The 144,179-nt window shown below is 43.2% G+C and overlaps 2 protein-coding genes across 4 annotated transcripts in view; both read right to left on the bottom strand.

The window, feature by feature from the left end:
• Positions 1-13,180, bottom strand: part of SNRNP48 (small nuclear ribonucleoprotein U11/U12 subunit 48) — a 23,808-nt gene extending 10,628 nt beyond the window's left edge. Inside the window, exons 1-6 of the mRNA XM_040432108.1 lie at positions 13,033-13,180; positions 8,454-8,561; positions 7,127-7,187; positions 6,567-6,647; positions 2,343-2,522; positions 407-528 (exon numbers count right to left, since the gene is read on the bottom strand). Coding sequence (XP_040288042.1) covers positions 407-528; positions 2,343-2,522; positions 6,567-6,647; positions 7,127-7,187; positions 8,454-8,561; positions 13,033-13,155 — 675 coding nt within the window. The 5' untranslated portion in view covers positions 13,156-13,180. The remainder of the gene's footprint in view (positions 1-406; positions 529-2,342; positions 2,523-6,566; positions 6,648-7,126; positions 7,188-8,453; positions 8,562-13,032) is intronic.
• Positions 13,181-30,988: 17,808 nt separating this feature from the next.
• On the bottom strand, positions 30,989-92,620 carry LOC121001158 (desmoplakin). 3 transcript variants are annotated; one of them, XM_040432103.1, is made up of 24 exons: positions 92,120-92,620; positions 65,206-65,302; positions 60,720-60,868; positions 60,417-60,585; positions 57,994-58,122; positions 57,755-57,805; positions 57,366-57,527; positions 56,692-56,796; positions 54,901-54,996; positions 53,713-53,838; positions 53,370-53,522; positions 52,684-52,838; positions 49,052-49,178; positions 48,728-48,968; positions 47,154-47,386; positions 46,639-46,805; positions 45,467-45,605; positions 43,892-44,085; positions 43,460-43,622; positions 43,042-43,125; positions 42,037-42,144; positions 40,935-41,033; positions 35,793-38,087; positions 30,989-34,656 (listed from the first exon to the last, which is right to left on the bottom strand). In XM_040432103.1, the coding sequence occupies exons 1-24, from the start codon at positions 92,332-92,334 to the stop codon at positions 31,477-31,479; spliced, it is 8,637 nt and encodes a 2,878-aa protein (XP_040288037.1). In that variant the 5' UTR covers positions 92,335-92,620; the 3' UTR covers positions 30,989-31,476. The 3 variants fall into 3 exon arrangements, with proteins under 3 accessions (XP_040288037.1, XP_040288038.1, XP_040288039.1); XM_040432104.1 differs by having other exon boundaries at positions 37,122-38,087; positions 92,120-92,619; XM_040432105.1 differs by having other exon boundaries at positions 37,590-38,087; positions 92,120-92,618.
• Between the last annotated feature and the right edge of the window lie 51,559 nt (positions 92,621-144,179).

Here is a 144,179-nt window from a genome sequence, read left to right as displayed (position 1 = left end):
AGCCTCTAGGTGTAACGGCAATGGCCCCATTGCTCCTAGAGGCTCATTTGCATATATTTAAACTTCATTTTTCTCAGCCATGAGGGCACATATGAACATGGGACCAACACAGATGCCTTCAGCTGCCAAGCGCACATGAAACAGAACAACTAGCATCATAGGTAACAATCTGCAGATGTCCTTTAATTGGATGACATTTCCTCTAAACCTATTCCTGAGGTGTATTCATAGAAGAGGTAGAATCTTCTCCATTCTGGCACTGAAGTACACTCATGGTACATCAGAATACTGAACCTGTACTTTGTCAACATGCTACTCATGTAATATGCATACCAAAAGCAAAGTATTAGCATGCAAAATACTTGTGCAATTACTAAGAAACCATACTACACTCCCAACATATTACCTCTGTATAGGACTTCTTTGTGATGTGGACGTTCTTAGCCCTGTAAGATTGGCGTCTCCTTTTGTAGTCCCTCATTTCTGCCATGATTTCCAAGTGGGACTTGGGACACTTCTGCTCATCATCTTCAAAAGATATATACATTTTATTTAAAAAAAAAATATTCTAAACCATAAAAAAACATTTTGAAAACTGCACTATGTTTAAAGAGGTTTTCCGGGGGTACAATACAATGACCCATCATCGGTGGGGGACCAACTCCCTGCCCCTCAACCGATCATAGTTTTGAAAGGGATGCAGCGCTCAGAGGAGTGCTGGGGTCTCCTCACAACATACAGCGGCCTACATTGTATGGTGGTTGTGCTTGGTATTGCCTTCACTTCAATGGGACTGAGCTGCACATAGGCCACAAGACCTCACCAGCCTGGTAAGAGGCCCCAACGCTGAGCCAAGCATTGCACCCTCTTCAAACAGCAGATCTGCGGGGGTTCCATCAATATTTTACTCTTGGAAAACCCCTTTGAAGTGTACCTATCCTTTTTAATTCACAATTCAATAGTACAGTATAAGTGAAAACCGTGAACTCTGTAATAAATTTTTTATAAAGAAAAGTACCCGTTTCTACACGTATTGTCCAGGCACTGATCACAGGCTCTGAACTGAATGATCAAATCACTATACAGAAGTCTGTACACAGGCAGAGAGCGCAGACCTGGAGGAAGCTTCAAGTCAGCGATTTATCTTAACTCACGAAGTAATATTTCAACTGATGGGGTGAGATTCATCAGCCTGTAGTAGCTGCAGCAATGCATAGTCTCTCTCCACTTTGCCTCAACAGCTCGTCCTCCTCCTCCTCATCTCCTTTCTTCATAGACTTCAATGGGCTGTGTACCGACTTACATGTATGGATTTGATCAGTCATTTCCAAGACCATGAACAGTGCACACAACAACTACTAACAATAAGGGCTCTTTCAAACGAAAGTGCCCCTTGTGGGAATCACACTCCGTGTGAGAGAGGGATCCTGCGTTCTGGACTTACAAAAGGGCACTGCATTATCATGATTGATAATGCTATGTGCCTCTGTGTGACCTTTCGGTTACAGAATCATACTGACATGAAGAAGAAAGGTCAGGCAGAGTAACACAGAATTATCAATCATGATAATGCCCTGTGCTTCTGTAAGTCCAGAACACAGGGTGCCTCTCTCACACAGAGAGCGATTCCCGCAAGGGACACGTTCGTGTGAAAGAGCCCTAAAAGTAACCCACATGAAGACTAGATACCTGTCATATATATGCACATATGTTCATAAAAACCCTGAAGAGACCCACAAAACTTTGCAACTCAAATGTTCACTGGCATGTGGATAGCAAAGTTGACAAATGGTCCTGATTAGGTGCAGACCCGATCTTTATTATTTTCCCTTATAAGATGGTTATAAGGGAAAAGAATAGCATTCTTAATACAGAATGCAAAGTAAATTAGGACCTTTGGTGACATCACATGTGATGAGCGCAGTGACGTCACCAAAGGTCCTTTTCCTCCCAGGTCCTCAAAGAAGAAGAATAAAGACGAGCCAGGCTGCGCGAACAAGTGGATGAGGAGAGTTTAATTTGAATTTTATTTTTTAACCCCTCCATCCCTAATTTACATTGCATTCTGTATTAAGAATGCTATTCTTTTCCCTTATAACCATCTTATAAGGGAAAATAATAAAATCTACACAACACCTAACCGAAACCCGAACTTCTGTGAAGAAGTCCGGGTAACAAACATGCCGATTTTTGTCATGCACGTGCAAAACGCATTAAAACGCTTTGCACTCACGGGGAAAAAAAATAAATCGCTCATTTTCCCGCAACGCCCGTGTGAAAGAGGCCTAATGGAATAAGTCCCAGGGGTATCCCGCCTTAAAATAAAGAAAACACTGAGAAACCTTGACCGATTTTGGCAGTTAAATCCTCAAACAAATCAGATGCACTCGGCTGTGAAGGTTTCTGCTTCTTAGTCTCCAGAAGGACATGCTCATAAATAGCAAGACGTTCGGCAGCCGTCAGATCACAAATGGTGCGTTTATGGTTCAGAGGAACTTCAGCAGCTGAAGAGGAATAGTCACCTGGAACACAGAAAAACACAGCCATATTACACATTCTCCTACCATGTAACTACATATATGGATACACTGTATGCACCTATACACACACCACAATCTCCCAAGAGAAGTACCAATTACTGATATTCTGTTAAGTGAATACTTTAGCTTGTAATTCCTTTCATCTGGGTTAAAGGTTGAACCGCACCACTGAAGAAAGAAACAGCCATATGCATGAACATACATTTGCCCTGTAGTCTGGTGGTTCCCGCTGGGACATGTGTGAAGTGCAATATCTGCCTAATATTTGAATAAGCAGCCGGTCAATAAAATACAAACCAGCAGTTATAGCTCACTACAGATGATGGCTAGCTAAGGGCTCTTTCAGCGTTATTGTCTTCCGGCATAGAGTTCCGTCGTCGGGGCTCTATGCCGGAAGAATCCTGATCAGGATTATCCTAATGCATTCTGAATGGAGAGAAATCCGTTCAGGATGCATCAGGATGTCTTCAGTTCCGGAACGGAACGTTTTTTGGCCAGAGAAAATACCGCAGCATGCTGCGCTTTTTGCTCCGGCCAAAAATCCGGAACACTTGCCGCAAGGCCGGATCCGGAATTAATGCCCATTGGAAGGCATTGATCCGGATCCGGCCTTAAGCTAAACGTCGTTTCGGCGCATTGCCGGAGCCGACATTTAGCTTTTTCTGAATGGTTACCATGGCTGCCGAGACGCTAAAGTCCTGGCAGCCATGGTAAGTGTAGTGGGGAGCGGGGGAGCAGTGTACTTACCGTCCGTGCGGCTCCCCGGGCGCTCCAGAGTGACGTCAGGGCGCCCCAAGCGCATGGATCACGTGATCGCATGGATCACGTCATCCATGCGCATGGGGCGCTCTGACGTCATTCTGGAGCGCCCCGGGAGCCGCACGGACTGTAAGTATACCGCTCCCCCGCTCCTACTATGGCAACCAGGACTTTAATAGCGTCCTGGGTGCCATAGTAACACTGAAAGCATTTGGAAGACGGTTCCGTCTTCAAATGCTTTCAGTACACTTGCGTTTTTCCGGATCCGGCGGGCACCTCCGGCAACGGAAGTGCATGCCGGATCCCAACAACGCAAGTGTGAAAGAGGCCTAAGGGTACTTTCACACTAGCGTTTTTCTTTTCCGGCGCTGAGTTCCGTCCTAGGGGCTCAAATCCGGAAAAGAACTGATCAGTTTTATCCTAATGCATTCTGAATGGAGAGCAATCTGTTCAGGATGCATCAGGATGTCTTCAGTTCAGTCTTTTTGACTGATCAGGCTTTTCAGAAAACCGTAGCATGTTGTATTTTTACCTCCGGCTAAAAATCCTGAACACTTTGACTGAACGCCTGATCCGGCCTTTTTCCCATTGACTTGCATTAACGCCAGCGCCGTGTGTTCAGTCAAACCGGATCCGGCTTTTGCATGTTAAACCCGAAAAATGTGAAAAAAAAGTTAAAGTCCATAAATGGCGGATCCGTTTTTTCCAATGCATTTTTTCATTGTGATCAAAATCCTGATCAGGATTCAAATGTAATCAGTTTTCACACGTTTTTCCGGATCCGGCGGGCAGTTCCGGTGTCGGAATTGAACGCCGGATTTAAACAACGCTAGTGTGAAAGTAGCCTTAGGCTGCAAGATAGCGGATGTAGCAAAAAAAAAAACAAAAAAAAAAAACACACGTGTGAATAAAGCCTTAGTTCCAAGTTCAGTTTGCAGAGAAAAAAAAAAAAACCTGAATAAACAGGTAGACTAAGAAAGCCATCAGTCTCTCTTTCTTGCTAAAGTGGTGACATCACTAGCCTAGGAGCCTGCGTGAAGAGCAAGGCCTATGCAAAGAAGCCCTATCAGACAAGACATTTTTTTTCATGCACAATCTGATTAGCATTAAAAGGGTTGGCTGTCTTTAGTAACTAGCATTTATCATGTAGAGGAAGTTAATACAAGGCAGTTACTAATGTATTGTGATTCTCCATATTGCTTCCTTTGCTGGCTGGATTCATTTTTCCAACACATTATACACTGCTCGTATCCAGGGATTAAGACCATCCTGCAATCCAGTTGCAGAGGCAATGCTTGCACACTTTAGGAAAAAGCATGGCTGTGGGAGCGCGCATAGGCACACATGCGCAGCAGCTTTAGTCCCGACCACCTTGTATGTGTGCTGTAGCGGTCGTCGCAACCTCTGGATACGAGCCGTGTATAATGCGATATGGGGACAATCACAATACATTAGTAACTTTATCTACATGATACATGCCATGTGCTAAAGTGAGACAACCCCTTTAAATAAAAGGAACATTAGGAGACTGCTTGATATCTAGCTAAAGTGGTCACATGGCGACAATGGTCCACAGAAGTTCTATAGAGCGTCTCACACCATGTAACACAGTGTAATGAATGATGGCTTCATGAGACATGAAGAAATGCAGCTGACAATTCATATCTACCTAGATAAATCCATCCACCTATATATATATATTTTTTTAAAGGATATAACACATAAAAAGGATACTGCACTTAAGCACAGTGGATGTTATGTGAGATGTCAGGACGCTAGCTCCACTCTATACTCACCCATGCTGTGGAAAGAAAAAGAACCAAAGAGATTACACTTTGATTTACACAATGAACGTAAGAAAATACACATGACTGCAAAATAGTCATCTCCTTAAAGTGGCTGAAAACTTCAGAGACATAAGATTATACATTAGGCCCATTCCAACTAGTGCCTAGGTGTACATAGATGATAGACTGGCTCCATCTGGTGGTCAGAGTTGTGTACTGCACAATGACGATCATAAGGTCTGACCATGAAAACCAGATTGTATAATACACTGCTCAAAAAAATAAAGGGAACACTTAAACAACACAATGTAACTCCAAGTCAATCACACTTCTGTGAAATCAAACTGTCCACTTAGGAAGCAACACTGAGTGACAATCAATTTCACATGCTGTTGTGCAAATGGGATAGACAACAGGTGGAAATTATAGGCAATTAGCAAGACACCCCCAATAAAGGAGTGGTTCTGCAGGTGGTGACCTGACCACTTCTCAGTTCCTATGCTTCCTGGCTGATGTTTTGGTCACTTTTGAATGCTGGTGGTGCTTTCACTCTAGTGGTAGCATGAGACGGAGTCTACAACCCACACAAGTGGCTCAGGTAGTGCAGCTTATCCAGGATGGCACATCAATGCGAGCTGTGGCAAGAAGGTTTGCTGTGTCTGTCAGCGTAGTGTCCAGAGCATGGAGGCGCTACCAGGAGACAGGCCAGTACATCAGGAGACGTGGAGGAGGCCGTAGGATGGCAACAACCCAGCAGCAGGACCGCTACCTCCGCCTTTGTTCTTTGGCTCGCCAGAGGTAGCCTGACTGCCATTAGGTACCGAGATGAGATCCTCAGACCCCTTGTGAGACCATATGCTGGTGCGGTTGGCCCTGGGTTCCTCCTAATGCAAGACAATGCTAGACCTCATGTGGCTGGAGTGTGTCAGCAGTTCCTGCAAGACGAAGGCATTGATGCTATGGACTGGCCCACCCGTTCCCCAGACCTGAATCCAATTGAGCACATCTGGGACATCATGTCTCGCTCTATCCACCAACGTCACGTTGCACCACAGACTGTCCAGGAGTTGGCAGATGCTTTAGTCCAGGTCTGGGAGGAGATCCCTCAGGAGACCGTCCGCCACCTCATCAGGAGCATGCACAGGCGTTGTAGGGAGGTCATACAGGCACGTGGAGGCCACACACACTACCGAGCCTCATTTTGACTTGTTTTAAGGACATTACATTAAAGTTGGATCAGCCTGTAGTGTGTTTTTCCACTTTAATTTTGAGTGTGACTCCAAATCCAGACCTCCATGGGTTGAAAATTTGATTTCCATTTTTTTATTTTTGTGTGATTTTGTTGTCAGCACATTCAACTATGTAAAGAACAAAGTATTTCAGAAGAATATTTAATTAATTCAGATCTAGGATGTGTTATTTTTGTGTTCCTTTTATTTTTTTGAGCAGTGTAGACCCGTCACAATATTAATCCACTTACGTTTGTCCCACAGCTTATCTTCACTTATGGCAGGGGCACTATTCTTGGCATCCTTTATGATCTGAGACTGCTTCGATTTATCTGTTGGGATGAAAGTAGAATTATAATTACTATTTAATAAGCACTGGAATAATTTTGCCTCCAATACACATTTCCATTCTATGACGACACATAATTCACCCAATATCAATTTGGAAGGAGAACTGTAAGGGTGCTTCATAGCAGACCATACACTGGGTTCCCATTAACAAGCACAACCCCCGTTGGCACTTAGATTTCTACAGCACAACGGGCACAAACATTCAAAGACCTTTGAGAAGATATGCTATAGTCGGGAGGTGGGGGTCCTGCGCCCCCGATTTCAGAGATATCCCTTACACTCTGTGACAAATCTGGAGACAGCTAATAAGACGTCCACAGAGACCACCACTAGTCTACACACAGGGGGCAGAGGACAACCATAAATGCTTGTGAGGGGAACATGTATTTGCAGTCTGAAGTGATGAGGAAATGATAGCATCACTGATCGTTCCGCATATGGAAACCAAAATCCTACATACCTATGAAAACGGATGTCACCTTTGCTTTTTCATAGAAAAACTGGGTGTCTTGAACGTCGGCCTGTGTATGAAAGAGCTGGTATATAACATTCTGTGTGGTCAGGGGCAATGAAAGCAAATTCATCAGGGAAACAAATCCAGATCAACTCAAGCACGCTAGACCTAGCATCCAAAGGAGTAAGATCATGGGGGAGGGGGAGATCTGGAGAACAAAAGGCACGAGGTGCAAAGGGCAGAGATCAGCAACCTCCAGCTGTTCTGAAACTACAACTCCCAGAATCCTCTTTTCACTTCTATGGGAGTTACAAGTGTGCATGCTGGGAGTTGTAGTTTCACAGCAGCTAAGAGTGCTGATTCCTGGCACAGAGGGTGCGCTTTCCTGCTGAGCACAAACAGTAGGGTGGTGGCAAGAGTATGTGCTGGCTTCTTTTTATATGGAGTTTGGTCCATTTAGGGCAGGGATGCCCAACCTGCGGCCCTCCAGCTGTTGCAAAACTACAATAATTCCCAGCATGCCTGCACAGCTATTAGGGCATGCTGGGAGTTGTAGTTTTGCAACAGCTGGAGGGCCGCAGGTTGAGCAGCCCTGATTTGGGGTATAGCCAGAAAGAGTGGATTTTCCACATCAAAATCTGTGTATAATGTATGTAGATTTGTCAGATTTTGTTGCAGGTTTGCCATGGAATTCACACTATGCCTTGCATATGGCTATGGGTTTAAATCGGTTTTCTAGGAATTTGATACTGATGGCCTATCCTCAGGGGAGGTCATCAATATCTGATCGGTGGGGGTCCGACTCCCGGCATCCACACCAATCAGCTATTTGGAGAGGCTTCGGTGCTCACCTCACAACACCATACATTGTATAGTGGCTGTGCTTGGTATTGCAGCCCATTTATATGAATGGGACGGAGCTGTATACGGGCCATGTGACGCCTTGGCTTATCGGCAGGTGTGCCGGGTGTCAGACCGCCACCGATCTAATATGGATGACCTATCCTAAGGACAGGCCATCCACACGGATTGCCTGGATAACCCCTTTAAAAACCACCCTGTAGGTCAATTTACCCAGATGACTTTCCCCGCAGTGTGTGGATTGCTGGAAATGTAAGGAGGACGATATGCTGATCAAAGTGAATACAATGGCATCTCGGGCTCCAGGTAAAAGAGGATTTCCCACAGGTTAGGTTATAGGTGTACGACTGCTGGGGGCCACACTAGAAGGCCACAAACCACGTGCTCTGCTGTCACACCGGCTTCAAGACCCAAGGGCCGTATACAATCTAATATCTTTTACTTTCCACAGATGCATCCCAGACCCACTTACCTCCTCCTTGCTGTATCCCATCTTCCACCGTTTGCATAGGACTACATGCTTCTCCAGAGAGGACCTTGCCATTCTGTGATTGGAGTCATAGGGACACACAGCAGTCTCCTAGTGGGAGAAACACAGGACTGTCTGGCTGTGACACGGTCAAATAACAGAGACAAACAGCAAACCTTAAGGATTCACATGATGAGTAAATAAGAGGGAGACCAACAGAGTCTCTCCTAGGTACTCCCAAATCAGAACTGAACTACAGAAACCCCAAAAAGCAGGAGGCAAAGGGAATTAAAACTTAAAGGGGTTCTGCACTTTGTTTAAACTGATGATCTATCCTCTGATCGGCGGGGGTCCGACACCCGGGACCCCCGCCGATCAGCTGTTTGAGAAGGCGGCGGCGCAGCCTTCTCACTGTTTACCGCTGGACCAGTGACGTCACGACTAGTATCACTGGCCTGGGCGTGGCTAAGCTCTGTTCACTTGAATTGAGCTTAGCCCCGCCTAGGCCAGTTGATACTAGTCGTGACGTCACTGGGCCAGCGGTAAACAGTGAGAAGGCCGCGCCGCTCCAGCACCTTCTCATACAGCTGATCGGCGGGGGTCCCGGGTGTCGGATCCCCACAGATCAGATGCTGATGATCTATCCAGAGGATAGATCAGCAGTTTAAACAAAGTGCAGAACCCCTTTAAGTTTTACTCATGCTACAATAAAAATCACGCTACACCAAATCGACATGCAAATCACAGTTATGTAAATAATCACCTAAACTGTAACAGATCATAGCCCACTACACAGTATTAGCGGGCCCATAGAAAACAATGGAAGGGTGAAAAAAAAGGGAACAATCTTACCAGTCCAGACGTAGTAGGTCCACAGGGAGATGTGGATCATACACGAACCCCAACAACAAAGTGGCGCCCTGGGGTGCTCACTTGGGTACGTTGTCTGTATACAGCTGGGCGGTTCAGATATTCTTAGTTGCAAAACAGGCAAGCGGGCGGCTCTTAATTTCTTGCGTCAAGATGGCAACGGGAACAACTAGCCCTATATCACCCTGCAGTGTGGGGAGGAGACTAGAAGTGCCCTACCTAGCTATACAGAGCACTCGCCCCGAAAGGAGCGACCCCGTCCGGATACCTGTCCCTAAACCCGGGCAAAATCCCTAATGTACCCTAAATGAAAGTTCCCGACGTGCCACTTTTCGTTTGGATAACTCTTCAGGGGAAACGGACAATCTTAGGGTATGCTGAGTACATAATATGCTAAATACACCAAAATGCTGGATACACAGATATATGCCGAGTACAAAAATATGCTGTGTACGCTGAATGCACCAACCAAAAAATAGTGCCCAAAAATAGGGAAAAAGATACAAAAAAACTTATGGGGATAAATGGTCCCACAATAATCCTATGGTTCAGTGGAGCCACATGGAAGGTAACAAACATCCCCTAAGTAAAGATGACTGCAGTATAATAACGAACCTGCCAGTGGGTAGGGATTGCATGACTTTCACTGCAGGGACTGGTGAGATTGTTCCCTTTTTTCACCCTTCCATTGTTTTCTATGGGCCCGCTAATACTGTGTAGTGTGCTATAATCCGTTGCAGTGATTATTTACATAACTGATTTGTAGGTCTATTTGGTGTAGCGTGAGTAAAAATTATGTTTTTATTCCCTTTGCTCCCTTCTTTTTGGGGTTTCTGTAGTTCTACTTTCACATTAGCGTTTCTTTGCGGATCCGTCATGGATTTGCAAAAACGCTTCCGTTACAATAATACAACCGCATGCATCCGCCATGAACGGATCCGGTTGTATTATGTTTTTTATAGCCATGAAGGATCCGCCATGAACGGATCCGGTTATATTATGTCTTCTATAGCCATGAAGGATCCGCCATGAACGGATCCGGTTGTATTATGTCTTCTATAGCCATGAACGGATCCGGTTGTATTATGTCTTCTATAGCCATGAAGGATCCGCCATGAACGGATCCGGTTATATTATGTCTTCTATAGCCATGAAGGATCTACCATGAACGGATCCGGTTATATTATGTCTTCTATAGCCATGAAGGATCCGGTTGTATTATGTCTTCTATAGCCATGAACGGATCCGGTTGTATTAGGTCTTCTATAGCCATGAACGGATCCGGTTGTATTATGTCTTCTATAGCCATGAAGGATCTGCCATGAACGGATCCGGTTGTATTATGTCTTCTATAGCCATGAAGGATCTACCATGAACGGATCCGGTTATATTATGTCTTCTATAGCCATGAAGGATCCGGTTGTATTATGTCTTCTATAGCCATGAACGGATCCGGTTGTATTAGGTCTTCTATAGCCATGAACGGATCCGGTTGTATTATGTCTTCTATAGCCATGAAGGATCTGCCATGAACGGATCCGGTTGTATTATGTCTTCTATAGCCATGAACGGATCCGGTTGTATTAGGTCTTCTATAGCCATGAAGGATCTGCCATGAACGGATCCGGTTGTATTATGTCTTCTATAGCCATGAACGGATCCGGTTGTATTATGTCTTCTATAGCCATGAAGGATCTGCCATGAACGGATCCGGTTGTATTATGTCTTCTATAGCCATGAAGGATCTGCCATGAACGGATCCGGTTGTATTATGTCTTCTATAGCCATGAACGGATCCGGTTGTATTATGTCTTCTATAGCCATGAAGGATCTGCCATGAACGGATCCGGTTGTATTAGGTCTTCTATAGCCATGACGCTGCAAGCAGCGTTTTTGGTGTCCGCCTCTAGAGCGGAATGGAGCCAAACTGATGGATTCTGAGCGGATCCTTTTCCATTCAGAATGCATTAGAATGCAAACTGATCCGTTTTGGACCACTTGTGAGAGCCCATGACGGATCTCAGAAACGGAAACCAAAACGTGAGTGTGAACGTAGCCTAACACTGCCCAGTCAGTGCTGCCAGGGTCAGACTGTGCAGGGACACACCCCTTGCAAGGGGAATGGTATCACCCAGATATCAATTTATTCATAAATGTATTGTAGGAAGTTTAGAGGAAGAGAAGCTCACAGGAGCTCGCTAATTATTACATGCGGAGTACAATTATTTACTATAACAGACACGTCAGGAGAGGTCACAGGTCCTCTTTACAGAGGCAGTCTCATAAAAAAACAAACAAAAAAAAAACGGTACCTTTCAAAATGCAGCTGATGGCATTGAGTCAGACACCTGCCAAATAGCAGGTCATGCCAAGAGAAGTTGCGGGCAGCCAGGCGCTTCCACAAGGGCAGCTAAAGTCTGCCAGAACGGAAGGCGCCCCAATAGCGAATACCTTCTTTCTGGCTAATAAAGGGGAGCCCCAAGTGTTACTTTAACACTAGCGTTTTACTTTTCCGGCACTGAGTTCCGTCCTAGGGGCTCAATACCGGAAAAGAACTGATCAGTTTTAGGCCTCATGCACACGACCGTTGTTGTGTTCCGTTCCGCAAAATGGGGTTCCGTTGTTCCGTGATCAGTTTCCGTGTGTCTTCCTTTATTTTTGGAGGATCACCAGACATGAAGGAAAGTTAAAAAAAAGTCTAAGTCAAGTTTGCCATGCAAATGATAGGAAAAAAACGGACGCGGATGACAATCTTGTGTGCCTCCACGTTTTTTCACAGTCCCATTGACTTGAATGGGTCCGCGAACTGTTTTCCGGGAAAAAAATAGGACAGGTTATATTTTTTTGACGAACTGGAACCATGGACGACAAACGGTGTATTAGCCGAGTTTTTAACTGACCCATTGAAAGTCAATGGGTCTGCAGAAAATCACGAAAAACGGAACAACGGACACGGAATAAAACAACAGTCGTGTGCATGAGGCCTTATCCTAATGCATTCTGAATGGAGAGCAATCCGTTCAGGAGGCACCAGGATGTCTTCAGTTCAGTCTTTTTGCCTTTTCAGGACGGAGATAATACCGTAGCACGCTGCGGTTTTATCTCCGTCCAAAATTCCAGATCAGTTGCCAGAATGCCGGATCCAGCATTAATTTACATTGAAATGTATTAGTGCCGAATCAATCGCATACCGGTAAAAATGTGAAGAAAAAAAAAATTGAAACGGATCAGTTTGTCCGTATGACAAACGGACAGACGGATCCAATCTTGCAATGCATTTGTGAGACAGATCCGCATCCGGATCCGTCTACAAACGCAGTCCGTTTGCATGCAGATTTCCGGATCCGGCAGGCAGCTCCGGCGACGGAACTGCCCGCCGGATCACTCTGTCGCAAGTGTGAAAGTAGCCATACATTATTCTAGCGCAGGGATCAGCAACCTTCAGCACTCCAGCTGCTGTGAAACTACAACTCCCAGCATGCAAACATGCTCGACTGCTCTTCTAACTCCCACAGAAGTGAATTAAGCATTCTGGGAGTTGTAGTTTCCGAACAGCTGCAGTGCCGGAGGTTGCTGGTACCTCTGCCATGTAGCTGACAACTCATTACATGAGATTCCAGGAATTGGATCTGACAACCATGATGCGGCGTGCCTATGGTGACTGGCTGCTCACTCTTATAACACTACGGCCACCAGACGGCGCTGTACACACCTGTTCTCCACCCGCCACCTCCTGCTCCCAGCCCAGCTCCTGCAGCAGCTCCGTCAGACGGCTCTGGCATCGCTCAGTGAAGTCCTTTAAGTCCTGCAATAAGTGAGCAGCAGAACCCTCCATTGCTACACCTGCCCTTACACCGGAAACCGGCACGGCGGAGATACACAGGAAGAGGCGGGCGGCACTGCCGTGTCACGCCTCGTTTTCCTGGAGGGTCCCTCTAGTGGCCGGAATCCTGTATAACAGCGGGTAGATGTCAGCCCACAGCAGTACTGACTGAAGGAGTCTGTGGTGGTTTCACCTCCTTCATGCACATCTAAAGGAAGTGAGTGCACTACTCCAGTTAGGCCAAGTGGGGTTTCACTGCCCCATTTGTGGTTATTTTAAGACCATTTTAATTGCGTGCATTAGTATTACATATTACCTAACCTAATGTAAAACACTTTAGCCTCAAAAACTGAAGTACAAAATGCCCCAGACAGTAACGGTGCCCAGCACGGTGATAATGCCCACCTTTGTGCCCTCACACACAGTATTTCAGCCTTTATTTCCCCTACAAAGGAATAATGTCCTCCTTGTGCCTCCTAGAAAATAATGAAACAATAATGGATATTTTTATTCTGTTCGGGCAGCAAGTTGGTTGCCCCTTGGTGTCCCCTTAGCTGTAACAGTGCCCCTCACAGTTTATAATGGTACAGTAGCGGCCCCTCAGCTGTAACAGTGCCCCTCACAGTTTATAATGGTACAGTAGTGGCCCCTCAGCTGTAACAGTGCCCCTCACAGTTTATAATGGTACAGTAGCGGCCCCTCAGCTGTAACAGTGCCCCTCACAGTTTATAATGGTACAGTAGTGGCCCCTTAGCTGTAACAGTGCCCCTCACAGTTTATAATGGTACAGTAGTGGCCCCTCAGCTGTAACAGTGCCCCTCACAGTTTATAATGGTACAGTAGTGGCCCCTTAGCTGTAACAGTGCCCCTCACAGTTTATAATGGTACAGTAGTGGCCCCTTAGCTGTAACAGTGCCCCTCACAGTTTATAATGGTACAGTAGTGGCCCCTTAGCTGTAACAGTGCCCCTCACAGTTTATAATGGTACAGTAGTGGCCCCTTAGCTGTAACAGTGCCCCTCACAGTTTATAATGGTACAGTAGCGGCCCCTCAGCTGTAACAGTGCCCCTCACAGTTTATAATGGTACAGTAGTGGCCCCTCAGCTGTAACAGTGCCCCTCACAGTTTATAATGGTACAGTAGTGGCCCCTTAGCTGTAACAGTGCCCCTCACAGTTTATAATGGTACAGTAGTGGCCCCTTAGCTGTAACAGTGCCCCTCACAGTTTATAATGGTACAGTAGTGGCCCCTTAGCTGTAACAGTGCCCCTCACAGTTTATAATGGTACAGTAGTGGCCCCTTAGCTGTAACAGTGCCCCTCACAGTTTATAATGGTACAGTAGTGGCCCCTTAGCTGTAACAGTGCCCCTCACAGTTTATAATGGTACAGTAGTGGCCCCTAAGCTGTAACAGTGCCCCTCACAGTTTATAATGGTACAGTAGTGGCCCCTCAGCTGTAACAGTGCCCCTCACAGTTTATAATGGAACAGTAGTGGCCCCTCAGCTGTAACAGTGCCCCTCACAGTTTTTAATGGTACAGTAGTGGCCCCTCAGCTGTAACAGTGCCCCTCACAGTTTATAATGGTACAGTAATGGCCCCTTAGCTGTAACAGTGCCCCTCACAGTTTATAATGGTACAGTAGTGACCCCTAAGCTGTAACAGTGCCCCTCACAGTTTATAATGGTACAGTAGTGGCCCCTCAGCTGTAACAGTGCCCCTCACAGTTTATAATGGAACAGTAGTGGCCCCTCAGCTGTAACAGTGCCCCTCCCAGTTTATAATGGTACAGTAGTGGCCCCTTAGCTGTAACAGTGCCCCTCATAATTTATAATGGTACAGTAGCGGCCCCTCAGCTGTAACAGTGCCCCTCACAGTTTATAATGGAACAGTAGCGGCCCCTTAGCTGTAACAGTGCCCCTCACAGTTTATAATGGAACAGTAGTGACCCCTCAGCTGTAACAGTGCCCCTCACAGATTATAATGGAACAGTAGTGGCCCCTTAGCTGTAACAGTGCCCCTCACAGTTTATAATGAAACAGTAGTGGCCCCTTAGCTGTAACGGTGCCCCTCACAGTTTATAATGGAACAGTAGTGACCCCTAAGCTGTAACAGTGCCCCTCACAGTTTATAATGGAACAGTAGTGGCCCCTCAGCTGTAACAGTGCCCCTCACAGTTTATAATGGTACAGTAGTGGCCCCTAAGCTGTAACAGTGTCCCTCACAGTTTAGATTGGGACAGTAGTGGCCCCTCAGCTGTAACAGTGCCCCTCCCAGTTTATAATGGTACAGTAGTGGCCCCTTAGCTGTAACAGTGCCCCTCATCATTTATAATGGTACAGTAGCGGCCCCTCAGCTGTAACAGTGCCCCTCACAGTTTATAATGGAACAGTAGTGGCCCCTTAGCTGTAACAGTGCCCCTCACAGTTTATAATGGTACAGTAGTGGCCCCTTAGCTGTAACAGTGCCCCTCACAGTTTATAATGGTACAGTAGTGGCCCCTTAGCTGTAACAGTGCCCCTCACAGTTTATAATGGTACAGTAGTGGCCCCTCAGCTGATTGGATTTGATTCAACTTTATTGTCAGTGCACAGGTATAAATACCGGGTAACGAAATACAGCCTTCTGCTGTCAGATAGCAGAGAACTCCGCAGGGGGTCCTGGCTCAAGCAGGCCACTTGTATACATTTCACACCTTCACCCAGCCAGCCAGGAACCCAGCTAATTTACCAGGAAAAAACTCTCTGTAGGGGGTCTCAACCATTGCCCAGATCAATCAGATCCCTCAGACATCTTGGAACTGGCGATTCATAAGGAATTATGAATCACCAGTCCAGTTATATATCTGCAACCCTGGGGCCAAGACCGACATGCCCCTGGTCGTAGGTTGGTAGTAGGATGCCAGGAAGGGGAGATACACAGATCTCCCCACAGAAACCTAATAACGGTACCATGTTCGGGCTGATCCCAGGCGGATCCGTTGGTCCCAGAACCATCTTCCTGTGACCTTCTGGTCTGGAACTATGGGCCCTAATGGGTTTTGTGGGTTGTTTGGCGGCCAGGACCAGGAGGACCTCTCCCATAGGCAGGGAGGGCAGTGGCCGACTACAGGTGAAAAGACCCATGCAGGAGTCCATCGTCTTTCTCTGGAGGGGGGTCACGTCGTATAATGTGTTTGGAGGGACCTGGAAACTGCTGACATCACTGCCCCCCATGTGACTACAGCCAAGCCTTACAGCAATCCAGAACTCATCCCAACCCAAAGGACTCATCCATCTGGTAAGATGACTTTTGTTCTGCTTAACCCTTTTTGTACCACTACATCTGTACTTACCACTCAGACCACTGTATATGTTCTCTGTGTATATCTTGTAATGTCTAGTGTGCGCTTAAGGCTATTAAATATATTATTTAATCTTGTGCTGTCCTTGTATCTCGATCACGAATCCCCACGTCCGTGTTTCGGCAAAGTCATACGCTACTGCGGGTTGGTTTCTCACCCTATATAATCCCATTAGCGGACCGGGCTTAGATAAAACAAGAAACTGGTGGCAGACTACCCGGGCTGAGACAGCGTTGTTTCACTGGGTCAGTGAAAAGGCTCTCTCAGCTTGTGGCCTCTCTGTGCCCGCGTGGACAGGAGGCGTCTGTGTAAACTGTACCAAGCTGACCTTACGTACTCCCAGGAGGGCGTAACATCGTGTCTTGGTAACCAGTGACTATACCGTATCTCGTGAGCTCGACGTCAGGCGGAGCCGCGAGGTGCGGTATTCATCACAATAATGTACCTGTAGTGCCCCCTCAGCTGTAATAGTGCACTCTCATAGTTTATAATGTACCTGTAGTGCCCCCTCAGCTGTAATAGTGCACTCTCATAGTTTATAATGTACCTGTAGTGCCCCCTCAGCTGTAATAGTGCACTCTCATAGTTTATAATGTACCTGTAGTGCCCCCTCAGCTGTAATAGCGCACTCTCATAGTTTATAATGTACCTGTAGTGCCCCCTCAGCTGTAATAGTGCACTCTCATAGTTTATAATGTACCTGTAGTGCCCCCTCAGCTGTAATAGTGCACTCTCATAGTTTATAATGTACCTGTAGTGCCCCCTCAGCTGTAATAGTCCACTCTCATAGTTTATAATGTACCTGTAGTGCCCCCTCAGCTGTAATAGCCCACTCTCATAGTTTATAATGTACCTGTAGTGCCCCCTCAGCTGTAATAGCGCACTCTCATAGTTTATAATGTACCTGTAGTGCCCCCTCAGCTGTAATAGCGCACTCTCATAGTTTATAATGTACCTGTAGTGCCCCCTCAGCTGTAATAGCGCACTCTCATAGTTTATAATGTACCTGTAGTGCCCCCTCAGCTGTAATAGCGCACTCTCATAGTTTATAATGTACCTGTAGTGCCCCCTCAGCTGTAATAGTCCACTCTCATAGTTTATAATGTACCTGTAGTGCCCCCTCAGCTGTAATAGTGCACTCTCATAGTTTATAATGTACCTGTAGTGCCCCCTCAGCTGTAATAGTGCACTCTCATAGTTTATAATGTACCTGTAGTGCCCCCTCAGCTGTAATAGTGCACTCTCATAGTTTATAATGTACCTGTAGTGCCCCCTCAGCTGTAATAGTGCACTCTCATAGTTTATAATGTACCTGTAGTGCCCCCTCAGCTGTAATAGTCCACTCTCATAGTTTATAATGTACCTGTAGTGCCCCCTCAGCTGTAATAGTGCACTCTCATAGTTTATAATGTACCTGTAGTGCCCCCTCAGCTGTAATAGTGCACTCTCATAGTTTATAATGTACCTGTAGTGCCCCCTCAGCTGTAATAGTGCACTCTCATAGTTTATAATGTACCTGTAGTGCCCCCTCAGCTGTAATAGCGCACTCTCATAGTTTATAATGTACCTGTAGTGCCCCCTCAGCTGTAATAGCGCACTCTCATAGTTTATAATGTACCTGTAGTGCCCCCTCAGCTGTAATAGCGCACTCTCATAGTTTATAATGTACCTGTAGTGCCCCCTCAGCTGTAATAGTCCACTCTCATAGTTTATAATGTACCTGTAGTGCCCCCTCAGCTGTAATAGTCCACTCTCATAGTTTATAATGTACCTGTAGTGCCCCCTCAGCTGTAATAGTGCACTCTCATAGTTTATAATGTACCTGTAGTGCCCCCTCAGCTGTAATAGTCCACTCTCATAGTTTATAATGTACCTGTAGTGCCCCCTCAGCTGTAATAGTGCACTCTCATAGTTTATAATGTACCTGTAGTGCCCCCTCAGCTGTAATAGTGCACTCTCATAGTTTATAATGTACCTGTAGTGCCCCCTCAGCTGTAATAGTGCACTCTCATAGTTTATAATGTGCCTGTAGTGCCCCCTCAGCTGTAATAGTCCACTCTCATAGTTTATAATGTACCTGTAGTGCCCCCTCAGCTGTAATAGTGCACTCTCATAGTTTATAATGTACCTGTAGTGCCCCCTCAGCTGTAATAGTCCACTCTCATAGTTTATAATGTACCTGTAGTGCCCCCTCAGCTGTAATAGTGCACTCTCATAGTTTATAATGTACCTGTAGTGCCCCCTCAGCTGTAATAGTGCACTCTCATAGTTTATAATGTACCTGTAGTGCCCCCTCAGCTGTAATAGTGCACTCTCATAGTTTATAATGTACCTGTAGTGCCCCCTCAGCTGTAATAGTGCACTCTCATAGTTTATAATGTACCTGTAGTGCCCCCTCAGCTGTAATAGTGCACTCTCATAGTTTATAATGTACCTGTAGTGCCCCCTCAGCTGTAATAGTCCACTCTCATAGTTTATAATGTACCTGTAGTGCCCCCTCAGCTGTAATAGTGCACTCTCATAGTTTATAATGTACCTGTAGTGCCCCCTCAGCTGTAATAGTCCACTCTCATAGTTTATAATGTACCAGTAGTGCCCCCTCAGCTGTAATAGTCCACTCTCATAGTTTATAATGTACCTGTAGTGCCCCCTCAGCTGTAATAGTGCACTCTCATAGTTTATAATGTACCTGTAGTGCCCCCTCAGCTGTAATAGTCCACTCTCATAGTTTATAATGTACCTGTAGTGCCCCCTCAGCTGTAATAGCGCACTCTCATAGTTTATAATGTACCTGTAGTGCCCCCTCAGCTGTAATAGCGCACTCTCATAGTTTATAATGTACCTGTAGTGCCCCCTCAGCTGTAATAGTCCACTCTCATAGTTTATAATGTACCTGTAGTGCCCCCTCAGCTGTAATAGTGCACTCTCATAGTTTATAATGTACCTGTAGTGCCCCCTCAGCTGTAATAGTGCACTCTCATAGTTTATAATGTACCTGTAGTACCCCCTCAGCTGTAATAGTGCACTCTCATAGTTTATAATGTACCTGTAGTGCCCCCTCAGCTGTAATAGCCCACTCTCATAGTTTATAATGTACCTGTAGTGCCCCCTCAGCTGTAATAGTGCACTCTCATAGTTTATAATGTACCTGTGGTGCCCCCTCAGCTGTAATAGTGCACTCTCATAGTTTATAATGTACCTGTGGTGCCCCCTCAGCTGTAATAGTGCACTCTCATAGTTTATAATGTACCTGTAGTGCCCCCTCAGCTGTAATAGTCCACTCTCATAGTTTATAATGTACCTGTAGTGCCCCCTCAGCTGTAATAGCCCACTCTCATAGTTTATAATGTACCTGTAGTGCCCCCTCAGCTGTAATAGTGCACTCTCATAGTTTATTCTAAGTTATAACCAATAGTGAACCCCTCATAGTTTATAGTACCCCATATTGGCAAGTGGTGGGCCCAAGGTCTGAGCATGTAGCGTCAGTGATCTGGTGCAGTGCAAGGCAGTGATGTCATTGCCCACCTGTGCCAGGATGTTGACGTCCTGAGCGCTGTTCTGCAGTCCACTTGGCTTAAAGATTAGCAGCAAAGTGATTGTATGGCTTGCTGTCCTGTATCTGTTGTACGGTCCTCAAAACCGTCCCCATGATAGAAATGCCTATTCTTGTCTTCAATTGCGGACAAGAATAGGACATGTTCTATCTTTTTTTGTGGGGCCATGGAATGGAAGTACGGATGCACGGAGTGCTGTCCGCATCTTTTGCGGCCCCAAATATAAGGTTGTCTGAATGAACCCTTAAGTGGAGTTCACCGAAGGTGGGGATCCGTGTCAGCATCCCGCTTTTCAACAGTTCGTCGAACCATCTGCTCTTTTAACAAGAGGGGAGCTTCTGCGCTGATGTGTCCTGCACTTTATGTTTCCCATAGACCTTCAGATATCATCTGGAGCTGAAGAAAAGCCACAACCTTCCCAGGTGTGTTTTCAGCCTAAAGGATAAAGCATTCACTCCAAAATGTAAGTCCTAGGGTTGATACGGGTGACAGATCCGCTTTGCGTAAAAAATCCCCCCAAAGGGGTTCATAACCTTTGAGTACATAACTTGTAAAAATCTTTACCACTCATTAATGGGTTCCAAACCAACTCTTAAACCATTATCAGGTCCTTAAAGGAGTTATCCGTGAAAATATATTGATCACCTATCCTCAGATCTCATATCAGATCTGCTGGAGTCCAACACCAGTGAAACAGTGTTGTTTGGTGTGATGAATTACATCTTCTGACCCGACAGGAGAACCTGGGATTGAAGGCGGCGAGGTGGATGTCTCAGGAAAGGAGAATCGTACAATTTTGTTTCAAGGATTTGAAATCATAGATCCATACCTTGTAGATTGTAAGCCCTCGTGGGCAGGGCCCTCTCTCCTTCTGTACCAGTCTGTAACTCGTCTTCTTCATGCTTAGTGCAATTGTCTGAATTAAGTATGTGCACCCTTATCATATGTACAGCGCCATGGAATGAATAGCACTTTAATAATAAATAATAATAACTTGAGAACGTCAGAATTGTGGAAAAGTTTGTAGAAATAGTAGGATAGCATCTAAGAATAGGATGTAGGGGGCGGTTATAGATTTGTATTCATATTGGTACTCGCTGGTTCTGATTGTGAATGGTGAGGTGCCAGAAGAATTGAACTGGTTCTCAAAATTTTATTTAAAGGTGTATTTCCATCACATACAATGGGGGCATATCGCTAGGATATGCCCCCATTGTCTGATAGGTGTGGGTCCCACCTCTGAGACCCGCACCTACAACGAGAATGGAGCGGGGAAATGAATGGAGGGCGCACTGCTCATGCACAGCCGCCCTCCATTCATTTCAATGGGGCCACTGAAAATAGCCGAACGCTGGCTCGGCTATTTCCGTCTGCCCCATAGAAATGTATATGAGCAGGGGCCGCGCGTGCGCGGTGCGCTCCCATTTACTTGTATGGGAGCAGCGCTTGGTGGTGGACGGACCCCGGGAAACCTGGGGTCCTCCAGCCACAGCTCTGCCCGCTCCGTTCTCCTTGTAGGTGTGGGACCCGCACCTATCAGACAATGGGGGCATATCCTAGCGATATGCCCCCATTGTCTGAGATGGGAATACCCCTTTAAGTCTAAGTTAATTCTAAGTATTGAATTATATTAACAAAACTTATATTAACTTATACATACAGTGCCATCAATCACTGATAATCCCTCCCTCCTGTACCAATAGCTCTTCAGAGGAGGTGAAAAAAGCTGAGATATAAATGTATAAATTACAGGTTCTACTGAATCTTTTCCCACAAAAATATACATGAATCTGCTCAGCTCCTCCTGCTCTATAACATGGTGCTGTTAGATTGCATCGCATTTTTTGGTAACAGGTCCTCTTTAAAGCTGCCGAATTCCAATGCAAAATCCTTAACTGGGACTACACCAAATACTGGTGTCTTTGTATGTGGTAGTGGTCCCCCAGGCACTAATGCCCAGGTGCCACTGCTACTTTTGTGTGCACCATAATTGCATCCCTGAAGTGAAACCGAATGGCTCAGATTAAATCGATTCGCTGACACGAAACACGAGGAAATTCGGCTTCTAGGCGAATCGAATTTATCCTGAAATTCGGATCGAATTCCACTTTGTGGGATTCGATTCGCTCATCTCTAACCTTCACCATGGATATTAGAATCAACTATTTGACTTCCCTAGACCACTAAGGATCCTTATATCAACCCTTTCACTGTCCTTGACTACCAGGTATACTAACATTAGGGTTCCATTCACACGTCCGTATGTGTTTTACGGATCTGCAAAACACGGACACCAGCGATATGCGTTCCGCATTTTGCAGACTGCACATCGCCGGCACTCTAATAGAAAATACCTTTTCTTGTCCGCAATTGCGGACAAGAATGGGACAGGTTCTATTTTTTTCGGGAACGGCATTGTGGATCCGGAAGTGCGGATCCGCAAATGCTGATGCGGACAGCACATTCCGGCCCCATTAAAAATGAATGGGTCTGCACCCGTTCTACAAAATTGGGGAACGGATGCGGACCCATTTTGCGGACGTGTGACTGGACCCTAATACCTTCACTGGCCTAGACCTCCAAGCATACTGACATTGACACCTTTACTGCACAAGGCCACCAGCTATACTGACATTAACCCCTTCACTGTCCTATACCAGAATACTGGAATTAACCATCCTCACTGCCCTAAACCACCTGATATACTGACTTTACCTTTTCACTGTCCTAGTTTACAGTGAATCCCTACATGAACCCCGTTCACTGCCCTAGACCAAAAGTTGTACTGACATTAACCACTTCACTGCCTTAGACCATCAGGTATTGTTAACTCCACTCTGGCCATGGATTTTGACCACAACATATTCCTTTTCAAAGGAACTTATGTACTTTAGATATGCATACAGCCAAAATTTTAGTTGCAAATCAGTTGACATCAACAAGGCAGATTCTCTGTGTAAATGATGCAGTCGTTTTTTGATATGTGTAAGTTAAAGGGGTTCTCCGGGAATTAAGAAAGTGAAAATACTTAAATATCACTTAATAATAAATATATTACCAAATACTTTTCATTATTTATAATGGCTTATCGTCACGGACATACCGAGACATACGGACGTCCCCGCAACAGTGGGTGGCAGGAGGTCTTTGAGACTGGCAACCACGTGGTTTGATTTGACATGTTTACCTTGTGGATCAATAAGTGTCTGTGTTGTATCTGGTACTGGCCACACCCTTAACCTCCAGGTGTTGCTATTGTGGTCATTTAACTTTCCTTATTTATAGTTGTTTCTCCCACAATGCTGTGCGGTTTATAGCTTCAGTTGGACCTGTGGATAGCTTTCCCTTTGTCTTTTGGCTTTTCTGTGTGTTGCATTTCCTCGTTGTTTTGTATCAGGCCTTAGGGAGACTCCTGTTCATCCTTCCTTTTGGAGGAACAGGATGTCTCATTCCTGTCATTAGTACCAGGGTCCTTTAGGGTTAGATAGGACTTTAGGTATTCCTGTGTGTGAACTCACGTACCTCTGGGGTCTGTTCATACTGGTAGTCAGTCAGGGCTTTGATTAGGGTTTTCACTAGGCGGTGTCTATCTTCCTTCCCTTGTTTTCAGGCCTTATTGCCTTTTCTCTTTCCCTCCTATGTTCGGTATGGGGTTTCACTCCCACACTAGAGCGTAAAACTCATGTTGTCTAGGGAGCAATCATCAGGGGAAACAAAATGGCTGCTGTCCTGTTAGTACACACAAAATCTGTCCTAATCGTACAGCAGAACAAGTTACTTCACAACACTGAGCTAAAGAGCTGCCCCATCTCTGCTCTACCGGTCAGGGGTTATGATCCTAAATACAGATGATAAGATCTTCAGCTAAATCTCTGTAGGAATGGAGTTCATGAGGAGACGAAGTACAAACAGGACGGACAGGACACACTGGGCTGTGGTAATGGAGACTGCATATAATAGCTGCTGCTTCTGATGAACTCCATTCTTACAGAGATTGAAGCTGAAGATATTATCAGCTGTATACTAATAAACAGAGCAGAAAGGAGGATCAGGCAGCTCTTTACCTCAGTGCTCTGAAGTAACTTGTCCTGCTGTGTAATTAGAAATCACAGCTAAGACGATATCCCGTCAGAGGGAGGATAAACACGGATGGTATGTATATATTATGTAATCACAGGGTACCACCTGTCATAAAATGTAGCCTTTATTAATTAGTACTCCAATAGTAACCGGGACCACACGTATATGGCTTGCTCCTTCGCGAACTGTAATACGGAAGGCTTAGTGTATATGGCAAGATAAGTGCAAGATAATGCACCTGGGGCGTAAAAACCCAAGGGCAGAATATAGAATATTTGACACAGTCCTGACCTCAGTATCTGAGGAAAGGGATTTAGGAGTAATTATTTCAGAAGACTTAAAGGTGGGAAGACAATGTAATAGGGCAGCACGAAATGCCAGCAGAATGCTTGGATGTATAGGGAGAGGTATAAGCAGTAGAAAGAGTGAAGTGCTTATGCCGCTGTACAGAACACTGGTGAGACCTCACTTGGAGTATTGTGCTCAGTACTGGAGGCCATATCTCCAGAAGGATATAGATACTCTAGAGAGAGTTCAGAGAAGAGCTACTAAACTAGTACATGGATTGCAGGATAAAACTTACCAGGAAAGGTTAAAGGACCTTAACATGTATAGCTTGGAAGAAAGAAGAGACAGAGGGGATATGATAGAAACTTTTAAATACATAAAGGGAATCAACTCGGTAAAGGAGGAGAGCATATTTAAAAGAAGAAAAACTACCACAAGAGGACACAGTTTTAAATTAGAGGGGCAAAGGTTTAAAAGTAATATAAGGAAGTATTACTTTACTGAGAGAGTAGTGGATGCATGGAATAGCCTTCCTGCAGAAGTGGTAGCTGCAAATACAGTGAAGGGGTTTAAGCATGCATGGGATAGGCATATGGCTATCCTTCATATAAGATAGGGCCAAGGGCTATCCATAGTATTCAGATATATTGGGCAGACTAGATGGGCCAAATGGTTCTTATCTGCCGACACATTCTATGTTTCTATGGCACAATGTGGGTGCGCCTGAGCTATGTAGGGAAAACTTGTAGGGCCTTTAAAAAGAGAATACTGGAACATGTGGGTGATGTCCGCCATAAACGCGACAAACCACTGTCCAGACATATTGTACTCCAGCATGGAGCAGATCCCAGCATACTACGTTTTTCCATGATAGAGACAATCAAACATCTATCAGGGGTGGTGACATAGACACTATCTTAAGACAGAAGGAGTCCAAATGGATTCATATGTTAAACACAATGTCACCACTGGGACTCAATGAGAACATTAACTTCTCTTGCTTTTTATAGCCTGGCCATAGATTATCTATATAAGAGTGAGGGTACATTATAGCATAGTGTCGACCAGAAGAAGGGGATCTTATGTAGCCATCTCCAACACTATACTTTTCCACTTTCTCTTAGAATGAAGAAGTTGAACGTTAAAAATAAATAAATAGATTAAAAACAAATACATCTACCTGGTATAGAAATGAACTAAAAGTGTGTAGAATGTAATATATAACTTTACAGTTAGACATGGACATGGACTAATCACCTCTCCATGCCTCTATTAGTGCTATGAGGGATACACCCATAATCCCCCACTTACATCTGCAACTTTAACAATACGGGGGTCATTCAAATTGTTTGTGAAAGAGGGTCCCTTCATACATTTGCACTGGTAGCATGACATGGACAACTGGGGAGCCACCTAGTTTTAATGCCTGATTTGACTGGCCGAGACGTGCGTGAGAATGACGCGATATCATCACTTGACAATTGATACAGCCTTGTGACCGGTGACCTAGCAACAGGCTGTCATGTGATTGGAGGGATGCGATACTTCACCGCCAAGCGTTCCATCTCAGAGTGAAGTCTGGCTTCGTCACATGGGGTCTACGTGACTACTGTCACGGACGGATGATGCAGCTAAGCGTAATCACGTAATTAATGGACGTGGTTACTCAACGTGGGAGGCATCACCCAGAACCGCCCACACCATCCAATAAGAAACAAGGCTAAGTGAACTTAACTAAGAACACGCCGACACTGGCCCCGCCCATATCTATGCTTGGCGGACTATTTAAATCACAGCCAGACCTGTAGCCGGTGACCTCACATCGAATCTATTAGGGCACAGGCGCAGGTATGTTTCTAGAAGCATGGGTGACCTGAGTCACTGGAAAGGAGGTTAGTAATATAGTTACTGGGAAGGCTAAACGCTCCATCATTTCTCCCCTACAGACCACCACAGGTCAAGCTGGAACATCTCTAGGCTGTCGTACTCTTCAGGGGGCGCTTGGAACCATCCCTATGTAGCCTGTCATGGGCACGCAAGTACCGCAATCTATATTCTATGATGTGGTGCATATAAGAGATCAGATGTGATCACCTGTATATGGCTATTTGCTGGCACTTTTTTTTACTGTGTATCTGGATGTGGTGCAGCACCTTCAAGGCAATTTTGGCCTTGCTGGTTTTTCTGACCATACAGGGATAACGTCCACTGTAAATATTTTGCATAGGGACTATATCTGGTCCATTGGTCTAACTGTACTATAAATTACCATAAGAGTTATTTGTTATGTATAACTAATGTACGGCTGTGATGAATGATAGCCGGAGACGGATGACAACTGGATCTAGTGTCATTAGTGTTGAGGAAGACAGTGTTCTCTTCATGTCAAATATTGATGCCTATTAGGTCACTGTATCGAGTGTCCCCTGATTAGCTCAAGTTATTGGGTGGGCGAAACGCGTTGGCTCTGAGGCGCCCAGGTGGTGTTACTTTAGAGTGGCAACTCTTGGTTCCTATAAAATTGTATCTATACCAATAGTGTATTTGGCATCGTGATAGACAGCTGCACCGTGAACTATATCATTGTATGCACTGAGCAGCTGTCTAGATTGTGTACATACAACTTTATATATATCTAACATCTTATTTTTTCTGTCATTTCTGTCTTTTACATATCATATTTAGCACGTATCCATACAGTGCATATATAGCAGTATACTCTGCTATCTTGTGTACCTATATTTAATTTTTTATGTACCTAGACTAGGTCATTACAAATTGGGCATTTGACCACACTCTGCCCAACATATCCCCAAATAGGGGCAGTCTAGGACATTGCAGAAGGTTCCTGAACACGGGATCGCCCCTATCGGGGCGGCTATTCCGTTTTTTAGGCAGGGTTAAAATATCTTAGGGCCACATCTAGGGAGAGGCCCAAACTAGGAAGTCATCACCCTGCCTAGACAACAGTGTGTCTGCACTATCTTTCGAGAAACAGTAACACTGTCACGGGGTGCACTGGGTGCACACTCCACTCATGAAGTGTCGTTATTCTTTTCTTTTCTCAGATTTTTTTTGTGTTTGTCTATATCAGGGGTCAGCAACCTCCGGCACTCCAGCTGTTGCGAAACTACAATTCCCAGCATGCTCCATTCATTTCTGTGAGAGTTCCGAGAAGAGCAGAGGAAGTATGCATGCTGGGAGTTGTAGTTTTACAACATCTGGAGTGCCGGAGGTTGCCTACCCCTGGTCTATATGGTATATATGAGTTTGTTATTTTTTTATGTACTAATTAATAAAGGCTACGTTTTATGACAGGTTGTACTGCTGTGTAATTAGGACAGGTTTTGTGTGTACTAATCAGACGGCGGCCATTTTATTTCTCCTAATGATTGCTCCCTAGACAAAACGAGCCATTATAACTAATGAAAGGTATTTGGAAATATATTTATCATAAATAATTATTTAAGTATTTTAATTTTCTTAATTCCCGGAGAACCCCTTTAATGAGGGTGAATGTAGTTTACCATCAAAAATTCCTTTGGACTCTTCTAGCTTCAAAAGAACTTTCCAGTTGTATATTCTTCAGTAGGATGGTGTGTAGATGTCATTATGTGAAAACTTTTCATGTATCATATGATATACCGGTATAATAAGATTATTATGGACGTAAATGTGAGAATCAGGTTACATCATAAAGAAATTAAGATATAAATTAACTTTATTCTAGACACACATAAAAAGGCATATGGTGAGATTTCATCTTGCAGATCTGGATTTTAAGAAACTTTGATTTAAATACTTGGCTGATTAAAGACTACAGTAGATTATGAGGTTTGTAGTGCAGATTGACCAGGATTATAATATACTGTGTCTGACATTATATAGCCAACCAGATGTCCTTTTAAAATCTGAGGAAATGTTCTGAATCAGGTAACACAGGTATATAGATATAGCAAAACATGTAAACAGTATTGTAGTTAGTGTTCCTTTGCTTTTGTAGTTTTTATGGCACAAAGGTTCCTTTGTTTTGTTTTTTTAAGCCAAGCATACCAATAACTATACACTGTATAGATTAAAAAAAACACCTCATTCCATCGGGATAAAAATGATTATCTTCGTTTCCTGCTCTGTATTAGTATGAGAATGCCTTATTTGTACTGATTAGTCGCATGTCATACCTCAATGTTAGTACTCTTATACAGTATGTACTGTTTCAGGACTTCATGGGTAAACACATTTAAAAAAAACATGTTTTTAAAATTTGCCTCCCTCCACCAAAGAGTAAAATAGGACTATTTTATTAAGTCTTTTGTTTACCTTATGGTACCAATTCACTAAATTGTTACTTCTTGGGAAAATAGTAGGGGTTTTGCGACTTTTTGGGGTCACTTACACAAACATCACTGTTCCTTTCAGCACCACCTACAGACTTGGAGAAAAAATGTGGTCAGATTTTCAGCCTAGATTACCTTTGTGGGACATTTACAAAGTGCTATTTTTCAATTAGTCGTCTTTTGACTACTAATAGCCTTATTTTAACATGTGCCAGTTTTTTCTCTAAAACTTTACTTTTATTGGCTGGTAGTTAAATCCCTTCTCAGACCATTATATAACCTTTAAAATAATCAGTGTGTCGCCACGTTATTGGTAGGGTTATCTCAAAGCACTTCTTATTATGGTGCTATAGAATTGTGGTGAGAGTCTGGTTACCGCGCGCTGGTTCCAGGCTCTTATTCTCTGTTTTTACCATATTGTATATTTCTTTTCTCCCTAACATATTGGCGTCACTTCTGTGTTAAAATCACCCTCAAACACTCCGGGGGGCAGTGTTTGAGGGTAATTTTAAAACAGAAGTGAAGCCAATATGTTGGGGAGAAAAGAAATATACAATGTGGTAGAAACAGAGAATAAGAGCCTGGAACCAGCGCGCGGTAACCATACTCTCACCACAATTCTATAGCACCATAATAAGAAGTGCTTTGAGATAACCCTACCAATAACGTGGCGACACAGTGATCATTTTAAAGGTTATATAATGGTCTGAGAAGGGATTTAACTACCAGCCAATAAAAGTAAAGTTTTAGAGAAAAAACTGGCACATGTTAAAATAAGGCTATTAGTAGTCAAAAGACTAATTGAAAAATAGTGTAAAGAGCCTTTATATGTGTCTGGGTCCAAATGACGTAAAAAGGACATTTACAAAGTGCACCTTTTTAAAAAGTTGCAAAAAAAAGTCTGAAATAAGCTTAAAGGGAGTCTGTCACCAGATTGTGACCTTCTAGACCGCTTACATAGCGCTCTAGCATAGCAGTCTATGATTCTAATGGTGCCTTTGATGTTTTCTTGTGAAGTTCCCCCAAGGCAAAAACGGACTTTTATTCATATGTAAATTAGGGCTCGCAAGTGCCCAGGGCGGCGTTCACCTCGTTGGTGCCCAGGCTGTTCTGCCTCTTTTTGTCATATCCCTGCCCCAGCCTCTTCCTCTGCCCGCCCCGCTCTTCCTTTGCGTCCTCCTTCTCTGCAGCGAGATCCCGCGCCTGCGCTATCCATTGCTTGGCCGGGGCATGCGCACTGCGATGCCCATTGTGGGTGTCTCTGGTCCGCCTCCTCGCCGCTGTTTCTCGCCGTTGGCCGGCGCATGCGCAGTAGCTACTGCGATGCAGTGCCCACAATGGGCATCGCAGTGCGCATGCCCCGGCCAAGCAATGGATAGCGCAGGCGCGGGATCTCGCTGCAGAGAAGGAGGACGCAAAGGAAGAGCGGGGCGGGCAGAGGAAGAGGCTGGGGCGGGGATATGACAAAAAGGGGCAGAACAGCCTGGGCACCAACGAGGTGAACGCCTCCCTGGGCACTTGCGAGCCCTAATTTACATATGAATAAAAGTCAGTTTTTGTCTTGGGGGAACTTCACAAGAAAACATCAAAGGTACCATTAGAATCATAGACTGCTATGCTAGAGCGCTATGTAAGCGGTCTAGAAGGTCAAAATCTGGTGACAGACTCCCTTTAACCCTGTTGTACTTGCACCAAATTTATTATCACTGTGCGCCATGTTCATACATTTGGCGCAGGTGGACATAGCAACTCCAGTCTAAAAACTAACTTCAAATACATCGACTGGCCAAGTTATCTGCATTTTTTTATTGGTTGCTTCTGTGTATTGCCATTGTATTAGAAACATTTCTGAAACCATGCAGCAAATTTGAAAGTGACCCTCCAACTTTTATATAACGAAATTGCATTTACACCAGTACCATGATGAGTATCTATTACCCACCTTGCTCATTCCAAGTTGGAACAATTAAGTTAATGTAGAAGATAGATGGTATGGGGGGAAAAAAAAAAAATCTGATTTCCCACGCTCTCAGTATACAGGTTAATTTTTTTAAAATAAATTAGCAAATAGGTAATATCTGGTATCTTTAGATTGATATTAAATACATTGGAATTAGTGAAATTACTGAAATATTCTTTATTATTATGTAATCATTTGATTTTATTTGTGGAAATTATAGGTTGTTTTTATCAAACAAACATTCTCCCAAACATCATTAGAGTACAACATAAAAAACCAAAACAGTTGAAATGTTTCAAACTTTATTGCCAGCCAATATAACAAACAAGCAAGTTGAATATAAAATGCTGTCTCTGGTAAATCACACAGTTGTATGAAAGTATGGCATAAAATGAACTATATTAAAGCTGGGAAGTTAATCTTTATAAAAATCTAAGACTGGAACCTTAACCACTTTCGTGCTTTCAGAATTGCATTACAGAAATTCAAGCCAAACTGCAAGAACTAGAAAATGCAGAAGTAGCTAGGAAGCATTCACCAAGAATGTCTTAACTGGATAAGAATTGGTAGAAAAAGCACAGCAAATGTAAACTACATTACAAATAATGTGTTACCCATACACATTGCTAGATACATAAAACCTTTGTTTTTTCAGTGCACATTTTATAACATTTCAAATAAGAAAATATGAAGCATCTATTTTAAACAAATGTTATTTTTAAGGCAAAAACCTGCATAGTTTAACCCCATAAGATAGTCAAACCCACTACCAATTAGTTTACCAAAGAACTACTGCTAGCAGACTGGAAAGAAAAGCTGTATGAAGCGGATGAACCATCAAAACTTCCTCGTCGGGATCCACTACGTGAACCTGAACGAGATCCTGAACGGGATCCAGGTGCTGAAGACACATTGTATGGGCTGCTTATTCCTTTAGAAGACACTGAAGCTGCTTCCAGCATTCTCAGACCTGTTATATCTTCAACCATTGAACGATCAACTGCTTCTTTGTAGGAGATTTTCAGTTTAGTTTTTGGGCAGGTCAGAATTTTGGGGTAATTGTTGACGTCACGCAGTTTCTGAGCAGCACGGCCTTCAATGATACCTTTCCGTATAGCTTCTTCTGTTGTAATTCTGGATTGTGTTTCTGGATCGATAAGGCCCCCAGTTAGATACTGAAACTCAAGGAAACGTTGTCCAGCTTCATATGGCAGCCAGTTCACCTTCATTGCTTCAGCAGCAGATAATTTTTTCTGCCCTCTAACTCCATCAAAACCAGAATATGCTTTCTGAGCTTGTTTTAGCCTGGCTGACATATCATGGTCTATTATGGCTTGGTCTACAGCATCTTGAAGAGAAATTTTTTGACCACTGGTTGGGTTGATAATGCCACCTGTGCATGCTTGTGCTTCAAGTAAACGCTGTCCAGTAATTGTATCAACAATACCACGCTTGATGCCCTCTGAGATGGAGATTTTTTCTAAATTTTCAGTATCAAATATGGCTGCAATAGGACTAGTTTCTTCTAAGGAGTCTGAATACGACCCACTTTTAGACCAGGAACTTGTTCGAAATCTGGGAGATGAGAGGGATGAGAAGGAATCTTGTCGGGAAGTAACTAAAACATCATCACTTAGGTTCTTGTTGGAAATCATGTCTGCAAATTGAGTAAGGCTTAAGGTACCAGCACGGTATTGTTCAAAGTTGCTTTTGCTGATTATGTTCAAATCTATTGCTTCTTGGACATCATATTGATTGCCTGTCTTGCGGTCAACAAGTACAACTCTGGTTGAACCATCTGAACCTGTAGTAGTTATTTCTTCCCACTCACACTCTTGTTCTGAAAGCTCAATATAGGTGTCATAATCAATCAGCCCTTTGTTATAAGCTTCCAGTACAGTCATTTCTCTGTTGGTATCTGGGTCCACTATTACCACTCTACGTTTCCTAGAAGTTTTCTTTTGGGATGCCTGAACCAACTTTTTCTTTTCTTTTAAAGGCAATAGACAAAGATTGGTTTTCTCATCAACAATGCATCTTTCTTTTAGTTGCAAGTATGTCAGATTTTCTTCTGTGTTGGGGTCAAAAAAGCCTTTGGTGTCATCACTAGGATCTGAAAGGATTTCATTCAGTTCTTTATTAAAATATCCACGTTTATATGCAGCATCAACAGGTAAACGATGGCTTGCTTTTGGATCAATGATTCCACCAGTAGCAATCTGAGCTTCCAGCAAGCGGATGCCATGTCCCTTCTCTATAAGTTCCTTGTTCATAGCCTGAAATAAAGAAATAATATTTCCAGTTTCTGGGTCTTTGTAACCCGTTACAGCTCTTTCTGCAGACACTAGTTTTTCTTTGAATTCAATTCCAACAAGTCCTCTTCTGTAGGCTTCTTCCACTGTCAGTCTTAGATTATTTACTGGGTCCACTATGAACCCTGTTGCTGCCTGTGCCTCCAGTAGTTCCAGTGTTGTTCCTGGTCTAAGCAATCCTTTTTTCATTGCTTCATAGATTCCTAGTTTCTCCTTTGTAGCCTCATTGTAGATACCAGCAATACAACTGGATCCCTGCAGAAAATCTTTAATTCTTTCACTGACTTCTTCTACAGAAATCTGCCCAGATTCTAGTTGATCTACTGTAGAAGAACGAATAATGCCAGACTCTACTAACTCTGTCAGAGGTACTTGATGTCTAATACCTTGGAATGAAAGGCTTTTCTTCATTACTGGAAGCAAAAGTAGGCCAGTGTGAGGTTCAACTCTGCATTTCTGCCTAAGCTGTGCATAACTGACATTCTTCTTAGTGACTGGTTCCACATAATACTTTCCATCATCGCTGGGGTCATTCAGAGATCTGTATAAATCACGATCAATCAAGCCACGTGATAATGCAACCTCAATAGGCACAAAGACACTGTTTACTGGGTCTACTATTCCTCCAGCAGCCACTTGAGCTTCTAAAAGCCGTATACCAACTTCCCGACTAATCAAATTTTTCTTGATAGCCTCTGAAACTGATACGATTTTTCCTGAAAAAGGATCTTTAAAACCAGTGACCGCTTTTTCTGCAGTATAAATGGCTTCTCTGTCTTGGAAATCAATGAGATCCCTAGCTACAGCATTGTCCACCGATAACTTTTCATTCCTTTGTATGTCTATTATTCCGCCTGTTGCAGCTTGAGCCTCTAGAAGCATGACCGTGCTCTCAGGTGAAATCAATTTCTTACGCTTTGCTTCCACAAATGAATATTTTTCTTTAGGTGTTACAGATACTCCGGCAATTGCACCGGCACCTTTCAAAAAAGGTTCAATTTCAGCAGCAATTTCTTCTATTGTTCTCTGGCCCTTTATTAATTTTTCATAAGTAGACTTTGTGATTATTTGGCATTCCATAAGTTGATGTGCTGTAACTTTTTTCCTCAGACCATCAAAAACAAACTTAGAAGGATCAATTGACATATCTTCATCAGTTTGAATATGCTTACTTGAAGATACAGGTCGCCTCCTAAGATTCTCCAGCTCCCTTTCAAGAGTTAGTCGTTGAGTATCAAAATCTGCCTGAGTCAATCGTTGAGTTTCTTCTATCTTCCTCCTATATCTCTCTTCAATAGACCTAATCTCTGCCTGCAATCTTTCAATTTCAGTTTTGTACGACACTTTTTCTCTTTCGCTTCTCTCCCAATCACTCTCGATTCTCTTTACATCTTCATCCTTGCGGTTGTATTGTGTCTTCCACTGATTAAGGTCATTTCGAATTTGCTGTTTCTCTTCTTCCAGGCGTTGCTTATTTCGTGATTCTGCATCTAATGCTGCCTTTGCACGGGTTAATTCCTCCTCAAGACGCTGTAACCTTGTTCTGTCTTGTTCCAAAAGTTTTATTTTCATTAAAAGGCTCTCTTTTTCTTGAGCTACTTCAGTACATTTCGAACTAGTTTCCTGTATCTTACTAGTGGCCTACAACAAAGACAAAAATACAAAGAAAAGATTGTTTATTGCTAGAATCAGCCTACTTCACCCTCAGCATTTTAAACTACTACCAGTATAAGGTCTAAAATGTGACACACTACTGGTTTTATTCAGGTATGGTATGATAATGAACCATACCATTATTTAATGAAGGAGAAACTATGTACTTGGCTGCGTTCCTATACCACATAATATGTTTGAAATTATAAATGGACTTCATTTATGTAACTTTAGAATAAGAACAAGGCTATGTTTGGTCATTGCAGGCTACAGTAGATTTAGTTTTGAGCATGTATTTCTATAATGGGTCTAAAAAATTAAAAACACAAAACAGAAAAAAAAACAGTTTACAAACAAAAAGACACAATTTAATGAGAACAGTCTCTGATTCACTGACATCGGAGACAGATAATACATATGATTAGAACATGAAAACAGTTCGTTAAGACTCCATAGATCAAATGAAATCACAACATATACAAAGAGAAACGTTTAATAAGATTGACAAGATTGATTTTGTTATATTAGACGTCACAGAAACAGTTTAATTAGTTGCTAAAATACCATAGTTCAAATAAGTGCACATAACTGCTCTACTGAAGTATATTTCCCATACGTGTTCTTTTTAATATATATATTAAATACATGCATATATTATAGTTTATAGCTGCCATGCCTAAAGTTAACAAGTCAAATGCGATAAGTAGTTAATATATCTAAATGTAACTGGCTATGCATAATATACTCCTTTTTAATTAAAATACTTTGTGTACTTAGTTTTTTTTATTTGGCTGTGACTGCATATCTTGCACTTTGTTAATGTTAATTGTTATATATAGAGAATTTAAGTGCTATTTTATCATTAACAATAAACATAAAATTGATCCTAAAGGTAAATCTATTTAAATTGGACATTGTGTATGAGCTTTCCAGAACACGTTTATGCCTGAATTCTGCATAGTAGGTAACCTTAAGGGCACCCCTGTCCTGACGGGGCCTAAAGTTAGAAATACTTTGATTTTGGCAATTATAAATCCAGTTATAAAGTGGCATTATAAGTACATATGTTAGGTCATTAAATTATTACTTGACTGAAAACACATTAAAGGAAACTATTTGAATACCTCTAGTGCTTGCTTTTGGAATTTTTCAATTTCCTGTCTCAAATTTTGCCTCTCTTTCTGTAATTCATTTATTAGGCCCTGTAGTTCCAGTGATCGCTTGTTGCTGATTTGCAGCTGGTTCTTTAGTTCTGTAATAGTTGCATTTTTTTCACCATCCACTTCATCTTTGCATTTCTTGACTTCCTCATATTCTAGTCTAACATAGCGCAGCTCTTCTTCCAGCCTCAGGTGCTCTTTAGTCAGATTTTCTGTTATTGACTGCAGCCTTTCTATCTCTATTTTACTCTCATTTAGGCTTCGGTTTCTCTCTTCAATGGTTTTCTGCAGGTGCTCATTTCTTATATGAGCCTGCCGTAGGTTTTCCTGCTCTACGTGTAGCTGCCGACGTAGACTTTCCACCTCAACTACAAGTTTACTCAGCTCATCAATGTTTCTTTGCTGGTCTCTGACTTGACCATCTAAAGACTCTCTCTGTTGCCTTAAGTCTTCTTCAGTTTGTCGTTTAATGATTGTAATTTGCTCTACTTGTTGTGTTAGAGTTGTGATCTTTTTCAGTTGTTCACTATTAGTTCTTCTAAGAGCCTCCAACTCTTCTAAAAACTTTTTATTTTTTGCATACTCATCTGTAGTAATTCTTTTTTGCCTGTTTATCTCTTCATCGAGTTTATTCTTTTGTGTCTGCAGCTCTTTCAGATTGACTTGAAGTGTGCTAATTTCATTATCTTTCCCTTGTTTTTCTGTGAACAGTTTTTGATAATCTGATTTAAGTCTTATTAATTCTTGCTCCTGAATCTTTAGTTTACTTATGGTCTCTGTAGCATTGTTGTTGGATTTCTGTAGGTCAAACTGGGCCCTTTGTAACTTAACATGTTCATCCTCAAGTTTTTTCTTTTGGTCCAATTCAACCTCAATAACTTTTTTCAGCCTTTCAATTTCTTTATTGCGTTCCTGGATTGTTTTGGCAGCATCATCAAGGGATTTTTTGTTTCTTTGCTCCTCCTCAGTTCTACGCATGTTAAGTTGCCTTAATTCAATCTCTAGTTGTTGCTTCCTTTGAGTCAACTCTGTAGTGAACGACTTCTGCTGGAGAGCATCATCCTCCGTTTTTTTAAAATTATTTGTCATTTGTGTTAGAGAGGACTTTAGTCTGTTTACCTCTGACAACAAGTCTCGTTTCTCTCTTGTTAGATTATCTAACTGTTGATTTAAGCCAGTGATGTTGTCTTCTTTTTCAATACTTAGTTCATGGATAGTGGTTTTTGTAATATTAATTTCTGTCTCATACTTGTTTCTTAAATTTATAAGCTGATCGTCATAACTGTTTCTTACCTTTACAAGCTCGTTTTCATATTGTCTCTGACGTGCAGCTTCCTCCTGAAGTTGGTACTTCAACTTGTTAATGTCATCGTTTCTATCTTGAATAGTCCTGCTAGCTTCTTCCAGTGATATATTAAATCTTGTAATTTCCTCTGAATGACTGGTAATTAATTTTTGTAATTCCTTTTCTAAATGCTGCTTTCTCTGAGCAAGCTCAGACCCTGAGGCTTTCTGCTGGAGAGCATCATCTTCTGCCCTTCTGCGCTGTTCATTTGTTTGGACAATGTTTTCATTAAGTCGGGTGATTTCTTGGGTAAGATCTCTATTTTCTCTGGCTAATTTCTCAAGTTGGGCTCGTAATTCATATGTGTCTTCTTCCTTCTGAACGGTTATTTGCTGTATTGTGGTCTTCGTAATGTTTATTTCAGATTCATACTTGTTCCTCAAACTACTGACCTCGTCACTATACTGCTTCCTTACCTTTGACAGCTCATTCTCATATTCCCGCTTCCTCTGGGCCTCTTCCTGCAGAAGAACTCTTAGCCTCTCTATCTCATATTCCTTCTCCTTGACTGTCTTCTCAGTTTCAATTTTGTGGCGGTTGACACCTTCTAATTCACTATGCCTCTTTTGCTGAATTTGGTCAAATTCATTCTTCTGGAGTTCACATCTGTCCTCCAATGCTTTTCTCCTCCTTTTCTCATCATCTATCTCATATGTGAGCCTGGTTATCTTTTCATTAAGTTCATTTATCTGACTGTAACTTTTTTCAAGGTTCTGTTTTGCAGTAGACCCTTCCATTTCTGCCTTCCTCTTCATATCATCCAGAAGAAGGTATCTTGATTTGTACTCAGAGCATTCTATCTGAAACTTTTGAAGATTCTGATCAAGAAACTTGTTTTTCTGGGAATTATCTGAGTTTGCATCTCTAGCAAGGCGCAGTTCCTCCTCAAGTAGCTCAATCCTAGTGTTTTTCATCTGTTGAAAAATAGAAATATTTGTCACAATTTTATTTTATAATCCTATTATATTTGTACACTTAAATTATTCCATTATGTCAGTACTTCAGTGTGTTAATAAATAATACATGAAAACCTGTAAACGGGCTTTTAAGGGTCTCCCCACTCTGAAAATATCTACTAGGTTAAGCATCAGCTGCTTTCCTTATTATGCTGGTTCTCTACAACAAGAATTTTGGAAAAGTTCAAGATATGAAGATGGGGACTCACCAACATAAAGCCCAGTGTCTATTAGATTATATGTGGGTGACTGAAATTTACATATTTAAATATTGCTTTTGGAACAATTGAGTAATTGAGTGAGATGTTATGATAATCTGTTTTATGAATTATCATAGAATTAGAATAATCTATGTTAGACTTTATGGGTAAACTAAAATATTTTCTCAACTGATGAGATTCATGCAATACAGTTAAGCAAATCCCTATTATGTACAGTACTGTGCAAATGTGTTAGGCAGGTGTGGAAAAATGCTGCAAAGTAAGAATGCTTTTAAAAATAGAAAGGTTATTAGTTTATTTTATCAATTCACAAAATGCAAAGTGAATGAACAAAAGAGAAATCTAAAATCAATTCAATATGTGGTGTTACCCTGTGCATTCGAAACAGCATCAATTATTCTTGGCACACTTGCACATGGTTTTTAAGGACCTTGGCAAGGAGGTTGTTCCGAACATCTTGGAGAACTAATCGCAGATCTTCTGTGGATGTAGGCTTGCTCATGTCCTTCTTTCTCTTCATGTAATCCCAAACAGACTTGATGTTGAGAACAGGGCTCTGTGGGGCCATATCATCACCTCCAAGACTCCATGTTCTTCTTTACACTGAATATAGTTCTTAAAGGTGTATTCCCATCTCATACAATGGGGGCATATCGCTATAGACCACTGAGACCCGCACCTATATCGAGAACGGGGCCCGCAAGTGGAGGAGGGCGCACTGCGCATGCGCAGCTGCCCTCCATTCATTTCTTTGGGGCCGCCGAAAATAGCCGAGCACTGGCTCGTCTATTTCCGTCGGCCCCATAGAAATGAATGGGAGCCTGGGCCGCGCATGTGCGGTACGCTCCCATTCACTTCTATGGGAGCAGCGCTTGGTGGTGGACGGACCCCGGAAAATCTGGGGTCCTCCAGACACAGCTCTCTCCGCTCCGTTCTCATTATAGGTGCGGGTCCCAGCATTGTGACCCGCACCTATCAGACAATTGGGGCATATCCTAGCGATATGCCCCCATTGTCTGAGATGTAAATACCTCTTTAATGACTTTGGCTGTATGTTAAGGGTTGTTGTCTTTCTGCAGAATAAATCTGACCAAATCCCCAAATCTATTCACTGAAATGTATGGGGCCTCCACTATGCTTCACTGTTGCCTGCAAATTACTAATTACTGGCCTGCTCTCCAGCCCTTTAACACACAAACTGGCTTCTATTACAGCCAAATACTTCAAATATTGACTCATCAGTCCAGAGCATCTGCTCCAAACAGTAGATGGGTGTTCCTGGGTCCCACTGGTTTCTGACAGTTCTGAGCTGATGGCACTGCTGGACATCTTCCAATTTTGAAGGGAAGTAAGCATGATGTGTCTTTCTTCTGCTGCACTTTTTTTCAGCAAATAGACATGGAGATTTGGTCAGGATTAATGGTGTCCTCAACACTCAGAAATATAGACAGATACTTATCATACCATACATTACCATCAGGGAGGCATTTAATTAGCTCCAACTTTATTCTGCAGCAGGACAGCGACCCCCAAACATGCTGCCAATGTCATTAAGAACTATCTTTAATGTAAATAAAAACAAGGAGTCCTAGAAGTAATGATATGGCCCCACAGAGCTCTGATCTCAACATTATCAAGTCTGTCTGCAATTACATGAAGAGACAGAAGGACTTGAGCAAGCCTGCATCCACAGAAGATCTGTAGTTAGTTCTCCAAGATGTTTGGATCAGCCTCCCTGCCGAGTTCCTTCAAAAATTGTGTGCAAGTGTACCTAGAAGAAGTGATGCTGTTTTGAAGGTGTTTATACCAAATATTGATTTGATTTCTCTTTTGTTCATTCACTTTGCATGTTAATAGCTTATTTTTATAAATTAACAACACTTATTTTTGAAGGCATTCTTACTTTGCAGCATTTTTTCCACATCTGCCTAAGGGTCCATTCACACGTCCGTAGAATGGGTCCAGATCCGTTCCACAACGTTGCGGAACGAATCTGGACCCATTTATTCTCTATGGGGCCGGAAGAGATGCGGACAGCACACAGCACACAGTCCGCGGCTCCCGAAAAAAATAGAACATGTTCTATTGTTGTCCGCAATTGCGGACAAGAATAGGCAGTTCTATGGGGGTGTCGGCCGGGTGTATTGTGGATCCGCAATACACTACGGACGCGTGAATTTCTTTGCTGCGAAGGAGATCACTGCATGTAAATGCATCTTTCACCTTCACTGAGGATCAGCCAGCTGTTGGGAAAGAAAGCTCCTTTATGGACAATTGTCTGCTCAGTTGATCAGTATAAAGAAGCCTTTAGGTGATCATCTGAACCCACCAATTTCACATAGATTTAAATTGTATGGATAGCTGTAGACTGTTCCATGCACAATTACTGTACGATAACTTTGCTGACGTAGCACAAATACCATGCATTAGCAGGCACTTTATTTCACTACATGTTTTGTGGCAATTATAAGCCCAAGCCTAAAGTGCCACTTTATGTACATTGCAGGTGCTTTTTATGTTATGTACAAGCCTTGTCAGCTTGGATTAAGTATTAACATTTTAGAGGTATTTTATAATAAAGTACCTTTAAGTCTTCCATGCTCTTTGATATCTCATGCAAAAGTCTGTAGAAATCATTTCCTCTAGTGAGCAACTCAATGTAGCGTGCTTGGATGTCAGAAGCCTGAAGAAATAAATTACAGGACTATCATCTTAGTGCATGATGAAACATTGTTGATCTCTGATATATACATGTTGATATGCATTATAATGTGCAATTATATCATATCTAATTAGCTGCTTCTCGAATATAATAACATAATGACATAATTTGCTATTATAATAATGATATTACATTCAGATTGTGTTGTCACGCGTTCCCAAAAATATATTTCTTAATGTTCCATTGTTTATAAAGGACTTGGGTACTCTGGTTACATGTAAGCTAAGGAGCACTACATAATGTCAGGCAGCAGCTATTAAAGAAAATAAGATTTTAGGAAGTATAAACAGAGATAACCTAATGTAATATTACCCCGTTATAAATCCTTTCTAAGACCACATTTAAATATGGGATTCAGTTTTGGGCCACACATACTATAAAGGATATAGGAGAGCCAGAAAGGGTTCAGAGACAGGTGACAAGCCATTAGGATGGAAGGGGGCTCTTCTAATGAGAGACGTAAAAAAAATTGACTTTTTCAGCTTGGAAAACAAGACACTTTGGATGTGATCTCATTTACATGTATAAATATATGTATTGTCATACAAACAACTGGCACATGGTTTATTCAACCAAAAGACTTTACAAAGGACCAGGGGACATTTGTTACATGTGGAGGAAAGGCGATCTAGACACCAGTACAGGAAGAGTAAACTATGGAATGTCCTACCCCAAGAGGCGGTAAAGGCGGATACTATGTTAACTTTTATAAAGGGGCTAGATGCTTATCTAGTAGTAAAAGCTATTGGTGGTTCTAACTAATCTAACAATCAATGTCGAATAATTGATCTGAGAAAGGTTGAACTTGATGGACCGGTGTTTTTTTTAACCTATGTAACTATAGCACCAACTTCTCTGTTGTATAGTTTGATAACCAGTACTTGTAGCGCTACCAATTTACTGTTATGAGACCATGATATATATAACTTATCAACAGGCATGAATTAAAAAATGTCCAACCAACCTCTTGCAAGACGACAACTGCTGGGGATTGTACCACGGTCCTTTTTATTGGGATGTTAAGTAAGGTTTCCAGTCCAGAACTGTATGATGCTAACTGGAGCTCATAATCCTAAATAAGTACAGGAAAGAACATTGTTATTAATATAAATGCCCTCTTATGTAATATATATTGAAATATTTGTACACAGATTATTTGAACGGGAGCTAGGCTACAGTAACCCGGCTACTACACTTTAAACGAAAATGTGTTACAAGTGATTGGTCTGGCTTCTGGGAACATATGATTGGCGGGGATGCCCGTTTTTGGACCCCACCCATTTCCTAAGGGTAGTCCATCAATATGTGGATCCTGGAAAACCCCTTAAATTTTTAATGAAGAGATATAAAACATTCAAAAAAATTGCTTTAAAGGGGTTGTGCCAAATTTAGAAGTTATCCCCTAGCCTCAGGATAGGGAATAACTGATTGTTGGGGGTCTGTCTATTGGGGCTCCCACCGGCCCTGAAAATAGGGTTCCCATTCTCCTGATCTGATGGAGCAGCGGGTTGAGCATGCAACCTGCTGCTCCATTCTCTCTCTATGGGACCGCCAGAAATAGCCAAGCACTGTACTCCACCATCTCCAGCACTCCCATAGGGAATAGGGGATAAATAACTGATCACTGAAAGTCTGATCGCTGAGACCCCCACGATCTTGAGAATGGTTCCTATGTGCCCATCCTGATATAGCGGTAAGCCAAGCATGCGCCCTGCTGATCCATTCATTGTCTATAGGACTGCTGGAGATAGAGTATAGCGCTCGGCTATTTCTGGCAGTCCCATAGAGAGTGAATGGAGAGGCAGGGCACATGCTCAGCCTGCTGCTCATCAGAATGGTAACATAGGACCCATGATCTCAGGATCGGTAGGGGCCCCAGTGATCACTTAGTCATTTCCCATCCTGGGGTTGGAGATAACTTTAATACTTGGCACATCCTCTGTGTTATGTGGGTCTCATATACCCTTACCTTGATAGATGATGCGCATTGTTCTGCAGTCTTCATTACCTCTTCTATCTTTTCTCTTTTGCCTTGTATTTCAACATTCAGACTCTGTGAAGCAAAAGAAAAGTTTGAATTCTGGTACTATTAATATGTAAAGTGTCTACACTTTGGTCTAAGAGACAATTAGCGTGCTTCCAGACCAGTGTGAAGGTCTTAACATAACCTTGCAACTATTAACTTGTTAACAAAGATGTTTAGACAGGTAATAGTTCATCAGGCAGATTTTACAGGATAGTTTTGCAGAATGGTAGAACCAGAATTCAGAGGCTGACCAGGACCAGAATGCAGGGCTTGACATTGATGCTATGGGTAAGGGCGTTAAGCATATCTGGTTAGTTCCCATCTATAGCAGAGGCATTACTTGTCCAGTAAGTTTACCCACCTTTTGTTCATTTAGGTATCTCGCAACAGTATTGGCATCTGAAAGCTTTGCCGACTCTAAGACGTCTAGCTTCTGTTTGGTGTCACTGATCCACTTGCTCAGGGACTGATACATATCTCTATAATTCCTCAGCTGTTTTCCTTGCTTCTCAAGCTCCCAAGATCTAAAATAAAGAATACACAAGACATGAATACATTTACAGCCCTCTGCTCAGTATATGAGATGCATCGCCGCTGCAGTCTTATGTTAATTGTCCATATTATTCTTATGGTCACCACAGTCCTCTGGTGGAACTAGGTGGCCCATATCCAATGTCCTAGAGCTCTTTATTCTTATCCTAACGACAATGAAATGGCTACGTATAAACTTCTGTTCCCAGATTATTATGCTCTTCTCTCATATTGTACACAGGTTATGTATATAAACATTTACCTGTCATCAATCTCTTTATCTATCCTGTGCCAGCGCTCAGTCAGTTGATTGGCTTTGTCAGCGAATTTGGAGAGGTCTACTTCACAGTATGGATAGGCCTGGGCAACACGGTCATTTATCTGCAGTGTTTTCTTCAGCTCTGTATCCAGAGATATCAACTGTGGTTTCTTATGCTCTAGTTCAGCTTTCATGTTCTAAAAGATATATACATTATAAAAGTTATTATGTAGGAAAGGGTGTATAATATTAGAAAAGGACACACAGGTAATGTGGTATGGTTGGTCTTGCATATGGTTAAAAAAACAAAAGTTCACGCTGTCAATATCACCAGCCTGATCCAGAGGTAAAGTCTCCCAATCTAATGGCACCCAATAAGCAAAACACTTCGTTATCATTAGTGTAAGGAACCACCCTGTTTGGACACCATGAAGAATTTAAGTAGATGCATTAAAATATAAAGATTGGCATTAATGGTGGACGCACCATCATAGATGGGCAGATAGCCATATAAAATATATCACAGGGGATTTATCAAAACTAGTGTAATGTAAAAGTGGATGAGTTGCCCAGAGCAACCAATCTAATTTAAGCTGTTATTGGTGTCCCTTTTCAACTGAAATCTGTGACCTGATTGCTAGTGGCAACCCCTCCACGTTTCCTTTGCACCAGGTTTCATACATCTCCCTATAGATCCCATTGTGCCTATCTGGTACTTTGTCAATTTAATTCACTTAAAGGGAACCTGTCACACTGAACATGGTATCTGAGCTGCAAGCAGCATGTTATAGAGCAGGAGGAGCTGAGCAGGTTGATATATAGTTTTATGGAAAAATATTCAGTGAAATTTGTATTTTATACATTTAAATTCCTGGTCTTTCTGGACATTTAAGTAAAGGAGGTGGTCCTATTAGTGATTGACAGCTCTCTGTATACACAGTCAAATAGGGAAGGCTGTCAGTCACTGATAGGACCGCCTCCTTGATTTCAAAGTCCAGAAAGACCAGGAATTTAAATGTATAAAATACAAGTTTCACTAAATCTTTTTCCATAAAACTATATATCAATCTGCTCAGCTTTTCCTGCTCTGTAACAGGACGCCTGCAGATTATAATGGGTTTTCATGGTGACAGGTTCCAGGAAGCACAGCTCATTTAAAGTGTAGTGGTTGTGCTGGGTTACTGCAGTTCCCATTGAAGTGAATGGAAGCTGAGGTGCAGTAACCTGACAACCACTACACTTTGAACGAAGCTGTGCTACCAGCTGAGCCAACATCTGATCAGTGGTGGTGAAGGGTGTTGGACCTCCACTGATTTGATATTGATGGCCTATCCTCAGCTCGAAAAAACCCTTTAACCCCATGCTTTCAGCTGCAATGAATGTCCACCTTTTAATACAGTGTTGTTTACATGTTCAGCATTCTGTGTTAATTAATTTCTTGTCATTAATATCAGATTGGTAGAGGTCAAGAAGGCTGGACATTCACTTTAAGTCAATCAAATCTGAGCCCACATACAAAAGAGAAAGGGAGACTTGCATTTAAAGACAATTAAGTGTGCCCTCTGGCATTTTCCTTACCTTCAGCACATTTCTACATGCTTCAACTTTTGCTGGATCAAGGGAAATGGTTTCTTCTTCTGTTAATCGAGCTTCAGAAACCTTTATCAGATCTTCAGTCTGAAGAATACTCTGGAGTAGAATTTTCAGTGACTGGAGTCTTAAGGGCACATAATGAAAATAATTAGCAGGCATATAATAGAAGATACCTGTCTAAAGAATGAAGACTGCACACTAATTTTCTGGTTGAAAGTAAAGCTGTTTAATATGAAGTTCTGTTCCATAGGTTTATTTCCCATATGCTGTATAATGCTAGTGCATAATATTATTATTAGTGGGGAGATCTAATAACTATGTATACATATATCAGGGGTCAGTACAGAGATCTCTCCCATCATCTATCCCTAGGACTGTGACAGTGATGAGTGGACACAAACATAGAAGAGGATTCTTTACGGTAAAAGCAGTGAGACTATGAGCAGTGAGTCACTGCCTGAAGAGGTGGTGATGGTGAATTCAATAAAAGACTTCAAGAAGGGCCTGGATGAATTTCTGGAGTGTAATAATATTACAGGCTATAGTTATTAGATTTTTGGAGAAGTCCTTAAACCAGGGAGTTATTCTGATTGGCTGTCTGGATTCGAGAAGGATTTTTTTCCCTCTAAAATGAAGAAAATTGGCTTTTACCTCACAGGGTTTTTTAGCCTTCCTCTGGATCAACTTGCAGGATAACAGGCGGAACTGAATGGACAGATGTCTGTTTTCAGCCTTACAAACTATGTTACTATGTAAAATATAAATAGCGTCAAAAGATTCTGTGGACCGTCCAACATGGACCTTTAATGGGACTTAAATGTTGGACTAGAATAAAAAAAAATCACAATCATCTGGCAGGGGAATGTTCCCTTTGCCAGACCATCAAGTACCAAATTAATGGAATTTTGCAGTATTATTATCATACTTGTTATTACTTGTGGCCTTTTGAGGAAGCTAGTCCATTAAATCGCTATGTAGTATAATTCTGGGTTTGTTTTATGGTGATCTTTCAAACATAAGGTTGCTTGGATGCTTTATATGGCAGTGCAGATTGCTGAAATCTCTTATAAAACATAAATATAGTAATAAGACTAAGATTTATTAAACCACCATAGTTATGCGTATGGCGTTCGAATTGTAATAATGCTCTATTCTACCTTTCTGAATGGTCTGCAGAGAAGCCTTGAATATTCTCCATTTTCTTTAATAGTGCATTCAGCTCAGACTGGAAATACGATGACTTGTCGGAGTCTTTTAAGCTCAGGATCATCTCTTTAATCTTGATAATTTGGGCTGATATGTTCTGTCCATCTCCTCTCAAAGACTGTCAAATATAGGCAGAGGAAAGACACCAGAATTATATATAACATATAACACCAAAATAAAAAACTATAAGGATGCCCTACTCATCATGAAAATACATAAGAATCCAGAGAATACCTCCATAACTTGCAAACCATTTTCATTTTTTTCATATACAAATATCATAACTCCAGATATTGAAGGTGTTTTTCCAAGACTTTAATATCGATGATCTATCCTTAGGATGGGATATTAATATGAAGTTGGTAGGTGTCCAACTTCTGACCTTTAGTATTATTACCTTGGAAAATCTCCTTTAAGCGCAATATAAAAGCATAAAATTAATTACTCATCTTTAATATTGACATACCCCTATATCGTTTATTCTGTAAGACAAATCTCTGAGGGTTTCTTGGTCAACATTGTAGACATTCCTTTGCAGAAGCCTTGTCTCGTGGATCTCCAGTTGCTGGCGGATCTTTTGTAGCTCTAGCAACAACCAGTTCTCTTGCTTCAGCCTGTCATGGTCTACTACAGTAGTAGAAATATTACCTCCTTTTACATTTGAGGCAGAAGTTTGGGTAACAACTTCAACTCTTTCAGCTGAAAGGAAATAATAAAGATACAAAGATGTTAAGGAACCATAAAATGCTGATATAGTCATGAAATCCAAATATTAAGAGGTACATACACATACCAACTTTACTAAGACATATTTGGGACCTGACAAAAAGACTTATTTAGCCTAGTTTTAGGACAACTATGGTCCATGAACATTTAGATATACAGTTGGATGAAACTAGGCTCAGATAATAGCAAAAAACCACTATTGTGCTTTTCAGCCTTTAATATAGCGCAAAATAGTAAACTGTATCCCTTAGAAGATATATCATCTGATGATGCATATACCACCACATGAAAATATAGAGGTTTGCATGCATGTTTGGAAGAGCATGATGAAGACTTCAAAGTACTACCCTGGCCCCCTAATTCCCCAGAATTGAACCCAATTGAGCATATGTGGTACCACCTCAATTGTCGTGTTCGCTCAATGGATCTTCCTCACACACCCTCAAGCAGCTGTGGGATGTACTGCAGTCAGCATGGCTCCAGATACCTGTGACAACCTGCCAGGACCTTATTCAGTCACTCCCATCCCATCTAGCTGCTGTCCATGCTGCACATGGTGGTTGTTCTGGATACTAGCTGGTGGTCATAATAATATGACTCGACTATGCATGTAATACGGATCCTGAAAATGGTTTCATGCATGAGGCCTTAAATTACTATATTTATATTACCTGGAGTCCAGTAATAAACACTGTATATTATTTTTAGAATCTATGACAGCTTGAATTTAATGCACAGAGGTCATCACTTTGAGTCTATCTCCATGATTGAATCATTTTGTCTAAGTACTTTGGTTTAGCCCTGTTCTCCAAAATCATACTGATAATTCAACATTATGACAATGGCCCTAAGCTTTGGGTGTACAGGAAAGGCTGTATTAGACAGATTGTCTACCAGATGATCGTTAACAAGCGTTCGTAGTAACACTCATTAGCGATCATCAGGCAGTCTAATACTGCCGATGATTACCCAATGAACGAGCAAACTTTCGTTCATCGAGCAATCCAAATCTTTTAACAGGTTTAAAAATCATTGTTAGCCGGCGGCAGATCGTGGTGTCTAATCACGATCTGCAGCCGACAAACAATGATTCAATGTAGGGAAGAGCAATGGCATAATGATCACCCCTCCATATACTGAGGAGGAGATCGCTGCATGTAATAGAAGCAGTCTCCTCCTCTAACGAGCAGGCAGTTGCTGGGAAGGAACACTTCCCTTCCGACAATCATCCGCCTGATCTGGCTGTCTAATACAGCCTTAAGGATTAGGTTGTGTTAGCAAATTAGCAGTGTAGCACATACTGTATCTACTTACAGGTGTTTATTTGTGGTGGTGGTCTTGTCTTGATGTACGTGGTCTCCTTAGTTTGGTAGCTAGGGAGCTGTACCACCAGGGTCTGATAATGTTTCTGCGCTTCAGAAAACTGACTGTGCATTTTCCTTTTGTCTTCTTCACCGAACATGTTTGAACCCTGGCTGTTTCTCATGAACTCCTGATAATGTATTTCCAAATCGGTAACAACCTTTTGGTAGTCTTCTTGGCGCATGGTCTTCAGCTGTAATAGGAAGTTATAGATTTAGGAACATACTTAAATAAATGATATTGTATTAATTGAATATGAGTGGTTTAAACTTCTACCTTAGCAATTGTCATGGTCCTAATTTTCTCTATGTCAATCATGCAGTAGTGCCATGACACCAAGCTCTTCATATTGATGTAAAGTTGGTTCCAGAGAGCCAGAATTGCTTCATAAAACTGCTCTATTCTGAAGTATTTAAAACACAAGTTATGTTATATTTATGCTCAAGAGAATGAAACAAGTAGAAGAATTTCAATTTTAGTAGCAAGCGTTCAATATCTAGTCTAGAGGAAGCTATAAACAGCTGGATTTATGGTCAGTTACTAGATCATTCCATCCAATCAGACCATACATGGCCAGGCTTAGAAAGCCAAAACTAACTCCGGCACTTAGGGTCCATTCACACGTCCGTAATTTGGGTCCGCATTCGTTCCGCAATTTGCGGACCCATTCACTTTCAATAGGGCTGGAACAGATGCAAATCCGCATTTCCGGGATCCGCATCCGCATTTTTGGGATCCGCATCAGTTTTTTCGGGATCCGCAATTCCGTTCCTGAAAAAGATAGAACATGACCTATTCTTGTCCGCAATTGCGGACCAGAAAAGGCATTTTCTATTATATAGTGTCTGTGATGTGCAGTCCGCAAATTGCAGATCGCACATTGCAGGTGTCCGTGTTTTGCGGATCCGCAAAACACTTACGGACGTGTGAATGGACCCTTAAAAGGATTTTCCGAGATTTTAACTCTCGATAGGTCATCAGTATCTGATTGGTGGGGGTTCGACATCTGGGACCTCTGCCGATCAGCAGTTTGAGAAGGCACCGGAGCTCCTGTGAGCGCAGCGGGCTTCTGCGTGCTTACCGAACACAGCGCCATACATTGTACAGTGGCTGTGCTTGGTATTACGCTCAGCTTTATTTACTTCAATGGGGCTGAGCTGTGCCTAGGCCATTTGACCAATGAACATGTCATCACTGGCCTAGGAAATGGTGGAGAAGGCAGTGGTGCAACTACTACTACTACTACAACAGCTGATAGATGGGGGTCCCGGGTTTCAGACCCCCACTGGTCAGATACTGCCCTATCTAGAGGTCATCATGATTAAAATCTTAGAAAACCCCTTTAACCCTTTCTACCCCAGAGATTTTTTAGTTTTTTTCGTTTTGCGCTCCCTGCCTTCCTAGAGCCATAACTTTTTTATTCGTCTGTTCACATAGCCATACGAGGGCTTGTTTTTTGCAGGACAAGTTGTACGTTCCAATTCCACCATTTAATAATTGCATATGATGTAGTGGGAAGCAGGAAAAAAAATCCAAATGGGGTGAAATTGCAAAAAAAAAGCAATTCAACCACACTTTTACGGGTTTTTTATTTATGATATTCGATGTGCGATATAACTGACCAGTTACTTTCATTCTACAGGTCAATACGAAACCGGCGATACCTTTTATGTATAGTTTTTGTTGCCGGCGGCAGGGCAGAGCAGGAGATGAGCGCCTCCATTGCGGAAGCGCTCATCTCCATAGTCATCTGTATTGCCGTCCTCAGGACGGCAATACAGATGCCTGTCTGTGCTGCGGCAGAGGAGGGAGAGGTGTGTCCCCTCCTGTTCCTCTGATAGGCTGCCGGCTTAGTGCTGGCAGCCTATCAGAGGCCGGTGATGGCGCGATGACGTCATCGCGTCGCCTGAGCCGTATAGCGAGGGACACACAGACGGAAGAGGTGGCCTGCATCGCATCGCATTGCTGGAGGTAAGTATAAGTGTATTATTTTTTTTTATTTTTTTATATAGGTACAATACTGGGCTGGCACATGATAAGGGGGGCTACTGGGCTGGCACATAAGGGGGGCTACTGGGCTGGCACATAAGGGGGGACTACTGGGCTGGGCTGGCACATGATAAGGGGGGCTACTGGGCTGGCACATGATAAGGGGGGACTACTGGGCTGGCACATGATAAGGGGGGACTACTGGGCTGGCACATGATAAGGGGGGACTACTGGGCTGGCACATGATAAGGGGGGCTACTGGCACATGATATGGGGGGCTACTGGCACATGATATGGGGGCACTCTGGCTACTGGCACATGATATGGGGGCACTCTGGCTACTGACACATGATATGGGGGGGCTCTGGCTACTGACACATGATATGGGGGGGCTCTGGCTACTGGCACATGGTGGGGGGGGGGGCTCTGGCTACTGGCACATGATATGGGGGGGGCTCTGGCTACTGGCACATGATATGGGGGGGCTCTGGCTACTGGCATATGATATGGGGGGCTCTGGCTACTGGCACATGATGGTGGGGGGGCTCTTATTTCTGGCACATGATTGGGGGCACTCTGGCTACTGGCACATGATATGGGGGGCTCTGGCTACTGACACATGATATGGGGGGGCTCTGGCTACTGACATGATATGGGGGGGCTCTGGCTACTGGCACATGATGGTGGGGGGGCTCTTATTACTGGCACATGATTGGGGGCATCTATGGGGGCACATCTTACTGCAGATTATTGGGGGGCACTATAGGGGCATCTACTGAGGCTAAAAAAGAAGATATTTTATATGGGGGCTCTGTATAGGGGCATTTTATACTGGGACACATTATGGTGGGTACTATGGGGAAGGGGGGGGCACTATGGGGGTCATCTACGGGGGCACTGAGAAGGGGTATTTTATATTGGCACATTATGGGAACATTAGCTCAACTGGGGGCATTACAAATGTTTTGCATATTATAAGGAGAATTATTACTACTGGGGGGGCATTATGGTGGGCTTTATTACTCCCCCATGGTATGACCCCCTAGTAGCAGCACCAGCCTCTCCCTGCTCTGCTATCCCTCTGCCCTTTCTCCAAATCCTTATTATGAAATCTTTCTCATTAGGTTAAAGCACAACATCAGCTCCGCCGAGCCCCCGGCCAAAGTGTTGAAGTGGCGTCCGAGATCCCCAAGGGCCAAGTCAAGTAACTGTAAGTTTTTATGGGGGTTCTACAAAAGAGCTATCGTGTTTTTTTTTTTGTTAAGGTTATCTGAAAGATGGGTTTAAAATATTTTGACAGGGGCGCAGTTTCAGTGCTTGCCATAGGCGCCATTTTCACTAGATACGCCTCTGCGGGGCGATATGACATTTTTATTGATACCATTCTGGTGTGTATGAATGACTTTTTCGAATGGGCCATTTTGACGCTTTTTTCCGTTTTGCTGTTTGCCGTATAGGGAATATATTTTTATACTATGGATATTCGCACATGGCGACACCCATGATGTGTATTTTTAAAAAAAAAATTGTTTTATTTTTATTTTGGGAAAAGAGGGGGATTAAAATTTTTATGTTTTTTATATATATATTTTTTACACTTTCTTATAGTTCTCATAGGGAACTATAACAAGCAGTCATTAGATTGCTCTTCTCATAGACCTCAATGCACTAGCATTGGAGTCTATGGGAAAATTGCTAGTTTTCTATGGAGCCCTATTACAGGCAAGGGCTCCATCGGAAATACTGTGCAGCAGCCTCCTGTCATTCACAAAGAAACAAACAGCAGGCCACCTGTGCCTATGGCATCCGCTCAGGGCACCATCTTTAAAGACCCGGCCAGCGCTGTACTATTACGGCGCTGGTCGGGAAAGGGTTAATGGCATGTTACTTATCAGTGAGAACATTTAAAATGAACTTACTTGGAAGACAGGTCTACAGCTCCTGGATTTGGTGGTGGGATAATCAAACTGACAGAAGGAACCACCATGTCTAGCCCACCAGGACCAGTCACGTTCCATTTGCTGCGCTGAGAATTATTCTTCAAGATGCATTCATCTCCTTTGTGTATAACTTTCTGTGTGAAAAAAAAGTCATCCAATTCATTGTAGTAAACCATTTCATACATTTTTTAATAAATAAGTGCACACTGATGAATATCAAATGTTGGTTCAACATGGAAATTGTTCATGCTTACATAAGTGTCAATTTATTCCAGATATATGTAGTAGAAAGTCACCAGAGATATCAGTGGCATGTAGCAGAATGTAATCACTATGTTGCAGGATGATCATCGTTCATTGGGCATAGTTTGCTGTTACAAAGGTCTACATGGCACTGATATTTCTGCTGAATTCCTATTGCAGATAACTTTCCAAAGTCCATCAAAACATTGCAAGTGACGTTATCTATTTTCTTGTATGTGAAAATACATTCACACTTATCTAAGCATCAGTCATTGAATGAAACTACATTAACAAATTAGGGAACTGCTTTATCTTTATCTGAAGACTCTCAAGTGGCCCCTGTGTAAATCCAAACACACATTTCTCTGCTTCTATTATTTACGTGCCATCTAATGAAAATTGAACCAAATAATATATGGTACCTGGTCCTGCTTGTAGTCACAAAGAGCCTTGAGAACGATTGGTTTGTCTCTTCTGTAGTCCGGGTTTCTTGGCTTGAGCTGTACTATTTTCTTGGATTTATTAACCAAATTTTGAACCTGTCGTTTGTATTCATTAATTTTGTCTCTTTCTTTCTGTAAAGGAGAGGAAATCAACTTTTAACCACACAAACCCCACTAGCCAGTAAGTAGCATTCAATTAGTTCATTTGATAATCTGCCATAGAGTAAATATATATATATATATATATATATATATATATATATAGTGTGGAGATGTCTGGGCCTGCTTGGTGATGTAGTAGAAATGAAGGTCAGAATCATACCTCCAAATCTTTAATCATTTCCAGGACGCGTGACAACGGCATGCTTTTGTCACATGGGTACTTCTTCCGAATAGTGTCTTGAAGGTTTGTTAAGTAAGTCTGGGTGCCCTCTGCCTCATCAAAAAACTGAAAACAAATGATAATAAGAGCGAGACTGAAAGAAAATATTCCAATTGAACAAATAACACATTAGTAAGATTATGTTTAATGAGAGTTTATTATTTTTATCATGCATAGGAATTTATAGTAGAGTTGTCGAATAGATTTAAAGAGGTTGTCCCATTTGACACATTGATGGCATATCGCTACGATATGTCATCATTGTCCCATAGGAGTGGGTCCCAGAGGTGGGAAGAGTATCTATGTCAAGAACAAGGCCCGGCTGGGTCAACCCCGATGGGTCAACCCCTTTAATAGCTAAATACTTTAGCTTGGGACATGTTATATAATGAAGAATCCATATATCAAAAGGTGTCTAGAAATGAAAATGCTTTAGACAAAAGAACATGGAAAACATTGCAAAATGTTGGCAACAAAGAGAATAATGTTTAGAAAGACGCACCACATCTATCACACAGCTTGTGCCACTGTGATAAATTTGGCGCATCCTCTGCCTGCCTGGTCTAGTTTTATATATGGTAATTTTTCATTTATGTTTTTCAAAGTAAAACAGGGAACTGAAAGGGAAATAGGGGAAAGATTTATACACATATATGTATTATCAATATCTATCCAAAAAAGAGTGAAAGTGTCCCCACAATACACATACATTGGTATTAGAGGCAACCCCAACGATCAGCTGCTCTAAGAGACCGCAGTGTTCCTTGAGCATCGTGGCCTCTTCCTAGGCCATTGACGTCACGTACATCAGTCACAAGACCTAGGCGCAGCTCAGCCCCATTCAATAGATGGGGCTGAACTGCAATACCAAGTACAGCTGCTTTCCTATGTATGCTCATTGGAGTGCTGATTAGCGGGGGTGCCGAGTGTCTGACCCCCAACGATCAGGTATTGATGACCAATCATGAGGATAGGCATAAATGTTAAACACCCATAAAACCCCTTTAAAATTATAGGAACACTTTCAAATGTCTTCAGGTATGGATGACACGACTTGTAGTCTTATTGGTAACAAACAGTCATTGAGTTTTTAGAGAGTAACAGCAATTACAACACATAATAGCTTACTTGAAAGTAGGCAGCATTTTCTTTCAGGTGAACATCAATGCATTTGGTAATTTGAAGAATCCAGCTCCACTGAGTCTGCAGGGTATCCATGTAAGCCTGAGAAAGAATAGCCAATATTAGTAAAGATAGAATGAACACAATATTCATTCAAGGGGTTGTCTGGCTTAGACAAGGCAGTTTTCTGATCCTCTGTTAGGTAATTCTAGGTAACTGTGGAGGTCACTCCACCACATTGCCACACTGCGATAAAGTGTATTTATTGCTCAAGAGGACTCATGCATTGAATTTCAATTAGCACTGTGTACTGCTTCATTTCCCCAGCAGCAACAATGAGTTAAATGCAGTGACCATTGATCATTACCAGTGTCCATCTAAAGCTAGCCATACAATCACAATAACTGCCAGCCTAACACTCATGACATCTATTCCTCCTGACTCCTCAGACATTTGCTTGGTTTCTCAGTGGGGGAGGGAGTAAGCCCCTTCCAGACACCTCTGCTGACAACATATCTCCCAAGAGAATAAAAGATCTGGCATATTAAAATTCAACATGACTAAATAGGGATTTAGACGGGCAGATTATCGGGAACAAACTTTCCTGCAAACGCTCGTTTATCAGGTGATCCTGTCGTTCGTTCAAGCACCTAAATGATCTTTTCTGGGCAGCAGATCATGCTGTCTAAACAGCGATCTGCTGCCCAGACACATTGCAGCTGTATGAAGATGAGCAATCACAATAGCAATCCCTCATTCTCATACTGTGGAGGTGATCGGTGCATGTAAATGCAATGCTTCACCTCCATTGAGCAAGCTTCTTTCCCAACAATTGGCTGGTCTTCAGCACATGTAAATGTGCCCTAAAGGTCCCTTTAGAGGGGACAGTTCAGCAGGCGATTGTCCAAAAGGAAGCGTTCCTTCCTGGCAAATGCCTGATCATCAGTGGAGACACCTGCATGCAGCGATCTCCTCCACAGTATGGGGAGGACTGATTGCTAATGCCATGGCTCATTCCCATAGAGACTCATTGTGATGTCTAAACCTGCTCTGCTGCCGGCAAACAACGATTTAGGTGCCTACGCAAACGATCACAAGCGTTTCGCCCATTCATCGGGTAATTGGCAGCACCTTTACACCACCAGATAATCGTTATTGAACGTTCCTATGAACACTCATTAGCGATTATCTGTCGGATTCTCGGTATGTGTAAAGGGCTCTTTATTCTTCCTTCCTCTGACATCATCTATCAGGGCAGAATCGGCACACCCGCATGCACATAACATAGTCACCAGGTTTAGCTGACTTTGCTCTTACATTTATGGGCACATTAAGTGTGGTCATCTTTTGATGCCTGAAATAATGCCAAAGCAGCCTTTAACTGAACAAACCCATTGGACTCTTATCTTGTCAGAGGCACATGTAACACAATATTGAGATTTGGCTTAAAATGGATTTGTCAAGATCAGTAATGTAGAAGGTTTTCTTTGCGCTCCTAGCGAAAACCAGACATTATGATGCCCTGTGAAGACTGACAAACACTACAACCTTAGCGCACCATACCTACGGTATATTTCTACTTAAAAGCCCCCAAATAGTAATCACAGGGGTGGCTGAAATTTTTCCATTAGGCACTCTGAATATCTTTCTAATGAGTAGTTACCATGGAGCAAAAGATGCAAGTTCAGCGTGTATTGTGTACTGGAGAGCACTTACTGGGATTTCTTGTCAAAACCAATGACCTCATTCCAGAGTTCTGTAGATTAGAGGGATCTTTCACCTTTACCATAACCCTACCTCAATATTGTCTGCTGCTGGATGTTGATTCATGATCAGCTGGTCACTTTCTAGCTTCAGTTTGTTCAGATCTTTTTCCTTTACCTCCAACTGACTCATAAGTTTCTGGAGAATAAGAAAATAAAAGTTGAGGAGCAGGTAGCTGATGACAAGGGGAAGAAAAGTATGATTTTTGGTTATTTTCACTAGTGACTCCAAATGCTGCATTTAAAATCCTAAGGAAGTAATCACTGTAAGCTTTGTCAAGCCTTTAATAATATGCTGTAACTCATAGGGTATAGACAATTATCAGCAATATGATTATGGGACATCTTCATAGCGACTCTCCGCTCATACAAGTATAAATTTTAATAATAGTCTCCACAATATTCCAGGCTGTTCGCTAATCCAGCACAATTATTTCCTTATTAAAGGAAAATTACTGTGTAGAAATATCTATTGTATCTTTAGTCCCCTCTACAACATAAATGGTCTTCATCTGTTCCTATGAGATCCATGGCTGGTATGATGGATCTGTTTTAAGGTAGGTCCTAATGAATCTTGACTTATAAAAAATCAGTTTATAATGGGATCTGTTAGGTTCTCATGGAGATTCTGGTGTTCTTACCCTCTAGAACAGTGATAATCTTGCCGCCAAAAGCACAGAAACCCAACAGAATGGTCAAAGCACTTACAGAGAATGACTCCTGCTTCCTTGGAATGTCAGTGTTCTTGTCACTCCAATCATAGACGAGTTCTTCTTCCTCTCGATCATTGATCCACATGATTTCCTTAGATGTGGCCTGAATGATGTTCTGCAGCTGACGCAGCTGATCCATTCTTTCAAACGAGAGTTTCTAAGTTTGTGAAACAGATGAATATTAGAATGAGAATAAATAAATGTATGGCCTTGATGAACATACGGCTTTGTAAACTGAGTTCTCCTCTCAGTCAGTCTCTGCATTCCACTCTGGTTACACAGCTATAATGATGGGGCACCACATGAGCACAACCTACAACTTACGTGGAGATCCCCTCTAACGAGTGCAAAATAGTGGAACAAGTGTTCAGAATTGCTCCTTACCAGCAACGCATCATATTCTTCTTCTAGTTGATAAATTGCTCCCTTTTCACGCTAGAGAAATAAAAGAAGACCTTACATTAACGCCAACACTAAATTCAAATATAAATATTCTAATCATAACAAAATCATTAGATGTGTTAGTACATTAAACGGTTCTGTCCTATAGACCTTTGTCAGCAGCTGGAAGTACAAACTAATGGCAGATTTTATTATCTGTATTCATGATGCTGATTAATTACCAGATCTACTTTGATTTTGTCCAGCTCCCACCGATAGTCAGCAATGGCGTTGTGGAATTTTCTGTGGCTACCAATCTGCTGTTCTACAGAAGCGGCATCGAATCCCCAATCAACAATTTCCATTTGACGCTAAATTTATAAGAAAGAAAATAAAGAGTTAAGAGAATTAACAAAAAGTATAGGTTGCCTCAAGCTTTAAAAAAAAAAAAAAATTGTATAGCCTGTGAGCTAGTCAATAAAATGTATCTGTATAGCGCCACCTGCTGTTTGTGGTTTTCCTTCGTTTTTTTGTCAATCTCACTGAGCTGGTCGAACGTGCTCAGTTTAAATCTTCAACTGCCACCAGCCATATGTTCTGTTAGAAGCTGTGGCAATTAAAGATAGCTGCAGCAGAGAGGACATGCTCCCTGAGCTGCCAGGCTGAAGAGAATTTAGCAGAGCAGAATTTCCCAGTGGGGAGTCACCTGAGCCCTCCTCATGGCCGCCCCGCCAGCTGTGTACATAGCGATCTGATGCTCCCAGTATTAATTAATGCTAGGAGCATCAGGCACGTATGAACCTGACCAATACCGCCAGTGCACTCCTAAATTTAAATGCATCACCGTCCTCAGGTCAGTGATACAGTTGATTACTGTGGTGAGGGCAGCAGTATTTTGTGCTACGCTGTGGTATTTGGTTCTGGTGAAGCAGTATTTTGTGCTGCACTATGGTATTGCAGGCCCCGCCTACTTATAGTGTCCCTGCTTACTTGTGTTGCCCCGTCTTCTCTCAATGGGGTCACTTTTAGCATTTTTCCAGGGCCACTTTAAGTTCCCAGTCTGCTCCTGGCTGTGCTAGTTCCAGGGGGTGGACTGGGAACTTAAAGTGGCCCTGGAAAAAATACTAAAAGTGGCCCCATTTTGATGGAAGGCAGGGCCAGCAATACCATATTGTGCCACATTATACCATCCCAACAGAGCCAAATACCACAGTCCATTACAAAATACTGCCAGCAGCACAAAATACATCCCCAAAAACTTCCACTGACCTACTGTGAGGAGGGCCCAGACGGCCCCCTGGGCATCGGCCCACCAGGAAATTTCCCTATAAGGTCTATGGCCAATCCGCCCCTGGCTAGTTCTTACACGATGCAGCTCTTTCTATCAGCAGATCGGTGACGGTGATGGGAGTCAGACCCCCCACCACCTGATAGGTCATCAGTATTTAAAGGGTTTCTATCACTTCGTTTCACCTATTTAGCTTTCAGACACTAGCGATCCGCTAGTGTCTGCTTTATCTAACCATCCTAATATAAGAGCTTATTGTCCTGCCGTTTAGCTAAAAAAATAACTTATATAGATATGCAAATGAGCCTCTAGGTGCTATGGGGGCGTGATTAGCACCTAGAGGCTCCGTCTACCTTAACAAACTGCCGCCGCCCAGCGCGTCCCTCCAGCCCGCCCATCTCCTCCGGAATGCGATGCTCCTCGTATTCGGCGCATGCGCAGTGAATGTCTGATCGCTTCCCTGCTCAGACATCTCCACTGCGCCTGCGCCGATGACGTCATAGTGCTCCGAGGAACAGGCGCAGTGGAGATGTCTGAGCAGGGAAGCGATCAGACATTCACTGCGCATGCGCCGAATACGAGGAGCATCGCATTCCGGAGGAGATGGGCGGGCTGGAGGGACGCGCTGGGCGGCGGCAGTTTGTTAAGGTAGACGGAGCCTCTAGGTGCTAATCACGCCCCCATAGCACCTAGAGGCTCATTTGCATATCTATATAAGTTATTTTTTTAGCTAAACGGCAGGACAATAAGCTCTTATATTAGGATGGTTAGATAAAGCAGACACTAGCGGATCGCTAGTGTCTGAAAGCTAAATAGGTGAAACGAAGTGATAGAAACCCTTTAAGTCATAGAAAAGCTCTGTAAATGTTGCAAAATAAGAAAGAATATAATGATTCATGTACTGTATGCAAAATCCAGAACCTAAAGCTTTGCACATCTAGTCCTCATTCTGTAAAACTGTTTGGGTGGAGAGATACCAGACTAATGTATAATTTAGAGTTGCACATGTTGAGATGAAGTAACATGCTATGAGCTGGAACACCTACACCCAAGGCATTATGGCAGATATCCAAGAAGAGCAGCCATTTTACACACACAGCCACATAGGACTTCTTTTTTTATTTTTTATCATGCCGAGACAAAATACAGTAGCTGGTCTTCTGAATCACCTGTCCTGGCATATTGCCTAGAAACATCACGGTTAATAGGTATGGTCACTCAAGCAAGATTACCACATTGTTCTAGGGCAATTAAGATACATTAAGTTTAGTGAAACATTTTTTGTAGAATAAATGCTATAAGAGGTTTGTAAGTAAACTTGGTTGAGAACGATTCTCGGCACAATGTTGGCATCTTATGTACAAAGTCACTACTTACTCTTTGCTGCCGAATTTGATTTAAGGTCTCTGTAGTGATCCTCTTTGTGTAATCATCCCATCCAGAGCCACTCTGGGAAGAAAATCCACCACCTTTAGATCCTTTGCGCATACGTGGACCATGAATGGCTTTGTCAAGGGCACGCATCTGGTCATAAAGCTGAAGCAATCTACAAAATACAAGATAATATTTTTAGACAAACCAAAGCACAGCAGCAACAAATTCCATTTCATTCTGTTATGTGTTCAGTTTTCCCCGTTATCAGACAAAACATCATGTCTACTAGCTTTTGCATGACCATACTTCCTATGGTAGGAGTCACATGGCTGTCCCATCATTCTCATCTCCTTGATCAGGCCTTCAACCATCTCCATCTCTTCCTGGGCTCCCCCAAGACATTCTTCCAGTTCTCTATTGCGAACGAGCTGGCTTCCATCACCATATTTTAGCTCCTGGAAAATAAAATGCCTATATTATTGGTTATGCTATGGCTAAAGTGATATATGTTGCAGGGAAAATGTGTTTCATGCCAATCACTTAAAAAAAAAAAAACAACAGAAAATATAAAATGTGGGATAAATAATTATTATCTGCCTATTATTATTGCATTTGAACTGTTTTGAGTTAAAAAAAAACAACATTATCCCAACAGGAAAGCGATCTTATAGTTAATAAAAGTTTAGACTGATGTGAGAATACATAAAAGAGCAATGAAACACTCCCATCAGACTGGGAAAAGGAAAGTGGACAGTACATTGCTTCTGTACCTCTATGCTAAATATCTCACACCACTTCTCTATACACCTATGTGCAAATTCCTTCACCAAGAATTATAGTTAGACTCTCCTTCACGTGGGGCCAAAATTCAGTTTAGTGCTTTAGCCCTGTATTGAAAACCCTGGTCAAAGAAGAGTGGTGCATGAACCACATGCTCCAGCAGCTTTATCTTCACTAGCTATTCTCCCCACCTTCTCTTTTTCTTTTTAGGCTACTTTCACACTCGAGTTTTGTGCGGATTCATCATGGACGGATCCGTTCAGATAATACAACCGTCTGCATCCGTTCAGAACGGATCCATTTGTATTATCTTTAACATAGCCAAGATGGATCCGTCTTGAACACCATTGAAAGTCAATGGAGGATGGATCCGTTTTCTATTGTGTCAGTGAAAACGGATCCGTCCCCAGTGACTTACATTGTGTGCCAGGACGGATCCGTTTGGCTCAGTTTCCTCAGACGGACACCAAAATGCTGCAAGCAGCGTTTTGGTGTCCGTCTCAAGAGCAGAATGGAGACTGAACTGATGCATTCTGAGCGGATCCTTTTCCATTCAGAATGCATTAGAATGCAAACTGATCCGTTTTGGACCGCTTGTGAGAGCCCTGAACAGATCTCACAAACGGAAAGCCAAAACGCGAGTGTGAAAGTAGACTTACCAACCTTACCCTTCTAACGCTGGCCATACACATTAGATAAAATTTGGTGGGACCCACTGTTTTAACTTGCCACCAGCATATCATCTAATGTGTATAGTAGCCTCCTGGTTCTCCACTGGCAGATAAGGATGGGACCAGATGGATGCCGGATCCTTATGTTTACAAGGAAATAAGTTGCTATCAGAGGTGTCTGGCACCAGGTTTCTCCCCTCTTCCCATTCAGGAAACCTTTAATTTGTATGGAGGGATCAGGAAATATCTAAGTTTGCCAAACAAGCATTGAGCCAACAGTTATCTAACGTGCATGTTCAGCCAAAAGCTGCATTTCCATGGGCCGGTTCAAGGGCAATCATAATGACAAACCAAACGTTCCCGATAATTGCCTGATTGTGAGTGGAGATGACAACGGTGTCTTCTCTGAGTGGGGACGAGCAATCGCTACTGTAATTGCTTCACCCCATACTGATTCATTGTTTCTGAATAGGAGATCCCTGTTCACACAGCACAATATGATGCTTTTACGTGCCACATTGAAGATGCTTTCACCCGATGAATGAGCCCTTCCTCGTTCACACAGGCCAGTTGTCGGGATCAAGTTTTCATAGGAACATTCATTCCTGACAATAAGCCTATACCTATAGGTAAGACCTGTTCCACTAGTATGATGATATATCATATACAGACAATTTCAGAAACCTGAATTTAGTTTATTACACTTGGTTTGAAACATAATCTATCAATCACTTTTACAAAATTGTAGCTATCTTCTTAAATCACAGGAGAATGTAAAAGGCATTGTGTTTGTTGGTGAGAGAGGATTGTTATATTGTTAGAGTCATAATTGATTACTTTATCTTTGCTTCTGTTTATATTGTTGAAGGCACATTTAAAGGCCCCTTCACAGTGGCCAATGATCAGGGAAGATATCGGGAAGGAGCATACCTAGGTTTCTGATAATTGTCCTGTGTGAAAAGGTACTGACAGTCACCCCATGAATGAGGCTACTTTCACACTAGCGTTAATATTTTCCGGTATTGAGATCCGTCATAGGGTTTCAATACCGGAAAAAAAACGCTTCCGCCTTGTCCCCATTCATTGTCAATGGGAACAAAACATAACTAAACAGAACGGAATGTTCCAAAATGCATTCCGTACTGGGATGCGGAGCAAGACGGATCCGTCATGACCCACAATGCACGTCAATGGGGTAGAATCTGTTTTCTCTGACACAATAGAAAACGGATCTGTCCCCTATTGACTTTCAGTGGAGTTCATGACGGTTCAGTCTTGGCTACATTAAAGATAGTAAGAACGGATGCAGATGGTTGTATTATCAGTAACGGAAGCTTGTTTGCTGAACCCTGCCGAATCCAGCAAAAACACTAGTGTGAAAGTAGCCTAAGAAAAAACACACCTAAGATCTTGGCAGCAGATCGTTCTGTGTAAAGAGAAATCTTACGTCCACAGAGAATTTGTATAGGATCGCTCTTTCCCATACAGAATGTAAATGCAGCTCTCACCCCCACTGATGATCAGGCAATTATTAGGAATGAATGGTTCATTACCTACAATTGCCTGCTCCATATAAAGGGACCTTAAATTACCATACATGGTGATTATATGGGGGTTTGTTAGTAATCTTGTCATTACGTAATACTGTGTTTTGGCAAAAGTGTATCTATCACCAGAATATATTGTCCCACGTCAAGGGGTTGCCCAGAGACATAAAAATCTGGTTTCTTGTTTTTCAAATATAGATGAATAAAACTTACTAATATAGTTAATTGTGAATACCGCTATATCGGCCCAATGCTTCAAGCACAAACTCTTTGTTCCTGATCATTGCCTATACATGGACTATGTAAAGGGATCTTTACCTAATGGACAGAACCAGGCGGGCAGCCCCTTTCAAGCATGACATGCACGCAGAGAGGAACCTCCCTGCCTTTTCTAAACAAATGCAAAAGTCAAGCTTCTGGAACCGCGAGAGGTGGCATGAAATTGGGCCCATGTAGCTGTATTTACAATTTAATTATACTAAGGTTTTCTTAATTTATATTTGCAGATAAAATAATTTTTTTATGTCCCTGGGCAACCCTTTTAAGAACAAAATAGAGTGACAGGTCCGCTGTCATGAGAAATAATGTTATGTAGCTGACTGACAGCGATGGGCTAATGTCAGCAGTACATAACAGTATGCTTTATAACTCCCTGCCTGCCGCCGTTCTCTTAAAGTAAAGACTTTTATATGCTAATGAGCAATTATAAAATATGCTAATGAGCCTCGAGGTGCTATTAAGACGTTGCTTCAGCACCTAGAGGCTTGGTCTGCGCACCCTTTGGCATGCCCAGGTCCAGTTGATTGGCTTTCGAGTTCTCCTAATCATCACGTAAATCCCGCGCCTGCGCCGTCCCGTTTAGTATTCTGCGCAGGTGCAGTGAGTTATAAAGCATACGGTTATGTACTGCTGACATTAGCACATCGCTATTGTCAGTCAGCTACATAACGTTATTTCTCATGACAGAAACCCTTTAAGTATTTGGAAGAATACGGAGAACTCACAGTTATGAGTCTGATGTATTCATGATCCTGGTGCTCACCCTTCTCCCACCCCCCAATAATTGATAGCCATTGTGTTTACAGCTAGGTACATGACAGTCACAGGTTTCAGAAGCCAGGCCCATGGTAATTAGCTGCTTCACCATGAGACAACCCAACTCCAAAATATTGGTACAATAAATGCACCTATGAACAAAAGACTATTAATATATGGATTATTTCATCCAAGACATGCAGTAAATCAGACAAGGTACAGCATACATGTCATTTATATGCTAAATATAGCGTATGAGGCAATACCATGTTATATTTTAGAAGTTTAAATTATGTACTTAGCTATGCATAGCCCAAAGTCCAATATTGTGCAAATTAGCAATATTACACAACTAAATGACAAAGTAAATAAATGACCGATTTCATGACACAAACATGCAACAGAAATGATGCTTTAGTCTTTACTTATTATTCATATTTATATGTTGTCACATAATTATGTAATGAACAGAAATATGAACAGAATATAGAATGAACAGATTATAGATATCTACTGTATATAGTCACTCCTTATATAGTACTTCAAAGACATGAAGCTGATTTTAGAGGCTAAATTATTCTGCTCAGCCTCTGTGATAAGCAGGCACACCACCGCTAACAAGTGGCATATTTAACATTGATTTTAAAATCGACATTTATGAGCACTACAGACATTTTGGCTTTTCATTTAACATACAAGTTGTCCATTTCATATATGTATTATCACCCTTGTGTACTTGTAATGAGACTCAATACATACTGGGGCTGCAATCAGTTCAGCACGGATTAAGCTATCGGATATATGCTGTAGGATGTCTTGCACGGTGTTTGGACGGCGAGACATTGTCCCTGTTTGTCTGAAAAAAATAAAACATAAAATTTTATTAATAATTGATCCTTTATTAGCATTGACTACTGACATAATATAGTGGGTCTAGAGGTAACAGTCAGACGCAGGCAGTGGAGCCACATAACAAGACACATATGGATGGCAGCCTGGGGTTCCAGTTATAGATTTTTAAAACCAAATGCATGAAACAGACAAGGTAATTCAACATGAAGATATATGACTTGAGTAATGATGCAGGTACTCCGGTAAGTCAGGATTCACTCAAAAATGACTGGGACCTATGATCGTCTTTCGAAATTAGGCTTCATTCACACGAGCAATTGTTCCAGCAACCAAAGCCCAGTGGAGCTCCCTGGATCTGGCATAGCCAGACATTACTGCAATACCCGCTGGCCCCATTAACTGTAATGGGATGTGGATGAGATCCGGCTAATACCCCAGCAAATATGTGTGGATTCGACCGGGCAAAAAACATTGTGTACAGTGTTTTTTTTTTCTGGCCGAATCCCGCAGTATTTTCCGGGGAGCGGATGGATCTCTGCCAGACCCTATTATAGTCAATGGGGTGGCGGGCATTCTGGTAACGTCCAGCTATGCTGGATCCAGAGAGCTCCAACAGGCTGTACTCTGCCGGAACAACCTGCCCAAACTATTACATTAGTGTAAAACAAGCCTTAAATCAACCCCTATGAACAGCTCTCAGTACACAGGGGAGGAGTTATTAGTGATTGATAGCATTCTCTGTGTAAGTGTGTATACAGAGATAGCTGCCAGACACTGATAACACCTCCCCCTATACTGAGACCCGTTCACGGGGATAGATTTGCACTGCATTTCATGGTGATGGGTTCTCTTTAAATACTCTGTATGACTGTGATTTTCTGCTATGGATATATCATATAAAATAAATTGCTGCCATAGCAGTTCATTGATCTAGTGGTCTTCCCTGTCGTTGTCTTGTAGAGCAGAAAGCAGTGTACAGTCTGTCTATGGCAGGGCTCAGCAGCCTCCGTCACTCCAGCCAGGGCCGGCGCTTCCATAGAGGCAAGGGGGGCAATTGCCCCCGGGCCCCCAAGTCCTTAGGGGCCCCCTCGCGCCGGCCCGCAACTAACTTTAGACAGGCAGGACAGTCAGTAGGAGATGAGCGCTTCCATTGTGAAAGCGCTCATCTCCAGTCATCTGTATCGCAGTCCTCAGGACAGCGATACAGATGGCTGTGCGGCAGGGGAGGGAGAGGTGTGTCCCTTTCCCTTCCTCTGATAGGCTGCAGGCACTAGACCGGCAGCCTATCAGAGGCCGGCGCAGGTGGTGCGATGACGTCATCGCGCCGCCTGACCCCTGAGCCGTACACAGCGCGGGACACAGGCCAGAAGAGGCCTGCATCGCATCGCTGCCAAGGAGGTAAGTATAAGTGTTTTTTTTCTTTTTTTTTCTTTCTGTACAATACTGGGGGGGCGGCTGGCTATGGCTATGGCTAGTGGCACATGATGGGGGGCCGCCTATGACTACTGGCAAATGATAGGGAGGGGCCCTATGGCTACAGGCAAATGATAGGGGGGGGCCCTATGGCTACTGGCACATGATAGGGGGGGCCGCCTATGGCTAGTGGCACATGATGGGGGGGCCCTATGGCTACTGGCACATGATAGGGGGGGCTGCCTATGGCTAGTGGCACATGATGGGGGGGGGCTATGGCTAGTGGCACATGATAGGGGGGCCCTATGGCTAGTGGCACATGATAGGGGGGGGCCCTATGGCTACTGGCACATGATAGGGGGGGGCCTATGGCTAGTGGCACATGATAGGGGGGGCCCTATGGCTACTGGCACATGATAGGGGGGGCCTATGGCTAGTGGCACATGATAGGGGGGGCCCTATGGCTACTGGCACATGATAGGGGGGGGGCCGCCTATGGCTACTGGCACATGTTGATGGGGGGCTCAGGCTACTGGCACATGATAGGGGGGGGGGGGGGCTATGGCTACCGGCACATGTTGATGGGGGCTCAGGCTACTGGCACATGATTGGGGGACATCTATGGGGGCACTTCTTACTGGCACATTATTGGTGACACTATAGGGGCATCTACTGAGGCCACAAAGAACGGTTATTTTATATGGGGGTTCTGTATAGGGGCATTTTATACTGGGACACATTGTGGTGGGTACTATGGGGAAGGGGGGAGAGGACTACTATGGGGTCATCTACAGGGGCACTGAGAAGGGGTATTTTATGCTTACAAATTATGAGGGACACTGAGGGCATCTACTGGTGCACTATATATCGGGCATTTTATACTCGTACATTATGGGGGGCACTAGGGGGGAGAGGAGCACTATGGGGGCATTTACTGGGGTCACTATATAGGGGTATTTTACATTGGCACATTATGGGAGCACTTTGGGGACATTAGCTCAACTAGGGGCATTACAAGGGGGTATTTTTTGCACATTATAAGGAGAGATATTTCTACTGGGGGGGCATTATGATGGGCTTTATTACTCCCCCATGGTATGACCCCCTAGTAGCAGCTCCATCCTCTCCCTGCTCTGCTATCCCTCTGCCCCTTCTCCAAATCCTTATTATGAAATCTTTCTCATTAGGATAAAGCACAACATCAGCTCCGCCGAGCCCCCGGCCAAAGTGTGGAAGTGGTGTCCGAGATCCCCAAGGGTCAGGTAACTGTAAGTGTTCATGTGAAATATGTTTATGTTATACACATATAGCCTCCACTGTGCCCCAAAATATACAGTTTCTTCTGTAAAAGTCATCAAGTGTCATGGGGGGGGGGGGGCCCTTATTGTTTTTCGCCCCAGGGCCCCATTTCACCTAGAACCGGCCCTGACTCCAGCTGTTGTGCAACTACACCTCCCAGAATGCTCCATTCACTTATATGGGAGTTCTTAGAATAGCCGAGAAAATGTGCATGCTGGGAGTTGTAGTTTAACAGCATCAGGCAAATTATCGTGGATTAGTCTTTTTTATAAATGCATATTCCCGATACATCTGTAGGCCCCTTTCACACAAGCGTATTTGCAATCCGTATATGACACATACTTTGTGTATCAGAATTCACCGCTAAGGTTAATGAATGGGGCTATTCACATGGGAGTCTACTTTCTATCAGTATTTGAAATACGCAGCATGTCCTAGTTTTGTGTGTACATGCTTCCAAATACAGCCATTATAGCCTATAGGAGCGCATCAACAATGCAGGAAGGAAGGAATACACATGCCAATCCGGATGAAGTACTGAAGCAATACTGATAACAATATGGATGGTATATCATCCGGAATCCATGAATATTCTGGAGCCAGAATACAGACATATTTCGATACGCTCGTGTGAAAGTTGCCGTAGGCCTTTGATCAGCAATTTCCATCAGTGATGTGAGCCAATACCAGGTGCAGGTCAAAAACACAGAACAGGTGCAAATCTTTCCATTATACCTAAACTGTGTCTAGGCTCCAGTGTGTAACCTCCTGGTTTTCGCTCACAATTACTGACTGTGTGAAAGCAGCCAAAGGAACAGAATTCATATCAGTTTCCTACTATAGACTTTCAAATTGACAGCCATGATAGAATATGAAGTATATTAGTTGCATTTGGTTTTGACTGGTGCTTTGGAACTAAATATAAATTTATATTTACAGACCAGTAAAAACAATGTATCGTTATCACAGACATAAATATGCAATTTTTTTTCTCAAATCCCTACTGCTCCAGCTACATCCCAAAAAAGCCACCTCTCCCAGGTGTCTGTGAGATATCTTGCTGAGATCTTTTTTTTGCAAGGACAAGCCAATGCTCGCCTGGTATGGGTGGGTACGGGTGATTTCATTATGTGCAGTGTCTCAGCTTGCAAGCAGTCATTTTCCCTTCAACAAAAGAGTAATTACGCTGACTCACTAAAAAAGGCGTGTGAAATACATATAGATGCATTAGAAGAAAAGACTGCTTATTATTACACAAGTGAGCTGAATTGCAGTAGACCAGTCTCTGAAGAAAAATGTAAGAAATCTGAGAAAACGTCTTTTATGTTACAGTAAATATCCAAGAGGAAGGAGCGGTCGGTGACTAATGCAAGAGCTAGAGAGCTAGACACTGGTCAGGTCTTTATCAGCAAACCTGATTGTCATCTGTAGGAGAAGCCAATTCTTTGCTTTCCTGATAGATTCTACCCCTCTGACGTCATCAGGTTTATTATAGCAGGTCTACACTTCCATGCACAATAGTCACTTCCTTGACTAATGGAACATTACACCTCTGTAAACCTCTATTGACTTAGGAGCTGTGCAGAAACACCTACATTCAATAAAAAAAACTGAACGTAGAAGAAGGAAGCATATTGAGAACGCTCTGATAATCATTTATACTTGAGTTGTCAGACCCTAGAATAAGCAGCTACGTTCCTCAACATAGGCTGAAAGAGGTTGTCTCACTTCAGCAAATGGCATTTTTCATGTAGCATTAATACAAGGTACTTACTAATGTATTGTGATTGTCCATGTTGCCTCCTTTGCTCTCTGGATTCATTTTTCCATCATATTATACACGGTTCCTTTCCAGGGTTAAGACCACCCTGAAAATCCAGCAGTGGTGGCCGTGCTTGCCCACTAAAGGAAAAAGCACCGGACTCTTTGGTGTCCAGGACTGCTGGAGTGTGCATATGTCAGCATTTTTCCCATAGTGTGGAATCATGGCCACCACTGCTGGACTGCAGGGTGGTCGTAATCCCTGGATACAATCAGTGTATATTGGGGTGGAAAAATTAACATGATCAATGCTACTTGCTGAAACGAGACAGCCCCTTTAAAGTACACAAAAATGCAAACAAGAAAAAAAATATATATATATAAAACTAGGAATGCAAACAAAATGAACTAAAAAATGTATAATATATATATAGAGTTCACCACTCTGTGTGAAGTGGGCTCAAATTCACATCAAACAACTGTTATTTCAGCAAAGGGGTCGCGCTGCCTCACATAGGCTGTGACTTCTGAGTGATGGTGGGGATATGGCAGTTCTTTTCAATGCAGCCAAACACCTGAGTTCCAAAAGAAGATCTTGCCACAGAATGATCCTTCTGTGGATATTAGAAGTTGGAGCACATAGTGAAGATCCACCAATTTTCCATATAGCAATAGGTTTTTTATACTCACAAAAGTATAAGATCAACAGGCATTTGAGCAAACATAAAATCGGCTGTGTTCAGAGAGCCGCCCTGTGAACACGGACGATTTTATGTTTTCTCAAATCTTTGTGAGTATAAAAAACCTATTGCTATATGGAAAATTGGTGGATCTTCACTATGTGCTCCAACTTCTAATATCCACAGAAGGATCATTCTGTGGCAAGATCTTCTGTTGGAACTCAGGTGTTTGGCTGCATTGAGAAGAACTGCCATATCCCCACCATCACTCAGAAGTCACAGCCTATGTGAGGCAGCGCGACCCCTTTGCTGGAAAAGCCCCTTTAAAGTGGCTATCCAGGATTATTATTTTTTTTTATATATATCCCTCCTTCTCCCCATGCGGCACCTGTAAAGACTGCTATACTTACCTGCTCCCTGCCACTCCATTCAGGCGTTGTGGCCCCCAGGCTGCCTTCACTGGACTTCTGGTCTCTGCTTGTAAACTTTCTGCATGCACAGGGTCAAATATGCTGCTGCAGCCTCAGCAGTGACATATCCTCAAGTAGAAGGTGACGTAGCAGTGACATGCCACTTGTGGATGCGTCGCCGCTGAGGACACTCACCGGCCGAAGTCTAAATGCATGGATCAGTAGTCTGGTGAAGACAGCCCAGGAGCCATGGAGCCCAAACAGGGCATCAGAAACACTTAAGTTTAGTTCCCTTCTTTGGGGGAAGGGGGCATTTCAAAAGAAAGAAAATCCAGGAGAATGTCTAAACACGATGACCCATGAAACTAGGTTGGTTACCAGATACAGTGAAAGCATGAACTTCCTCCAGACAGAGATCAGTTCTCCATTACTAGATCATAAATGATGAATAATGTAAGCCTGTCTGTCATTACTTATCTCTATTAGCATCCTAACATACCACCACAATCTTAAAGTGGACCTGTCACCACTCCTGACATGCCTGCTTTAATAGCCTCATGCATTTTCCAGGTAATAATTCTGAAACATCTATTCTTATGGCTCTATGCTGTGCCATTCCATTATTATTTCTACTAAAAGTTATGAATTAATTGCTATTAGCCTTCAGTAAGGGTACTGTCATGGCCTATGGTGTGCGCTGTGACACTGTTGCTACACTTGCAGTTGCCCGCGGCAATGTGTTGCTGTGTGTGCATGCGGTGGCAGTGTCTCGGCCTTCTGGGTGATTGCTGTGACATGGTTGCCACGCATGTTGTTGCCTGCGGCAACGTGTAGCTTTCCATGATTGTGTGTGCACTTCCCCTTTAAGTGGCTTCCTCCCCTTGTCTTGTGTTGGAAGGGTTAACTCCCTTCCTAGTGTTTTGTGAACACTGGGTTTATGTGTGTGTGGGTGTGGCTGCTTGGGCTATTTAGCCTCTGCTGGATGCCTGAAGCTGAGGGGTACTCCAGCCATGGTGTATGCTGGAGTTATCCTCCTGGTCTTCATATGCCATCTGTCCAGTGAGGGCCACCCTTGTGGTCATAGAAGATGTTTTTATGATGTCTTATGTTTATTGCAGCTATGGGTGTCCTGGGTCCCTGTGTGGTTTGTGGTGTGTGTGCTGTGTCCTTAATGTTGGTGTGGACATCAGCACTTGTGCACGGGTTCCAGTCAGTGTGTCTGTGGCAGGTAAGTGTGTTACTAGTCTCGCTTACCTGCCATCTCTATAGCTGTATGTGTTCCCCTCTCCTTGCAGCCTGGCCTCAGATAGAGACTCCTGTTCCTCCATGACTGGGATGAACAGGTTGTCTCTCCCCTGCTCCTAAGTGAGGGATTACCAGGGCGACTTAGGGTTTCTAGGAATCCTGAGTATGAGTCGTCCTACCATCGGGGTCCGCTCATACAGTGAGGAGTCAGGGAGAGGATTAGGGACGCGGTAGGAGATGACCTGCTCCCTTATTTCTCCTTTTGGCCAGGCTGATCCCCTTTACCCTTTGACACCGCACGGTGGGGGGTTTCCCCCACTCCCCGTCGTGACAGGTACATAGGGGAGGTAACCAGTTGGGAGGGTGTCCCTGCACAGTCTGAAAATGGCAGCACTGATTGGAAAGAGTGAGTCTGTGCAGGTACACACCCCCAGCTTGTTACCTCCCCTCTGTACCCTTACTGCAGCCTGCTAGCAGTTCATTGATAACTTCTAATTAAAGGGTTTCTACCACTTTGTTTTCACATTATTAGCTTTCAGACACTAGCGATCCGCTAGTGTCTGCTCTACCTAACAATCCTAATATAATAGCTTTTTGTGCAGCCGTTTTGCTAAAAAACAAACTTTTATATTGATATGATAATGAGCCTCTAGGTGCTATGCGGGCGTCTTTTCAGCACCTAGAGGCTCGGGGTCTACCTTCACAAAATGCCGCCCAGCGCGTCCCTCCAGCCCGCCCATCTCCTCCGGAATGCGATCCTCCCTCTGAGCCAGCGGACGAATTCTCGCGCCTGGGCCGTGCGCGTCTGTATTCGGCGCAGGCACAGTGAATGTATGACCGCTGCCTGCACAGACATCTCGGTCATCGGCGCAGGCGCAGTGGAAATGTCTGAGCAGGGAGCGGTCAGACATTCACTGCGCCTGCGCCGAATACAGACGCGCACGGCGCAGGCGCGAGAATTTGTTCGCTGGCTCAGAGGGAGGATCGCATTCCGGAGGAGATGGGCGGGCTGGAGGGACGCGCTGGGCGGCATTTTGTGAAGGTAGACCGAGCCTCTAGGTGCTGAAAAGACACCTGCATAGCACCTAGAGGCTCATTAGCATATCAATATAAGTTCGTTTTTTAGCGAAACGGCTGCACAAAAAGCTATTATATTAGGATTGTTAGTAGAGCAGACATTAGCGGATCGCTAGTGTCTGAAAGCTAATTATGTGAAAACAAAGTGGTAGAAACCCTTTAAACTAATTTATTGAAATAATAAAGGAACGGCACAACATAGAGCCATAAGAATAGATGCTCCAGAATTGTTATTACCTGGGGAATGCATGAAGCTATTAAAACAGACATGTCAGGAGAGGGGACAAAGCCTCTTTAAAGGACAGTGGGAAATCAGTAGTTCGATTGCAAAAATGTAATTAGTATGACCACCTTTTGCAAGGGTTGGCAGGTAGTATGAAGTTATTTTTGTAATTATAAAGAACATTACGACGCTAGGATTTTGTACTACATCCCATGATAATCACTGTATCTAACAATCCTATTGTATTCTTTTCAAAAGGAACACTAAAAGGCAAAATAATTAAATATCCCAGCAGCTCCTCCCTTCATCTCTACTTGATCCTTGGTCCTGTTTTGTCTCATATAAAAATTAAAATTGAGAAACTTTTAAAGAAGTCTCCTCTATGTGTTCCAAGAGCTCAGCGATTCTACCCTTTACTCCTGCTTACGGTCATGGGTCTGGCTGTAAGACAGCTGTCTGGAGCAGGAGCCTCCCTGCTGTTCCCTGTCTATGGTATGACCCAGAAATTGTTAACCCCTTCCCCTTTGATAAGCCTCACCCTCTCATCTGGTGAAATCGTAAGATCAGCAGGAGATTAACCCTGCAGGATTTCGACAAGACTGTGTCAATATCATGTAAAACATGCTGCAGAGTGAAACAGTAAGGTCAGCAATATTTCTTGCTTCCTTTTAGCATTCATTTATATAATGTTAATTTATGCTTCATTCATTAAGTTGTATCCAAAATAATACTTAAGTAACTCACCCTTCAAGTTGGAAAAGGTACAGTCATTATTATATTATATTATTATATAACAGCCCAGCCTATGTACCAGACAAGGTGTAACCCAGGTCCAAGAAATTAGCCATAGCAATAAATACCATTCTGACAATGTACATGGCACTGGTTTATATATAAGGGCAGTTTTCTAAGCACAAGCAGCTCAGTTCAGCTAGTAAGTTTGGTGTTTTCATGTTATATCTTCTAAAACATCCCCTAATCAACTTAAGCTCTGCTTCTCCAAATTCGACCAAGAATGTACAAAAGACCCCACGTGTATATACAGTAATAGGAAGGCAATTAAAATTCCAGTTTGTAGAAAAATAAATATCATTCTGCTTAAGAATGTTTCCAGGTAGAGAGTTCAGTACTCAAACTGTCCATTACTGCCTGAGGGAACCCCACATTTAGATGATTGTCATACCACAGCGTACGCTCTCCAGCTGTCTCTTCAACAAGGTTTCAAGCTTGACACGCAATCCAAAAAAGCAGAGTTCATATCCATCACTGATGGTTCTGATCGGGAACAAAAACTTTCTTTGAGCCAAAATATATTGCGTTACCATTCTACATAGGCCTAACAAATCTTTACCCCAAATTGTAATGCGTATGCAATATAAGACCTCATGCACATGACATATTTTCCACCTGTGTCCTATCTGCATTTGACTGTATGAAGGACAAAAAAAATAAAAAAAATCCTTCACTGTAGAACATTCTTTCACTGGAAGCTTGTTCATGTAACACCCAACTGCACCATGCATACTCAGGAACTAGAGCAGGGATCAGGAACCTCCGGCACTTCAGATGTTATGAAACTACAACTCCCAGAATCCTCTTTTCACTTCTATGGGAGTTACAAGAATAACATAGTAAATGTGCATGCTGGGAGTTGTAGTTTCACAGCAGCTGGAGTGTCAAAGGTTGCTGATCCCTGGACTAGAGAATATCGAACAATTTTTTTTATTATCACTGCCTTATTTCTAGGCAATGATGGTCTAATATTGTTCGGCTAAAACTAATACTTGTTTTTAAAGGGACACTTGCATAAAAAATACACTGTAGACCGGTGGATGGTTTTCTGGATATCATTTTTTAAAGTCACTCCATATATTCCACTTCCTCTCCTGGCTTTTTAACTTCCTCTTTGGCTGGATTTGCAGCAAAGAGAACAGTCTCGCTTGACCCTCTCACTCAGACTCAATTAGAGTATCACACTGATAAGTGTAGTGTTCTTCTGTGGGCACCTTCATCTAGACCTATCAAGAGAACAGTGGAGCTGTAACTGATAATGGATTACTTATGTATATGGGAGTTTTATGATGATTATTACAGTAAGACAATATATAAAATTAAACATTTACACTGGAATCCCTGCACAATTATGGTTCTTTATGGGGCCAGTCAGCACACTATCCCATCCCTACACCACATACCTTGGACATGGTAAACAGACCATTTTTCAAGAGGTACAGTATATGCATAGCAATTCAATCCTTTTTTTTTTACAGGAGTTATGGAGTTAAAAAGGAGCAGCATGGGTATATTTATGATTTTTAAAATATAGTGATGTTTTCCCATATATCAGGCAGGAGAATCAGTTCTTGCTACCGGTAAAACAACATGCTAGATGCATATATTGTACCTATACGCCACACCCATATACCCCAATCAGGGAGATATTAGTCTTGCGGCCCAACTTGAAGGACATTGCATGCAACATTCCTTCATGCCAGACTGACGACTTGTAATGATGTCTTATTTTACTGCCAGAATCTTCTGCATTCAAAATTGGCCAACAGATCCCAATGAAAGCTGGAAGCCCAACCTCCAGACATGTAAACGCACCATTAAAATTTTATATGAATGTCAAAATGTTTCTTACCAAATAAATGCTATACTCAATAACAATAAACCATTAAATGCTGGGTCACTCCTTAACAACCCTTATATAAGTCATAAATATTTTATGAGCTTTATGCATTTGCATGAGTAATACAACAAAGGTGTGGTCATAGAGAGTAATTAAAAGTCCAGACTCCAGAGTTACATATGAAAGTCTAGCCTATCTGCAGTGACCAGTTATTTCACTGCTAAAGGGTTAGTGTTAGACTACATTCTGGTTTAATTCGAAAGTTGGTGAGATGTTAACTATGCACTTTCATTGGTACAAATAGCTAATATGACTTTAATATGCGGTATGTATCTCAAATGGCTGAGTATGGGAAGGAAAAAAAAGTTTACTGGCAGTCCTTATTAATAGTTGCTGGGTGGTGGGCTAGATCCCCTTTTCCCTGGCTAGTAAGTTGTTGGCATTTATACTACCCTCTAAGGGAGAACAGATGTTTTACAGAAGGTTGAGAACTAATTAAAAGGGACAACGCTTGGACAAAGACAATAAAGGTAATGCACAAATATGGCTGTAGACTTTACTGCATGTGGTTTGGGTTATATTTCTCCTAGTGACCACCACACTACTGAGACAGATCAGCCATCCGTTCTAGGACCACCCCGCAGTGGGACATTGCAGAGAGATATTACGAGAAAATGCATGCCTTTGTTCAGTTGGGAATATGTCTTGTGTCCACAGAGAGGGACTCAGGGAGGACCATCCTAGTAGCCATCCCCTATACAGAGCCTTTGGGAAAAGTCTACTGTGTGAAATATATGATAACTGTGCATACTGCCTGTATTTGCACTGTGACACCCATTATCCACTCAGTAAAGGAGAATCTATATTTTACAACAACCAAGCTGGCCTGGTCATTTGGTCTCCATATCCCATCTAAGCCCCTGTACTCCTGCCTTGCAGCCCACTGCTCATCTAACATCAAGGGTATCCTGGCCACCACCAGGCTGGAGATCCCAAAACTCAAGGGTGTCCTCCAAGGAAAAGAAGGTATGGCATCTCCAAGCGTTGCACACCTGGCCTGGGAGAGCATTGGAGCAGGCTTATCCACCGTGAGGACTTCAACCACCCTCATTGCTGCAGCTACCATTTTTATCCACTCCACCTCACGAGGGCGGGCGTGCCACATGTACTGTACTACATTAGCAACCTTATATGTTACACAATGAAAGTCTAGAGTTGGTGGAACCAGCTGACTATGCATCATGAATGGGGCCTCGCCTAACTGTTGCCCAATGTCAGATGTCCCATGGGAAAAGTATTAGGAAGTTGGATTTAATCCTCTTGTTCTCAGGAGATGTCACCTCCAGTGGAGGATTGATTACTCCACTATCCCTACTGAGAAAACATGCACATTCAGGCTGACAGCTATCTAATGTGTATGGCCTTATCTTATCAGAACTTCTCCTTTTACAAGCAAGAACGTTATGATATTAAAACAAGGAATGTTCAAGAAAGTTTGGCTCACTGTTAGGGCTATATAACACAAACAGATTATCTGACAGACATCTGTCCAATCAGACGTATAGTTGGTGTGTATAACAAAGGATCTGTGTGTGTAATAGGCTATCTGACCAATGATTGGTCAGAAATCTGTCAAATAATTGTTGGTGTAATACAGCCCTTAGTTGTGAAGAAGGTAGGGTATTTATTAGCTTTGAGAAGAGGGTCTACTATATATTTTATGGAAAAGGTCTTACCAGAGTACGGTAATTACTGATACTGAAAATGTCCATCTCTGGAAATAATTAGAAGAAGCTAAAGTCCAGAACTCCTGTTTACTTGATATAATTCACTTCCAGGTTTAGTGTTCCTTGAAGGGAATCTGTAGGCTCCAAAACATCCCTCCCACCAACTAGAGTAAGTGGTGTATAGTGTAAAGAGTGTATTAGACACCCCGATCACACAGACGCTTGTTGGGAGGGAACGCTTCCCTCCCACTCGCTTGCTGAGGAGACGGCTTCTATTACAAGCAGTGATCTCCTCAGCAACATGGCGAGGAGTGATCACTATTCCATCGCTTGTCCCCATGCTCTACAGTGGTTTGCCGGCGGCAGATCGTGCTGCCATACAGTGGCATCCATTCGCCATCCGTTCATTGTAAAAAAAATAAAAATAAAAAAAAGTATATGTTAACATATAATTTTTTTTATACAGGACTCTGCAGGATACAAAAGCATGCTTCATTTCTGTTGGTGGCCTATCTCCAGGGAAAACCAAAGGATTGGGTGAAAATATTCATTTCGCCCACTTCTCTCCACCAACATCATCTGTTCTTGGCAGGTTTGGATGAAACTACAATGTGTATGGGGTCCTTTACAAATAATCTTAGACATCTAGAGTGTTAAAATGCATTCTCTGACCTCGTGGACTGCTACCTGGTTCACGTTATGTTTTTCCCATCCGTTTTATGTATATGTTGGGAAAAAAGAATACAAAAGCACAGCACACTATGCTTTTGTATCCTGCAGAGTCCTGTAAAGAATGTAAATGTTAACATATACTTTTTTTTTTTTACAATGAACGGATGATGAATCGATGCCACTGTATGGCATCAGTGAGGCATCCGTTTAACGTATGCTTTTTTTGTATATGTTAAATGGATGGGAAAAATGTGATGTGAACCCAGCCTAAATTACATGCTGGTCACTTAAGTAGACAGCTATACAGACTGCTTAAAATTGCCTGCAGAGGGCCACCATGTAAATAAAGACCCCCACCTCCTGTAGCTTCTATCATCAAGATAAGCTCTTGTGGAATGCTTTTAAGTCTACTTTCACATTCGTGTTTTGTCTTTCTGTTTGCGAGATCCGTTCAGGCCTCTCACAAGCGGTCCAAAATGGATCAGTTTGCATTCTAATTCATTCTGAATGGAAAAGGATCCGCTCAGAATGCATCAGTTTGCATCAGTTCAGTCTCCATTCCGCTCTGGAGACGGACACCAAAGCGCTGCTTGCAGAGTTTTGGTGTCCGTCTGATGAAACTGAGCAAAACGGATCCGTCCTGGCACACAATGTAAGTCAATGGGGACGGATCCGTTTTCACTGACACAAAAAGATAATAAAAAACGGATCCGTTCAGAACGGATGCAGACGGTTGTATTTCTAAACAGATCCGTCTGTGCAGATCCATGACGGATCCACACAAAACGCGAGTGTGAAAGTAGCCTAACAGTGAATATGCTGGATAATGTAAACACTATAGTGTACGCTGTTATTTTAAGCTGGTCTGTAAAGGGTGTATTAGAAACCCCAATGCTGTAGACGATTGTCCGGAGGGAAGCATTCCCTCCTGGCAATCGTCAGATAGATAGTGGGGGACACAGCTGCTATTACATTCAGCGATGTCCTCTGTGGCATGGGGAGGAGAGATTGCTATGTCATCGCTAGTCCCCATGCAGGGCAGTGGTGTACTGCCTGCAGATTCCCATTGCGCAGAACGATCTGCCGCCGGCACCATTGTGATTTTTAAGCATGCTTAAAAATCATAATTGCCCGATGAACGAACGTTTGCTCACTCATCAGTCATTTGGAGGCAGTATTAGGCTGCCAAAATTATCACTAACAAGCATTCATAGGAAGTCTAATACACCCTTAACTCTTAGGGCTGTATTACCCCAGTAGATTATCTGCCCAATATCTGTCCAATTAGACCAATAGTTGGGGTGTATAACAAAAGATCTGTGTGTAATAGGCCAATGATTGGTCAGAAAATCTGTCAGATAATCTTTTGGTGTAATACAGCCCTTACACAATGATCCATTGGTTTGTTGCTGATAGTTGTCTGCACAGTTGTACTGTGGAATAAGGGGCCCGTTTTATTCAAACTTCTCATATACAGTTTGTGTTGTAAAAGTACACAGCTCCAGCCACAAACTATATTCATTGAGCTCAAAGTACACACCGTGCAGTAGATTGAAGAGTAAACATTACAGTAGGTAAGAAGAGAAGATCAAGGAATATTTACAGTTCCACAGAAGAGACTAACTGTTCTGAACATAACCATAATTCCAAATGTATCAAAGATCAGGTAGAACTAGTATCCTGGCACAATTGATTTATATTGACCACCTGTCTATACCTTGATGTGGATGGTATACGATCTATATACACTAACGCAATAACCATAGAGAGGTAGCTCGGTATGTCATCAAGTATCCCTAATATTTGTGATGCCAATCTTCTTCTGTGCCTGTGGGCCAACACCAGGAATTGTGGTACAGTTGTAACCTCTGAAACCCATATACCTGTACCACTTGAAACATACTACTAAGACAAAAAAGGTCATTATTGGGGTCTAAAAAAACTCCATAATGAATCATTAGAATAAAAAAAAAAAAAACTATAACATTTCATAGACTGGTAAATGTAATATTAGACTGAGAGCCACAGGGAATAAAACTCACCTACAACTGCTTTCCCATCCTGTTATATGATCTCTCCTGTTGGCATAATGCTAATATATACAGGGAACTTTTGCCCAAAACAACTTCAAACTAATACAGCTCCATTTTTTATGCTGCAAGTAATGTAAATTAATAAAATTGTAAATTACCTATGTTAAGAAAAATGCTACAAGCACAATAAGACCTGGACCCCCTGCTGATATTGCCCAAGGCAAATTTATTATTTGCCTCTACTTGTCTAGTTGGGATCTGGGTAGAACATGAATTCTTCTAGTTGTAAACAACGTTGACTTTAAGGTACGAGTCGACATACCATTTGAATAGGTGTAAACAGGGCTGGGACAAGGCCATTTGGTGCCCAGGGCGAAGATGGCAAACTGCGCCCCCCCCCCCCGTTTTTAAGAAAGAATCAATGTTGTTTCAAAACAAGAATATACTTAAAGCAATAGAACAAAGGACTGTGGAACTTTGAAAGTCACAGACACTATAAAGTTCCCCCCCATCATCATGTGCCAGTATAAAGTCCCCCCCATCATCATGTGCCAGTTTTGTAATAAGCCCCCCCAATGTGCCAGTAACACTATTGTAAAAAAAAACAAAAAAAAAACACTTATACTTACCTAAGTGTCAGCGATGCGATGCAGCCTCTTCCTGTGTCCCACGCTGTAATGTAAGGCTCAGGCGGCACGATGACGTCATTGCGCCGGCCTCTGATAGGCTGCCGGCCTAGTGCCTGCAGCCAGGGGCGTACATAAAAATCACTGGGCCCCATAGCAGGAATCTAAATTGGGCCCCCATTCCCCTTTTATAGCCCCTCCCTTTGTTCCATGAACTATTCTTGCTGCTGCGTTTTATAATTTATGCCATCAGGGCCGGAATGGGATTACAAAACAGCCCTGGCACACAAAAGAGGTATAATAGATGCAGATGTATATTATATACAGCAGTGTACAGTTATGTGAGGTACGCGGTATAATAGATGCAGTGTGTACAGGTATATAGTATATTCCCTAGTGTTCTGATATGTGAGGTACAGGGTATAATAGATGCAGTGTGTACAGGTATATAGTATATACAGCAGTGTACTGATATGTGAGGTACGGGGTATAATATATGCAGTGTATACAGTAGTGTAATATGTGAGGTACGAGGTATAATAGATGCAGTGTGTACAGGTATATAGTAAATACAGCAGTGTATTGACACCTCGTACCTCACATATCAGTACACTGCTGTATATACTATATATCTGTACACACTGCATCTATTATACCTCGTACCTCACATATATAGTATATACAGAAGTGTACTGATATCTGTACACACAGCATCTATTATACCTCATACCTCACATATCAGTGCACTGCGGTATATACTATATATCTGTACATATTGCATGTATAATACTGTGTAATATATGCAGTGTGTGTGCATGTATGTGTGTGTATATATATATATATATATATATATATATACAGAGCAGTGTATTGATGTGACACATAGAAGGTATAATACTGTAGATGCAGTGTTTATAGAAATATGTGGTCAGTTATGCATTATAGTCACTGTGAGGTACATGAGGTAGTGGTAACTGTCTGAAGTAGTATACATGAGTGAGCAATGAGTAAAAACAGGGCATGGAGGGGGGGGGGTAAATGATGAAAAGTGGAGGACCTCCTCTTACCTCTCCATTCCAGTCTGTATGGATCAATACAGAGCTGCTTGTGAACTTTTAATACTTGCTGTTAGGGGTTGAAGGACCTGTGATGATGTCATCACAGGTCCTGGCAGATGTACCTTTGAAACCTAGGAACTACACCATTTTTGGTGCAGTTCCTTTGCTAGATTCTGCAGGACCTGTGATGTTGAAGATGATGTCATCACAGGTCCTGGCAGATGCACTGTTCTAACCTGGGAACTACACTTTACACTGTGCAGTTCCCTTACAGGACCTGTGATGACATCATCAAAGGTCCTTTAGCTTTAGAAAGGTAAACAGGAGTAATTAGGGGGCGGGGCCTCTCCTCCACTTCGGTGCCTGCCTGCAGCCTATCAGAGGAAAGGGAAGGGACACTCCTCTCCCTCCCCTGCACCTCCGCTGGCACAGACAGTTTACAATGGAGATGAGCGCAATGGAAGCGCTCATCTCCCTGTGCCCGGCGGCGGCTGCTCACTTGGGGGGGGGGGGGTCATTTTAGTTGGGGGGGCACAGCATGATGTAGGGGGGGCCGTGGCTGGCACTTCACCTGCGCCCCCCTCCTGTCCGCAAATGGTAGCGCCCAGGGCACCCGCTCCTTCGGCCCCTGCCTTGTACCGGCCCTGGGTGTAAATAGGACCCATTTTACATGCTTGTCGTTTTATGTAGGTGTATATTTTTTAAGGGTAAGAGAGATGGACTTCAGACCAAGCAGGAATCCACAGTCCTTATGGTATGCCAACAGCAAAATGTGCTTATAATAACATCAGTTAAAAAATTATTGCCAAACGGGAAAATGAATATTGGAAAATGCCATGTAAAAATCACTGAGAAACATTTCTTCGACAACACATGTGAAGATATAGGATGGCCACCTTATTGGTTGCCTACAGCTAAGATTGGACTAATGAGTTTTCTAGAGCTGGCCATACACATTAGGGTGCCCATACCCATGCAATAGCTGTCAGCTGAATAATAGTTTGGCCAACAATTATTTACCCTGACTTCCTCCTAGCATCTCCATGCACATAGTCGGCTTGGCTGAACATGTATGTGTAATCTGTGGGGAAACCAGAGAAAGCCGCTGTCAGACAACTCTGCCGGCAGCTTATCTCCAGGGAGAACAAAAGGATCGGGCAAAAATTTTCATTTCACCGGATCCTCGTCTCCCCTGACATCATCTTTCTTCGGAGAGTAGGGACCTCCCCACAGTCATCAGAGTGTAAAATGACAAAAAACTAATGTGTATGGCCAGCTTTAGATGTGTATGGTGACCTCCTGACTCTCACCTGACAGCTGATGTTGGGAGAGATAAGGATTGGGCACGTTGGCTTCAATTGTCCAGTCCTTTTCTTAGCAGAGAGATAAGGCTCTCCCATTCACTACACATGCATGCTCAGCCAAGATGACAAGCCATATCTATTGGAGTATTGGAAGACATAGCTGTTGGCTGAACAAGAGTTGAAACCAGCACCTGGATCTGGATACTTTTGTAATTGCATGTCGTTAACAACTTAGCATAGGCAGTGAGTTTTTCACTGAAATCCATCTATATAGCACCACCTGCTCTTTTTCTAAATTCTCTATCCAGCTCACTGAGGTTGACTTACATGCTCAGTTCAATCCTTCGATTGCCACCAGCTGACAGTGCAAGCCCCCTGAGCTGCCATCTCAGAATAAATCTGGCAGACCAATTGGAGCAATAAATGGGGAGATTTCTCAATCCATGTGAGGTACATGGCTGGTTCTAGCTTTGTTACAAAGAGACATGTACTACTGATTTTCATTTTTTACATTAATCATTGGATAACCCCTTTAAGTCTGTAGGCTTTGTAAGTCTGCCTTAAATCAACTTATCAAGAAAAAAGTTGCATTAGAAGATGTTATAAAACAAGTAGTGCTCATTCACATCTCATTACCAAAGGATCCAATGTATATAAAATACCAAGGGACTGAAGTTGACCACCTACTTCAAGCTATTAGCCAGTATATACAATGTATATCACATTATATCCTTTCCATCGAGTCGATGACCAGTAGACAGTTAGGTTGGCTATAGTAGGTGTATAGGAGGCAGTAGCTACTGGGTCCTGATACCTGGTTGGAGCCCATTGGCTTATGACTTGACTTTTGTTTGACTACATTTTGCCCATCATTTTTATATTCTCCTATTAACTAGACTGGAAGCTATGCAGGAAATGGGAGTAATTCAGAGCTTTCCTTCAAAGTTGACAGAGCACATGTTGACATTGGCCTGATATCTTGATAAGGTTACAGCCTAGTCATGTTTTGTTGCCTGTATGAGAGCTGAATTCACAGACATATAGTATTAAAAACAACTTTTATGGTAAAAAGAACAGCTTGCTAAAGTATCTCTAGATATTTGCTGACACATCAAACTGGACACAGAGATGCTTCAAGTCACCTATGGTCACCTCCAGTTCTCAGATCTCATATCTTTAACCAAGAGAGAAAGGATCCTATATGGACACCTTAGCAATGCAACACAGAGTATTTTTTGTTATCAAAAACAACCAATAGGGCATAGTTTATATGATATTCTTCTATCCGAATAAACAATATGGGAATATCTGGAGCTACAACAAAAAACATTTAGGTATGGACTCATATTTGTATAAGTAAATTGACTTCCTTTAAAATTGGCTCGAGTGTATGTACAATATAGGGAATTGACATTGGAGACTGAGGTGGCTGACTACATGGAAATAAAATTATTAGGGCCCTTGTACATGGTCATATTATGGCTCCATTTTGTACTGATCTGTAATAGAGCCATCACAGGGGTGTATGATCCCTCCCGGTATACGTCTCTGATCTCATGCAGAGGCATACAGTTCTTTTTTCTGTAAGATTTCGTACAAAGAAGGTCCTATAAGGATCACACAAGCTCCGTAAGGCATAAGGTTCTGTTGTGTGCTTGAGCTCTCACAAGTTTTCATGTCTGAATTGTTAGATTCTCTAGATATTTAAAGGCTATTCCAGTTATGCGACATTATCACCTATCCTGTGGATAACTATGAGATCGGTGGAGATCCTACAGCTGGGACACCATAACCCATGGAGCCCAAAAATGAACAGACCGGCTAGTCGGGCATGTGTGCAGCCACTCTATTAATTTCTATGGGAGTTCCGGAGATAGCCATGTGCTATACTTAGCTATCTCCGGAACTCTTATAGAAATAAATGAAGTGGCTGCACACATGATCGACTGGCCGCTCTGTTCATTTCAGGGGCCTTCACAGGGTATGGGGTCCCTGTTCTCATTATCGGACCTGTAGATAGGAGATAAATTCATATAACCGGAATGCCCCTTTAACTATATCCATGTACCCAGACTGTATTAGAAATGACTCATTTAGAGCATGTAATAAAAGTGGTCAGTGAGTAAAGATCATATCACGCACTGCAACAAGCAAACACTCATTAGCATATAGATCTTTAGATGCAGAGTACAAGGATCATTACATCTACAATTCCCAGTATTAAGTAACCAAATAATTCCCATGATATATCACCACAAGACAAAAAGAAACGGTCCAAGAGAAGCCCTTATGGTCTGTAGACAATAGCAGATTTACTGTGTATTGCAAAAATAGCATGTAAGAACATCACAAAGATTTACTGTGCTCAGTTTTGTCCTAAGACAGGCCCTTTATCTGCGGTAGATAAAACAAGGAGAGGGAGTCATCCCGGAATGTGAGGTCACAAAAGCACCAAGAGTTAACCCCTTGAGGCAAGGTCCCACACACATGGGATGGTCAAAAATCAATTAATTGGACAGTGGGCTAACTGGTTAGGTTACTTTCACACTTACGTTTTGTGTTCAGAACGGATCCGTTTGTATTATCTTTAACAAGACGGATCTTGAACACCATTGAAAGTAAATGGAGGACGGATCCATTTTCTATTGTGCCATATCGTGTCAGTGAAAACGGATCCGTCCTCAGTGACTTACATTGTGTGTCAGGACGGATCCATTTGGCTCAGTTTCATCAGAAGGACACCAAAATGCTGCAGGCAGCGTTTTGGTGTCCGTCTCCAAAGCGGAATGGAGACTGAACTGATGCATTCTGAGCGGATCCTTTTCCATTCAGAATGCATTAGAATGCAAACTGATCCGTTTTGGACCGCTTGTGAGAGCCCTGAACGGATCTCACAAATGGAAACCAAAACGCCAGTGTGAAAGTAGACTTAGCTGCGCTCTCCTTACCCCTCCCTACCCCCAAGCAAGTTAAAAAAATTCCAAAGCTTCCTTCTAGTTTTCTTGCTTGATTTTTCAAAATGCTGCAAACACTATATCTTATCTATCATCACGTGCTGTACCCATACATCGTTATCAAGTAAGACCAATATATACATTTATAGCAGAGAACACCAAAGGGATTATAAGTATTCAATTCTCCAACTATTAGGCCCCTTTCACACGAGCGAGTATTCCGCGCGGATGTGATGCGGGAGGTGAACGCATTGCACCCGCACTGAATACTGACCCATTCATTTCTATGGGGCTGTGCACACGAGCGGTGATTTTCACGCATCACTTTTGCGTTGCGTGAAAATCGCAGCATGCTCCTCTTTGTGCGTTTTTCACGTAACGCAGGCCCCATAGAAATGAATGGGGTTGCGTGAAAATCGCAAGCATCCGCAAGCAAGTGCGGATGCGGTGCGATTTTCACGCACGGTTGCTAGGAGACGATCGGGATGGAGACCCGAACCTTATTATTTTCCCTTATAACATGGTTATAAGGGAAAATAATAGCATTCTGAATACAGAATGCATAGTAAAACAGGGCTGGAGGGGTTAAAAAAAAATAAAAAAAGTCATTTAACTCACCTTTATCCACTTGCTCGCGTAGCCGGCATCTCCGTCTGACTCTTTTACTGTCTAGGACCTGTGGAGAGCATTAACTATAGTTTAAGGACCTGGGATGACGTCACTCCGGTCATCACATGGTACGTCACATGATCTTTTACCATGGTGATTCACCATGGTAAAAGATCATGTGACGTACCATGTGATGACCAGAGTGACGTCATCCCAGGTCCTTAAACTATAGTTAATGCTCTCCACAGGTCCTAGACAGTAAAAGAGTCAGACGGAGATGCCCGGCATCGCGAGCAAGTGGATTAAGGTGAGTTAAATGATTTTTTATTTTTTTTTAACCCCCTCCAGCCCTGTTTTACTTACCATTCTGTATTCAGAATGCTATTATTTTCCCTTATAACCATGTTATAAGGGAAAATAATACTATTTACAGAACACCGATCCCAAGCCCGAACTTCTGTGAAGAAGTTCGGGTTTGGGTACCAAACACGCGCGATTTTTCTCACGCGAGTGCAAAACGCATTACAATGTTTTGCACTCGCGCGGAAAAATCGCGGGTGTTCCCGCAACGCACCCGGACATTTTTCCGCAACGCCCGTGTGGAAGAGGCCTTAGGCCCCTTTCACACGAGCGAGTATTCCGCGCGGATGCGATGCGGGAGGTGAACGCATTGCACCCGCACTGAATACTGACCCATTCATTTCTATGGGGCTGTGCACACGAGCGGTGTTTTTCACGCATCACTTTTGCGTTGCGTGAAAATCGCAGCATGCTCCTCTTTGTGCGTTTTTCACGTAACGCAGGCCCCATAGAAATGAATGGGATTGCGTGAAAATCGCAAGCATCCGCAAGCAAGTGCGGATGCGGTGCGATTTTCACGCACGGTTGCTAGGAGACGATCGGGATGGAGACCCGAACCTTATTATTTTCCCTTATAACATGGTTATAAGGGAAAATAATAGCATTCTGAATACAGAATGCATAGTAAAACAGGGCTGGAGGGGTTAAAAAAAAATAAAAAGTCATTTAACTCACCTTTATCCACTTGCTCGCGTAGCCGGCATCTGCTTCTGTCCCCTTTACTGTCTAGGACCTGTGGAGAGCATTAACTATAGTTTAAGGACCTGGGATGACGTCACTCCGGTCATCACATGGTACGTCACATGATCTTTTACCATGGTGATTCACCATGGTAAAAGATCATGTGACGTACCATGTGATGACCAGAGTGACGTCATCCCAGGTCCTTAAACTATAGTTAATGCTCTCCACAGGTCCTAGACAGTAAAAGAGTCAGACGGAGATGCCCGGCATCGCGAGCAAGTGGATTAAGGTGAGTTAAATGATTTTTTATTTTTTTTAACCCCCTCCAGCCCTGTTTTACTTAGCATTCTGTATTCAGAATGCTATTATTTTCCCTTATAACCATGTTATAAGGGAAAATAATACTATTTACAGAACACCGATCCCAAGCCCGAACTTCTGTGAAGAAGTTCGAGTTTGGGTACCAAACACGCACGATTTTTCTCACGCGAGTGCAAAACGCATTACAATGTATTGCACTCGCGCGGAAAAATCGCGGGTGTTCCCGCAACGCACCCGCGCATTTTTCAGCAACGCCCGTGTGAAAGAGGCCTTACCGTGTCCATATGGGGTATGTGCTCACTCATTCTAAGGTCTCATGCACACAGTCGTATTTTTGGTCCATGTATGATGCCTATTCATTTCTATGGGTCCGAAATAAAACGGACAGCACACGAATGTGTGCTGTCCGCATCCATATATCAGTCACGCAAATTATATAACATGACCTATTCTTGTCTATTTTGCGGACAAGAATCTGCATTTCTACTGATTGGAGTGGGATAATGGATGATTGCCCACGGAAGGTATCCGTATTTTGCGGATCTGCACTTTGTGTACCACAAAACAGATATGGTCATATATACAGTCTAGACTCTACAACAATTAGTAGATATCGGGCACTGTGGCTGTAGAGAAGGACTGCTCCATTCAGATGAGGTTGCTTAAATCAAGTACATGTTGTAAAATATGTAATGAATGGCTCGTGGGACGAACAGCTGTAATTAGACTGCACTGCGGCAACAAGGGAGACTGCGTGTAGATAAACTTTGAAGAGAGCGCAGAGCTCGCATGAGTGCCATGGCCTCTTCAAACAGCTGATGGGCAGGGTACCGGGAGTCAGGCCCCCTGCCAATCTGATATTGATGACTGGTCCTGAGATACAACCCCTTTAGACTAGTTGCACACTAGCATCAGAGATCCCGCAGGCTGTAAGGCTCCATCCTGCCCCATTCAGTATATAATGGGGACCGGCGGAGATCCGTCCGCATTCCGGCTCAGATGCCGAGAATCTCTGATGCTAGTGTGCAACTTAATACTTTCCTTTTATGGTCAGCTCTTGACTTTGGCTTCTAAAACTTCATCAAGAAGTCTGAACGGGAACTAAGTCTGAACTGTTCTACACGAACAGTATTGTGTACATCCAGCATGACCATGGAAGAAGCATACATCCTTGCAGCCTTTTACATACAGTGTATGCCTGGTCAGCAGGATATGAGCACATGGAACGTGTATATTTTCTGGCTTCAAGTAGATAAACAGAAAAAACACCTCCACAGAAGTGGATCCAGTAAGGAGGAGAAGACCTTCCTTTATATGTCACATTCCTCTTGTATCCACTTCTGGCTTTGGCTCAAACTAATGCTGAAAAACACAGTGAAACAGTTCTGATTAGCCACTAATTTTTTTTTTTTAGACCAAGGCTGGAATGGGGTATGGCATGTCTGCCATCAAACAGCTTTTCTCTGATGTCATACCAGTACTAATCCAGTTGTATTATTTAGGACAGTCTGGTTGCTATGGATACCTGACCTAAGGGTAAGTTTACACATTGCAGAATTTGTGGTGGACAAAAACAGTTGTGGATTTCATTGTTGTTTTTAAACTCCATTGCAGGTAATGGAGTATATCCACGAACAGTCCGTAGGATAATGGGCGTACTGAGGATTTGAAAGTCTGATTCGCATGCATGTAAAAAATCTGCTGCATGTAGAAGCAGATAAAAAAAAATAAAAAAAAGACTTGCATTGCACTGTACTTTGCTGCAGATTTACTACAGAAATCTGCAACGTGTGAACTTACATGTTCATGGGGTTGTCAGATATATCATCCATAGCAACCAGCCATCAACATGCACAGATGTGTTATAGCGTTCAGTGCCTGATAGATCACCCCATAATGCACAGAGGACCATCAGACACAGAAATATAAAAATATCTATGAATGAACATACAATGTGCACAATGACTGATCTACAACCATAAAACAAAGCAGTAAATCATACGCATTGTTTTCGCATGGTCTCCCCATCTGGGGGGGGGGGGGAGTTCAGCAGATCTTGTGGGAAAATGAAAGATATAAAATAACCTGCCAAACCTCCTCCATAAACACTATCTTCCCTGAGAAAGCCTAGGGCAGAAACAAAAAGAATTCCTCAGTCTGCTCAGCAACTTTGCCTAGTGATCTCACCCCACAGCCTGACCTGTTACTTCCACCTTAGCAATGGGGGGAGGGTACAACACCAGGGAAGTCTGTGTACACTTTGCCATGAAGTCAAAGATGCTCTAACACTAAGGCTTGGTTCACACCTGAGCGTTTTACAGCGTGTTCCTACGCGCTGTAAGACGCTCAACAGGCAAGAACCAATGATTCCCTATGGGAATGGTTCTCACCTGAGCGTTTTACAGCGCGTACGATCGCGCTGTAAAACGCCCGACGCCCCAAGAAGTACAGGAGCTTCTTTGGGGCGTCTTGTCCCGCGTTCCTGTACATAGACTTCCAGGAACACGCGACAATGGGCGTTCGCATACTTCCGGAGCCGCGTATGTGAGACGCCGGAGAATCGCGCATACAGAGCGCTCAGGTCAGTACGCTCAGGTCTGAACCGGCTGTAAAACGTTTCAGTAAAAAAAAACATATAGTAAACAGGAAGTGGGCGACCATGAACATATTATAATCAAATGGCATTTGGGGCGTAACACTTGAAACACGGTAAATAATTCACAGCAGGTTAAAGTGTGCAGTGTATTGTGGTGACCTCCTCTAGAGCTGCTGAATAGAAACCCAACTGTGTGATCTAGAATTATTTCAAGACTTCGAGAACTTATTATGGTTACTATACAATTATTACCAGCTATATAGTATTAGCCGTCCCTGCATTAGTACTAATTGGTCATCCGGGCAGTTTTTGGTGCAGTTTTTTTAGGCAAAACAAGTAGTAGATAAGTAGAAGTTTTCCCTTCCCTTAGGTTCCACGCTTCTCCTTGTCTTTAAAGAAATACCCGATAATTGCATCAAACTGGTCAATGTGAACAGGTGCCAATTCCATAAAACGCACAACTATCCACTACTGAAATGGAAGTTATCTGGTAGAAGACTTTCCAATTTAAGGCCACTTTTACACAGTCAGGGTTTTAGCAGTGATTTGCACCAGCCCATTGTGAGCCAAAACCAGAAGTGGAGGCTATACAGAAATAAGGTGTAATAGAAAGATTTGTATCTGTTATTGGCTCACAATCACTGGTGAAAATCACTGATCAAACACTGACTGTGTAAAGCTGGGACTACGCAAGTTTGGCCATGACAGGTGTCACACAACCAAACATCACAGTGTAGCAGTACACCCTCAAATCATAAGGAAACTGAATGGGGTCGCAGCATGACTTAAAAAATAGCCATGACCACAATCCTAGAAGTGCAAAAAAATCCAACACTGCTCAATTTTTTGGCATTCTGGAGTCGCAGTCGTGTCAAGTTACAACTCCACCGACTTCGGTAATGTTGTGAGGCTGCACCGCTACATAGTGATCTTTGGTCATGCGACACTTGTCACAGCCAAAGTCGCCATGTAGCCCCAGCCCTATTGTATATATGATTAAAACAATGAAAACGCTATGTAAGTGTCCAATCAGGTTTAACTTTTTCCCCAGCTGTCATATAATTTACTAATAGTAGACGACCTCAATGTCCAGTCATTTATTACAATTACATCATAGAATACGTATAAGTTTCTCACCCGTAGCCATCTCCGGTGTGTTCACTGTATGACTGCTGGATGTAGTAACTCTTGTGCGGCGTAATTCCTCCTCCTCCTCCTCCTCCTCCAACTCCTCCAACCATTTTGTGGTGGTTGTTCATCTCATACCTGCCGGTTAGATCCGGGCCAGACTCTGCTCTAGTGAGCCTGCCTAGGGTATTGATCCGGGTATGGGACCCTCCGTTAATGCTCATGTTGTTGTCAGATCTAGAGCCGACAAAGCATTCGCCTTGAAAAAGAAAAGTAATCTGAGTCTACAGGTGGGTGAGGGGAAGCGTGCGTGAGGACAGGTAAAGCTAGCCCAATCCTGGGCCACAAATCCCAAGTGTGGCGACAAGTTTAGGAAGGTAGAGTCGGTAGCAAAAGGCGGAATAAATCTACTGTAGGTGCAGGGTGTCAGGAATGAGGCAGGACAGGCACATAGCTTCCTTCTGTTTGCTCTACAGCTCTGTGCCTCTGTAATCAGAGAGAGTGTGAACCAAGAGCAGGGGAGGAGTAGGAGGTGGCAGGTCTTACCCAGCCCTCTCCTGTGAAAACGCCAGGGGCACACCTTTGTTTCTCTGTGTGTGTATGTCTTGTTTTTTTTCAAAAGTATTGTGATTGCTGGCAACACCCTAAATATCTGCTGTCCCAGCCCTGCATCCACCTCATAAAAATGACAGCTCTATCCATCTGAGTATTGCAAGCTCTCTCCAGCAAGCATAGCTCAGCAAAACCCCATTAAATGCATTGTGCAAATGGCTTCCAGCAGATATAAGAAGTCATGTGTAAAGTTCCTAAACTACATTTTTATACATAACTCCCATACTATTTTAACGAGAGCACCTAGCTAACGGCACCATTGGGTAGGACAAGTAGTTCGAAGAAACTTTTTGTACAGTAAAGACAATACCATTCAAATTCTAGCCTAACAATGAATTACTTTCTTCTTAAATCATTAATCGGTAGCTGTCCTATTATATAATATACAGCAAACAAACCAGTCTACATAAAAGGCAGATGGTGGGAGTTGTAGTGGAGGACAAGCTGAGTAATTATTTGCAAGCTAAGCATCAAATTCAGCAAGGTAATTCCAGATGTACAACCATTGTGTCTCTCTATAGAATCAACGAGGTGAGCTTGCATTGAACCATGCAAATTCCATTCAGAGCTTGAAGCTGTGCCCCTCCCTGCACTCAACATAATGGCTATTTGCAAGGATGTGAAGATAAAAAAAAAAAAACACAAGGCTGGAAAAAAAAAGGAAATTCAGTAAGCTGTGGTCAACTCACAAAATCAGGCAGAACGGGTCACTAGATCACCTCCCACTGTGAGCCCATTTGGCCTGAAGCCACCACTGTGTGAAACTTTCTGTCTTGCGAGAAGCAAACTGTATCGCCATGTCCTACCTTGTCTTAAGCATTATAAGTGTCCAAGACAAAAGTCCTCCAGAGTCTCCCTCCTTACTGCCACTCAGCAAGTATCACACAGCTTCCGCATTGAAAGGCTCTAAATACCTGCTCTTTATCTGGTATCTTAACAATTTATAGTTCAGCTCTGACCAGTCAGACACATTATCCCATGTCTTAAAACTCGTTACCTTTGTTATACCTTCACTACAATATCTGCGCTCTCATGGGATGCTTTACATTTTTCTAAAGAATTATTTTTATGGAGAAAGAATGCCTGCAAATTTTAACAAACTTAGGAGGTCATTTATGACTAGATATACGCCACTGTTGTGGCTTATATCTGGTGCAGATTCTGTTGCACGCAATAGTGCGGCAGAATCTGCAACTTAATCCCCGCTCACGCAAGGTCTAAAAAAATTGGCGTGGCGAGAAAGGGGACAGGCCGGCAGCCCGTCTCATCTATTATTTTGTACGCCTGGTTTAGGCGTAGAAAATGGTCTAAATTAGAGATGAGCAAATTTCATATTTAGAATTTAGTTCATGCTTCATTTGGTGGTAAAAGCAGAATTGCGTTATGGATTCCGTTACCACGGACCATAACGCATTTCTATGACGGAATGCCTTTAGAGGCATTCTGTTATTCATTCCGTCATAATAGAAGTCTATGGGCTGCAAAACAGATCCTTCCTATTTCCGTTATGCAGTGGAATCTAAGAATATAATAATCCATGGCACTCACTCATACTTGATAACATAGGGGGCATTTAACAACAGTTTTATTCCTCTTTTTGGTGTAAAATTGTCACCTGGCCACATTGTCACAGTCACATTTTGCGACTTTTTAAATGCCCATGCAAAAATATTTGTGTCACATGGGTGTTCATATGTCATGTACGACACAAATGAGTGTCGAGAGAGTAGCAGGGGTATGCCGGGAGCTGGGTCAAGGCCAGTACTCTGTACCCTACAAATTTACTAATGTTATGCCAGGGAAAAGGTGTAAAAGTTGCTGAAAACCTACGCCAGCCAGTGTAACGCTGTCACAATTCAGTGTGGGAGGGAAACACCACACCGAGCATAGGAGGGAAGGAAGGAACAGGGAATCAGGCCTGAGAACTAGGGAAGGAAGATGGACACCTCTTAGTGAAAACCCTAACCAAAATCCTGACTGACTACCAGTATGAACAGACCCTAAAGGTAGGTGAGTTCATACACAGGAATACCTAGAGTCCTAGCTAGCCGTATAGGACCCTGGTACTAATGACAGGGACGAGACTACTTGTTCCTCCAAAAGTAAGGACGAACAGGAGTCTTCTTCAGGCCTAATACAAACAGTAGGGAAATGCAACACACAGAACCCAAACAAAATACAAAAGGGAAAGGAAAGACTTAACTTCAAAGGGGCTATGGAAGCACCAGGAACTCAGCCAAGATCCAACCACAATTTATCCACAGGCACTGAAGCTATAAACCGCACAGCATTGTGGGAGAAGCAACTATAAATGAGGAAGGTTAAATGACCACATTAGCAACACATGGAGGCAAGAGGTGTGGCCATTACCAGAAACAACACAGACGCCTATTGATCCACAAGGAAAACCTGTCAGATCAAACCACGTGTTGCCAGTCTCACAGATCTCCTGCCACTCACTGTCGCTGGGATGTCCGTATGTCTCGGTACGTCCGTGACACACGCTCTGTCATAAATTAGGCTCATCTTCCAGCAGCAAAGCCGGAGTAAAAGGTAGTAAAAAGACCATCAAAAATTAATCTTAGTAAATGACCCCTTTAGTCTTTAGTGGCTTCACAGCAGGTTTTACATGGGAGATAAAAGATACACATGGATCGGCCAAAGGACGTTTCGTGTACATGGACACTTTCTCAAGGCCATGACAAATTGTCCATGTATGAGAGACCGCAGTTGGATTGTTGAATATCTGCTATTATTGCGCTGAGCACCACACTAGGTGTGTATGTAGCTGCAAGTCTCAGAGTGTGGGTTTCTAATTGACCTAAGAGGTAGTGCTGGTATTTTGACTGAGCATAATCAGTGGAATGACAAGACCAGGCAGTGCTGTTTACCAAGCATGCAGCCCAACTCAGAGTAACATTATACCCTCTTATATTCACATGCGGCAGATTTGTTGCAGAAAATTCTGTGAATGTACCATTTATATGAATGGGTCTCACAGAAATTATTGAGTTTAAAAAACACAGTCAAATAATTAGAACAGATTTTTCGTTCCAGAAACTTCTGCAAAAAAATCTGCTGATTGGGATTAAACCCTAATTTCCTCTCTTTATATTCCTAAACTGCCTCTCTTCAAACTTGTATTTCCAGATTTAAGAAGATACTTGACTTGAACCGTTGAATGGTCCAAGCTGTATAGGCAGATTTCATGGGATTCTAAAAGTCTTCTTCCATTGTGAAGAATTTGAGTCAAGGATCTTTTTCAGCTCAAATTTTGTTTGATAGTATAGCAGTGCAACCTGTAACTCTGTTGAGGATCAAAGGTGTCGGAGGAATGAACAGTTGAAGAAAATTTCATGTTTTAAAATGCCGGGTACTATATTCCTTTAGGAGATAATCCACTGTCAGAGGGTTCTGGCAACGGCTCATTCTTCTCTTCCCTTTGAAAAAACAAACCAAATGGAGCATGAATGTCAATTGGAGAGTCTAAAAGAATAGTTGGTGGCCAAATAAGCAGCGACTCTACGTGTATGGGTGCCATAAAAGCCTCAAAAGAGATGAATTCATTATTTTTTAAATTCAAGGAGGGTGCAACAATTTCAAATGGTAAGTATTTCTACTGACAGCTCTCATTACAGAGCTGAAGTACCTACACAGGATGCATACATAACAATTCTGTTCTACTATACAATGTAGACTATTGTGGTACTAGTGTGTTATCAGTGGTTATCCAGGGGTCTGCAGGGAGTCCTTCCCACATTGTGAATCAAGACTGTGAATCAAGTCTGTCAGACAAAAAAGATAGTGATCATTTGGTAGCTATTTTTCCCAACGACCCCATAAATCTGTTTGATTGTGCGTGTTATTTTTATAAAGGTAGGAAAATAAGAAATGGTCAGATGGGTCTGACACCACATATCGCCACAGAAACAAAGAATCAGATGAGTTAAAATCCAACCTCCTTGTCCCATGTTTAATTTTATCAGACAAGTCAGTGGACAGACGAGCTTCTCCCATATACATTAGATTGTTGACATCCAATTATATATATATACAGTACACACACACAGTCCAGTGACCTTATTATGACCACTTCATACTTTTAACATCTTTTAAGAGCTTGCAGCTCATGAAGGAAGTCACATATTGTGAACTGGCATGGTGGGTGTTTAAGATGTGCAATAGGCTGTCGTAGACATATCTGTAGACATATCCCTTGTTGGTGTCATGGGTAAAAGGGGCAATTTATCAGAGTTGCAAAAAGGGATGATTATTGGCTTTCAACCTGTGCAGTTTGTGGACTGTTCACATGCTGCTGTGGTGAAAGTGTATCATAAGTGGACAAATGGCACTATTGTGAATAAGTGACGTGGAAACTGCAGAGCACCATGTGCCATTGATGTGAGAGGTGAGCGTTGGCTGCAAGGGTAGACTGAGATGCTACAGTGGAGCAGCTCACCACCAAAATGAACCGGGTGGCAACCAGATGTGTGTCTAAAACAACAGTTCAGTGAACCGTACTGTGTATGGGGCTCTGAAGCAGACGGATGGTCACTGCACCTCTGTTAACGAAGTTTCATCGGCAGAAAAGGCTTTAATTTTCATGGCAGTATCAGAATTGGACCTACACCGATTGGCAAAGGGTTTCCTTTTCTGATGAGTTTTCTGCTTCATCGAACGGATGGACATTGGTATGTCAGGCTAGAAACATCATAGAACAAACACTCTGCAACCATTGCTGGAAGATCACAAGCTGGTGGTGGCAGTGTTATGGTCTGGGGAATATTTTCATGGCATTATCTGGGTTCACTCATTCATGTAGAAGGCACTCTTAACTGATTTGGGTATACATGCATCCTTGCAGTGCATATACACCCATACATGCTGATTGTCTTCCCTGGGGCGGATCTTCCAGAAATACATGTCACATGGCTAGAAATGTCCGATGTTGGTTGAAGAGCATGACCAAGACTTTCAAATAGTAGCCCTGGCCCCAGAGGCGTAGCTATAGGGGGTGCAGAGGTAGCAGTTGCTACAGGGCCCAGGAGCCTGATAGGGCCCAAAGACCCTTGTGCCGCATAAGAACACACCGGTATTATAGAAAGTATATGCTGGTCAAGTTACAACTCTGGCTGGAAGGAAGAGGTTAAGTGAAGAATTTGGCATGGGGGAAGGGGGGTGCCATTTCAATTTTTGCCTTAGGCAGCACGAAGGCTATATGCTTCCCTGGCCACAAAGCACTGAGGTAGGGGGGCCCAAGCTGAACTCTTGCACCAGGGCCCATGAGCCTTTAGCTACGCCCCTGCCTGGCCCCCTAATTCCCCAGACTTCAACCCAGTTGAGCATCTGTTGGACCAGCTCATTCATCGTATACGCTTTATGGATCTTCCCCTTGCACCCTCCAGCAGCTGTGGGATGCACTGAAGTCTCAATGGCTCCTGATACCTGTGACCACCTACTAGGACCTTGCACACAGCAGTTACTCTGGATATTAGCAGATGGTAATAATAATGTGATTCGACTATGTGTGTTTTTTTATTTGAGAGAAAAGGGAACACAATTTTTGACTTCATAGAGGTGTCAGAATAGACAGAATAGAACAATTCATAAAATGTCAGACAGAGTATATTATTTTTATCAGATTCATTTTTTTTAATCATTTTTTTTTTTTAAATAGTATTGTAAAATGTGGATGTGGATGGCATTTATGATACCTATAATACTATTTACTACAACTTTAATTAAAACACAGGCCTGCATCTACAAGAAACCAGTTTTTCTACTATATCTAACAACCCCCATGAGTCTTGCTATTTATGCTGATATAGTGACAACAAGCAGCTAAACTCTTGTTCACCTGACAGCTATCTCTGGTGACATCCCCTGTACATGCATGCTGAACTTTGCCAAGGATGCATAGGTTTTGAATGTGGGGTGGGGAGTAAGTCACTGCCAGGAACCTCTGGCCCAGCTTTTCCTCCCCGCAAAATAAAAAAGGATTGAGCACATTAAAGTCCCATAGCCTAATTCTTCTCTTCCCCAATATCTGTTGTAAAGAATGAGTCACTGAAATCTGCAATTCGACTACTATTAATCTACGACTGGGTTCACATCACATTTTTGTCTAACGTTTAACATATTTAAAAAATGTATACGTTAAACGGATGCATTTGACTGATGGCGTCTATCACCATAGAGTTCCATCGTAAAAAAAAATATATACGTTAACGTATACGTTTTCTTACCGGACTACACTAAAAGTAAAACGTATACTTTAAATGTAGGGCAAAAACGTTATGTGAACCCACCCTTATTGTGTGGGACCAGTTTAAGATTGTCATGCTAGTCATAGGGCTCATGCAGTCACAGCCATATTATAGACCAGTAGGCACTCAGTATGCCACCATATGATGTCTTCTATAAGACATCCTACTTTCCATTAGAAATAATGCTTCTAAGGTGACGTTCACATCACCACTAGTTGTTTCGATCTTTCTGTCTTTTAGGTCATTAAGGATAGGAAAAGGGGAAATGCCGGATCTGAGATGAATGGAGCTGGATGGACCCATTGACTATAATGGGGTGCGTTCAGGTTTACGTTCAGTAACTGTCATTTTTCCCAATGAAAAAATGTAGGACATGTAGGACTTTTTGTCCAAAAATTTTGTCAGAATCTGCCACAAAGTCCCAAACCGAGCCTACAATGCAGATGGGACCAAGCCCTATGATAAACTATTTCTATTATATGGTATTAAGCATTGCACCATTTTTTTGGAGATTCTCATAGTATAGTATAGGCCTGTATCAGGCTATGGGTGCCACGTTACAGGACATCAAGTAGTAGTAAATGACCAGAAAGTTATCCTGTATTTTCATGTGCTTCTGTTAATTATACATAATCTGTGCCAATTTGTAGAAAGAGAAACAAGGATCACATATCCACATGCATTGCTCTGTTGCTTCTCAGCATAGTTTATACATGTACACGAGGCACTTTGTATATGTTTTGATCAAATTGCATGGGCCCACTCATCACATCTAAGTGGCTTCTTTCAAGTGGGTCCCTACTATACTTTGGCACAGAGCTACATGGTCACCACGGCCACTACAACACAGCCCGCATAGGCAGCGAGACCCATCAGCCCAACAATATATCTGCTGTAGGACCAAGCCACCTTGGCCCCACCAACCCACAGGCACAGCTCTTCAGCAGCAACAGCCACCAGGCAGTACTGAACAGATCTCAAAAGCCAACCTTTCAATGTGGTCTTGGAAACTAAACTGAGACCCAGTAGGTGTACAGAATCTGTGAGAATGTGATGGCATATTCTAACACATGCTGTATTATGCTGATATCCTCCACTATTCTCATAGGGGCACCATGTGGCAGTAAACAAAAGTGTCTACAGATCTGTAATATTAAAATGTATATATTATTAAAAACATAAAAAACTCGATATAGTTAGTATTGTGTTGATTTACAAGCTTTTCTTTATAAAATTGACCATATCTATTTCTTTGATTAGAATTTAATGAAGCCATAGGAATCATAAAGCACAATAAATCTTTTTAATTTCCCCCTGTTTTTTGTGAAACGATACTATGAATTAAAAATTGTCAATTTACTTCAGACAAATCATGCAAAACCGCGCCTGCCATTTAACTGTTAAAATGCAAGGGAAACAAGGCAGGGAGCATGAAAACAGAGGATCATATGACCCTGGAAGGGGCACTGGCTAGTGGACTTTCCCACCATGTTTTGCAGGGAGCCTGTCAGCCAGTCAGGGTGCAGGATATTGGCTGGTCCTTCAGGCTCTGTGCCAGCAAGGTAGAACAGACGCCATTTTAAGCTCAGTCAGACACCAATCACAGACACAAGCCAGCTATCTTAGGGTGTTGCAGGGATAGTTTAGGGCAGGGATGGCCAACCTGAGGCTCTCCAGATGTTGCAAAACTATAACTCCCAGCATGCCCAGACTGCCTACAGCTATCAGCCTACAGCAGGGCATGGTGGGAATTGTAGTTTTACAACAGCTGAAGAGCCACAGGTTGGCCATGCCTAGTTTAGGGAGATATTTAGTTTGGCAGATTGAATTAATAGGTAGAATAGTCAGGTTTTATCAGTAGAGAGGGAGATCTGTGTGTGTGACTGTGTTTTGCAGTGAGAATGCAGGCACAAAAATCTTGAAAAGGATATTTTTTCTTTACATGAGCAGACATTTTTTTCCCCAAAAACCTCAAGCTTCTACAAGTGTTTTATATGTATATTCCCAGCACCTCTAATAGCATATACATGTATTTTGCTGGATATGCTGCATAATTGCCCCTCTTTCTGTTAATTAACAACAAAAAAAACATTTGCAATTTTGCTACTGTTTATAATTGCATAGTTTAACTAATTTTGCTGTGTCAATATACCAGCTTAATTCAGTGCATTTTACTGCATCAATATACCAATTTAATTCAACACATTTTACTGCATTAATATGCCATTTTAATTCAGTGTAATTTACTGCTTTAATACGCCATTGTAAATTGGTGTGATGGTGGTAGTAGTAGTGGCAGTTGTAGCCACAGTGGTGACAATATAGAAACATAGAAACATAGAATGTGTCGGCAGATAAGAACCATTTGGCCCATCCAGTCTGCCCAATATACTAAATACTATGGATAGCCCCTGGCCCTATCTTATATGAAGGATGGCCTTATGCCTATCCCATGCATGCTTAAACTCCTCCACTGTATTTGCAGCTACCACTTCTGCAGGAAGGCTATTCCATGCATCCACTACTCTCTCAGTAAAGTAATACTTCCTGATATTACTTTTAAACCTTTGCCCCTCTAATTTAAAACTATGTCCTCTTGTAGCAGTTTTTCTTCTTTTAAATATTCTCTCCTCTTTTACTTTGTTGATTCCCTTTATGTATTTAAAAGTTTCTATCATATCCCCTCTGTCTCGTCTTTCTTCCAAGCTATACATGTTAAGGTCCTTTAATCTTTCCTGGTAAGTTTTATCCTGCAATCCATGTACCAGTTTAGTAGCTCTTCTCTGAACTCTCTCCAAAGTATCAATATCCTTCTGGAGATATGGTCTCCAGTACTGAGCACAATACTCCAAATGAGGTCTCACTAGTGCTCTGTAGAGCGGCATGAGCACCTCCCTATGGGAAGTGTCAGGTATGTCAACAGTGGCAATTGGAGCAAATACAGAGGAGGGAATATGAGAGGGGCTAAGTAGACAAATATGACATATCACATAGGGTGAGGAGTATGATGATAATTATGCATTGGACAGGACCTGGGAGCCAGATCGGGCTGCTGAGGAGGAAGTGGAACATACGGCCAAAAGTTTCTTCTCCACTGGGCCACACATAAAACTACTGCCATGTGCAAGATATGCAGGGTGAAAATACACAGTGGGTGATCAAACAGAAAAATGGGTTTTATTGCAGCACATAATGCGGCATGACTTGATCCAGTGGGAAAATAGAACTGTACAGCTTTTTGCATAAGACTGTCCTCCTTTCCCAGGCATCCACGAGCAGTATAGTGTCCTTGTCATCTGCTACTTCTCCTGCTCACTCTTCTCTTTCTCCTTGTCCTCTGCTCCATTGTGAGATATCCATAATGGAATGTGTGGTCATGAGAAAACAACTTGTGACCAGCTATTACTTGTGTGCAAGCTGAATTCCCACTTGGCCAAGTTGTTTGCTGTGCAGTTGCTGCCATTCCACTTAGTTGTGGTAATTGTCTTGCAGTGCCACGCCTTTACCTAAATGTATTTCTGCTTTATGGCATTACTACTTTTGGCCAGCTGTCTGTTAAAAACAGGAGTGGATTGGAAGCTTAAAGTGGCCCTGGAAAACAACCTAAAAGTGTTGGCACCTGAGGGGTTAATTGTGCGGATCACAGCCCCTGTAAGAGATTGGGTGCTGCCAGGCAGCAGGGGGCAGTCATGTACACAGTTCTTAGTATATTCTAACTTGAAGCGTCCCCATCACCATGGGAACGCCTCTGTGTTAAAATATACTGTCGGATCTGAGTTTCACGATCTAACTCATATCCGACAGTATATTCTAACATAGAGGCGTTCCCATGGTGATGGGGACGCTTCAAGTTAAAATATACCATCAGATTGGAGAAAACTCCGATCCGATGGTATAATAGGGACTCCTGACTTTACATTGAAAGTCAATGGGGGACGGATCCGTTTGCAATTGCACCATATTGTGTCAACGTCAAACGGATCCATCCCCATTGACTTGCATTGTAAGTCAGGACGGATCCGTTTGGGTCCGCACGGCCAGGCGGACACCAAAATGACTTTTTTTTCATGTCCGTGGATGTCACGAGGGTGTCAAGAGCCACGTCTGACTCCGTCATACCCGGGGTCAGGAAGTCGCAGCGGGTGGCTGCGCGCTCTATGTATAAAGATAGTGCTGTTTCTTAATGGTAGCTTTCTGGGTTTGCCTTGCAACCCTTTTTGGCTCACTCAGGGATCCGTAGATTCTTCTCCTCAGCTGTTTCTTGTCCAGCACTCCCAACCTCCTTATATTCCCCTCTCCCACTTCTCTGGTTGCCAGATATAGAGCTTCCTGCCTGGACTTCTATACTGACCCACTGGAGCTGAGTCGCTGTGATCCCTGGTTGTTGTTCCAGAGCGTTACCCTCCGGATCCCTGTCGGGCTTTTGTTGTCTACTGTTTTCGCCCACCTGGGATTTTATGTTTTGTCTGTATTGTCTGTCCTCTCCTTGGTGTTTTCCTTTAGTGTCAGTGGTGCGGACTAGTGATCCCACCGCCCTGTTCACTACGTAGGGCTCATCTTAGGGAAAGCCAGGGTTTAGGCACGTGATTGGCGTACGGGTGAGGAACCCATCTAGGGACGTCAGGTGCCAGCCTCAAGGTGAGTCAGGGGTCACCACCTTTCCCTCTCCCTTGGACAGGGCCTTCCTATTTCCCTCCCTTTGCTGGTCATAACATTATATCTGGCCCTTATTTTGTGTAGGTAGAAAAAAAAAATACTTTTTTCTTTTTCTGCCTGTTTAGAATCCAGTATGGATCCAATTGCTGCTTTGACAAAGCAACTTCAAGGCCTGTCTTTGGAGGTGGCAGGATTGAAGGCGTCGGTCCTCCAACAACAGCAGCAATTGCAACAGACTGCAAGCCCAGTGGTTGCTACGGGTAACCAGGTTGTTGCGGAACCCAAGGTTGTTCTTCCTGACAGATTTTCTGGGGGAAGGGACAAATTTGTGACGTTCTGTGAGGCCTGTAAGTTATATTTTAAGCTGCGCCCTTACTCCTCTGGTAATGAAGAACAGCGGGTGGGGATTGATATTTCCCTGTTTCAGGGGGACCCGCAATCCTGGGCGTTCTCTTTACCCGCGGATTCCCCGGCTCTCCGGTCAGTGGATGAATTTTTTGGGGCTTTGGGTCTCATATATGATGACCCTGACCGAGTCGCTCTGGCTGAATCAAAATTACGGAGACTCCTACAGGGAGAGCGGCCAGCAGAGGAGTATTGCTCGGAGTTCCGTAGGTGGGCTACGGATACCCAGTGGAACGACCCGGCTCTCAGGAGTCAGTTCTGCTCAGGGTTATCCGAAAGGGTTAAGGATGCGCTTGCACTGTATGAGACCCCCTTTTCCCTTGATGCTGTTATGTCCCTTTCTATCAGGATAGATAGACGTCTGAGGGACAGATTGAAAAATCCTGAGCAATTGGTAACCCCTCCCAAGCAGCAGTTATTCTGTACGGACTTAGACGAGCCTATGCAGCTAGGAGGAACTACTCGTCAGGTCCGTCCTCCTGAGGCTCGCCGTAGGCGTGGGGTTTGTTTTTTTCTGTGGGGGGAGGGGTCATTTCATTAATGTCTGTCCTTCCTTTCCCAAAAACAAGAGACCATCGGAAAACTACTAACCCCAGGCTGTGTGGAGGATGTCAGCCGGGGGGTATACGTTTCCTCCATACGAACATCTCAATTTGTGTTGCCAGCAGTTGTTGTTTTTGGTGATAAGACGGAGACAATTTCTTTCTTTCTAGACAGTGGAGCAGGAGTAAATTTGATAGATGCCCATTTTGCCCACACTATGGGTTTGTCTCTCTGTACGCTACAGAGACCTATTCCCATATTCGCTATTGATTCTGCTCCTCTGTCTCAGAGAAACCTCACTCACATTGTCCATAACTTACACCTTCGGGTAGGGGACCACCATAACGAGTGTCTTTCATGTTATGTTCTGGAGGGGCTTCCCACTCCTGTGGTATTGGGTCTTCCCTGGTTGATAGCGCACAATCCAGTGGTGGATTGGCAGGCCAGGGAGATATTGGAGTGGAGTGAGCATTGCAGAGAAAATTGCTTAAATAGCAATTGCTTAGTCGCCTCCATAGCTACTCTACCTAAATTTGTTTTTCGGACTTTGAGGACGTTTTTTCTGAAAAGGGTTGCCAGAAGTTACCACCTCACCGTCCTTATGATTGCCCGGTTAATCTGATTCCCGGTGCAAAATTACCCAAGACCAGGTTATATAATCTTTTGGGTCCGGAGAGACAAGCCATGAAAGATTATATCTCCAAGAGCTTGGCTAAGGGACACATCAGACCCTCTTCTTCACCCGTGGCTGCAGGGTTTTTCTTTGTTAAAAAGAAAGATGGGGGCCTGCGTCCTTGCCTAGATTTCCGCGAACTAAACCGGATAACCATCCGAGACCCTTACCCTCTTCCTCTCATTCCTGACCTGTTTAATCAGATTGCGGGTGCTAGGTGGTTCTCCAAACTTGATCTTAGGGGGGGCCTACAATCTGATTCGTATCAAGGAAGGGGATGAGTGGAAGACAGCTTTTAACACCCCTGAGGGGCATTATGAAAATCTAGTCATGCCTTTCGGTCTGACCAATGCTCCTGCTGTCTTCCAACATTTAGTTAATGACATTTTTAGTCATCTTATCGGCAGGTTTGTGGTGATATACCTAGATGATATTTTAATTTATTCGTCTGATCTGAAAACACATGAGGTGCATGTCAGACAGGTACTGCAGGTCCTACGGACGAATAAATTATATGCGAAAATTGAAAAGTGTGTCTTCGCCGTTCAGGAAATACAGTTCCTAGGTTATTTATTATCTGCTTCAGGTTTCTGTATGGATCCTAGTAAGGTCCAGGCAATTTTAGATTGGGATCTTCCTGAGAACCTCAAAGCACTGCAACGGTTCTTGGGCTTCGCAAATTTCTACAGAAAGTTCATTAAAAATTATTCGGTGATTGTCAAACCCCTTACTGACATGACTAGGAAGGGGACTGATTTTTCTAAATGGTCTGACGTCGCTAAAATTGCTTTTTCCTCTCTAAAAGAGAGGTTTACCTCGGCACCTGTACTAATCCAACCTGATGTCTCCCAGCCTTTTATTGTTGAAGTAGATGCGTCAGAGGTGGGAGTGGGGGCTGTACTGTCTCAGGGGCCGTCTCCTGGCAAATGGCGTCCTTGTGCTTTCTTTTCTAAAAAACTATCTGCAGCGGAGAAGAACTATGATATTGGCAATAGGGAACTATTAGCTATTAAACTATAATTTGAAGAATGGCGTCACTTTTTAGAGGGGGCAATCCACCCCGTCACGGTGATTACAGACCACAAAAACCTTCTGTACCTCGAATCAGCTAAGCGTCTCACCCCTAGACAAGCTAGATGGTCGCTATTTTTTACCAGGTTTAACTTTTTTTATTACCTATCGTCCTGGGGCAAAAAATACCAAGGCAGATGCATTATCTCGTTGTTTCCCTGGAGGGGGTAATGTGAGTGATCCAGTACCCATTCTACAAAGAGGAGTGGTTGTCTCTGCGGTACACTCTGTTCTGGAGGGGAAGGTGTTAGAGGCCAGGGGGACGCCCTGGTCTCTTGCCTCTCAGAGAAATTGTTTGTACCGTTAAACCTGCGTCTCAAATTATTAAAGGAACATCATAATTCGGCACTTGCTGGGCATCTAGGTAGTAAAGCAACCTTGGAACTATTGTCTCGTCGTTTTTGGTGGCCAAGGTTGCGTCAGGATGTAATGGATTTTGTGTCTACTTGTTCTACTTGTGCGCGCGCGAAAGTCTCTCATACACGTCCTGCAGGGTCTTTATTGCCACCTGTCATTCCCAATAGGCCATGGACACATCTGTCAATTGATTTTATTACTGACTTACCTTTGTCTGCGGGTAAAACAGTTATCTTGGTAGTAGTAGACAGGTTTAGCAAGATGGTACACTTCATTGCTTTACCAGCACTACCTAATGCTAAGACTCTGGCTCAGGTATTCATCAGTGAAATCGTGAAGCTTCACGGGGTCCCTTCCGATGTTGTTTCGGATCGGGGAACCCAGTTTATTTCTAAGTTTTGGAAAGCTTTTTGTTCCCGTTTGGGGGTACACTTGTCCTTTTCCTCAGCTTTCCATCCTCAATCGAATGGACAGACTGAGCGTACCAACCAAAACCTTGAGACATATCTAAGGTGTTTTGTGTCTGAAAACCAAGAGGTGTGGTCATCATATTTACCGTTAGCCGAGTTTGCCATAAATAATCGCCGTCAGGAATCCACTGGCAAGTCACCATTTCTTGGTGCATATGGTTTTCATCCCCAATTCTGTACTTTCAAAGAGGGGGGGTCTTCTGGGGTTCCCGAAGAGGAACGGTTTTCGTCATCTCTTTCATCTGTATGGCAGAAAGTGCAAGCTAATTTGAAAAATATGGGAGGTAAATATAAATGCATGGCTGCTAAGAAACGGTCGCTAGGTCCGGACCTAGGTGTGAATGACTATGTGTGGTTATCTACTAGGAATATTAAATTAATAGCCATCATTAACCCCGTGGCTTTTCGCCTGGAGCTACCTCAGACTTTTAAAATTCATAACGTCTTCCATAAGTCGTTACTCAAAAAGTATGTTCCACCTCTGGAGCCACCCCCTCCTGTGATTGTGGATGGTAATCTAGTGTTTCAAATATCCAAAATTGTTGATTCTCGTTGGGTCCGCCGCTCTCTTCAATATCTGGTGCATTGGAGGGGTTATGGTCCCGAGGAAAGAATGTGGGTTCCAGCGTCTGAGGTAAACGCCGACAGGTTAGTTCGGGCTTTTCATGCCTCTCATCCTGAGAGACCTAGTCCTGAGTGTCCGGAGGCCCCTCGTGGAAAGGGGGGTACTGTCACGAGGGTGTCAAGAGCCACGTCTGACTCCGTCATACCCGGGGTCAGGAAGTCGCAGCGGGTGGCTGCGCGCTCTATGTATAAAGATAGTGCTGTTTCTTAATGGTAGCTTTCTGGGTTTGCCTTGCAACCCTTTTTGGCTCACTCAGGGATCCGTAGCTTCTTCTCCTCAGCTGTTTCTTGTCCAGCACTCCCAACCTCCTTATATTCCCCTCTCCCACTTCTCTGGTTGCCAGATATAGAGCTTCCTGCCTGGACTTCTATACTGACCCACTGGAGCTGAGTCGCTGTGATCCCTGGTTGTTGTTCCAGAGCGTTACCCTCCGGATCCCTGTCAGGCTTTTGTTGTCTACTGTTTTCGCCCACCTGGGATTTTATGTTTTGTCTGTATTGTCTGTCCTCTCCTTGGTGTTTTCCTTTAGTGTCAGTGGTGCGGACTAGTGATCCCACCGCCCTGTTCACTACGTAGGGCTCATCTTAGGGAAAGCCAGGGTTTAGGCACGTGATTGGCGTACGGGTGAGGAACCCGTCTAGGGACGTCAGGGCAGTCAGGTGCCAGCCTCAAGGTGAGTCAGGGGTCACCACCTTTCCCTCTCCCTTGGACGGGGCCTTCCTATTTCCCTCCCTTTGCGTGACGCCGGTCATGACAGTGGATCCTCCAAAAATCAAGGACGAAAAAACGGTCACGGATCACGGACCTACGGACCCCGTTTTTGCGGACCTTAAAAAAACCCGGTCGTGTGCATGAGGCCTAACTGTGGAAACAGACAGCTGAAATCTCTGAGACAGCTTTCTGTATCCTTCCCCTAAACCATGATGGTGAACAATCTTTGTCTTCAGGTCATTTGAGAGTTGTTTTGAGACCCCCATGTTGCTACTCTTCAGAGAAAATTAAAAGAGGAGGGAAACTTACAATTGACCCCCTTAACTCCTTCCCGACCGCCTAACGCATGGATGCGTCCTGGCGGCGGTCGATTTATTCCTCCTGGACGCATCCGTGCGTCATCTCGCGACATGCAAGATTTCCTGTGAACGCGCGCACACAGGCACTGCAGGTAAGCGAGTGGATCTACAGCCTGCCAGCGGCGATCGTTCGCTGGCAGGCTGTAGATGCGAATTTTTTTAGCCCCTAACAGGTATATTAGACGCTGTTTTGATAACAGCGTCTAATATACCTGCTACCTGGTCCTCTGGTGGTCCCTTTTGCTTGGATCGACCACCAGAGGACACAGGCAGCTCTGTAATAAGTAGCACCAAGCACCACACTACACTACACCCCCCCCTGTCACTTATTAACCCCTGATCACCCCATGTAGACTCCCTGATCACCCCCCTGTCATTGATCACCCCCCTGTAAGGCTCCATTCAGACGTCCGTATGTGTTTTACGGATCCATGGATCGGATCCGCAAAACACATTCGGACGTCTGAATGGAGCCTTACAGGGGGGTGATCACCCCATATAGACTCCCTGATCACCCCCCTGTCATTGATCACCCCCTTGTAAGGCTGGCTCCATTCAGAGGTCCGTATGTGTTTTGCGGATCCATGGATCGGATCCACAAAACACATACGGACTACTGAATGGAGTCTTACAGGGGGTGATCAATGACAGGGGAGTGATCACCCCATATAGACTCCCTGATCACCCCCTGTCATTGATCACCACCCTGTCATTGATCACCCCCCTGTAAGGCTCCATTCAGACGTCCGTTTGTGTTTTACGGATCCACGGATCGGATCCGCAAAACACATACGGATGTCTGGATGGAGCCTTACAGGGGGGTGATCACCCCATATAGACTCCCTGATCACCCCCCTGTCATTGATCACCCCCCTGTAAGGCTCCATTCAGACGTCCGTATGTGTTTTACAGATCCACGGATCCATGGATCGTATCCGCAAAACACATACGGACGTCTGAATGGAGCCTTACAGGAGGGTGATCACCCCATATAGACTCCCTGATCACCCCCCTGTCATTGATCACCCCCTTGTAATGCTGGCTCCATTCAGAGGTCCGTATGTGTTTTGCGGATCCACGGATCGGATCTGCAAAACACATACGGACGTCTGAATGGAGCCTTACAGGGGGGTGATCAATGACAGGGGGGTGATCACCCCATATAGACTCCCTGATCACCCCCCTGTCATTGATCACCCCCCTGTAAGGCTCCATTCAGACGTCCGTATGTGTTTTACGGATCCACGGATCCATGGATCGTATCCGCAAAACACATACGGACGTCTGAATGGAGCCTTACAGGAGGGTGATCACCCCATATAGACTCCCTGATCACCCCCCTGTTATTGATCACCCCCTTGTAATGCTGGCTCCATTCAGAGGTCCGTATGTGTTTTGCGAATCCACGGATCCATGGATCGGATCCGCAAAACACATACGGACGTCTGAATGGAGCCTTACAGGGGGGTGATCAATGACAGGGGGGTGATCACCCCATATAGACTCCCTGAACACCCCCCTGTCATTGATCACCTCCCTGTAAGGCTCCATTCAGACGTCCGTATGTGTTTTACGGATCCACTGATCCATGGATCGGATCCGCAAAACATATACGGATGTCTGAATGGAGCCTTACAGGGGGGTGATCACCCCATATAGACTCCCTGATCACCCCCCTGTCATTGATCACCCCCTTGTAAGGCTGGCTCCATTCAGAGGTCCGTATGTGTTTTGCGAATCCACGGATCCATGGATCGGATCCGCAAAACACATACGGACGTCTGAATGGAGCCTTACAGAGGGGTGATCAATGACAGGGGGGTGATCACCCCATATAGACTCCCTGATCACCCCCCTGTCATTGATCACCACCCTGTCATTGATCACCCCCCTGTAAGGCTCCATTCAGACATTTTTTTGTCACAAGTTAGTGGAAATAAATTTTTTATTATTATTTTTTCTTACAAAGTCTCATATTCCACTAACTTGTGTCAAAAAATAAAATCTCACATGAACTCACCATACCCCTCACGGAATCCATTTATATTCCAGACTTCTTCTCACGCTTTAGGGCCCCTAAAATGCCAGGGCAGTATAAATACCCCACATGTGACCCCATTTTGGAAAGAAGACACCCCAAGGTATTCGCTGAGGGGCATATTGAGTCCATGAAAGATTAAAAATTTTGTCCCAAGTTAGCGGAAAGGGAGACTTTGTGAGAAAAAACTAAAAAAAATCAATTTCCGCTAACTTGTGCCAAAAAAATAAAATAAATGAACTCGCCATGCCCCTCATTGAATACCTTGGGGTGTCTTCTTTCCAAAATGGGGTCACATGTGGGGTATTTATACTGCCCTGGCATTTTAGGGGCCCTAAAGCGTGAGAAGTCTGGGATCCAAATGTCTAAAAATGCCCTCCTAAAAGGAATTTGGGCCCCTTTTCGCATCTAGGTTGCAAAAAAGTGTCACACATGTGGTATCGCCATACTCAGGAGAAGTTGGGTAATGTGTTTTTGGGTGTCATTTTACATATACCCATGCTGGGTGAGATAAATATCTTGGTCTAATGCCAACTTTGTATAAAAAAATGGGAAAAGTTGTCTTTTGCCGAGATATTTCTCTCACCCAGCATGGGTATATGTAAAAAGACACCCCAAAACACATTTCCCTACTTATTCTGAGTACGGCGATACCAGATGTGTGACACTTTTTTGCAGCCTAGGTGGGCAAATGGGCCCACATTCCAAAGAGTACCTTTAGGATTTCACAGGGCATTTTTTACACATTTTGATTTCAAACTACTTCTCACACATTAGGGCCCCTAAAATGCCAGGGCAGTATAACTACCCCACAAGTGACCCCATTTTGGAAAGAAGACACCCCAAGGTATTTCGTGATGGGCATAGTGAGTTCATGGAAGTTTTTATTTTTTGTCACAAGTTAGTGGAGACTTTGTAAGAAAAAATAAAAATCATCATTTTCCGCTAATTTGTGCCAAAAAATAAAAAATTCTAGGAACTCGCCATGCCCCTCACGGAATACCTTGAGGTGTCTTCTTTCCAAAATGGGGTCACTTGTGGGGTAGTTATCATTTTAGGGGCCCTAATGTGTGAGAAGTAGTTTGAAATCAAAATGTGTAAAAAATGCCCTGTGAAATCCGAAAGGTGCTCTTTGGAATGTGGGCCCATTTGCCCACCTAGGCTGCAAAAAAGTGTCACACATCTGGTATCGCCGTACTCAGAAGAAGTAGGGCAATGTGTTTTGGGGTGTCTTTTTACATATACCCATGCTGGGTGAGAGAAATATCTCGGCAAAAGACAACTTTTCCCATTTTCTTATACAAAGTTGGCATTTGACCGAGATATTTATCTCACCCAGCATGGGTATATGTAAAATGACACCCCAAAACACATTGCCCAACTTCTCCTGAGTACGGCGATACCAGATGTGTGACACTTTTTTGCAGCCTAGGTGGGCAAAGGGGCCCACATTCCAAAGAGCACCTTTAGGATTTCACAGGGCATTTTTTACACATTTTGATTTCAAACTACTTCCCACACATTAGGGCCCCTAAAATGCCAGGGCAGTATAACTGTAATGTATGTTCCAGTTCACTTTTAAATCTGATGGTCGGGTTGCTGTCCAACCGTTTATAGCATTCCTTTTGATATAACTATCTGAAAGCTTCTCTCTCATACATCTGTGCCGGCCACAACACAATATTTCCCCCTTTGTCCGCTAGTTTAACCACTTAAGGACCACAGGTTTATACCCCCCTAAAGACCAGGCCCTTTTTTACAAATCGACACTCCACAACTTTAGCGGTTTATTGCTCGGTCATGCAACTTACCACCCAAATGAATTTTACCTCCTTTTCTTCTCACTAATAGAGCTTTCATTTGGTGGTACTTCATTGCTGCTGACATTTTTACTTTTTTTGTTATTAATCGAAATTTAAAGATTTTTTTGCAAAAAAATGACATTTTTCACTTTCAGTTGCAAAATTTTGCAAAAAAAAACGACATCCATATATAAATTTTTCTCTAAATTTATTGTTCTACATGTCTTTGATAAAAAAAAAAATGTTTGGGTAAAAAAAAAAATGGTTTGGGTAAAAGTTATAGCGTTTACAAACTATGGTACAAAAATGTGAATTTCCGCTTTTTGAAGCAGCTCTGACTTTCTGAGCACCTGTCATGTTTCCTGAGGTGCCCTACAATGCCCAGACAGTACAAACACCCCACAAATGACCCCATTTCGGAAAGTAGACACCCTAAGGTATTCGCTGATGGGCATAGTGAGTTCATAGAACTTTTTATTTTTTGTCACAAGTTAGTGGAAAATGATGATTTTTTTTTTATTTTTTATTTTTCTTACAAAGTCTCATATTCCACTAACTTGTGACAAAAAATAAAAACTTCTATGAACTCACTATGCCCATCAGCGAATACCTTGGGGTGTCTTCTTTCCAAAATGGGGTCACTTGTGGGGTAGTTATACTGCCCTGGCATTCTAGGGGCCCAAATGTGTGGTAAGCAGTTTAAAATCAAAATGTGTAAAAAATGACCGGTGAAATCCGAAAGGTGCTCTTTGGAATGTGGGCCCCTTTGCCCACCTAGGCTGCAAAAAAGTGCCACACATGTGGTATCGCCGTACTCAGGAGAAGTTGGGGAATGTGTTTTGAGGTGTCATTTTACATATACCCATGCTGGGTGAGAGAAATATCTTGGTCAAATGCCAACTTTGTATAAAAAAATGGGAAAAGTTGTCTTTTGCCAAGATATTTCTCTCACCCAGCATGGGTATATGTAAAATGACACCCCAAAACACATTCCCCAACTTCTCCTGAGTACGGAGATACCACATGTGTGACACTTTTTTGCAGCCTAGGTGGGCAAAGGGGCCCATATTCCAAAGAGCACCTTTCGGATTTCACTGGTCATTTTTTACACATTTTGATTTCAAACTCCTTACCACACATTTGGGCCCCTAGAATGCCAGGACAGTATAACTACCCCACAAGTGACCCCATTTTGGAAAGAAGACACCCCCAGGTATTTCGTGATGGGCATAGTGAGTTCATGGAAGTTTTTATTTTTTGTCACAAGTTAGTGGAATATGAGACATTGTAAGGGAAAAAAAAATAAAAAAATAAAATCATCATTTTCCGCTAACTTGTGACAAAAAATATAAAATTCTAGGAACTCGCCATGCCCCTCACGAAATACCTTGGGGTGTCTTCTTTCCAAAATGGGGTCACTTGTGGGGTAGTTATACTGCCCTGGCATTTTCCAGGGGCCCTAATGTGTGGTAAGTAGGTAAATGACCTGTGAAATCCTAAAGGTGCTCTTTGGAATGTGGGCCCCTTTGCCCACCTAGGCTGCAAAAAAGTGTCACACATGTGGTATCGCCGTATTCAGGAGAGGTTGGGCAATGTGTTTTGGGGTGTCTTTTTACATATACTCATGCTGGGTGAGAGAAATATCTCGGCAAAAGACAACTTTTCCCATTTTTTTATACAAAGTTGGCATTTGACCAAGATATTTATCTCACCCAGCATGGGTATATGTAAAATGACACCCCAAAACACATTGCCAACTTCTCCTGAGTACGGCGATACCAGATGTGTGACACTTTTTTGCAGCCTAGATGCGCAAAGGGGCCCACATTCCTTTTATGAGGGCATTTTTAGACATTTGGATCCCAGACTTCTTCTCACGCTTTAGGGCCCCTAAAATGCCAGGGCAGTATAAATACCCCACATGTGACCCCATTTTGGAAAGAAGACACCCCAAGGTATTCAATGAGGGGCATGGCGAGTTCATAGAATTTTTTTTTTTTGGCACAAGTTAGCGGAAATTGATTTTATTTATTTTTTTCTCACAAAGTCTCCCTTTCCGCTAACTTGGGACAAAAATTTCAATCTTTCATGGACTCAATATGCCCCTCACGGAATACCTGGGGTGTCTTCTTTCCGAAATGGGGTCACATGTGGGGTATTTATACTGCCCTGGCATTCTAGGGGCCCTAAAGCATGAGAAGAAGTCTGGAATATAAATGTCAAAAAATTTTTACGCATTTGGATTCCGTGAGGGGTATGGTGAGTTCATGTGAGATTTAATTTTTTGACACAAGTTAGTGGAATATGAGACTTTGTAAGAAAAAAATAATAATTTCCGCTAACTTGGGCCAAAAAAATGTCTGAATGGACAGAGGGGTGAAAATGTAAGGACAGGGGGGTGATCAATGACAGGGGGGTGATCAATGACAGGGGGGTGATCAATGACAGGGGGGTGATCAATGACAGGGGGGTGATCAGGGAGTCTATATGGGGTGATCACCCCCCTGTCATTGATCACCCCCCCTATAAGGCTCCATTCAGATGTCCGTATGTGTTTTGCGGATCCGATCCATGTATCCGTGGATCCGTAAAAATCATACGGACATCTGAATGCAGCCTGACAGGGGGGGTGATCAATGACAGGGGGGTGATCAGGGAGTCTATATGGGGTGATCACCCCCCCTGGAAGGCTCCAGGGAGACGCCTGTATGTGTTTTGCGGATCCGATCCATCTATCAGTGGATCCGTAAAAATCATGCGGACGTCTGAATGGAACTTTACAGGGGGGTGATCAATGACAGGGGGGTAATCAATGACAGGGGGGTGATCAGGGAGTCTATATGGGGTGATCACCACAGTCATTGATCACGCCCCTGTAAGGCTCCATTCAGACGTCCGTATGCGTTTTGCGGATCCGATCCATCTATCAGTGGATCCGTAAAAATCATGCGGACGTCTGAATGGAGCTTTACAGGGGGGTGATCAATGACAGGGGGGTAATCAATGACAGGGGGGTGATCAGGGAGTCTATATGGGGTGACCACCACAGTCATTGATCACGCCCCTGTAAGGCTCCATTCAGACGTCCGTATGCGTTTTGCGGATCCGATCCATCTATCAGTGGATCCGTAAAAATCATGCGGACGTCTGAACGGAGCTTTACAGGGGGGTGATCAATGACAGGGGGGTGATCAGGGAGTCTATATGGGGTGATCACCACAGTCATTGATCACGCCCCTGTAAGGCTCCATTCAGACGTCCGTATGCGTTTTGCGGATCCAAACCATCTATCAGTGGATCCGTAAAAATCATGCGGACATCTGAATGGAGCTTTACAAGGGGGTGATCAATGACAGGGGGGTGATCAGGGAGTCTATATGGGGTGATCACCACAGTCATTGATCATGCCCCTGTAAGGCTCCATTCAGACGTCCGTATGCGTTTTGCGGATCCGATCCATCTATCAGTGGATCCGTAAAAATCATGCGGACATCTGAATGGAGCTTTACAGGGGGGTGATCAATGACAGGGGGGTAATCAATGACAGGGGGGTGATCAGGGAGTCTATATGGGGTGATTAGGGGTGATCAAGGGTGAATAAGGGGTTAATAAGTGACAGGGGGGGGTGTAGTGTAGTGGTGCTTGGTGCAACATATTACTGAGCTACCTGTGTCCTCTGGTGGTCGATCCAAACAAAGGGGACCACCAGAGGACCAGGTAGCAGGTATATTAGACGCTGTTATCTTTACAGCGTCTAATATACCTGTTAGGGGTTAAAAAAAACACATCTCCAGCCTGCCAGCGAACGATCGCCGCTGGCAGGCTGGAGATCCACTCTCTTACCTTCCGTTCCTGTGAGCGCGCGCGCCTGTGTGCGCGCGTTCACAGGAAATCTCGGCTCACGCGAGATGACGCCAATCGGCGTTAGCGTAGCCTGGGGGAGCCGCCGCGATGACGCCTTTCGGCGTTACAGTTGCGGCAAGTGGTTAAGAACGACATCCTTAAAGTCACGTAGTTCTTTAGTAGCGTGACGCTGGCCCTATGTTAAATTATGGTGGCCTACATCACTTGAGAGAGATTCAAATTCCTTCTTTACTAACTTAATAAAGATGTCGACTGTAGGGCAAATATTACGAGGGGGAAAAAGCTGTGAGCAGCGGCACAGATGCATGGGTAACTTGGAGGAAGATAACTCTTCCTGTTCGTCCAAGAGAGACTGTAAATCCTCCAAAGCTTGTTGTTCCATAGCTGAAGGAAAATCTGATGTACCTGGGTTTTTATTGAAATGTTTTTTCAATAGAAGCTTTCTCCCAAATAGCTCAAGATCTTTCACAGCAGTGAAAAGATCAAAGCCACTGGAAGGGTCAAAACACGTGTAGCTAAATTAATTTCCTTCAATTCCTCCTGTGCCTCTTTCCGATCTAGTTAATGTTTCTGGTTTTTCTTTTGGATGTGGGGGTGTTAGACACGTAAGGGCACATTGCCCATTCTGCTCCATCTTCCAGCACCCCTTGTCCTTCTAAAAAATGATCTCCACATGATTCCTGGAGACAAAGGTCGCATCAGCCGAGTTGGGAAAACTTGGATCCTGAGTCCCCTAGAGATAATATTCTTATGCAGATAATTCTCAAGGGCCGCTTTATTCCACCAAACCTTGATGCGGTTTTTTAGCAGATCCCTAATCTTTAGTTTCAGGTCTTTAATGTGTCTCTGAATCTATTGGGGTGTTTTCACCCAAAAAAAAATCCAAGTCTGGACATCCACGCCACGTCGCGTTTTTTCTAATCCATATATCCTGAGGATTTTTCTACAAGAAAATACACAGGTGCATTTTTAATATATATACCCCTATCTTAACTCACTTGTTTAAGCCTCCTGATGAAGCCAATGGGTAACACGCATTGAGGCATCAGTATACCGGGAGTCTCAGGTCACCAGTCCGATATGGGTAATCTATTTATGTTGTTATAGTTGCCAGTGTCATTATAATTGTATGCAGTTTGTATATCTATGCCCTGCTGTGCAGACCTGTTACTATTCATCCTTGATTTTGGGCACAGGTTCCCATTTTTCAATGGTCTCTACACAATGCAGGATGATATGATTTTTTTGCTTACAAGTTTAGCATTTTTTCCAATTATTTTTACACTTTGTATTTAACCAGGCTGCATATATATGTATTGTTTACTGGTACCATTAATTGTATACTCCATGGGCTTGTGACCTGTAGTTGCTCTTGGGTGGTCTCTACTACCAGGGGTTTTGTGGTGGAGGGGTCCTACGGGCCTTTTTTTCCCCTATGTTCTCACCTATGTGTATGTATTTCTAATACTAATAAACATTTTTGCTATATTTTATACACAAATATTTATTAGGGGCTACTAGTTAGTTCTGTTGTAGGAGTGGATCATGGTATTCTAGGCCCCCTTGATTCATGTTTAATGCTATCTGAGGTATTGGTTGGTTCTAACTGATGAATAGATCTGCCAATCTGTCAGTGACTATTTATCGTATCACCAGCCCACTGATGCAACTGCCACTGTCTTCCTGTTCATTGTGTTCCATACTGTACTGCAGGTGGTGCCACTACTACTACCCCTAAATGGCTGCACATTTCCTGTCTTGTCCATGAGGTTCTGCACTGCACTACTTCCATAAAAGGGAACATTTTTGGGCACTTGCTAAGAACAAGCCACTGCATTTTCCAATACTACTGCTTGTGCATAAACACCAACAGGCATCTGCCACCAGTAAGGAACAATATATGGAACATTTTTTAATTTTAAAAAATCACAACAAGCTTTTTGTTAACACTGTCAAACACGCGTTTACTCATAGCCCATGTCATGCCATCTTTCTGACATTTTTTACTATTGCTGTCATTGCATGAGATTAAAGGGGGGAGGGTAATATTTCATGTATTTTTTATTAATTTTTTTTAAAGAGAGAAAGACAAGAGAATTTTTTTTTTATTCTAGAAGACCTCAGAGTATCACACACCAATTTTCAGGCCAGTTGGTGCACATTTGATTCGGACTCCAATCCAATTTTTTTTAACTAATTCATTAGACAGGGACCCAAAATTAATTTTTTTAAAAAAATCACTAATTTCTACTGCAAATACATAGGAACATTTTGCAGAATTGATATATAATTATGGATATGCTGACAACCTGTATATCTATGTTGTCAATTGATTTCCATTCTTATGTTGTTTCATTAGAAAAGTATTTTACAAAATGTAATCTCTTTCTCTGCTAAGGCTATTTTCACACTAGTGTTTTGGCCTTCCATTTGTGAGATCCGTTCAGGGCTCTGAAAAGCAGTCCAAAACGGATCAGTTTTGCCCTAATTCATTCTGAATGGAAAAGTAGCCGCTCAGAATACATCAGTTTGCCTCCATTCAGTCACCATTCCGCTCTGGAGGCAGACACCAAAACGCTGCCTGCAGCGGATCCGTTTTCTCTGACACAATCTGGCACAATAGAAAACGGATCCGTCCCCCATTTACTTTCAATGGTGTTCAAGACGGATCCGTCATGGCTATAGAAGACATAATACAACCGGATCCGTTCATGTCGGATGCATGCGGTTGTGTTATTGTAACGGAAGCGTTTTTGCAGATCCATGACAGATCCGCAAAGAACGCTAGTGAGAAAGTAGTTTAAGATCAGAAGGTAGTAGCATCTGCAATCTATACTCTACAACTAAACATTGCTGGTATGCTGTATTAACAGGTACTATCAAAATAAACTGCTTATCCTGAGCTTCCTGTGCTACCAGTGCTAATGTCAACACAGTAACTCAGACATATCTTTATCCCTATCATTTGTGAGCCAAAGAAAAAAATATATATGCAAAACAGTAATGCTGGTTTTACAAAGAATACAAAGTCAGCATATAATTGATTTTAATATACACAGGATGCAGAACAAAGGGTAGAAAGTGAAAGCTGAAAAAAGCATGATCATAAAATAATTCCATATGTCAGATACTCATAACAGGTATAGAAAGTCATATAAGGGACCTATAAGCACAGTGCCTAAACAGAGATGGGATATACCACTGCCCAGTGAGAAGGGATCACCTGACACCTAGTAGACATCCATAGAGAGATGCAAAATGATGACCTGATCACAGCAGGTAATAACTTTAAACTAAATGAAGCAGAATTAGGAAAAGATGTAATTCCACAATTATTTTTCAGGTTTAATACTTACAGAGTTCACTGAGTGGGAAAATGACATGTACCCTTTAACATCAGGTCACAGTGTCATGCAGGCTGGAAGAAAACCAGGGAGGGTAGTTTGATCTGCAGAGTGGCAGCGCCTTCCGGAGCAGAAGAGGTAAGTTTATTTATTTATTTTAATTTATCTTTATTTTTATTTTAGAAAAACATAAAATTAATACATAGACCAATATTAGACACATCAGTGTATATAATATAACAATCATAAACATCATTATATCCCCCCCCCCCCCCCCATTGGCTGTCGTCCCCTCCGTTCAATCAAGTGTAACATAATATGAACATTAAATACATTAAATATATCTACGAAGCTCTGCGTGCAACTCTCCGATTCCTTTCAATATCCTCATATATTTTAATTTGTTGAAGGTATAGACCCCACTCCCTTGACGAGGGCTGGGAGACAGAACCCCAATACTTGACCAGTATAGCTTTCGCTACCATCAATCCTCTCATCCAAATCCGTCTAACCTGGGGGGGGGGGACTTCCGTTTCTGAGCCATAATCTCCAAAGATCACTATCAAGATCCCCGGGTTATAGTTCATTGAAGATTCCTTATGTAGGGCAGAAAAAACCTCATCCCAATATTTTCTTATTTTACTGCAGCTCCAAAGCAAATGGACATAGTTCGCATTAACATATCCACATTTAGGGCAGCAACAGTCCCGGTCCCTATTTTGGGGAAATTTTCCTTGGGTTTTGGGCGTATAGTACAATCTATGGAGGATCTTAAATTGAATTAATCTATGAGCACTGGAAACTGTCGCCTTTCTCACGTTCCTATAGATAGTGGACCACTGCAGTGGAGAGCAATTCAACTCTTGCTCCCATTTACTTGGGCTTTTAAAAGGTGTTACAGTTGCCAGTGCCATTCGGAGTTTAGCATATAATCTAGATATCTTCACCTTCTCATCCTTCTGAGCGTCACAGTAATCAAAGAATATATTCTCTCGTGGAAAAATACGACCCCTATACCTAGAGGCTTCAAATATATGTTTCAAACGTGCATACATAAATACATCTAATGGTGAACTATCGGTAAAACCAAATTCCGAAAGTGATTTAAAACGACCTACATGAAAAAGGTGCGACACCCTATTTATGCCATTTCGTGACCAATAACCAAAGTCTGTAATTTTGAAGAATTCCTCCAGCCCCCCGTTCCCCCACAGAGGGGTGAAAACATATGGACCGGGGACTTTAAGGATCTCCTTCAGCCTGTTCCACACCCTCTGTAGTGAGCAAGGGATCAGCAAGGACTTCCTCATTCCCATAGACCCAGTTTCCAAACATGCAAAAATATTCTCTATTGGCTTGTCGATAACTTTATTCAAATACCGTGAAAGTAAACTCTCTTTCCAATAACAACACCGCTGAATCTGTGCACAAAAATAATAACCTTGAAAAAAAGGTAGTGACAGCCCACCGTCTGCCTCCGACAACCATAAATATCTCTGCTTTATACGCACCCTCTTCCTGCCCCAAATTAAGTCATTAATCAAGGTCTCCAATCTATGAAAGAAGATATCATCAATCCAAATGGGGGAAGCACACATCGGGAACAAGACTATAGGCAAAATAATCATCTTGATCAGTGCAATTCGATCTGTCTGTGCCAGTATCAATTTCCGCCAAGCGCCAACTTTGGTCCTAACTTTATTCAAAACTGGGGCCAAAATAAGCTCATAAAACCTACTTATAGGAACCCCAATCTTAACCCCCAAGTAATCCAAGGTATCGTTAGGAGCCAAGACGCGGACTCGGCTCTCTGCATCTACAGCTTTCCGGTTCAGCGGGAGGAGCGATGACTTTGTCCAGTTGATCATATAGCCTGATAATTTACCATAGTATTCTATTACCTCTATCACATACGGGAGGATTTTCCAACCCTGATCCAGGAACAGAATCACATCATCTGCATATAGGCTTATTTTATCGCTCACTCCCGCTACCCCGAAGCCATCTATACAATTCTCTAAATGGATCCGACAAGCCAACGGTTCAATAAAAAGAGCGAAGAGGAGGGGAGACAGGGGGCAACCCTGTCTCATCCCTCTCCGCATCATAACAGGAGAAGAACTAATACCATTGATATTGATATATGCAACCCGCTGTTCATATAGCATTTGAGTCATTTCCAAAAATAGCTTCCCAAGGCCAAAATAAGACATCGTAGCCCACAGAAAAGGCCACTCCATCCTGTCAAACGCCTTTGCGGCGTCTAAGGACAGGATGGAGTGGTCTACACTGCCCCCAACAGACAAATTCAGATAGACCCTATATATACTCATCTGTATTTGTCGGCCCGGGATAAAGCCCGTCTGGTTAGGGTGTACCAGATCAGCTATAACCCTCTTCAAGCGACTAGCCAGAATTTTTGCGAAAATCTTATAGTCCGTATTTAGGAGCGATATAGGTCTATATGACCCCATATCGCATGGATCCTTCTCCTTTTTCAAGACCAGGATAATCACTGCCTCTCTAAATGATGGAGGTAAAGAGCCGAATGCGCAGGATTCATTAAAAACTTGAAGAAGGATCGGCAGGAGGGATTTGGCATGGTACCTATAGATTTCAAACGGCAATCCATCTGGGCCGGGAGATGAACTATATTTTAGGGACGGGAGAGTCGCTTGGAGTTCCTCCAAAAGAATGGGGGAGTCCAACATCTCTCTATCTTGGATAGATAACTGGGGGAGCTCCAATTGTTGAAGATATTGATCGATGTCAGTACGACTAAACATAGACTCAGATTTATAGAGGGTAGAATAATATTTCACAAATTCCTCTCTAATCTCCTCTGCGGATCTCACCCCAATTCCTTGTGGATTCCTGATTTCTCTTATACTGGTATCCTCTCTCTGGTTGGCCACCAAACGAGCCAAAAACCTGCACGTTTTACCAGATTCGCAAAAACGATTCTGGCCTTGAAATAGGAGCTTGTGTTGTGCTTTTTTATATAAGAGTGTCTTAAGCTGTGAATTAGCCTCCTTTAACTGACTGATGAATTGCTCCTTGTGACAGTCAATTAATGCGGCACGCAAACTCCTTATTGAATCTGTCAGTTGTTTTTCCCTACGTCGTAATTCCATTCTGAATCTATGGATTTTATTAAAGTACAGGCCCCTAATATGGGCCTTCAACGCATCCCACACATAATGAATGTGTGTTGAGCCTACGTTGAAGCCCCAAAATTCCTGAATATCCTGATCTACTCAGGATTGCTCCCCTATCACCTCAAACCAGTGCGTGTTCAATTTAAAAGTTCTTCCTGAAGTTGGAGCCTCCGCAAACACAATCAGAACTGGGGAGTGATCCGAGATTCCATGAGGTTCGTACTTCATTCTCAGGACGCGACCAAACAGATCCCGGCTTGCAAAGGCCAGATCAATACGGGACATGGACCCGTATGACTGGCTAAAACATGAGAAGATTTTTTTATTGCCATAGAGGTGGCGCCAGATATCAACCAGCGCCAGCTCCTGGCACACAGCAGTCAAAGGGGACCGCGTCCAGAAAGCGAAGAGAACCGGTCCAACTCAGGGTCAGGTACTGCGTTAAATTCACCTGCCACTAATAACGCACATTGATTTTTGGTAGATATACACTCACCTAAAGAATTATTAGGAACACCTGTTCTATTTCTCATTAATGCAATTATCTAGTCAACCAATCACATGGCAGTTGCTTCAATGCATTTAGGAGTGTGGTCCTGGTCAAGACAATCTCCTGAACTCCAAACTGAATGTCAGAATGGGAAAGAAAGGTGATTTAAGCAATTTTGAGCGTGGCATGGTTGTTGGTGCCAGACGGGCCAGTCTGAGTATTTCACAATCTGCTCAGTTACTGGGATTTTCACGCACAACCATTTCTAGGGTTTACAAAGAATGGTGTGAAAAGGGAAAAACATCCAGTATGCGGCAGTCCTGTGGGCAAAAATGCCTTGTGGATGCTAGAGGTCAGAGGAGAATGGGCCGACTGATTCAAGCTGATAGAAGAGCAACGTTGACTGAAATAACCACCCGTTACAACCGAGGTATGCAGCAAAGCATTTGTGAAGCCACAACACGCACAACCTTGAGGCGGATGGGCTACAACAGCGGAAGACCCCACCGGGTACCAGTCATCTCCACTACAAATAGGAAAAAGAGGCTACAATTTGCACGAGCTCACCAAATTTGGACTGTTGAAGACTGGAAAAATGTTGCCTGGTCTGATGAGTCTCGATTTCTGTTGAGACATTCAAATGGTAGAGTCCGAATTTGGCGTAAACAGAATGAGAACATGTATCCATCCTCTGATGGCTACTTCCAGCAGGATAATGCACCATGTCACAAAGCTCGAATCATTTCAAATTGGTTTCTTGAATATGACAATGAGTTCACTGTACTAAAATGGCCCCCACAGTCACCAGATCTCAAACCAATAGAGCATCTTTGGGATGTAGTGGAACGGGAGCTTCGTGCCCTGGATGTGCATCCCTCAAATCTCCATCAACTGCAAGATGCTATCCTATCAATATGGGCCAACATTTCTAAAGAATGCTATCAGCACCTTGTTGAATCAATGCCACGTACAATTAAGGCAGTTCTGAAGGCAAAAGGGGGTCCAACACCGTATTAGTATGGTGTTCCTAATAATTCTTTAGGTGAGTGTATATTGGGCTAAATGTGAAAAAAACGTTGATTTAAATGGAGGGGGGATATAAATAAAAGCCAATATCACCTCCTGCCCTTTCCAATACCCATGAAGAAATACATATCTCCCTTCTTTATCAATGGCACTGTCTAACGGTTGGAACTCCATCCCTCGGTGAATATATACACTAACACCTCTTGCATAAGCAGAGTAACAAGCGTGGTACTCAAGAGAAGCCCATTTCCTTTTCAATGTATAAATCCTGTCTGCTATTGCATGGGTCTCTAATAGTACCACAATCGCAGGCAGATGACGAACCACAAGATCAAATACCACCGTCCTCTTCACTCTGTCTCCCAACCCTCTCACATTCCAACATAGAATGTTACACGGCATATCCTAGGAGTAAAAGTATCCCCGATCTTAGCGGAGAGGCACGCACAGCCACGAAGCAGAGAACGGCAGCCAATCCCTCCCTTAAACCCACCCCCCAAAAAAAACCTGCATGGTTGACAAGGCATTTCACAATACCCATCAACCCCTCTCCTTCCATCAAACCTCCCCCCTGCCACCTCCCCTCATTAACCTCCCTCCTCACCACCTCTTCATACTATTTCATAAACCCCTAGAATCCAGCTATTGAGCCGCCTCCGTCTGTGTGGAGAAGAAGCGGACAGAATCATTATATACCACTCTTAATTTAGCGGGATATAACATTGAGTACTTAATCTTAGCTGAAATCAGTCTTTTTTTAACATCAAAAAAGGATCTTCTTTTACTTTGGGTCTCTCGGGAGAAGTCAGGGAATATTGATATCAGGTTACTGTCAAAATGTGTTTCTGATACTTCTCTTTTGCGTCTAAGAACCCAGTCCCGGTCCTTTGAGCAAACAAATTTTGCTAAGATTGCCCTAGGGGGGGCCCCTGGAGGAGGTTTTTTAAAAGGAATTCTGTGGGCCCTTTCCACACAGAAGGTAGATGGATCGTAATCTGGCCCCAAACTTTCTACCAACCACTTCTGGATAAATTTCGACGGGTTATCCTGTTCTACCCCTTCTGTGTACCCTACTAATCGCAAATTATATCTACGAGACCTATCCTCCAGCTCTACCACTTTCCTTCTTAACCAAGAATGGTCTTCGTCTACTTCTTTTAATCTGTTCTTTAATACACCATTCTCTACAGTGACAGAGTTAACTGCAGTTTCCAATTCCTACACCTTTAGTCTCAGCTTCGTCATTTCGTCTCTTATTATGGTGACGTCCCCTTGTACTACTGCAAGGGAAGAGGCCAACTCTGCAACCGAGGTACTAGTAGCATTTACTACTCCCAGTATATCCTGCAGTTTTTTATTAATGCTCTCAAAGCCTTCACTATGGGAGGAACTGGTCTTTAATAAACCCTGTTCTAACCGGTCCGTATTATCTAAACCTGACTCAGCCTGAGGAACAGATCTCTGTACCCCTCCTCTAGTTTTGGGTGGTGGTGACTTCAAAAATGTATCTAATCGAGCCTGTGGGCTCCCCCCTGATCCACCTTTTGGAGAGGTCAGACCACCTGATTTACGATATTTTGGCGGCATTTTTATATAAGTCGATATATTGCAACTATGTACACAGTTCCCACACACTAATATCTCATATATATACAGAGCACCACTCATCAATATTAGCAGGTACACATAGGAAAAAGAGACAGATACTGGTTAGATATACACATCGGAGAAAAAGGTAAACACTGAGTAGATGTAAATACCAGATACACAGGGTAAATTCGAACTAACTGGTTACTTCCCCCAGATAACAGGCTAAGTAAGATTGCCTGCAGTTATATAACAATCATATAAATGGAAGCGGAGTAAAACCACTAACAGGCTAAAATAGAGTTGCCAGCAGTTATATAACAGTCATATAGATGTAAATGGAGCAAACCCACTTAGTGTCTAAACAAATTGTTGAAGCTCAGATTTAAGGTATGTGTCCCATAAGCGAAGTGCAGGAGCAGGATACCCAGTGGGCGAACCTTCTTACGTTCAAACTGCGGCCACAAAGGTTTGGCTTTTCAGCCGCACAGATGCGATATCGGAACGCCCCACAAAATTTCCTACTAGCAACTGAGATTATCAGGAGGGACAGTCCATCCAAAGAAAAAAAAGGCAGGGTCCAGACAACTGTAAATCGAAGAGGGACTTTATGGGCCTTGACTGTTCGTCTGTACTTTGCACAGAAAGGGGGACAGTTCCACTAAGATCACAACCTCAGACTCCAGCGACCACAGCAAACCACACAGCTGACAGCCCCAGGGCTCGCAGCTGACTGCCGCAAACAGCCAGGCTCTCCAACAGGGACCGAAAATGGCACAGCAGGCCGGGAGCACCACACCACTACCGTCTCCCAACTGCACCCGGGGGTCAGCACATTCGGTATCAGGAGCGGGACACCCAATTCACCCACAGGGCATCTGGCACCGAGCACCTACTTCACCCACAGGAGCCGCAGCCCAATTTATCTGGTGGCTTACCAGCTCCAACACCCAGCACCTCACAGGCAGCAAGACAGCATGCAGCGGGTCACGGCAGGCAGCGGGTGGCGGGTCAGGGAAGGCAGTATACAACAGGTGGCTGGTCACAGCGGGCAGCAGGCGGCGGGATAAGGCAGGAACCGCAGCCCAACATATCAGGTGGCTTACCAGCTCCAGCACCCAGCACCTCAAAGGCAGCAAAACATCATGCAGCTGGTCACAGCAGGCAGCCGGCAGCAGGTGGCGGGTCAAGGCAGACAACATACGGCGGATCACAGTGGGCAGCAAGCGGCAGGATAAGGTAGATCAAAATCCCATCTAGGCTCGACTAGCCAGGCCTGGCCAGGGGGCGGCATTCCTTCAGGATCCACATCGAAGAGTGAGGCGAGGCGGGGAGAGAGAGGAGACGGCAGCCGAAAGGAGGAGCGCGGCACACCTACGTCATGCCGCTACGCAGCTCTCGAGGCCAAAAAGTTTTTAGTTTTTGAGTTTATTTATTTTAATGTCTGACCTGAAGTCTGATGGGGGTCTGATCTGAGGCTGATGGAGGTGTCTGATCTGAGGCTGATAGAGGGGTCTGATCTGAGGGGACCCGAGCTGAGCGTCTAAGCAGAGGCGGATGGGGTCTGAACTTAGGCTGATGCAGGTCTGATCTGAGGCTGGTGTGTAACAGCGGCTGCTGTGCGCCTCTGTTCCCCAGCCCTGGCGCCGTGTTCAGTGGTGATGTGCTGTCAGTGTTTCCTTTCAGCCCTGGCCACAGCATGCTTGCTGCTTGTTTCCTGCAGCATTTCCTTAAGGGTAGGCGCGTGTCACTTCCTGTGTTTTATGGGTTTGATCATGTGACCTCGCCAACCAATCCTAGCCCTCCTGCACATATATAAGTGGCTCAGCCCCCTTCCCAGATGCCTCAGTGTCAAGGTCCTTGTGTCCTGCTAAAGTTCCTGATATCCACTTGTCTTCCTGACTCGTACTTGTGTTCCTAGATTCTGCCACCCGTTTTGATTCCTGCCTGCTTGCCTTGACTCTCCTGTTGCTGACCCGCATTGCCTGACCTGTACCTGTGACGCCTGCCCTGACCTATTGCCTGTCTGACTTCACCACTGCCTCATCCTTCGGTCCTGCACTGTTGCTCCTGGTTACGACTCAGTCTGCTAACAACGCCTGTACCTCTGGTACCTTTTTCAGGTACCTCCCCGTCCGCCTGTACGAGCTGCCTCATGTGTCTATCTTCCTCAAGAGGTTGCAACCTGGTGTTCCCCTCGGGAAAGTCTATCCCCACCATCAGGGGTACTGTGAAGATCGAGGGGTTCACTTAGACAACGCCCTTAGAGGAGGTAGAACACGTGGTACAGTGGGTTCACACCCGCTGGTTCATGACAGTGGGGTCTGATAGAAGTCTGATCTGAGGCTGATGGAGACTGGGGGTTAGATATAAGGCTGCTGGAGTTTAAGGGTCTGATTTTGGGGTCTGATCTGAGGTCTGATGAAGATTGGGGGTCCGAACTGAGGTCTGATGAAAAATATTTTTTCATATTTTTCTCCTCTGAATTCTGGGTGCATCTTATTGTCCGGTGCGTCTTATAGTAAATAAAATTTATAGTTTTGTGGGGTGATATGTTGTTTTTATGGATACTATTCTGGGGTATATGTGACTTTTTGTTCACTTTTTTTTTTAAAGTTTTTGGAGAAGTAAAGAGACAAAAAAAAAACAATTCAGGCATTTCATTTTTTTATGTTACGGCATTCACCATATGGGATAAATACTTTTGTATTTTAATAGTTTGGTAATTGCAATTATGTTTATTTTTTGTTTATTTTCATTTGGAAAGTGGGGAAATGGGGGTGATCAGAATTTTTTTATGATTTGAATATTTTTTTTTACTTCAAATAGTATTGCATTATTATTATTTATTTGAAAACGCCATTATTTCCATGGCGCTGTACATCAAGAGGGGATACACATACATAATATAAAAAATACAAATACGACAAACATGAAACTATTAACAGAATGGAGTGGAACTTGTCCATGAGAGCTTACAATCGACATTCTGTGGTAAATGTGCTATGTCCCTATTAAGCCCTCCCTGACATCTTTAACCCCTTCTACCTCCGGCGATTTTAAATTTTTCCATTAACTGCTTTCCCAGAGCCATAACCTTTTTATTTTTTCATTCGCATAGCCATATGAGGACTTCTTTTTTGCTGGACAAGTTGTACTTTCTAATGGTGCCACTTAATATTGCATACGATGTAGTGGGAAGCTGGAAAGAAATAAAAAATGGGGTGAAATTGTTTTGTTTCTACATCATTCCCCATGCAGTGGCCGTCTTTGGGATGTCCCCAATGCTACGCTGGGTCCCCCGTTGAGGTGTCACCACGTGTTGCTGCTCTCTGGAAGGGATGGTAAGGTAAGGTGTGGGGCACCCCAATGGGTAATAAGTCCAGAGAGTCAGGTCCTGGAGGAATTTAGGTCTAAAACAATACAGGTGAGTCATAGGGCTGGCTTCTCCAGTCTCCTCCCTGGCAGAAGAAGTGTTTCATGCTAATAAAAGGCCTGAGCTAGACTGGAACCTTTTAGTGGGAGGGGTGGAATGGAGAAACTCAGTAAAAACAATTACAAAGTCACCACTCCCATCTGTCATAGACACAGCAGTTTTTCCAGACAAAAACAAGTTTTCAGACATAACAGAGCTCAACCAGACATTCAAAAGGTCAGTCTGTATGGTTTTGGTGGTAAACAAATCTGACTTTTTCCCTCCAAATCATGCTCTTCTTTAAACCTTCTGGTATCTGTGAAAAATTACCAGCTTCTCATTCAAAGTCCCAAAAGTCTCTCAGTATTCATTAACCCTTTCCTCAGGGCCTCGCAAATACAGTACAGATGAACAGGATACATATCACAACATGTAAATTCAGTTACATGATATTAAACAGTACAAGTTAACCCTTTTAAGTGAAATAAAGTAAGAAGTGATTAATGTCTTCAAATGTCCAGACTCACAGTACCCTTGCTCCAGGCCACTACACCTATGTGATAAAACTGACCCATGACCTTCATTCTCAAGATCAGTACAATTACGGCAATAACACGTTTATTCTAGTTTTTCTAGTGTTTTAATATTTAAAAAAATAAAAACTTTGGAAAAAAAATAATTTTTTTCCATTGCCATTTTTTGACCTTCATTTTTGTGGTATGTGAGACTTTTTGGTCATTTTTTATTCAATTTTTGGAGGTGAAAGGATGAAAAAAAGGTGAATCAGCCATTTTGATGTTTTTATTGCATTTCACTGTTTGCCGTATGGGATAACTATTTTCATATTTTAATAGTATGGGTGTTTTTGCATGTGGCGATGCCCATAATGTTTATTTTTCAGTGTTATTTATTTTTAATTCTGAGGAAAGGTGATTTTTTTATTTTATTTTTACTTTCTTTTAGGGCTCTTTCACACTTGCGTTATTGTCTTCCGGTATAGAGTTCCGTCGTCGGGGCTCTATGCCGGAAGAATCCTGATCAGGATTATCCTAATGCATTCTGAATGGAGAGAAATCCGTTCAGGATGCATCAGGATGTCTTCAGTTCCGGAACGGAACGTTTGTTGGCCGGAGAAAATACCGCAGCATGCTGCGCTTTTTGCTCCGGCCAAAAATCCGGAACACTTGCCGCAAGGCCGGATCCGGAATTAATGCCCATTGGAAGGCATTGATCCGGATCCGGCCTTAAGCTAAACGTCGTTTCGGCGCATTGCCGGAGCCGACATTTAGCTTTTTCAGAGTGGTTACCATGGCTGCCGGGACGCTAAAGTCCTGGCAGCCATGGTAAAGTGTAGCGGGGAGCGGGGGAGCAGCATACTTACCGTCCGTGCGGCACCCCGGGCGCTCCAGAGTGACGTCAGGGCGCCCCAAGCGCATGGATCACGTGATCGCATGGATCACGTCATCCATGCGCATGGGGCGCTCTGACGTCATTCTGGAGCGCCCCGGGTGCCGCACGGACTGTAAGTATACCGCTCCCCTGCTCCCCGCTCCTACTATGGCAACCAGGACTTTACACTGCGTGCAGAATTATTAGGCAAATGAGTATTTTGACCACATCATCCTCTTTATGCATGTTGTCTTACTCCAAGCTGTATAGGCTCGAAAGCCTACTACCAATTAAGCATATTAGGTGATGTGCATCTCTGTAATGAGAAGGGGTGTGGTCTAATGACATCAACACCCTATATTAGGTGTGCATAATTATTAGGCAACTTCCTTTCCTTTGGCAAAATGGGTCAAAAGAAGGACTTGACAGGCTCAGAAAAGTCAAAAATAGTGAGATATCTTGCAGAGGGATGCAGCACTCTTAAAATTGCAAAGCTTCTGAAGCGTGATCATCGAACAATCAAGCGTTTCATTCAAAATAGTCAACAGGGTCGCAAGAAGCGTGTGGAAAAACCAAGGCGCAAAATAACTGCCCATGAACTGAGAAAAGTCAAGCGTGCAGCTGCCAAGATGCCACTTGCCACCAGTTTGGCCATATTTCAGAGCTGCAACATCACTGGAGTGCCCAAAAGCACAAGGTGTGCAATACTCAGAGACATGGCCAAGGTATGAAAGGCTGAAAGACGACCACCACTGAACAAGACACACAAGCTGAAACGTCAAGACTGGGCCAAGAAATATCTCAAGACTGATTTTTCTAAGGTTTTATGGACTGATGAAATGAGAGTGAGTCTTGATGGGCCAGATGGATGGGCCCGTGGCTGGATTGGTAAAGGGCAGAGAGCTCCAGTCCGACTCAGACGCCAGCAAGGTGGAGGTGGAGTACTGGTTTGGGCTGGTATCATCAAAGATGAGCTTGTGGGGCCTTTTCGGGTTGAGGATGGAGTCAAGCTCAACTCCCAGTCCTACTGCTAGTTTCTGGAAGACACCTTCTTCAAGCAGTGGTACAGGAAGAAGTCTGCATCCTGCAAGAAAAACATGATTTTCATGCAGGACAATGCTCCATCACACGCGTCCAAGTACTCCACAGCGTGGCTGGCAAGAAAGGGTATAAAAGAAGAAAATCTAATGACATGGCCTCCTTGTTGACCTGATCTGAACCCCATTGAGAACCTGTGGTCCATCATCAAATGTGAGATTTACAAGGCGGGAAAACAGTACACCTCTCTGAACAGTGTCTGGGAGGCTGTGGTTTCTGCTGCACGCAATGTTGATGGTGAACAGATCAAAACACTGACAGAATCCATGGATGGCAGGCTTTTGAGTGTCCTTGCAAAGAAAGGTGGCTATATAGGTCACTGATTTGTTTTTGCTTTGTTTTTGAATGTCAGAAATGTATATTTGTGAATGTTGAGATGTTATATTGGTTTCACTGGTAAAAATAAATAATTGAAATGGGTATATATTTGTTTTTTGTTAAGTTGCCTAATAATTATGCACAGTAATAGTCACCTGCACACACAGATATCCCCCTAAAATAGCTAAAACTAAAAACAAACTAAAAACTACTTCCAAAAATATTCAGCTTTGATATTAATGAGTTTTTTGAGTTCATTGAGAACATGGTTGTTGTTCAATAATAAAATTAATCCTCAAAAATACAACTTGCCTAATAATTCTGCACTCCCTGTAATAGCGTCCTGGGTGCCATAGTAACACTGAAAGCATTTGGAAGACGGTTCCGTCTTCAAATGCTTTCAGTACACTTGCGTTTTTCCGGATCCGGCGGGCACCTCCGGCAACGGAAGTGCATGCCGGATCCCAACAACGCAAGTGTGAAAGAGGCCTAAGTCCCACAAGGCCATAACATCACGCAATCCTTAGATTGCCACTTCTATATTTTAATACAATTAAATCCATTGATAAGGGCTTTGTCATGGCTTTAACCCCTTGCTGTGAAAAGCATTGGAGCCTCAGCAGGCCACAGCCTTTCATAGGCTCCCCCAATCGCACAGCAACCGTTTCAGGCCCAGTAGCGCATTGATTCCAGGTTTTGCTCTCTCAGATGCAGTGGTCACATTTGACAATGGCATCTGAGGCGGTTAAATGACTGCGATCAGCATTACTGCCAATCGCAGATGTTAGGCCTGGGTGTCTACTGTATGAAACAACAGAAACCCGGCAGCTATGGCGCCCGCTGCACTTGCACGAGTTCGGGAAATTGTTTTTTACAGTATAAATCAATTTCTGAAGTTATTATGCGAAGTCTCACGAGACTTTGCAAAGTAATAACTTCGGCTCATCGTAGCCAATACATTCTAATACTGTATAATATTGAAACAAAGTTTTATGCGAATCAACTTCGGATGTTTCATCCGAAGTCGATTCGCTCATCCCTAATCTCCACCCTGCCCTCTGGAGATTATATCAGCACCGGAGCGTTATAAAAGGAGCAGCTGATATCAGTCACATATGATGTAATGTCTCTGGAGGTTATATCAGCGCTGAAGCAGGGGCGGACATACCGCCTGTGCAGCTGGTTCAGCTGCACAGGGGCCCAGCAAAGGAGAGGACCCTTCCTAGTGCCAGCACAGGTGTTTATTTTTTATCTTATCATATTTTTCATTCCCCAACAGGGTAACCTGGGCACCTTACTGCGAATCTGCTGCCCATTTGTGTCTACACTCTATAGCTGAAGGACCTTCGAAGACATCATAGTCATGTGATCTTTTCAGCAGTGGAAGTGGAGGTAGGACCTGTGATGAGGTCACCATCATGTGACCAGAGCAGAAAGAGGCAGCGCTCAGCAGTGGAGATCTGTGATGCCATAGAATGAATGTAAGAGTCAGAGAAATGCTGGAAGATGTGGTTCTCCCCATTATACCTCCTCCCTGCTTAGTGGGAGGGAAATATGTTATTTAACTGGAACTGTATGTTAGAGGGTCTGAAGGAAGGGGAGGGGTGTCAGTTACATGGGACTGTATGTTATAGAAGATTGGAGGGAGAGGACTGGTGTTATTTACATGGGACTGGATATTTTTGAAGACTGGAGGGTAAGGAGTGATGTTATTTATATGGGACTGTATGTTATAGAGAACTGTAAGGAAGAGAAGTTATTTACATGGGACTGGATGGAGAGGACTGGTGTTATTTACATAGGACTGCATGGTATAGAAGATTGAAGGGAGAGGAGTGAAGTTATTTACATGGGACTGCATGGTATAGAAGACTATAAAGAAGATAGGTTATTTACATGGGACTGTATCATATAGAAGACTTGTGGGAGCCGATTGGTGTTATTTACATGAGACTGAATGGTAGAGAGACTGGAGGGAGAGGACAGGCATTATTATTTATGGGGGCACTGAGATGATTATAACTCCGGGGGATACGGCAGGAGGTATTATAATTACAGGGGGCACTGCAGGGAGCATTATAAATACTGTGGGCAGTGGTGGAGGGCATTACTACTACTGAGGGCTCTATAGAAGTGCCTTATGGATTATAAGAGGTGCCCTATACGGAGGCCTTATTAGTACTGAGGCCACTGTAGGGAGCCTTATTACCACTGGGGATACTATTTGGGGGAGGCTTCCGCCTGGCAGTGAAATGTAAGCCCCACAAAGTGACTTTAGACCTGAACTGGTCCTTAAAAACTGGGTTTTGGAAAATTTGTCCTGGTGATGTCACTGGCACTAATGGACATGCTTTTGCGCTGCCTTAGCCTGTAAAATGGCTAGGGCAGCGCTAAAGTCACCCATCAGTGCCGGTCTGTGTTGGGCCCATGTTCATATATGCCTGCATTATTGAGAAAAAAAATGAATATTTGAATATATGCAAATGATCCTCTAGGAGCAACGGGGGCATTACCATTACACCTAGAGGCTCTGCTGTCTCTGCAACTGCCGCTCCCTGTCTACTTTGACAGGGCCTGGCAGTGAAAATGTCATCCCCCTGGGCCATGTTAACCCCTTGAGGACCGGGCTCATTTTCACCTTAAGGACCAAGCCATTTTTTGCAAATCTGACCAGTGTCACTTTATGTGTGAATAACTTTAAAACGCTTTTACTTATCCAGGCCATTCTGAGATTGTTTTTTCGTCACATATTGTACTTCATGACGCTGGTAAAATGGAGCCCAAAAAAATCTTTTTTATTTATAAAAAAAATACCAAATTTACCAAAAATTTTAAAAAATTGGCAAATTTCCAAGTTTCAATTTCTCTACTTCTATAATACATAGTAATACCTCAAAAAATAGTTATTAATTTACATTCCCCATACTTCACGTTTGGATCATTTTGGGAATGCCATTTTATTTTTTGGGGACGTTACAAGGCTTAGAAGTTCAGAAGCAAATCTTGAAACTTTTCGGAAATTTTCCAAAACCCAGTTTTTAAGGACCAGTTCAGGTCTAAAGTCACTTTGTGGGGCTTACATTATAGAAACCACCCAAAAATTACCCCATTCTAGAAACTACACCCCTTAAGGTATTCAAAACTTATTTTACAAACTTTGTTAACCCTTTAAGTGTTCCACAAGAGTTAATGGCAAATGGAGATAAAATTTCAGAATTTCAATTTTTTGGCAAATTTTCCATTTTAATCCATTTTTACCAGTAACAAAGCAAGGGTTAACAGCCAAACAAAACTCAATATTTATTTCCCTGATTCTGTAGTTTGCAGAAACACCCCATATGTGGTCGTAAACTGCTGTACGGGCACAGAAGGAAGGGAACGCCATATGGTTTTTGGAAGGCAGATTTTGCTGGACTGGTTTATTTACACCATGTCCCATTTGAAGCCCCCCGATGCACCCCTACAGTAGAAACTCCAAAAAAGTTACCCCATTTTGGAAACTACGGGATAAGGTGGCAGTTTTGTTGGTACTATTTTAGGGTAAATATGATTTTTAGTTGCTCTATATTACACTTTTTTTGAGGCAAGGTAACAAAAATTTAATCACCATTTGCCAATAACTCTTGTGGAACACCTAAAGGATTAACAAAGTTTGTAAAATCTGTTTTGACTAACTTGAGGGGTGTAATTTCTTAGCTGGAGTCACTTTTTTGGAGTTTCTACTCTAGGGGTACATCAGGGGGGCTTCAAATGGGACATGGTGTAAAAAAAACAGTCCAGCAAAATCTGCCTTCGAAAAACCATATGGCGTTCCCTTCCTTCTGTGCCCTGCCGTTTGGCCATACCGCAGTTTACGACCACATTTGGGGTGTTTCTGCAAAATACAGAATCAGGGCAATAAATATTGAGTTTTGTTTGGCTGTTAAACCCTTGCTTTGTTACTGGAAAAATGGATTAAAATGGAAAATTAGCAAAAAAAAATAGCTGTTTTGAGACCGTTTTTTTTTTTTGTTATTTACATTGTTGATTTGACAGATTAGATTGTGTGCTATTTCTATAGAGCAGGTTGTTATGAACGTGACAATACCAAATATGACAACTTTTTTGGGGTTTATGTTTCAGTTTTACTTAATAAAGCATTTTTTAAAAACAAATATTTTTTAGTTTCTCCACATTCTGAAAGCCATATTATTATTTTTTTTAGGCGACTGTCTTATGTAGGGGCTCATTTTTTGCAGGATGAGATGTTGGTTTGATTGGTACTATTTTGGGAGGCATATAACTTTTTGATCGCTTGCTATTACACTTTTTGTGATGTGAGGTGACAAAAATGTTTTTTTGACACAGTTTTTTTTTTTACGGTATTTACCTGAGGGGTTAGGTCATGTGATATTTTTATAGAGCAGGTTCTTAAGGATGCGGCGATACCTAATATGTATAGTTTTTTACTTTAACACAATAACAGCATTTTAGAAAAAGAAAAATCATGTTTTAGTGTCTCCATAGTCTCCATAGTCTGAGAGCCATATTTCTTTTACTTTTTGGGCGATTGTAGGGGCTCATTTTTTTCGGGATGAGATGCCGATTTGATTGGTACCATTTTGACTTTTTTGATCACTTTTATTACCTTTTTTAAGAAGTAAGGTGGCCAAAATTTCAATTTCATCATAGTTTTTTTAATTTTTTTATGGCGTTCATTGTGCGGTGAAAGTAACATGATCGTTTCATAGATCAGGTCATTACGGACGCGGTGATATCAAACATGCTTAGTGCATTTTTTTAATATTTTTTTTAATCAGTGATAAATGTTTTTTTTTTTCCTTTTTTCTCACTTTTTTCTTTTATTTTTTTGACCCAGACCCACTTGTTTCTTGAAGATCCAGTAGGTCTGATGTCTGTATAATACAATACAGTACACTATATAGTGTACTGTACTGTATTTTCACTTTACACTTAGTCTGATCAGACTTCTGCCTTTAGCAGAAACTTCCGAAAGCGCTGCAAACCGCAGGTCTGAATTGTAGATGTGGTACGCCATACTTTCTCCCAAAAACTGTCAAGAACTGGGCATTCTCAGAAGATAGGTAATATTGTTCCCCTAGCTCCCCCACATCGCCAGCAAAGTCGTGAAACTGTAGGGAAGGTAGAGTGTAGTCTTGTAGGGACTCTGTACCATCTAGAGAGAATTTTAAATCCTGCTTCTTGTATGTTACTAGCTATGGAGGATTTATGTGTACAAATAAATAATCGGTTTTTCTGTTCCGGAGAAAAAGTAAGTCTTGTTCCCAGTTGTGTACAGTCAGGTCCATAAATATTGGGACGTCGACACAATTCTAACATTTTTGGCTCTATACACCACCACAATGGATTTGACGCATCCAGCCATCCTCTTAATGCTGTTTCCAAACCATTTTGATGGGGTTTCCATCAATTTCTAACCTTTTTTTGTTAACCGTACACTCTCTCTTCTTCAGAGCAGGGGGTGCCTGGTTTGATGCTCAGGTCTCCCATTGACTTTCATTGTATTAAATTGTACTCGAGCACCCGCAGTATTCGGCCAAGCACTCGGATGTGCCAGGCATAGCGATGCTCGAGCCGAACAGTAGTTTGGCCGAGCATGCTCGCTCAACATTGATCGAAACGCGTTGGTAGCGTTACCGCTGTCCATGTGAAGAATTGTATTCTTTTAAATTTATGGAATAAAGATGTAAGACTTTTTATTCATGTCAGTGCTGGCCATTTTTCGTTGGGCCATCCACGTTGTATGTTTGCAGACAGTCTATTATATGTGCTGTTTTAGGCCCCTTGCAGACGAGCATGTGTCACGCTGCGAGTCCGCAGCGCGGCTCCCGGACTGACCTCCCAGCACTGATGGGGTCACATGCATTATAATGATTTATGATGCTATGTAACCCTTACAATTCTGGAACGTATTGGATAACACTGGCAGCATTATGTCAGTGTCATCTAATACATTCCAGACCTCTAAGGGTTACATTACATCATAAATCAATATAATGCATGTGGCCCCCGTCAGTCCTGGGAGGTCAGGCTGGGAGCTGCGCTGCGGACTCGCAGCGTGATACACGCTCGTCTGCAAGGGGCCTTACAGATGTAGCTAACAAACAACCACAAGTGATGCGTAATAAAAGCACACTGAAACTATTGCTATGAATCATAATTGCAGCCCATAACTCCAACCCCTGTGATTTCCCACCACATCTAGAATTAATAGCCGTGACATCAGCAGTGATTACTAAGACATGACTACATAGGCTATTCTTGTGTTCCTAGCACTCTCAAGGTTTATACCTCTTCAAGTTACAGCATATCAGATGAGTAATGGCTGGGGTTCAGTGGTTTAATATTCTTGGTGGAGCAACTGTTTCCTTGTCTTCCAAGAAGCACAATAAAAATAAGGAATGTTGGGTGAAGTGACAGCAATTAATGATGAAAACCAAGCAATGTGTATTCAGAGGCGTGTAACAGATTTGTGCTCTTTCACTTCGGTGGTACAAGCCTTAGGGCTCATGCACACGACTATCTGTATTATGCGGTCTGCAAAACACGGATCCGAAAAAAAAACAAACGGATGACGTCCATGTGCATTCTGTATTTTGCGGAACAGAACAGCTGATCCCTAATGGAGTCCTATCCATGTTCAATTTTTTAGCGGAATGGACATGCAGACATACTGAAACAAAATGCAGACGGAGCAACTTCTGTTTCATTGAGATGAATAGTTCTGCATAAGGTCCGCCAAAAAAACTTAACGTTAATGGAAGAAAAATATGTTCATAGCGCATTTAGACAAGCAGATAATCTTTAATATTCATACGCTAATGATTCATGTTGGACGATAATAGTGTATTGTAAATGTATGTTGTGACTGAACGATTGTACTGAAAACGCTCATTTATCACTTTTAAAATAACTTACGGTATGTGAAGGAACAATTATGCACTCATATAAGTCCACCATTAGGGTGGGTGCGCACGGTGCAGATTTATGTGTTGAAAACATGGAATCCGCACCAAAACTACACAAAAAAATGCTCATAAATCCCCACTATTTGGCTGGCTTTGGTGCATTTTTTGTATGGTTTCTATGCAGTTTTTGGTGTGGATTTGATGCAGTTTTCCATTGAACAAGTGAACAAACAAGTTCTGCTGGGACTTGTCCTGGTGGAAGTGGATTAAAGGGACCCTTCCATCAGAAAAGGGGTATTTTTTTAACTCAATATTTATAGAAAACATTTTGGGCTACTTTCACACCTGCGTTAGGTGCGGATCCGTCTGGTATCTGCACAGACGGATCCGCACCGATAATGCAAACGCTTATATCCGTTCAGAACGGATCCGTTTGCATTACCATGAACATGTTCATGATAATGCAAACGGATCCGTTTTGACTTACACTGAAGGTCAATGGGAGGCGGATCCGTTTTCAATTGCACCATATTGTGTCAGTGAAAATGGATCCGTCCCCATTGACTTACATTGTAAGTCAGGACGGATCCGGTTGTATTATGTCTTCTATAGCCATGACGTTGTAAGCAGCGTTTTGGTGTCCGTCTCCAGAGCGGAATGGAGGCTGAACGGAGGCAAACTGATGCATTCTGAGCGGATCCTTATCCATTCAGAATGCATTGGGGATAAACTGATCCGTTTTGGGCCGCTTGTGAGAGCCCTGAAACGGATCTCACAAGCGGACACAGAAACGCCAGTGTGAAAGTAGCCTTAATTAGAATTATACAGTTTGTTTTTTGTTTTTTTTCATACTATATGACTGAAAATTTATATTGTCCTTCTGTAGCAGTGATCACAGGTAAAAGTTCTCAATGTCATGCTCTGTACCTGCTATGTCCGTCGCCACTGACTGGATTCCATACATCAAATTCAGTTCTTCTACCTGAACTCACTGACTCTACTATGTTACCTTACGACACCCAGTTCTGCAACTAAGGCATCATGAACACAAACGTGTGCTGGCCGTGCACGTGCTGCGGACCGCAAATTGCGGTCCGCAATACACGGGCACCGACCGTGGGGCAGCTGCATGAAGATCACGGACCCATTCACTTGCATGGGGTCCGCGATCCGTCCGTTCCGCAAAAAGATAGAACGGAACCCCAGGGAAGCACTCCGTAGTGCTTCCATTCCGTGGTTCCGTTCCTCTCCGGATTTGCGGACCCATTCAAGTGAAAGGGTCCGCATCCGTGATGTTGAATGCACACGGCCGGTGCCCCGTGTATTGCATGTAAATACGGCCACGGGGGCCTAAACATGTTAACACTTTTAGTACTGAACTCTGTATTAATGAGATTGTTTCGGATTGCCACCCACCTTTCACTTTCTGCTTGGATGAATTCCGTCTTCTGATTTTGCTACTACAAATTGGTCCTACTCACGTCAAGTTGTTGCCAATGAATGCCAAACAAGAACCGCTGCCTTCCTTCTGTGGCAAACCAGAGAAACCACTTTTCAGGTAGGCCTGGTGTAATGCAATGGGAGAGCAAAGTAATCTCAGGTGAGGCGAGGTGAGGCAATCACCTCAGGTGGCGCGGCCCTTGCGGCAAGTGGGGGGCGGCAGCAGCAAGGCAGCAGGAGTGGAGATGAGCGCTTTCATTGTGGAAGCTCTCATCTCTATATTTATCTGTATCGCCGTCCTCAGGACAGCGATACAGATGAATGGTGTGGCGGGGCAGGGGAGAGGCGTCTCCCTTTCCTCTGATAGGCTGCAGGCCTAGTGCCTATAGCCTATCAGAGACTGGTGCAGGCGGGGCGATGACGTCATTGAGCCGTACAGTGTGGGACACAGGCCGGAAGAGGCCTGCATCCCATCACTGCCAGCCTCATGGAGATAAGTACACTCACCTAAAGAATTATTAGGAACACCATACTAATACGGTGTTGGACCCCCTTTTGCCTTCAGAACTGCCTTAATTCTACGTGGCATTGATTCAACAAGGTGCTGATAGTATTCTTTAGAAATGTTGGCCCATATTGATAGGATAGCATCTTGCAGTTGATGGAGATTTGAGGGATGCTGTCACGGATGGTGTACAGGAAACAAGATAATACAATACAAACAATGACTCACTGAACCCACAACTAAGGAACAAAAGGGAGACCCCTGCAATCGACCTGCCGCTCTCCCTTATTGCTCAGCCTATGCGACCACCCCAAAGGTGGATGGGCGCATATCCACGTACCTCGGCTATCTTAGACCTGAAGGCCCTACAATAGTGAGGGGACACGACCACCGGCTCCCTACACAGACACGGAGGGAGTCAGGGTCACCTGGATCCAGAAAACAGAAAATCATAAATACAGAACTTATCTTGCAGACGACTGTGGGCAGGGAGCTGGGAACTGGGAACTGGGACAGCATGCACACACACTCCAGGAAGTTGTATCAGCCGCACACTACTGCCTTATGGGTAGGAATTTAAAGGGAAGTAATCAGTCCGACTGCATGACAGCTGAGATAGACTAACGAGGTGAGGAACAGAAACCAAAACAAAGAAACTCAAGGAGGAGGATCTGGACGGCTCCTGTCAGAGCTTCTCAGCTGTCTGGTTGTGACAGTACCCCTCCCTCTAGGAGTGGACTCCGGACACTCAGGGCCCACCTTCTCAGGATGGGACCTATGGAAAGCCCTGATGAGACGAGAGGCCTTAATGTCCGTCACTGGGACCCACATCCTCTCCTCAGGACCATAACCCTCCCAATGAACGAGGTACTGGAGGGAACCGCGGACAAGACGAGAATCCACAATCCTAGAGACCTGAAATTCAAGATTTCCATCAACAATAATCGGAGGAGGAGGCAAAGGCGAGGGTACAATAGGTTGAACATAAGGTTTCAATAAGGACTTATGGAAAACATTATGGATCTTCCAAGTCTGAGGAAGATCAAGACGGTAGGCAACAGGATTGATGACAGACAGGATCTTGTAAGGCCCAATAAACCTAGGACCCAACTTCCAGGAGGGAACCTTCAATTTGATATTCTTGGTAGACAGCCACACCAAATTACCAACATTCAGGTCCGGACCAGGCACACGTCTCCTATCCGCCACACGCTTATATCTCTCACTCATGTTCTTTAGATTATCCTGAATCTTTTGCCAAATAGATGACAAAGACGAGGAGAATCTGTCCTCATCAGGCAAACCAGAAGAGCCCTCTCCAGAGAAAGTCCCAAACTGCGGATGAAACCCATATGCACCAAAAAATGGTGACTTATCAGAGGACTCCTGACGACGGTTATTTAAAGCAAACTCAGCAAGGGACAAAAAAGAACACCAATCCTCCTGATTCTCCGCCACAAAACAGCGCAGATATGTCTCCAGATTCTGATTGACACGCTCTGTCTGGCCATTCGACTGCGGATGGAAAGCAGAAGAGAATGACAAGCGAACCCCCAAGCGAGAACAGAAGGCCTTCCAGAATCTGGAAACAAACTGCGTGCCCCTATCAGAGACTATGTCTGAAGGAATCCCATGCAATTTGACAATGTGGTCAACAAATGCCTGCGCCAGCGTCTTAGCATTGGGCAAACCAGGAAAAGGGATAAAATGCACCATTTTGCTAAAACGGTCCACCACCACCAGAATCACAGACTTCCCCGAGGAACGAGGCAAGTCCGTTATGAAGTCCATGGACAGATGTGTCCAAGGAGGGGAAGGAATGGGCAAAGGAAGGAGAGGACTTGATGGCCGTGAATGAGGGACCTTGGCACGAGCGCAAGTCTCGCAAGCTGCCACAAAACCCTCAACCGACTTACGAAGCGCAGGCCACCAGAATCTCCGGGCAATGAGATCCAGTGTGGCTCTTGTCCCCGGGTGCCCAGCAAGGACCGTATCGTGGTGTTCTTTAAAAATCTTGTGTCTCAAAGCGAGAGGCACAAACAACCTCCCAGGAGGACAAAGATCAGGTGCTTCTGACTGAGCTGCCTGCACCTCTGCCTCCAATTCAGGAAAAAGAGCAGAGACCACCACACCTTCAGCCAAAATGGGACCCGGGTCTTCAAAATTCCCACCTCCCGGGAAACAACGTGATAGGGCATCTGCCTTCACATTCTTAACCCCAGGGCGGAACGTAACAACAAAATTAAACCTTGAAAAGAACAAAGACCATCTGGCCTGTCTCGGGTTCAGACGCTTGGCTGACTCCAAGTAGGCCAGATTTTTATGGTCAGTAAACACGGTAATAGGGTGTCTGGCTCCCTCTAGCCAATGGCGCCATTCCTCAAAAGCCTACTTGATGGCCAACAATTCCCTATCTCCCACATCATAATTTCTCTCTGCGGAGGAGAGCTTCTTTGAGAAAAAGGCACACGGTTGCCATTTGGCAGGAGAGGAACCCTGAGACAAGACCGCACCCACCCCTACCTCAGAAGCATCAACCTCAACTATGAAGGTTAACGAAACATCAGGTTGTACTAGGATGGGAGCGGAAGCAAAACTCTCCTTGATATTAGAAAAGGCCTTACGCGCCTCTACCGACCAGGAAGAAAAATCTACCCCCTTTCTGGTCATATCAGTGAGTGGTTTAACAACAGAGGAATAATTCAAAATAAATTTCCTGTAATAATTAGCAAAGCCCAAAAAACGCATCAGCGCCTTCTGATTCTCAGGAAGCTCCCACTCAAGCACAGCGCGAACCTTCTCGGGGTCCATGCGAAAACCAGAAGCGGAGACAAGAAACCCCAGAAATTGGATCTCTGGAACCGCAAACACACATTTTTCCAGTTTCGCGTATAATTTATTCTCCCGCAGGATGAGTA

The sequence above is a fragment of the Bufo bufo genome, chromosome 5, assembly GCF_905171765.1.
Source record: "Bufo bufo chromosome 5, aBufBuf1.1, whole genome shotgun sequence".
Lineage (NCBI taxonomy): Eukaryota > Metazoa > Chordata > Amphibia > Anura > Bufonidae > Bufo > Bufo bufo.
The sequence above is the reverse complement of the archived record's forward strand: the minus strand, read 5'-3'. Positions and strand labels throughout refer to the sequence as shown.

Excerpts from the sequence above, each read along its gene's own strand:
- LOC121001158 (XM_040432103.1), bottom strand. The coding sequence starts at position 92,334 with ATGAGCATTAACGGAGGGTCCCATACCCGGATCAATACCCTAGGCAGG. Across the intron at positions 60,869-65,205 it reads CTGAACTGATTGCAGCCCCA|GAGCTAAAATATGGTGATGG; the intron begins GTATGTATTGAG and ends TTTATTTTCCAG. Across the intron at positions 58,123-60,416 it reads ATCAAATTCGGCAGCAAAGA|CGTCAAATGGAAATTGTTGA; the intron begins GTAAGTAGTGAC and ends TTATAAATTTAG.